The following is a 144,179-nucleotide window of genomic DNA, read 5'->3' as shown; positions in this document are numbered from 1 at the left end:
TCCCTTAGCAAAGGACATTCAGAAGCTGTGGGATATTATTGGAACTGTGTCACTTCTTAGCATGGGGCAGGTGAGGAAACTTTAAAGAGAAAAGGAACTTGACCATCCAAGACTTTCAAAAGTCGAGTCTGATTTCTAAAGGCCCTGAGGCAAGGTTGCTCTAGGATGGGAACATATGTCTAAAATTTTAAAGTGCTTTTAGGTGGTACCTTATAATCACCCCTTCCAGCATAATGTTTTATTTCCTTTTTGCTTTTTCTGAAGACATGGATGGGATTCCCAGAGGATTATTTGCATAGATTTAGTAATTTGACTAACCTACATGCAAATACCCACCACTGAAATCATTTTTAACTAGTCTCCTGTTTCGGATCCTAGGAAAACACATAAAAATAGTCCTAGGGGGACTTCCCTGGTGGCTCAGTGGTTAAGAATCCGCCTACCAATGCAGGGGACTTGGGTTCGGTCCCTGGTCCTGGAAGATTCCCACATGCTGCGGAGCAACTATGCCCGTGAGCCACAACTACTGAGCCCATGTGCCACAACTACTGAAGCCCGCGTGCCTAGAGCCTGTGCTTTGCAACAAGAGAAGCCACCGCAATGAGAAGCCCGTGCACCATAACGAAGAGTAGCCCCGGCTCGCCACAACTAGAGAAAGCCTGTGCACAGCAACGAAGACCCAATGCAGCCAAAAATAAATAAATAAATTTATATATATTAAAAAAAATTAGTCCTGAGAAGATGAAGCACTCGGTCAGAGGGCATCTGTCTCCTTTTTGGGATGGATGGTAATGTTTTTCTTCCTCTACTCTTTGGTGGCTTAGTCTCTGTGAGGTAGGGACAAAAAGACACATTACTGTCTTGTATTTCCTCTTCTAAGAAAGGAATTCCCACGTGGGTGTCACCAGTGGACCAGTGGACTTCAGGGGCTTACTGAAATTGTATTCAAAATTGTTAGAACAATTTTTTTTACTTGGGTGGGAAGTCCATAGCTTTAAAAAAAAATCAGATTCTCAAAGAAATTATCAGCCAAAAATACAGTTAATGCTGAGGTGTTAACCAAAACAACCATAAGAATCACAATAACAATGTCATAAAATACTTAATTGAAATACTTAAAATACTTAATTGAATACCCCTGGCCTCAATAACTTTGGTGATAACTGAAATCAGAAAGTCCTTCCTAAAAACTCTAGGAGTTAAAGTCACGTGCATGGGTGTTTGCTGGAGAAGATTTGCAACCTTTCTTGTAAAGTTCTTGACAGCAAGACTTCTTAGTATGAGGTTGAATTATAGTCCTCAGTCAAGTCTAGTAATAATGTATGTTTATTTTTCAGTACTACTAACTCAATAAAAACTACCATTGGTTATCCATTGATCATTTGTAAAAAAAAATGCACGTCTGTAAATTGCACTTCAGTGTTACATAATACTGATGGGAAAACTTGCATTTTGGCCTCTCAGTGTCCTGTCAAGAAGACTTTCTGGGCTTATATACTTGGGCATCACGAATCACTGCTCTAGGAGGTTAGAAAAGATGGGAGCAGAGGGCTTTCCCATGGGATCTTCAGTCTACAGATATCCCCATTTTTATCAGAGTGGCTCTAAAAACCATGTTTTCTAAATTTTTTCATTTTATAAATTATCAACAGGCTTGAGATACACATGCACACACAAGCACACACCGCACACATATATGTAGAGTCCACACACATACATGCACTTATGAATGTGTTAGACCCAAATCTGTATTTATATACACTGGTCGTGGTTTATGTCAGTATACCTATCTGCCCAATTTTAGATTATCACTATTAAATACAATTTAGTGGTCTTTCAACACCTCTTCATTGGCCAACCTGTTTTGAGAGAGGTCCATTAGCTATTATCCATTTTAGGCAATATGTATGTTTATGAGACACTTAGTAGAAACTTTTGGGATCCAGTATTTTATGAAGCAAAATAGATTAATTTAAATGAAACCCATTTTGTTTGCTTTAGAGCTTGGATTTTTAACTTGGATGAATTCTGCAGAAAAGCTAAGCAGAATTATCTACCACCTGGGTTGGATTTTTGGTTATCCTCCGTATCTGAAATCACACCCAACCATCCCCATAGATTTGAATGGCTGTGATTTTCAACATGCACATGTTCTATTGGACCCTTACCAAGTGGTATCTGATTTTCTGTGCATACATTTCTGTATGTGGACAAATAATATCACATACCAGCCAGTGTTCCCTATTGTCTTCATGGATCCTGGTTTGCAAAAGAGTAAAAAAAAAAAAAAAAATGCTGAATCCCGCAGAAAGTTTCCACTTCCCAGACCAAGATGTGTGCATAGCAGGGAGAAGAGACCAGATGGCCAATGGGTTGAAATCAACCGAGAACCAGCTGGGATGCATGAGAGGGCATTTCCTCCCCCACTTCCCTGGGAGCCTGGTCAGGGCAGGTCCTGGAGCACTGAGCAGGACAAGGGACGTCAATGTCAAGACCTCTGTCTGGCTGGAAGGACCCCTGGACAAATAGGAGTTGGATTGGAATCCAGCAGAGGAGCTGAGGACAGCTGTTAGTTTCCTGCTTGTTTGGGGGAAAAAAAAAAAAAAAAGCATGCCAGCATGACAGAAGGTTTAAGGGTAAAATGCTGATGAACGGGAAGTACCCATATTTCCCTGTGTTAGCAGTGGCTTGGAGACTGAAGTTCTATGATGAGGGCACATAATTTGCGTGGTTTTAGATCCCAAAGGAAGGAATTTTTTCCATGTAAAGTAAAACCTTTCTTTAACACCGAATAATTAAGCATTTCTTAGACTGCTAACTTCAGCCACTGTGATTCCTAACCCCTGGGTTGACTCTGGGCTTGTTCAGTTGTTTTGAGGAAAGCTACACACTCTTCAAATTCTCTCATCTCTAATTAATTATTTAAAAGTATTTCTATAGCTATTCCTTTTTTGGTGAATGTATTAGTTATCTATTGGTGCAGAACAAATTAACCCAAAACTTGACAGTTTAAAACAATAAGCATGCTGTACCGCACACAGTTTCTGCAGGTCAGGATTCTGGGAGCTGGGTGGTTCTGATTCAGGGTCTCCTAGGAGGTTTTGGTCAGGATGTTGGTGGAGTCTGTCATTATCTGAAGGAGCAACTGGGACTGAAGGATCTGTTTCCAGGTTCACTCATGTTTTACTAGCAGGTCTTAGCGTCCTGATGACTTGTGGAAAAGAGGCTTCATTTCCTTTTCATGTGTGCAGCTTTGTAGAGTTGCTTACAGCCTGGTGGCTTTCTTCCCCTAGAGCAAGAGAGGTGTGTGTTGGGGGAGGGGGGGCGGGCAGGGAGAGAGAGAGAAAGAGAGCAAGAGAAAGTCCCAATGACTTTTTTTGGGGTACAGTTTCCCCTATTATTAACACCCTGCATTCGTGTTGTACATCTGTCACAGCTGATGAACCAATATTGATATGTTTTTATTAACTAAAGTCCATAATTTACATTAGAGTTCACTCTTTGTGTTGCACAATTCTATAGTTTTTTTCCACTTTTTTTTATTATGGTAAGGTACATATAACATAAATTTTACTATCTTAACCATTTTGAGATATACAGTTCAGAGATATTAAGTCTATTCATATTGTTGTGAAACCATCACCACCATCTGTATCCATAGCTCTTTTCATCTGGCAAAACTGAAACTCCATACCCATTAAAACACTAACTTCCTGTCCCTCCTCCCCCAGACCAGGCGCCCACACCGCTCCTTTCTGTCGCTGTGATTCTGACTACTCTGCACACCTCATGTAAGCGGCCTCATACAGTATTTGTCTTTCTTTTATTTATTTATTTATTTTTAAAATTTTTTATTTTTTTTTCATACAGTATTTGTCTTTCTTTGACTGGCTTATTTCACTTAGCACAACGTTCTCAAGGTTTATCCACGTGTTGTAGTGTGTGTTAGGTTTGTTTTTTTTAAGGCTGAATAATATTCCATTGTACGTACATGCGACACTTATCCATTCATCCATTGATAGACACTTGAGTTGCTACTCAAGTACATTATAGCAACGGTGACAATTCTATTGAATTGATAAATGCGTAATGTCATGCATCAGATACTATAGAGATTAGTTTCACTGCCCTGAAAGTCGCCTGTGCTTCATCCTGTGCCACCCACCCCCCAAACTCCTAGAAACCACTTTTTACTGTTACGCCTTTTCCAGAATGCTCTATAGTTGGAAGCATACAGTATACACCCCTATAGTTTTTATGACCTGATCTTAATGCCACACAGCATTATGTCTGCCTTATTCTATTTGTTGGAAGCCAGTCCAGCCCACAGTCAAGGGGAGGGTAATTAATCTTCACCATTTAAAGTGGGGGATATCACAAAATCTGTAGACAGTTTTTTAAGCCACCACAGTTAAGAAGCTGAGACTGGAAGTGCCAGCATTTATTGAGCATCTGCTGTGTGCTGCGCACCTTCTTAGTGTTTTGATGCACTATCCGTCTAACCCTTGCATGAATGCCGTGAGGTCTCTGTCCTATTTCTCATCTCAGTTTTTTTTCTTTTAATAGATCTCTATTGGAGTATAATTGCTTCATAATACCGTTTTAGTTTCTGTTGCACACAAAGTGAATCAGCCATATGCATACATATGTCCCCATATCCCCTCCCTCTTGAGCCTCCCTTCCACCCTCCCTATCCCACCCCTCTAGGTCATCGCAAAGCACCGAGCTGATCTCCCTGTGCCATGCTGCTGCTTCCCACCAGCCAACTATTTTCCATTCGGTAGTGTATGTATGTCGATGCTACTCTCACTTCGCCCCAGCTTCCCCTTACCACCCCGTGTCCTCAAGTCCATTCTCTATGTCTACATCTTTATTCCTGTCCTGCAGCTAGGTTCATCAGTACCATTTTTTTCCCTTTAGATTCCATATATATGCGGTAGCATACGGTATTTTTCGCTTTCTGACTTACTTCACTCTGTATGACAGACTCTAGGTCCATCCACCTCACTACAAATAACTCAACTTCATTTCCTTTTATGGCTGAGTAATATTCCGTTGTATATATGTGCCACATCTTCCTTATCTATTCATCTGTCAGTGGACGTTTAGGTTGGTTCCATGTCCTGGTTATTGTTAATAGTGTTGCAATGAACATTGTGGTACATGTCTCTTTTTGAATTATGGTCTTCTCAGGGTATATGCCCAGTAGTGAGATTCCTGGGTCATATGGTAGTTCTATTTTTACTTTTTTAAGGAACCTCCATACTGCTTTCCATAGTGGTTGTATCAATTTACATTCCCACCAACAGTGCAGGAGGGCTCCCTTTTCACCACACGCTTTCCAGCATTTATTGTTTCTAGATTGCTTAGTAATGGCCATTCTGACTGGCGTGAGGTGATACCTCATTGCAGTTTAAAAAAAATTTTTTTAACTTATTTTTTTATATAACAGGTTTTTCTTAGTTATCCATTTTATACATATTAGTGTATATATGTCAATCCCAATCTCTCAGTTCATCACACCACCACCCACCCCCCGCCACTTCCCCCCTTGGTGTCCATACGTTTGTTCTCTATATCTGTGTCTCTATTTCTGCCCTGCAAACCGGTTCATCTGTACCATTTATCTAGGGTACACATACATGCGTTAATATACGATAATTGTTTTTCTCTTTCTGACTTACTTCACTCTGTAAGACAGTCTCTAGATCCATCCACGTCTCTACAGATGACCCAGTTTCGTTCCTTTTTATGGCTGAGTAATATTCCATTGTATATATATAGCACATCTTCTTTATCCATTCGTCTGTCGATGGGCATTTAGGTTGCTTCCATGATCTGGCTATTGTAAGTAGTGCTGCAATGAACATTGGGGTGTGTGTGTCTTTTTGAATTACGGTTTTCTCTGGGTATATGCCCAGTAGTGGGATTGCTGGGTCATATGGTAATTCTATTTTTTAGTTTTTAAAGGAACCTCCATAGTGCTTGTATCAATTTACATTCCCACCAACAGTACAAGAGCGTTCCTTTTTCTTCACACCCTCTCCAGTATTTGTTGTGTGTAGATTTTCTGATGATGCCCATTCTAATTGGTGTAAGGTGATACCTCATTGTAGTTTTGATTTGCATTTCTCTACTATTAGTGATGTTGAGCAGCCTTCATGTGCTTCTTGGCCATCTGTATGTCTTCTTTGAAGAAATGTCTATTTAGGTCTTCTGCCCATTTATTGACTGGATTGTTTGTTTTTTTAATATTGAGCTGCATGAGATATTTATATATTTTGGAGATGAATCCTTTGTCCGTTGATTTGTTTGCAAATATTTTCTCCCATTCTGAGGGTTGTCTTTTCATTTTGTTTGTAGTTTCCTTTGCTTTCCAAAACCTTTTAAGTTTCATTAGGTCCCATTTGTTTATTTTTGTTTTTATTTCCATTACTTCTAGGAGGTGGATCAAAAAAGATTTGCTGTGATTTATGTCAAAGGGTGTTCTTCCTATGTTTTCCTCTAAGAATTTTATAGTGTTCAGGCTTAAATTTAAGTCTCTAATCCATTTTGAGTTTATTTTTGTATATGGTGTTAGGGAGTGTTCTAATTTCATTCTTTTACATGTAGCTGTCCAGTTTTCCCAGGACCACGTATTGAAGAGACTGTCTTTTCTCCATTTTGTATCCTTGCCTCCTTTGTCATAGATTAGTTGACCATATGTGCGTGGGTTTATCTCTGGGCTTTCTGTCCTGTTCCATTGATCTATATTTCTGTTTTTGTGCCAGTACCATATTGTCTTGATTACTGGAGCTTTGCAGTATAGTTTGAAGTCAGGGTGTCTGATTCCTCCAGCCCCATTTTTTCCCCTCAAGACTGCTTTGGCTATTCGGGGTCTTTTGTGTCTCCATACAAATATTAAGATTTTTTGTTCTAGTTCTGTAAAACAATGCCATTGGTAATTTGATAGGGATTGAGGTGAATCTGTAGATTGCTTTGGATAGTATAGTCATTTTCACAATATTTATTCTTCCAATCCAAGATCATGGTATATCTCTCCATCTGTTTGTGTCACCTTTAATTTCTTTCATCAGTGTCTTATAGTTTTCTGCATACAGGTCTTTTGTCTCCTTAGGTAGGTTTATTCCTAGGTATTTTATTCTTTTTGTTGCAATGGTAAATGGGAGTGTTTCCTTAATTTCTCTTTCAGATTTTTCATCATTAGTGTATAGGAATGCAAGAGATATCTGTGCATTAATTTTGTATCCTGCAACTTTACCAAATTCATTGATTAGCTCTAGTAGTTTTCTGGTGGCATCTTTAGGATACTCAATGTATAGTACCATGTCATCTGCAAACAGTGACAGTTTTACTTCTTCTTTTCCAATTTCTATTCCTTTTATTTCTTTTTCTTCTGATTGCCTTGGCTAGGACTTCCAAAACTATGTTGAATAATAGTGGCGAGAGTGGACGTCCTTGTCTCATTCCTGATCTTAGAAGAAATGCTTTCACTTTTTCACCATTGAGAATGATGCTTGCTGTGGGTTTGTCATATATGGCCTTTATTAAGTTGATGTAGGTTCCCTTTATGCCTACTTTCTGGAGAGTTTTTATCATAAATGGGTGTCAAATTTTGTCAAAAGCTTTTTCTGCATCTATTGAGATGATCATATGGTTTTTATTCCTCAATTTGTTAATATGGTGTATCCCATTGACTGATTTGCATATATTGAAGGATCCTTGCATCCCTGGGATAAATCCCACTTGATCATGGTGTATGATCCTTTTAATGTGTTGTTGGATTCGGTTTGCTAGTATTTTGTTGAGGATTTTTGCATCTATATTCATCAGTGATATTGGTCTGTAATTTTCTTTTTTGTAGTATCTTTGTCTGCTTTTGGTATCAGGGTGATGGTGGCCTCATAGAATGAGTTTGGGAGTGTTCCTTCCTCTGCAATTTTCTGGAAGAGTTTGAGAAGGATGGGTGTTAACTCTTCTCTAAATGTTTGATAGAAATCACCTGTGAAGCCATCTGGTCCTGGACTTTTGTTTGTTGGAAGATTTTTAATCACAGTTTCAATTTCATTACTTGTGATTGGTCTGTTCATATTTTCTATTTCTTCCTCGTTCAGTCTTGGAAGGTTATACCTTTCTAAGAATTTGTCCGTTTCTTCCAGGTCATCCGTTTTATTGGCATAGAGTTGCTTGTAGTAGTCTCTTAGGATGCTTTGTCTTTCTGTTGTGTCTGCTGTAACTTCTTTTTCATTTCTAATTTTATTGATTTGAGTCCTCTCTCTCATTTTCTTGATGAGTCTGGCTAATGGTTTATCAATTTTGTTTATCTTCTCAAAGAACCAGCCTTTAGTTTTATTGATCTTTGCTATTGTTTCCTTTGTTTCTATTTCATTTATTTCTGCTCTTCTCTTTATGATTTCTTTCCTTCTGCTAACTTTGGGTTTTGTTTGTTCTTCTTTCTCTAGTTCCTTTAGGTGTAAGGTTAGATTGTTTAATTGAGATTTTTCTTGTTTCTTGAGGTAGGCTTGTAGTGCTGTAAACTTCCCTCTTAGAACTGCTTTTGCTGCATCCCTTAAGTTTTGGATCGTCGTGTTTTCCTTGTCATTTGTCTCTAGGTTTTTTTGATTTCCTCTTTGATTACTTCAGTTATCTCTTGGTTATTTAATAATGTATTGTTTAGCCTCCATGTGTTTGTGTTTTTTATATTTTTTCCCCTGTAATTGATTTCTAATCTCATTGCGTTGTGGTCAGAAAAGATGCTTGATATGATTTCAATTTTCTTAAATTTACTGAGGCTTGATTTGTGACCCAAGATGTGATCTCTCCTGGAATGTTCCGTGCGCACTTGAGAAGAAAGTGTAATCTGCTGTTTTTGGATGGAATGTCCTATAAATATCAATTAAATCTATCTGGTCTATTGTGTCATTTAAAGCTTGTGTTTCCTTATTAATTTTCTGTTTGGATGATCTGTCCATTGGTGTAAGTGAGGTGTTAAAGTACCCCACTATTATTGTGTTACTGTCGATTTTCTGTCTTATAGCTGTTAGCAGTTGCCTTATGTATTGAGGTGCTCCTATATTGGGTGCATATATATTTACATTTGTTATATCTTCTTGAATTGATCCCTTGATCATTACATAGTGTCCTTCCTTGTCTTCTGCAACATCATTTTTTTAAAGTCTGTTTTATCTGATATGAGTGTTACTACTCCAGCTTTCTTTTGATTTCTATTTGCATGGATTATCTTTTTCCATCCCCTCACTTTCAGTCTGTATGTGTCTCTAGGTCTGAAGTGGGTCTCTTGTAGACAGCATATATATGGGTCTTGTTTTTGTATCCATTCAGCAAGCCTGTGTCTTGTGGTTGGAGCATTTAATCCATTCACGTTTAAGGTAATTATTGATATGTATGTTCATATTACCATTTTTTTAATTGTTATGGGTTTGTTTTTTGTAGGTCCTTTTCTTCTCTTGTGTTTCCCACTTAGAGAAGTTCTTTTATCATTTGTTGTAGAGCTGACTTGGTGGTGCTGAATTCTCTTAGCTTTTGCTTGTCTGTAAAGCTTTTGATTTCTCCGTGGAATCTGAATTAGATCCTCGCTGGGTAGAGTTATCTTGGTTGTAGGTTCTTCCATTTCATCACTTTAAGTATATCATGGCACTCCCTTCTGGCTTGTAGAGTTTCTGCTGAGAAATCAGTTGTTAACGTTATGGGGGTTCCCTTGTATGTTATTTGTCATTTTCCCCTTGTTGCTTTGAATAATTTTTCTTTATCTTTAATTTTTTCCAGTTTGATTACTATGTGTCTTGGCGTGTTTCTCCTTGGGTTTATCCTGCCTGGGACTCTCTGCACTTCCTGGACTTGGGTGGCTATTTCCTTACCCATGTTAGGGAAGTTTTCGACTATAATCTCTTCAAATATTTTCTCGGGTCCTTTCTCTCTCTCTTCTCCTTCTGGGACCCCTATAATGCGAATGTTGTTGAGTTTAAGGTTGTCCCAGAGGTCTCTTAGGCTGTCTTCATTTCTTTTCATTCTTTTTTCTTTATTCTGTTCCATGGCAGTGAATTCCACCAATCTGTCTTCCAGGTCACTTATCTGTTCTTTTGCCTCAGTTATTCTTCTATTGATTCCTTCTAGTGTATTTTTCATTTAATTTATTGTATTGTTCATCTCTGTTTGCTTGTTCTTTAATTCTTCTAGGTGTTCTTTAATTCTTCTTGGTCTTTGTTAAACATTTCTTGCATCTTCTCGATCTTTGCCTCCATTCTTTTTCCGAGGTCCTAGATCATCTTCACTATCATTATTCTGAGTTCTTTTTCTGGAAGGTTGCCTATCTCCGCTTCATTTCGTTGTTTTTCTGGGGTTTTATCTTGTTCCTTCATCTGGACATAGCCCTCTGCCTTTTCATCTTGTCTGTCTTTCTGTGAATGTGGTTTTTGTTCCACAGGCTACAGGATTGTAATTCTTGCTTCTGCGGTCTGCCCCTCCCTTGCTGCTTTTAATATTTTTTCTTTGTATTTAATTTTGTTAGTTTGATTAATATGTGTCTTGGTGTGTTTTTCCTAGGGTTTTTCCTGTATGGGATTCTCTGTGCTTCATTGACTTGGGTGACTATCTCCTTTCCCACGTTAGGGACGTTTTCGACTATAAACTCTTCAAATATTTTCTCAGGCCCTTTCTTTTTCTTTTCTTCTTCTGGGACCCTTATCATTCGAATGTTGGAGCGTTTTGTGTTGCCCCAGAGGTCTCTGAGATTGTCTTCAATTCTTTTCATTCTTTTTTCTTTATTCTGCTCCTTGGCAGTTATTTCCACCATTTTGTCTTCCAGCTCACTTATTCGTTCTTCTGCCTCCGTTATTCTGTTATTGATTGCTTCTAGTGTATTTTTCATTTCATTTGTTGTGTTGGTCATCTCTGTTTGTTTGTTCTTTAGTTCTTCTAGATCTTTGTTAAACATTTCTTGTATTTTCTCAATCTGTGCCTCCATTCTATTTCTGAGATTCTGGATCATCTTTATTATCATTACTCTGAATTCTTTTCCAGGTAGATTGCCTATTTCCTCTTCATTTATTTGGTCTTGTAGGTTTTTACCTTACTCCTTCATCTGTGACGTATTTTTTTGCCATCTCATTACTACATTTTTTTATGAGTGGGATTGTGTTCTTGTCTTACTGGTTGTTTGGCCTGAAGCTTCCAACACTGGAGTTTGTAGGCTGTTGGGTAGAGCTTGGTTTTGGTACTGAGATGAGGACCTCCGTCTGCAGGTCTCTGTTAGTCCAGTGGTTCGGACTTGGAGCTCCCACCACAGAGCTTTGCCCGACCCCTGGCTTGTGAACCAAGATCCCCCAAGCCGCATGGGGTGGCAAAAAAGAAAAAAGAAAAAAAAAGAGAACAATAACAAAGTAAAAGATAAAATTAGACTAGGAAACTAACAGATATGTTAGAAAGAATATAAAAATAAAAATACAGATGAATCAACAAGCGAGAGGTACGTCAGTACCACAATAGTAAAAAAGAGGAGGAGGGAGAAGAAAAAAAAAAAAGAAAGAAAGGAAAAAAAAGCGGGGGGAAGCCTTGGCTGTGGAGGGTGGGACCTAAGCAAGGGCGAGGTCTCTGAGCAATGGGTGGGGCCTATACTCAGGACTCACAGGGCTGGAAAAGGCCCTGGGGGCTCTGCAGGGTGGGGCTTAGGCTCAAGGAACAGAAGGGTCCCAGGCGTGCCCCCCACCCCTGGTCTCAGAGGGCGGGGGACCTCACTTGGGAGCCTAGCAGGCTTCCTGGGCTTGAGTGGGTGGGGCAAACACCCTCCTTTCCTCTCGTGCTCCTCTGGTCCTGGAGGGTCCCTCCCGCTTGCCACTCCTGTTCTCCCCTAGGCCTCCCTCCTATGCCCCTAGGACCAATGCGGCTGGGGGAGGTGGGGCCCTTGGAGGGCAGGGGATCGGCCTAGGAGCTCAGCAGTCTCCCAGGGCCCGAGTGAGAGGGGAAACGCCCTCTACTCCTCTCCCACTCCTCCCACCTGCCTCTCCTGATCTCCCCAGCCTCAGGGGCACCGATCATGTCTGGCCTCCACTTTTCCTACCCCCTCAGCCCCCCCATGTCCTACCAGTTCACTTGGAGTTTCCTTCCATTTCCTTGGCCATCAGGGTCCCCCACCATCGGCCGGCAGTCACCCTAGTTGTGGGGAGACACTAACTTGGCATCTTCCCACACCACCATCTTGACTCCGCTCATCTCATTTTTTCAGATGATAGGACTGTGACGCTCCCGGGTGGCACATCTTTTTTTTTAATTAATTAATTTTTGGTTGTGTTGGGTCTTCGTTGCTATGTGCGGGCTTTCCCTGGTTGCAGCAAGTGGGGGCTATTCTTTGTGGTAGCGTGCGGACTTCTCATTGCAGTGGCTTCTCTTGTTGCAGAGCACGGCCTCTAGGCACACGGGCTTCAGTAGTTGCAGCACGCGGGCTCAGTAGTTGTGGGTCGCAGGCTCTTGAGTGCAGGCTCAGTATTTGTGGTGCACGGGCCTAGTTGCTCCATGGCATGTGGGATCTTCCCGGATCAAGGCTCAAACCCATGTCCTCTGCATTGGCAGGTGGATTCTTACAGGTTGCACACCTTATAAGTGACAAAGCCGGGCCTCACGCTCAGGTCTGCCTGAAACCAAAGACTGCGTTTTGAAATTAATATCACACTGCCTTGCAGTGAACTCTTAGTCTAGGGAGGTTCTGGATCCAAGGCTTAGATTTAGGGGACAAAGTTTGACCACTAAAGACAGAAGATGCCAGGGGGGTGATGCCAAGGCATCTTCAGTTGCCTCTCAAAAGGCTGCATTACTTTTTGGAGGCTCTAGGGGCCAATCCCTTTCCTTGCTTTCTCTGCCTTCTAGAGGCTGCCTATATATTCCTTGGCTTGTGGCCCCTTCCCCCATCTTCCAAGCCAGCAACGTTGCATCTGACTCTCTTCTGCCTCCCTCTTCCACCTTTAAGGATCCTCGTGATCACACTGGGCCCACCCAGACAATTCAGGATAATTAGCAACCTTAATTCAACTGCAAACTTGATTCACTTAATGCACAAACTTAATTTACAGGTTTTCACAGATTCCTGGAATTAGGAGGTGGACATCTTTGAAGGGGGCCATTATTCTGTCTACCACGTCCATCTGCTCTTTTCCCAGGAAGCTGATAAATAAGAACTACACTCCTGGCTCCTTTGCCCTTGGATTTTCGTTTGACGTCTGCTTATGGGGAGTTTGGGCTGGAGCTTGGAGGGAGGGAGTTGAGTTCAGTCAAGGCATTTTTTTGTATTGGTGCCCTCATGAGGGCTGGAGGTCACACTTCCCATCCCTGAACTGCCCCCTTTCCTTCTGGGGACCCATAACGGTTCCTTCCCCTTACCCCCTTTGGCCTGGGTGTGGTAACAGCCATGCTGCTCCTAATTTGGGGTTGCTGCATATCCTGCTTGGTTTCCCTCCACTCTGCCCACACCTTTGAAAATAGTACCTCTGTAAGTAAAATCTCCTTAAACAATCCGAATTTTAGTATGCCATCTGTTTTCCATGGAGAACTTGACTGATACAGTGGCTAAGGATATTCATATTTAAAGTAAAAAAAAATTGTGTCTTAAATTAGGGCAAGCTGAATCTTTCAAAGCATGATACTTAACCCCTTGACAGAGATATTGACATGGAACCAGAACTCTGGGGTGGCATGTTGCTTTCAGAAACCAAATTAAATTTCCATATGGAGGCAGTGCTTTTTGACTACCTAACCAAGAACCTTCTTAGAAGGTTGAATGTCCCTGCTTTGAGTCTCTCTTGGTGTCTATGTTACAAAAGGTAAAGAGCTCAAGAATCTCCCCCAGTTGTGGTGGGTTATTATCCCTGTCTTAGAAGATCAGATTCAAATTAAAAAAATCTTTTTATTATATCCCAACAGTTCCACAGGTGAGCTAATGAGCTAATTACAGATAGCAGTTTCAAAACATTGGCATTCCACAAGTAAACAGCATCTGCCTTTGATTAAGGTGTGAAATTTTAAAAAGGTGTGAAGTTATGGGTAATATCTGAAGATGTTCACGTACTTCAGATGGTTTCCTTTTTTTTATTATGGAGAAATATTATGAAAAACCTTTATGTGTGTTTTCCTATGAGAACCATGAAAACTAAGTAACACATCCCAAGACCCTCGCTTGGTGTATATCACAAGCCCTAAGTTGCCCCTCTCTTCTGGGGCATAGCCTGAGCCTGCTCCATGGTCCACAGAGCTGGGGTTTTGTCACTATTCCTCAGGTATGTGCATCATGCATTGTTTTAGTTTTGTAATAACAGTCCCTCTGCAGACACAGACACAGAGTTTGTAAAATTTTGAGATGTTGGTCTTTTTGCTCTATCAGTGGTTCTAACTATTGATCGCACATTAAAATACTTGAGAGAGCTTTAAAAGTAGCAGTGATGCCCAGACAGTGGCCCCAGAGACTCAGATTTAATTGGTCTGGGATGGGGCTTCTCATCAGGGCTCATAGCAATGGAACAAAAATGAGGCTTCTCAAATTTTTTTTTTTTTTTTTTTGCGGTACACGGGCCTCTCACTGTTGTGGCCTCTCCCGTTGCGGAGCACAGGCTCCGGACGCGCAGGCTCAGCAGCCATGGCTCACGGGCCCAGCCGCTCCGCGGCATGTGGGGTCCTCCCGGACCGGGGCACGAACCCGCGTCCCCTGCATCGGCAGGCGGACCCTCAACCACTGCGCCACCAGGGAAGCCTGAGGCTTTTCAAATTTTGATGGGAATGCAGATCACCCAAGAATCTTGTTAAAATGCGGATGCTGATTCAGTAAGTCTGGGGTGGGGCCTGCCTGAGATTCTGATATTATAATAAACTCCTGAGTAATGCTGCTGGTTCATGGAACATCCTTTGAGTAAGGAGTTAGAGCATTTGGGTGGTGACGGATCACTTCTTAGGATGGCTGAGTGTTAATGTTTGGGTCGTTTGGTGGCTTGAATCAAGGCTCAGAGAGTTCCATAAGGGCAGGAAATTGTAGTTTAACTTGGGTTTTAGGGTTATAGACTCAGTGGAGTCTTCAGTAGAAGAACACAGCCAACCCTTTTCACATCCATCCATCCATCCACCCACCCATCCATCCATCTGTTTGTTCATTCAGTGAGTATGCATTAGACATCAGTCATATACCAGGCATCTTTTAGATGCTAAAGATAGATCAATGACAAAGATAAATGGGGTTCTTGCTCTTGTATATTCCAGTGAAGGGAGTGGCAAGAGATACTTAAGGAGTAAATAGGAGTCAAAAAGAGAAGTACAGGTGATGGTATGCACAATGAAGTAAATAAAGCCTGATGTGTTAGGGAGTTACCCTAACTTTCGTGGAGGGTGTTGGTATGGAGTTTGATTTGCTACCACAGGTAGAAAGTTTCTCTGAAGATATGGCATTTTGGCTAAGACATGAAGGATGAGGATAAGGCATGCAAAGACTCAGGGGAGGGCTTCCCTGGTGGTGCAGTGGTTGAGAGTCCGCCTGCCGATGCAGGGGACGCGGGTTCGTGCCCCGGTCCGGGAGGATCCCACATGCCGCGGAGCGGCTGGGCCCGTGAGCCATGGCCGCTGAGCCTGCGCGTCCGGAGCCTGTGCTCCGCAACGGGAGAGGCCACAACAGTGAGAGGCCTGTGTACTGCAAAAAAAAAAAAAAAAGACTCAGGGGAATACCATTCCACGAAAAGAGAAGAGCAACGGCAAAGACCTTGAGGTAGAAATGAGATTGATTTATTGGGGATCAGAAAGGGGTCAGTGTATCCTTGGTGTAGTGAGTGAGGGAGTGAATTATATGAAGAGGTAGGGACGGGACAGATCATGCAGGGGATTGCATGCGAGGATAAGAACTTTGAGTTCTTCCCGAAGTACCAATGGAAACCATTTGATGGTTCTAAGCAAGGAAGAAATATATTCTGATTTATGTGTTAAAATGATCACTTTGGTTGCTATGTGACAGATGTATTTGAGGAGAGGGTATCAAAAGCGGACACAGGGAAACCAGTTAGTGGACTCAGAGTAATGAGTGATGATGGTGGCCGGTCCTAGAAAAATAGCAATAGGGATGGATGTAATTTGTTGGTAACACTGACAAATGGAAGGGTGGAAAGAAGGGTGACTCCTAGCAAGTGGGTAAACGGTAGTGACTCGAACATGGAGAAGACTAACAGAAGAACCAATTTGTAGGAAGTGTCAAGACTCCAGAGCTCCATTTGGGACAAGTTTGAGATGCCCATGAATCTTTCAAGTGTAGTTTCAAGAACAGAGCTTATACACAAGTCTAGAGATCAGGGAAGAAGCCAGGTGTAAAGATAGGATTTTGGGGGGGCTATCTATACATAATCACATTAAAGGTCACCTTATTGGATGAATTTTCAAGGAGAGAGAATGTAGCTGGAGAAGCGTTGATGCCAAGGAAATACCATGGATCTGAAGAAAGCTCGGCCCCATGTTAGGGAGAACAACAATTGGATCCTTCTTGAAACCCAGATTTCCCAAACCTTAGCCTAATGGTAGCCTTTACTGCGATTTCAATAATAACTAGTATGTAAACTTTCAGTAAACATTATTTCCCAGACATAGAACATCTGGCCGAAGCCAGTATAATTTGAAATGACGTGGACTTGGTCTACATGTCTCTCTCAGAGGGACACATTGTGAAGAAACAGACATTATGTTGGATTATTATGGAGGGTGGAAGAAATAAACTTGTTGGTTCCTTGGCCAGATGTCTAAGTATATGGTAAACGGAGTTAACGGACTTTGGGGAAGAGAAACACGTGTGCAGTATTGGCATCCCTTCAGCAAAGCCAGGCAAGGTTGCTGATGAAGGATGCCCGCTGCTGGGAATGGCACTGAAGATGTATTCTTGGACCCAGGGAGGAAACACAGAGGACACATTATCATATGGCATGATTACTTGGCTAATGAGCCTTGAGGGGCCGGAAAATTGACTACAAAACAAATTAAACCAGCCCCTGACGTTCTGATGTTCTTTATAAACAAGTGATAATGTCAGTGTGTGTGTGTGTGTGTGTGTGTGTGTGTGTGTGTGTGTGTGTGTGTGTGTGTGTGTGTGTGTGTGTGTGTGTGTGTGTGTGTGTGTGTGTGTGTGTGTGTGTGTGTTTCCTTGTACCAGCCCACTTATTTTAACCAACCCCACACAAATATTCAGAATTAGATTGACCAGCTCCCGGTGATTCATGGGCATGGTACCATGCCTAAAGATGTGGTTTGGCTTTTAGATATATCCTTTCTCTGTGGTTGTTCTTGGCAGGTGATGAAAGATGAAATTTCTCTGAAAAGCTCATTCCTTTGAATCGTGTTCCCGAGGAAAGAGGCCAGATGCCACATGACCGAAGCTTTAGAAAACTCCAGGATTTTTGGTGATGGGCATGCAAATCCTGGCTATCTTCCATCTGCAGCAAGGGCAGAACCAGCAGGCAGCAGATGGAAATACAGAGAAAGGAAAGGAGGTTAGGGGTGAAGGATAACTTTCTCACAGATGGGATTATTTAATCCCAAAATGGAATGGTTTAGGGTGAGTGAAATCACCTTATATGGAGCATTGTAATGGTAGGGGCTACTTACTCAGTCTTTATGGGTTGACTCTTTGCCAAGTTCAGACTTCAAGAGTTTTGCATCCATTATCTCATTTAACTCCACAACAACCACAGAAGGGGGTTCACTATTTCTGTCCCTTTTAAAATATATAAATAAATAAACGTCTTAGAGTCAAAGCAATTTTCCTAGGGTTTCACAGTCTGCGATTGGAACTCAGCCAGTGACACTTCAAAGCCCCATTTGCTATATGACAGAGGAATTGCTCATTTAATCAAGAGAGAAAAGAAAAATGCTGCAGAGAAACAAAGGCCAAGGTCTTCGTAGGATTTTAAAATAGTTTTAATTTAAAATAAATATAGCCATTTATATTATGGTTAATATGTGCCAGGAGTTTGACCATACAATTGCCTTCTAGAATCTGGTTGAATTTTTACAAGAGCTTTGTGGGAGAAGTATTATTATTTTCATTTTGTATCTGAGGAAGTTGGCTCAAGGAAGCTGAGGTCAGGTGAGGTCAGACAAGGTCAGGCAGCTAAACCTGGCTGAGGTGGGGTTTGAATTCTGATCTCCGGCTATTATTTGTTCCTTTAAATATTACTCAGTACTGTGTAAGCATAAGTGGGAAGGCTCTTATTTTCATATCCCGGGCCCAGCGGAATGTATAGCCTGCGTTCTGTGTACCTTTTGAAGTTCACTGATGTTTTGGAAATAGAAATACAAGTATAAAGTCTAACTTATAGTTAAATTTTCTAGATATCTCAGATTTCTTTCGAATGATCAATGCCTCTGAATTATCTGTAGCCTCTGCTGCTTATTTGCCTTTACGAATGTCTAATCTCTGTCAGATACCAGTAACCTACCAAATCGTGACTTCTTCTATTCTGCCACAGAAATTTCATTATTTCCTGTTCCCAGTAATAACGCAGGACACACATTTCTGGATTACAGTGTGCACCTTCCCAAATGATGCACCCTGGAAAGGTTATTATTAATAAAAGTAGCATTAAAACACCACAAATAACTCTGTAACCTTGCTTGGGCTTCATAAATTCCCTGCAGAAAATTTTATTTGCAGTAAACTCTTAAAATTCAGCTCATTTTTCATATACTGTGACCTTCATGACCCTATCATTCATTACATACCAGTGACCTTTCCAAAGTTGAGAAGGGTAGTTGCAACAGCTTTGGGGTATTAATACCTATAAGAGGTAGATATGGTTTTCATTCTTTCCTACTGATAATTAATTCATGTACTTGAACAGCATCACGTTATTTCTCTTATGACACAGTCTGTGATGGTTTCATAAGGGCGCGGACTATAAATGGTTATCTTGGCTAAAGTGGGTTTCCATCATTTTTAGACACTGAGTTCTATAGCTTTACTTAGGGGAAGGCTAGACTTGGAACAAACAATGCCAGGCTTCTGGGTCCTTAATCACCACTTTTTAATCATCATCACCTTACATCACCTTCTTTGGATTTTTTTTAAAAAAGAAACTTTGTATTATTGCAAAAGTTAAAGCATATAGAGAAGCTGAGAGAATAGCATAAAGAACCACCATATAGCTATCACTCAGATTCAATAATTATCAGGGTGCAGCTAATCTTGTTTTTTTCCTATGCCCTCGATCACTCGCCCTCCCCAGTCTCATGTTACTTTAAAGCAAGTGTCAAACATCCTGTCATTGTTTCCATAAGTATTTCAGTTTGCATTTCTAAAGGATAAGAAGTCTGTTGCTTTTCTTTTTAAAATTTTAATTTTTATTTTATTTAACATGAGGTCTACCCTCTTAATAAAATTTTAAGTGTACAATACAGTGTTGTTAGATTATAGGCACAATGTACTACAGAGTTCTCTAGAATTTGTCCTGCTTAACTAAAACTTTCTATCTGTTAAACAGCCACACCCCATGGCTCCCTCCTCACAGCCCCTGGCAACCACCTTTATACTCTGCTTCTGTGAGTCTGACTATTTTAGATACTTCATGTAAGTGGAATCATGCAGTATTTGTCCCTCTCTGTTTGGCTTATTTCACTTTGTATAATGTCCTCCAGGTTCACCCATGTTGTCACATGTGGTAGGGTTTCCTTCTTTTTAATGCTGAATAATATTCCATTTTATGCATATACCACACTGTCTTTATCCATTTATCCATGGATGGATGTTTAGTTTGTTTCCGTAACTTGGCTATTGTGAATAATGCTGCAATGAACGTGAGAGTGCGTGAGAGATACTGATACAACTCTTGGATAAATACCCAGAAGTGATATTGCTGGATCATATGGTAATTCAATTTTTAATTTTTTGAGGAACCTCCATACTGTTTTCTATAGTGGTGCACCATTTTACATTCTCACCAACAGTGTACAAGATTTCCAGTTTCTCCACATCTTTGCCAACAGTTACCTTTTGTGTGTGCTTCTTGGATAATGGCCATCTTTTATCTAACATAACCATAGAACTCTTTTTCTAATATAAGCATAATACCTTCCAAAAATTCAGTGATTATTAAATCATTGTTTAAGTGTCCAGTTTTCTCAGAAGTATCATTTTTTTCATAGTCTGTTCATTTGAAATAGGATCCAAATAGGTCCCACACATAGTGATGGGCTGATATGTCTTTAAAAGGCTCTTTTAATCTGCTTCAAGGACCTTTTGATCAGTCTGACTCCAACATTTTTGTTTATTTTTACAATTTCTTTGTGGTTGTTGTTGACATTGTGAAACAAACAGGCAATTTTTCATGCAGTGTTTCCCACAGTCTGGTATTTGCTGGTTGCATCCTGGATGTAGTTTCACATGGTCCTTGGTCCTTTGTATTTCAAATTGTAAATGGTTCCAAGAGTCTTGATTAGCTACAAGTTCCGTTTCTTTAGTAGTCTGCTCTTCCAAGAGGAGGCCTGTAATATCAAGTTGTCTCCCTTTTTGTGATGCTGTAACCATTGGTGCTCAACATCTAGACCCACGAATTCTTTAGGGGTTGCAAAATGGTGATGCTCTAATTTTATCCTTCCTTCTACATGGATTTATTGGAATACCTTTTAAAAATAAATTCTCCAATCTACTTTCAGGATCTTCAGGGCTACAGCTTATATGGAAAATACAGGAAAACATTTGATTTTCCTTTTTAGTTTTCCAATTAATGAATTGGTTAATTTACATACTCCAGTGGTGACCATGTTTTTTTGTATGATTATAAACTCAAGGACTAAAGTTATTATCTTTATTGATACTCACATTATTCAACCTTTGACCCATGGGAGTCTCTTCAAGTTGCCTCGTGGGTCCTTTTGACATGACTCTGCTTGTCCTTGATGGCTTTCTTGCTCTCTAGCGTGATATGATATTCCAGATTCATGTAGCACATGTCCTGTCCCAGGCCTGGGATAATCCATTTCCCCAAAGAGTCCTAGCCCCTAACAGTATTTCAGGATCATAATCTAGGTGTGCCCTATGGATCTTAAAAGAATGTCGTCATCTCTTCCTCAAACACCCGTTTTCTCCTGTTACCTTCATTTTGATTGACAGAACCCCCATCCATTAGGTGAGATTGTTCACTGAAAGCTCTTAGAAGCACAGTGTGCTTCATCAGTGTTCCTTGATCTTGTTGCTGTTGTTATTATTCACGGTAATGTTTACACATAGAAATATTTGTTTATGCCTCTGTTAACAATCATACATCCCAGCAATTTTACCAGGGTCTAGCTTTTCCTCTAAATTGGAAGCTTCTTCTAGGTAAGGGTCTCATCTTAGCAATGTTTATTTTTTCATACTTGAGGCTGATGGGTGCCTTGCACACAGTAGGCCCTCAGTCATTGTTTACACATTTTAATGCCATGGATATAGTGGGAATTATACAAGAGCTCATGATGGAATTCCTTGCATCCTGGTTGGAAACAGTAAACAATATCACCTGATACCAAAAGGTGTTGAAGAGCAGGAAGTGCAAAGAGAGAGTTTGAAAGAGCGGAAAACGGGCAGAATGGGTCAAAACCATTGGGGGTGTCTGGCCTGAAGAAGAGGTTGGATAAAGAAAAGCAGGGGGTCCCTATAAGAAGGGGAAAGGGTAAGAACATAAGCGTAGACATGAGAGGAGGCTGTACCCTCAGTGTCTGAATTTAGACAAAGAACGAAAATAATTAGTTGAATATTAGTGAATCAAATAAAGAAAACTCAGATGCAAATAAACATGGTCTTAGGAAACAAGAATATTTGTCACAGTTTTATCTTTGGGGGGAAGATCATGTATTAAACAGATAGTTAAATTCACCACTTTACCCCAGGTAAAGTTAAATCAACAAAACATTATTCTGCCTATGAGCTGTCCCTACACAGACAGGAGGTCTTCAGGTCTTAGGTGGTGTTTTGCAGTGTCTTTGTCTGCACCTTGCTTGTATGTTCAAGATGACACCCCTTGGTCAAGGTTGTAACTCAGGAAACATGCTGAAATCTCAGGCTCCTCCTCAGCTCATCAAAGTTGTGTTTCATATTTTGTTGTGTATTGATCTGCTTATTAGGAAACAGAATATAAAATGCTGGGAGGGGACAGGGAAGAACTATAATAATTATATATAAATATATATAATGTACATATGATTTACGTGTTATATATAATTTATGTATCGTATAATTATATTTAAATATGTAAATTTATACTAAAATATATGAATAGTATTATAATGCTCTAATAGTGGCTGGCGTGTTTGGAGCCCTCATCATGTGCCAAGCATTGGTATAAACGTATCGCTTTGAATCCCATACGACCCCTACTGTCAGGTTTCTTGCTTTTCCCACTTGACAGACAGACTCTGGCCTTGAGAGTTAACGTGATGTGTTCCACGTCAAATGAGGACTCAGATGAGGTCTGTTCCCCGAATGGTAAAGCTGATATCTTGACCATCCTGCATATCAGATCTAGAAATGTGCAAACTGGAGAAAAGGATCACGAGTTTTTGTTGCTTGTTTAGAACTAGACAGTATAATGAAAATTCTTAAATCGTACACTCGCATGGGCCCTTGACTTCAAGGGTTCATTATGTTTCTGAGCATGAAAGTCACAGATTTGCATGCATCTCTGCTTGAGAGGCATCAGAGGACATTAGTCTACTGCTGTCTACTGGCTACTGTTTTACATTTAGCCAGTGGCTACTGTTGGCTACTTCAGATATTTGATTTTTCGTTAATATTTACCAACGTAGACTGTAGAATCATGTGTTAGAGAAGGCTGTTCTTTGGCAGAGGCCTCTGTGTGAGGATGGCGTTTCCTATGGAATCTTTTCTAGGGCACAGAACTTACCCTGCAGATCTTCTTTAGCATTTGAGAATGAGTAAAGGTTTTCTACTGTCCGACTGAGTCTTTACGAATCATTTGTTGTTATTTTTCTCATTTAAAATAAGCAATCTGTCTATTGTACTTTCAGTGCATTTGTGTTAAGTGACTCTTACCTGCTAATCTCTGAGGAAACGGAGTTGAACATGGTACAGTTCTGACTCTCATGGGAGTCTGCGGTCTGGGAAGGAAGGCAGACAGTAAAGAAAAGGAAATGATGGTCTCAGGGTTCAGGGCTCCAGGAGAGGGGTTCAGGCAGCTCAAAGGCTGAGATGGGGAGAGGCCCACATGAACACAGCCCAGCAAGAGAGATACATAGGATCCTAGTTTATTGTAGAAAACTTGGAAAACACAGAGAAGTACACAGATAAGTGGTACTCAGAGTCCTACAACCCTCATTGCTCTGAATATCTTGCCTGATGCTTGATTTTCCCAATCCTCTCTGGGTGCACATTTAGTTTCTTTTCCCTAAGGTATGAAATAGCTCCCTAATTTTGAAAATTCTTCTTTTATCTACTTGGTGACAAGAATGTATTTCATTCCTTTTCACTCAGTGAAGGTTCTTGGAGCAAAATGGGCAGTTTTAGTTGTGCTAGTCAAATTTAAGTAAGGCTGGTTGGCTGCCCAAAAGGAAATGTTGGTACCTGCATCTTGTTTTTATGTGAGGTCTCCCAGGTATTCATCAGTGTCTCTAATCTCTTTCACAGTGTCTTACCTAAGGGTTTTCATGTTGTGGGCAAAGTAAAAGAGTGAGGTTTAGGAATGAGGCAAGGAAGTATGAGATACATGCACCCCTATGTTCATAGCAGCACTGTTCACAGTAGCCAAGACATGAAAACAACCTAAATGTCCATCAGCAGATGAAAGGGTAAAGGAGATGTGGTGTATATATATATATATACATACATACATACATACATACAGTGGAATACTACTCAGCCATAAAAAAGAATGAAATAATGCCATTTGCAGCAACATGGATGGACCTAGAGATCATCATACTAAGTGAAGTAAGTCAGACAGAGAAAGACAATACCATGTGATATCGCTTATATGTGGGAATCTAAAATATGGCTCAAATGAACCTATCTACAAAACAGAGACAGACTTACAGACATAGAGAACAGACTTGTGCTTTCCAAGGGGTGGGGGAGAAAGAGGGATGGAGTGGGAGTTTGGGGTTAGGAGATGCAAGCTATTATATACAGAATGGATAAACAACAAGGTCCTAATGTATAGCACAGGGAACTGTATTTAATATCCTGTGATAAACCATAATGGAAAAGAATATGAAAGAAAGAATGTCTGTATGTGTATAACTGAGTCACTTTGCTGCACAGCAGAGATGGGCACAACATTGTAAATCAACTGTACTTCAATTGAAAAAAAAAAAGTTAAGTGTTGGAATTTGGGAAGCAAAAGATTTGGGAGTTTGAATGAATTAGCAAATAGGGGACCTGATTCTTTTTTTCTTTTTCTCTATCTTTCTCTTCTCTCCTCTCCCCTCCTTCTCTTCTTGTTCCCCTTCCTCTCCTGCTCCCATTGTCTCTGTCTGTTGGTCTCTCCTCTGTATTTCCTCCCCTTGCCACACCCCCACCCTCCTCAGCCCATTTGTATTTGAATAAACGTCTCTGTTGTGGTCCCATTAGGACATCTCAAGAAAAGAAAAATAAAAATCTCCTGATCTATCTATGCGTGAACTGCCCGGCCCCACTCCCTTCTCCTCCATCCCAACTCCAGCAGCCACTACAGGGAGAGAAGGGTCCTGACCAAATCAATGAAAATGATCCTTTGGAGCCTCCGTTTGCAAGTCTTGGTTGTGATAAGCGTTCAGGATACCTAAATAAAATTGTCCGTGAGAGGTACATTATGAAATCACATCTCCAGTTATCCTGTTGACTGTTAACGTGGACCACCAGCGATAAATATTTGAAACAGTGGCTGGCTGAACATCTCATAAAGAGTTAAGATTTTTTTTTAGACCCTGAACGTGAGCTGCATATAGAAAGAACAGAGGCTGAGTACAGATTCGTCACAAAAGTACTGACGTGGCAACTGGCTAAACTCCCACTTTATGGTGCCTTTCTTCTAAAGGGGAAAGTAAGTTGGTGTTTGTAAATGCCCTGGTGACAAGAATCTCTTCTTTTCCCTGAAGAAAGATATCCATGTATAACTGAATTTTCCCAGAGGACACAGAAGGGGGGGGAAAGCAATAAATCAAGTGAGTTTTTATGATCCCTATAAGCAAAAACATACTTCAGTTATGATGGATTGTGTTAGAGAGAAAATGAGATTGCATGGAGGCTGTGTACTAATGTTGATATTTACAATGCTTAAATGTATCGCCTGCCTCCTCTAAATGCAGCTTATTCATTGGCTTTATTTTATGGAGGAAATAGCAGAATAATGAGCTGGTTTTTTCCCCCTGTCTTCATAGTTTAATATCATGCAACTGTTTATTAATAAGCTCCAACCCCTAAAGAATTCTCCTAATCCTATTCTAATATCAGACTAAATTTAATAAGGTTCATTCTTCTCCCTACTGCATATGCCTCATCCATTCATTTATTCAACTAATATTTATTGAGCGTCTCCTATGGTGACAGGCGCTGGGCTGGGCTTGGGGAATAAAATGCTGAAACAAGACAGGCTTGGTCTCTGCCTGCACACGGGGACAGACCTAAAGGGAAAAACAGAGCAGAGATGGGCAGCCAAGAATGGGACCAGGCATTTTTTAAAATAAATTTATTTTATTTATTATTTTTTGGCTGCGTTGGGTCTTCGTTGCTGTGCACGGGCTTTCTCTAGTTGCGGCGAGCGGGGCCTACTCTTTGTTGTGGTGCGAGGGCTTCTCATTGCAGTGGCTTCTCGTTGCGGAGCATGGGCTTTAGGCGCGCGGGCTTCAGTAGTTGTGGCTCGTGGGCTTCAGTAGCTGTGGCTCGCGGGCTCTAGAGCACAGGCTCAGTAGTTGTGGTTACATAGGCTTAGTTGCTCTGTGGCATATGGGAATCTTCCCGGACCAGGGCTCAAACCCGTGTCCCCTGCATTGGCAGGCGGATTCTTAAACACTGCGCCACCAGGGAAGCCCATGGGACCAGGCATTTAAGGATGTATATTGTTTCTCTAATTAACAACTTTGAGATTTAGGGAGAGATCAGGCTTTAGAATATTTGCAAAGAAAAAAAGGAGGCATATTTGGACTGGAAGTATTGTCTCCTGGAACTGTGAAGGGGAAATGTCTTGCAATTTTCTCATTTTGCCAAGCCCCCTTGGCATTGTTGAATTTTACGAGGGTTTGCTGTGTTCCTTTGAGGCAGACCTAACTTTATTCAGGTTACCAGAAGTAGGCAACGGCTCAATTGAATTCCAGATACAGGACAAGATGTCTTGCTGATGGTGAGGTCAAAGATGAGGGAAAATCTTCAGAGAAAATGAAAGCCTGAAGCCTTCGCTTCAGATGAAGGCCTGACCCGGGTTTCCACACTTGAAAAGATGCCGGATTTCAAAGGGGCAGTGCCGGAGGAGTGAAAGGCAGACATATGGGAAGGCTCGTGAAAAGAGGGCTTTTGTCTGAAGTCGAGTTTTTGAGGACTTGATGGGGATGGGGGTGGAACAGAAAAATGCAAGTACATGCTTTTTAATCACAGACCTTCGCATTAAAATGATTTCCTATCAGCAATATGAGTGTTGTTTATTGGTTTTTCACTACTCCCTTCCTTCTCCTCTCCCTCCCTCCCTCCTTCTAGATCTGGATGTGCTAAAGACCCAGCCTTTGCCAGCTTCTTGCATTGAACTCTCTCTTAGACTGTGCTATATTGTTTATGCTAATTAGATCTCTAAAGATCCATCTTTTTGAAGTTATGATGTTCTTAATGACACCAAGCAGCATTTTCCAGAAAATAATTGAGGTCAATCTTGTGTGTCCATCCATCCATCCATCCATCCATCCTTAATGTTTATATTAAGGGCAGCTGCACTGTTTTGCTTAATTGCTTCAACTTAGCCTTCCTATCAGTGAAAGAGGAACAACTCTTTCAGACCCTAGAACTGGGGAACCGAAGAGAAATAATGACTGTAAACAAATTTCACATCTTTGCAAAAGCAAACACTACGTGGACTGCTGATCATTATGCTGCTTCCTCTTTTAATCGTCTTCCTATAAAAGTCATAATTTGCACATATAGGAGTCAGGAGTTTTCAGAAGGGAGTGTGGAGGAGGTGAATAAGTCATCTGGACATGGAGTGAAAGTTTTAATTTTCCCCTGGACTCAAGATGCTTTTTGGAAAATAAAGGTGGCTGTAAAGGAAGAGCCAGTACAAAAGGAGATGAGTAATAAAGAATCAATAAAGAATTCTAATAAAGCATCTTCCCTCCACAGTGGCAGTTATAAAAATGAATCAAATCTTGGAGCATTGAAAAGGGATACATGGCATGAAAAGATGAGTGTATCCTTTTTTTTTTTTTTTTTTGCGGTACGCGGGCCTCTCACTGCTGTGGCCTCCCCTGCCGCGGAGCACAGGCTCCGGACGCGCAGGCCCAGCGGCCATGGCCCACAGGCCCAGCCACTCTGCGGCACGTGGGATCCTCCCTGACCGGGGCACGAACCCGCGTCCCCTGCATCGGCAGGCGGACTCTCAACCACTGCGCTACCAGGGAAGCCCAAGATGAGTGTATCTTATCCATGGGACTGGGATTTCTATAGAGAAGGCCTGATTAAAATCTCTTTGATATTATTTGATTCTTTTTAATGTTCTATTTACTCAGCACTTTAAAAAAAATTTTATATTTTTAAGAGAAAATGAGTGCTTTAAAAGAGAAATATTCGAAATTCATTTTTGCTTGTGGGGTGGAGAGTTTGTGTTTAAGTTGGTTCTCTGGGTAAATAGATATATTTTTGACATGGGAGGTTATTCAAACTGTACATCTCTGGGTTTTATGTATTATGGTTCTTCTTTCTTCTCTCTACTTTGTTTCACTTTTAGAAGCTGGAACAGGGCCTCCGCCATCTGTTTCTCTATTTCAGCCAAATTCACCATTCAGATAATGTACATTTCACAACTTAAGCCCGCTTAGAGATCACTTTTCACCACTTAAAGAGCATTTAGCCATGATTCCAGGAATAGAAAGGATATCCTGAGACCCATAATGACTTGATGGGAGAATAAAGGATCATTTGTTATGCAGCAAGTATAAAATTATAACAACTTCCCTCATTGTTTACAGATGAAGGACGTTTTGGCTCTGGAAGTGGGGCGGATTCTCCAGATTTCTGACATAAATGATTGGATGCTGTACTTTCCCACTCTATTTGTTGTCTTAGAAACAAATATAGGACACAATGTTTAAAGAAATAAGTCATTGGCACTGGTTGGACCTAAAATTAGGATTAGGGTTTTTTACATATAGCAAGAATGGAAAATTCTGTATTGAATTTGGGCTCTCAAATTCTTCTCTTCTCAGCCTCAGTTTGGCTAAGAGGATGTGCCCTGTTTCTTCATCTGTAAAATGGTGATAATAACAGCAAATAATCTGGTAGTATTGAAGTGAGAATTAAATGAGTTAGTAGATGTAAAACCCTTAGAACAATGCCTAGCACATAGGGAATGTTCTGTAAGTGTTAGCTGTTATTTTTGGCTATTATACCATTGAATGAAGCTCACTGTAAGAACCTCCCAAGACCTGCTCCTTTTAATGCTTTAGCTTGACCTTTTGCAAGGTGTCTCTTCAAATGCAGCCTCTAAGTTAACAGTTCAATATACTTTGATGTTTGTTTCATGTTTTGCTTATGGCATTGTAAACAGACTTCCTCCACATGGTTTTGTTGCTAGGCAATACAGAATCATCATCCATATTACCCATCATTTGGCTGCAAGTAACTTAAACCCATTCTTATTATCTTAAGACAAGAACATATCTTGGAAAGATTCAGAGCTTTCTTCCATAACCTAAGGACACAGAGTTCAATCACAGAACCCAAGGGGAGACAGTTTAAACAGTTTCTCATGAAGAACTGAAAACAGAAAAAGACAGTAGAAGGTCGGTCACACTGTCTTTTCAGGGCTACCTTGGATCTATACTTTCATCTCCTCTCTGTAGATTTTTTTCCCCTGCGTATGCCACATGGACAAGCGTGGTCACTCTGAATCTTATCCCACCCTGCCCACAAGACTGATAACCGTCAATATATCTATTCATTTAAGATTCCTGATTGGCCCGACTCTTGCCAGGAGTCACCCCTGGCCTAACCCACTGACGCAGAGGAGTGTGGTCATGATGCCTAATCCACTTGGAGGGAGATATAAGGGTTCATTCCAGGAGAAGGGCTTTTAGAAGGGCAGGGACCCACTATTACAAATTAATTGATGGGTTAAGGAACCCGTGTGCCCAGTTACCAAACTTATTTGCTCAAATAGTTAAACTATATTGAACTTGTTCTTCATAATGTCAGAGCACAGAACTGGAGTCAATTGGTGTAAGTGACACGGGCTCAAATTTCAAGTCCCAAGGAAGGAATTTCTAAAAATATATATGGGACTTCCCTGGTGGTGCAGTGGTTAGGAATCTGCCTGCCAATGCAGGGGACACAGGTTCAAGCCCTGGTCCGGGAAGATCCCACATGCCGTGGAGCAACTAAGCCCATGCACAGCAACTACTGAGCCTGTGCTCTAGAGCCCATGAGCCACAACTACTGAGCCCGTGTGCCACAACTACTGAAGGCCACACACCTAGAGCCCATGCTCCGCAATGAGAAGCCACTGCAATGAGAAGCCCGTGCACCGCAATGAAGCTTAGCCCCCGCTCGCCGCAAGTAGAGAAAGCCCATGCGCACCAATGAAGACCCAACACAGCCAAAAATAAAATAAATAAATACATTTATAAATATATATATATATGAATTATAGATGCATCTCCTTCTCTATATATAGATACTAAATACCCATAACTATATGTATTCTAGATATCTATATCTAGAGAGATGTATCCCTATATCTGTCATCTGTTTATCTCTATTGTTTGAAATTTGTAGGGCAGCCTGTCAGCCTGGAAACTCAGACAGGAGTTGGTGTTTTAGTCTCGGGGCTGAAACCTGTAGGCTGGCTGGCTGGTAACTCAGGCAGGATTTCAGTGTTATAGTCTTGAGGTCGAATTCCTTCTCCAGCAAACCTGTGTCTTTGCTCTTAAAGCCTTCGACTGATTAGATGAGGCCCACCACATCATGGAAGATGGTCTCCTTTACCTACAGTCAGCTGATTATAGATGTTAATCACATCCACAGAACACCTTCATAGCAACCAATCTAGATTGGCTACCATAGCCTAGGTAAGTTGACACACAGAATTAACCATCACACCATCCTACACCATCTCTAGAAATCTGATCTCTTTGGAGTGGCAAGAGGGCAAGGAAGAGGTGAGGCAGAGGCTGCCACATGTTCTTTCTCTGACATCCTACATCCTTGTTTTCTTCCTCCCTGATAACATATCTTCCAGCAACCACCATCAAAGTCCACCCTTATTCCTCCCCACATTGGGACTGTCAAGACTACCTTTTACTCCACTATTGATACCATCCTTTATTTTATTTTCACATGTTGCATTCATTACAATGCCATCAGCATGAGGAGAGGGGTCCTGTCGCCAGGGCAGCCAAAGCACTGCATGTCCATTCCATCCTTAGTGGATATGTCCTTCCCTGTTGGGTGAATTCCAATTGTGTCTTTGATTCATCCCATGTCTGTGGGCCCTGAGATGTAGACACTTGACAGCCCCCTCATTCTTAATGTGTCTGTCTTTCTATAGCTTACTTGCCAAAACCTGCTCTTCAGAATCCACTAATTTATTACCTTTCATTTCTTCAAACATCACCCATAATATTTCCAAACATGTGTAACCACATGATTATACCTTCACAAACTCTCGAACCTCTAAGCCTCTGACATTTTATTTCTTTATAACATACCCTAATGCATTTCCCTCCTCCAGTACAATCCATTTCCCTTCTGATCAATACAGCCCATTAATAATGAGCTCATCATCATTGAAGGTATCCAGCTAGCTACACGATCATCTCTCTTCCCAGGATGTTATAAAGGCTATTCTTGCATTATGAAGGAGGTTGGAATAGATGATCTGTCAATTCTTTAAAAATCTTAACCTCTAGGTATATTCCATGTCTCTAATTTTCCTGCACGTGTATAATTTTAGATATCATAGATTCTCTATAAATGAAGACATCTGGGGCATTCCAAATGCAGGCATCGGTGCAAAATGTCTACACATAGTTTTCCATATCCTTCTCCTACCTCCACAAAATTTGTCAATAACTTCCTTAAATTAAATTTACCTTTGGCTGTATACTTGATTAAGTGGAACTCTAAGTGGGCAATCTAATAAGAAAATCCATTCCTATATTTTCTATTCAGTCAGATAGAATACATACAGTTTTCAGTAGGCCCTGTGTGTGGATGTTTCCAAGTAATACACTCCTGGATTTTGCCTTTGACCAGTCATTTCCAAACCTGACATTTTATTTGACACACACACACACACACACACACACACACACACACACACACACACACACACACACACACACACACACACACACACACACACACACACACACACACACACACACACACACACACACACACACACACACACACACCCCTACCTCTGAGCCCAGGACATGGAGAATCTAGAGTAAAGCCCAGTATCTGTAATTTAAAAAATAATCATTTAAAAAACCTGCCCATATGATTCTTATGGCTGCCCAGGCAGTTCTGGGAACCATCACCCAAGATCTGTTCTCCTAGTTCTGGGGGACATGGTTTCAATGCTGTTACATATACTACTTGGGCCGTCTGTTCCCCATGCTGGCTTCCACTGTGGTCACAGCTGGTTTCGAAGCCCCTAATATGCTCATCCTGCTTTCATCCTCTCCTTGTCTGCTTCATCCTTCATTAGTCACTCATCATGTCCTTAACCTGCTAAAACATCTTCAGAGGTTTGTCCACAGCCAGAGGTGCAAATTCTCATCTTTCAAATGGGCTCTCAGGAACCTCCAAACCTTCATTTCTCTTTGTCTTTAGGAGATGATATAATGTGACTCTAAGACCTGGCTTTGAATTCTGGATCCTCCTCTGGAGACCTGCAAAGTTCCAGGCAGTGTCATCTCATGTAATGCTTATCACAACTCTGCGAGATGGACATCCCTGTTCTACAGATGAGAAAACTGAGGCTCAGTTATTTGAAGTAATTAATCACTTAAGTTACTAATACTTGGGCAGGGGGGGTGGTGGTCTGAATTTTAGCTCAGCGGTCTCCAAAGTGTAGAGTTTCTGCAGCATTATGGGCTGCCTCCCAAGGTCAACAGAAGGATTGCTATTCCCGATGACTTGGAAAGTGTGCTAGGAATGAGACGTATTTCCTGTTTCTTCACTTTAATAGTAAGTAGTATAACCTAGATGTGGTCACTGAGAGGGCAAATGGAAAGCACTAATTAAGAAATATTCCAATTTCTAAGACTGCAGAACTTCAGCTGTTGTTGAAAATGTAGACATCAGGAGGGAAAAAGCATTTATTCAAATACAATGCTGCTAAGTACATGCTACTGAGAAATAGGACTCCTCACACGATGGTTATTCAGTATCTTTTGATATTGTCAGTGCACAGTTGAGGAACGGATGCCATTTAAATGCATTATTCTAAAAATGTAAATAGAACAAATGATTTCAGTCAGCAGGAACTCATTATGTCAGAATTTAAATTCTCAGGATAGCCAACCGGAAAGGGCAGGTAAGTTTCCAGAAATAGATGAGTGTTCGGCCAGAAATGGCTGTGGGTGCACTGCGCCAAGCACTGGTGTTTGCCAGGTGCCCGCCGTGATGTCAAGGATACAGGCTGAAGCTGCCCATATGGTTCTTGGGGTCTCTCGGCTCATTCCACCCTCCACTCAGAGTTGGAGACGTGGGGCTTTTCTTTATCTGCAGGAGAAGGTAATTGCTTTAAACTTCACTGGCTGAGCTTGACCCTTGACTCGCCATCGCACTGCATTATGAAATGAAGCATCAGCAGTGGTCCTCCTGGTGGAGGGGGAGGGGCGGAGGGATGGGGAGCCTGAGCTATCAACATGGCACAGTTTAAATGTCAGGCGCTGCAATTTACAAGTGATCTGAGATTCATGGGAAATGCAACGGAAAAGTCATTACCTACCCCCCTCTCCCTCGTGCTATAAAATTGAGTATGTCGTAAATCGCGTGCATGGCTAAGTTCATGGTGTTTCTGTAAGAAGACGATAAAAATAGAACTCCTTACATCTTTGATTTTTGCCTAGGGAGCATCCAGGCCAAAACTGTACACACAGACATTACACTGCCTTTTTAATCTCATTTTTTCATTTCAGGGCCTCTGCTCTTTAAAGCCAAACACTTTTTCAAAGACACCCTGTATCTATCTGATAACGCTTCATTTTCTTAACAGCAAGAGTGGGTAGAGGTGAAAAAACCTGAAAGGACCCGTGAATGCCTGGATAGGAATGGAAAGTTTCATTGAAAATAAAATGGAAATAAATCACTAATTGTATTAGTATTACCTGTGTGGTGGGAGTATTACAGAGCTTAATGTTAAGTACAGTGTCTGAGCTAGTTTGGGGAAATGCGTTGGGAGACACATATTTTCTGTTTCATCAGAGAGAAGTTTTGCTTTTCCCTGAAGCTACAGCCTCAGCCTCCCTAGAGAAATCATTCTCTGTAGAAGGGATTGTCTACAAAGGGTGGACTGCTCAGGGCTAAATCCATTAAAACCAATTGAAGCAAGAGCTGTTATTTGCTTAGGAAGGGAAAAAATAAATAAATAAAAAGCTCATTACCTGGAGCAAAATGACTTCTTCAGGATTAAGAAATTGACAGTTCATGTTTAATTATACCAACCTGCTGAAAACATTTAATACAGAGCTTTCAAGACACCTAACACAAGCATATGTGCATTTATTGTTCTAGCAATTGGGGAAGATTTGTGATTGTAAATGCCAATAGCATGAACGGTATCCACCTAACCTTTGGGTGAGTAGGCCTGTTGCATTCACTTTACAGGGAAAACATGGTCTTTCTATCAACAGTGCCAGGATTTCTTCAATTTTCTTGTATCCCATAATTTGCTTTAATGACTTGTAGTCTTTCTGATTTTAGGCGATTCACTACTTTTTTTCTCCATGCATAGTTTCATTAAGGGAAAAATGTTCCGTGTGGACTGAGGCTGCTGCTCTTATGGGCTGGCTTCCTCTTGGGTCTGAGCTCTAGTGTGGGTCACTCAGGGTCCAGAACAACCTGGCAGGCAGCTTAAGAATGGATGGTTCCAGAAGTCTGCAGCCTTCCCATGTCACCAGGAAGGCAGGGCTAGTGAACGTCTTGCTTATTCCCTTGTCTTCTAGAACAGTGCCTGCCTGGCGCAAAGTAGCTACTCCATAAACATGCTTATAAAGAAAGAAGGGAGGAAAGAACGGGAGGGAGAGAATTATCAGACCAACTTGAGGAAACTGGAGGCCTGCTGTACCCTCCACTGGCCAGCAGATTCTATCTCTTAAAGAAAGAAACACAATTGTTTTGGCATTCTTTGTTCATAAGGACCTTCAGAATCTTCTCTCTGATGATGTTCAAGGTCCCATAAGTCTCCCTGAAACTTGGTTATTTTAGAAATTTAGAGAAAATTTTAGTGCGATAAGATTACGGTTATATATTTAAGTAATTAAATATAAGTAAATCTATTCATAGTTCAAATTCAGTGGAAAGGATTTTTTAAAAATCTCATCAGATTGTTATAGCAAACCTTCGTTTTTGTTAAAAACTGTGATTTGAGCAGTAAGAACTTTGCATAACTAAACTTCAGAAGCAGACCTGTTGTAGAAGGAGGTGCTATTGTTACTGAGGGATTTGGAGTAAATATTCTACTTCTGGTTCCTTCCACATATCCAAAACCGTCAAGAGAACAATTTCAAAGAAGACACGGCATGAGAGTTAAAAGTTACAGCTGTCATTAGCTCTTGGCATTGAGGACTTTTTAAAAATCCCATTAAATCCATGACTTCATATACTTCAGAGTACCTGCTATTTGCAAATGCAGCTCAATAAATTTTTATCAAACTTGGGCATTTATAAGAATAAATATAGCCCAAAATTTCATGGCTTCCAGGACACACTTAAATACCACATTATAGTAAAGTCTGATCAGAAGTCACCCTCAGCAGATAAATGAACACAGAACAATACAAATCAATGCAAATCAGCATCTGGCTTTGGAGAGAGAAATTCATGGAAATTTTTGACCATAAATTGTACAACACAATTTTGACCTTTTGTTAGCATTGTAACAGTTCATTTCTGCAACCTAGTTCTCCTAAGAAGTTTGCTTCTAGGTAATAAAATTTATGTATATGTGTGTGTGTAATTATATTTAATTATATAAAATATAATTATGTAGATTTATAATTAATAGAATCATAAATTATAAATATATAATTATTTTTAAATTATAAATATATATTTCTAAATATATAATTTTTACATAAGTATGTTTATATGTAATATACAATATGTTTATAAATATATAAATATAATTCTATATAACTTATAAATATATATTATATATAAAATTTTACTATCTAGAAGCAAATTATATATAATTATATAATATACATTTTATATATATATGTATTTGCACTAATTTCTTTACAAATGTTCACCTGACAGTGGGCAAAGAAGTTAACGTTTTTTTCTTTAATTCTTACAATAAAGCATGGCATCAAATTAAATTATTTGTCAGGTTTTCATCTTGCTCCTTTGATTTTGATTACCTAGTATTTTCTATATCTTAGTCATTAAAGTGGAAGATATCACCAGTTTTTTGTGTGTGCTGAAGGAAAATGTAACCTTGCCATGAAAGGGGCAGGAAGGAATTTTTATGAAATAACTTTTATTTGAATAAAAGGAAATCAATGCTTCTTTGGATAAATCGGCAAAATAGCTGCTCTTTAGTTTGAAGTGAAAAATTGGTGTACTTAGAAATGCGTTATATTCACATGTGAAAATCTAGTGCATTGTGAGCTTCTTAGTGACATTCTCTGATTGGTCACGCTGAGCCAGAGGCTGTGCCTGGATTATGTCTTTACCGGTGTTCTCAGTTCTCAGCATTAGCACCAGACTCTAACATCGGAAGGAGGACTGAGGGACAACTGAGCCCTCGTGCTGTCATGTCACCTGCTGCACTAGATTCCAGGGCTGAGATGAGCCATTCAAAACATGTGTATGTCAGGAAAATTGATGCTCAAGAGTGGTGTAATTCACCTGAATATCTGGATATTGTAGGAACCACCTCCCTTTGCCTTTGGACTAGTTCACTCTAGTTTAACATATAATTTTGGAACTGAGAAACCCAGGAAATTGGTTACTGCCATTATTTTTTTAATTAATTTTTAAAAATTGGAGTATAGTTGATTTACAATGTTGTGTTAGTTTCTGCCGTACTGCAAAGTGAGTCAGTTATACATGAGCATATATCCACTCCTGCTGTTTATTGTTGTTGTTGTTTTGCTAGTGTATATACTATTAGAAAAAGGGGAAATAAATACTGGTTCCAGCTGTTCAGCCCCAAATGTGTTTATCATGTTCAGTTGGCTGAAGCAGTTCTTACATGTTTGCTTTAAAATATCAAACATTTCTGTTTTGGAACTAAAAATGATTAAAAATATAAAGTCCAAAAATATATTAAAACTTGTTATAGCTGAAAAAAAAGTGTTCAGAACACATAAGCCTCCTCGATTCCTACTTTATTGTCAACCTGTATGTGTTTCAGTCTTTTGTGTTACTTGTCTTTCCCACTAGTTATTTAAAAATGGCTGGAATGATTTGAAATAGAACTCTAAGAGATACATTATTTTTATATTTGTTAGGGTTCTTTTTTAAATTTTTTATTGGAGTATAGTTGATTTACAATGTTGTGTTTGTTTCAGGTGTACAGCAAAGTGAATCAGTTATACATATACATATATCCACTCTTTTTTAGCTTCTTTTTCCATATAGGCCATTAGGGAGTATTGAGTAGAGTTCCCTGTGCTATACAGTAGGTCCTTATTAGTTATGTATTTTATATATTTTATATGTAGTAGTGTGTATATTGTTAGGGTTCTTTCAGTTCCCCTAAAGCAATAGAAATGGAGGTGGAGGCTGACTTCAGACACAGCTGAATCCAGGAATGTGATCAGTGTCATCACGGCCGGCTCTCTGTCTCGCTTTGTCTCCCTCTCCCTCTCTTCATTTCCTTCATAGTTGCACAGACTTTCTGTATGTAGTGAGTATGTTTACCAAGGTTGATTTAGCAACCCTACCGACAAACATCTCACTCCCCCATACGTAGCTCTGCATACGCGTCCTAGGAGGACTGAAATGGCCTGGTGTCGTCATGGTCCATCCCTGAACCAATCACGGTATAATCTGATTGGCTGGGGCTGCATCCTGCAATACTTCCTGCTAGAGCATGGTGGTCCCCACCCTACCCACATCTAGCATGTCCCCCCAGAGCAGAGAAGGTAAAGGAGAAGCTGGGTAGGTCATAACGGTGGATGCCCGTGTCCAATATTCACATTTACCTGATGCCGAGAATGGGATGCCCTTGAACAAAGTCACTCAGATAATAAGCACTGTGGCAAAATTGTTTAAAACATCAAACTTAAATGAATACTTTTCAATGTTGATACAGATGTATATACTTTGATTGGCTTTGAGAACTAAGATAACCAATTTTTTCATCCAGTTTTCTGAGGAGGTGAAAAATAAATAGGAAAATATTCATCTATTCATCTATTTAGCAAATATTTATTGACTATTCTTCCTGTGCTAGGTGCTGTCCTGGACACTTGGAGATACAGCACAGAATAAAATGGACAAAAATCCATGTCTTCATGGGTCTTACAAACTTCTACACCGTGAGAATAATGCACTGCTTTTGAAAGTATAATATGTAACTTCCAGTGATAGATACTTTGCTATTCCTAAGGGGTGAAAAGTACATAGTAAGATTTGTACCATAGAACAAAGATGTGATTCTTGTTATACACACACACACACACACACACACACACACACACACACATTAATTCAGGACATAAATCTTTGTGGTTGTGGCTTCTTCAGTCTAGTCCATTCCATATGGAGCTGAGTAATCTGATTTTATATTGAAGTGATACCTCTCCTCTCTCCTTAAATGATTAAAATATCATCTCAGAAGGAATTTAGGGGATGTCTAGTCTATCCCCTTGTCTGTTGGACAAGAATTAATTGTAGCTATCTCAAACAAAGGACACACAATATTAACCACTGTTTATTCTGAGTGTGCAATTCACCAGGCACCGTGCAGCTGATTTGTTGTGCATGTACTATATCATTTAATCCTCACAACAACCCAACAAAGTAGGTACTGCAATTATCCCCATTTCACAGCTGAAGAAAGGAAGGTTCATGTTCTGTGTGTCAGGACTCAACCTGAGAAATCTTTAAATTTCTTCTATTGTCTGTAAGGAAGAACACACCTTACTTTCTCTGCCTTACTGATTGAAAGGCATTAGAGTCCAGCATAGAAAGGAAGGTAGATGGTCAAGCTCATCTTCAAACACCTTACCTTGATGAAATGGGACAGATGGGGTAATCTAAAAAGTTCTTGGTGAAGGTATGAAAAGAAAAACCATGAGGCCAAACCAGAGAAGGGGAAATAACAAGTGAGGAGTAGGCTGTGTGGCTCTGGTCTAAGGTGGGAAAGTGGGAGCTGGGAGGTGCGGGGGGCAAGTCTCTTACCCAGAAGTGAACTGAATAAGATTCATAAGGATGCAGGAATCTGGGCTAGCACCATCCTTGGAGACTAACAGCCAATATCAAGCCTGCCTAAGAGTGCAGACGAAGCACTCAGCAAATTTAGTTTTACTTACAGCCTCGTAAGCCAGGATTGGTAATTCTCTGTGGTGTCTTTTAGTGGGAAAAGCAAAACAGGGATGACTGCTTTAAGTACCTTTTGGGGTAAATGGCTTTCAGACACTGGAGTTCCACGTTTTGCACCATCTCATGCGTCAGCCCCTTCTCTCTGCTGGCATTTCAGAGATGGGTGGGCACCCCTGGGTTGCAGCTGGTACAGCACCTCAGCTAGCTACTAGCTTGCATATCTAGCATTTATTGCTTTAGGTGTTCAAAAATAAATCACATATTTAAAAGGTCAGTGTGGTTTATACTAACTATGTGAGCAATGAAAATGATAGTCTGGGGCAAGCTTATTTATTATTCTTCAAATGAGAAAAGTAATATTGCCTCATTGCAGAGAACTGGGAAAGAAAATGGCTCATAACCTCATCACCATGATCCCTTTCAAGAGTGTGCTGTGTGCTTCTTCAAGAGGTTGATGCTGTTTGTTTTCTCTTTTTCCTTCAAAGCACAGCGTTTATGAGGAATGATCTTTAGGACTGTGTTTGCAATAGATCTAGGAGAAAGAAATGCATTTGTTAGAAGAGGCAACTCACCAATTTAGGTGTACTAGCAGCATTTTGAAAGTTGCTAACATGAAGCTGGAGTTGCCTCCCCACCAGAGGGTTAGTTTAGCCTGTGCGTGTGGCCCGATTCATCCTGTGGTGAAACCCAAGAACGGTGCTCTTGTTACTCTTATTCTTCAGGTGCAGTGAATTGTCCTTGTTCAGTTGCATAGGATTATCCAGCAGAAAATCCTCCCTGGAGTTGGAAAATTGGAGGGGTCTGAATGTACCAAAATCAGATTTATAGAGAGACAGGAAGACATCCTGAGATGCTTTGCACATTGAAGTTAAACATGTGAAGAGAGAGAGCTGATTGGCAACTGAAAATAGATGTAACCTGTTACTCCCATGGACTTCATCCTTCTCTATTCAATCACTATTGTCTACAACTCAAACATCCATTCACTCAACAAATGCTTATTAAGGAACAGTATGTATCAGCCACCATGCTTGGTGCTGCATATGTGATGGCAAGCAAGACAGATATGGCTTCTTCCATCTTGGGGCTTATAATCCACTGAAATTAGCCTCGAGGAGTGAGCCACAGATCATCCCCACAGTGCACGGGTGGGAGAGTGGGGGCCAGCGCCCGGTGAATGACCGTCAACAATATTTTGTCTTGCACGTCACATCTGTGTTCATTCTCACTGACATGCTTCCTTTTGCTCTCAACTGATTTAAGTGCTATGTCATGGGCATGATTTTTAAAAATGCTTTACTGAAGTTCATCTAGGAGTTTAATAGTATCTGGTCTTACGTTTAGTTCTTTAGTCCATTTTGGGTTTATCTTTGTATACGGTGTTGGAGAATGTTCTAATTTCATTCTTTCACATGTAGCTGTCCAGTTTTCCCAGCACCACTTATTGAAGGGACTGTCTTTTCTCCATTGCATATTCTTGCTTCCTTTGTCGTAGATTAATTGACCATAAGTGCGTGGGTTTATTTCTGAGCTTTCTATCCTATTCCATTGATCTATATGTCTGTTTTTGTGCCAGTACCATACTGTTTTGATTTCTGTAGCTCTGTGTTATAGTCTGAAGTCAGGAAGTGTGATTCCTCCAGCTCTGTTCTTCTTCCTCAAGATTGTTTTGGCTATTCTGGGTCTTTTGTGTTTCCATACAAATTAAAATTTTTTTTGTTCTAGTTCTGTGAAAAATGCCATTGGTAATTTGATGGGGATTACACTGAATTTATAGATTGCCTTGGGTAGTTTGGTCATTTAACAATATTGATTCTTTCAGTCCAAGAACATGGTATATCTTTCCATCTGTTTGTGTCTTCAATTTCTCTCATTAGCGTCTTATAGTTTTTGGAGTACAGGTCTATTGCCTCCTTAATAAGTAGTTTATTCCTAGGTATTTTATTCTTTTTGATGTGATGGTAAATGGGATTGTTTCTTTAATTCCTCTTTCTGATATTTCATTTTTTAGTGTATAAAAATGAAACAGATTTATGTATATTCATTTGTATCCTGCAGCTTTACTGAATTCATTGAGGAGCTCTAGTAGTTTTCTGGTAGTGTCTTTGGGATTTTCTATGTATAGCATCATGTCATCTTCAAACAGTGACATGACAGTTTTGCTTCTTTTCCAATTCAGAGTGTAGGGGCTCACAAACAGATGCCTATGGGGCAGGCAGGTAGCAGAAATTAGAAATCAGGATGGCATATTTAAATACATAGGGATATTCTTCCCCTTCTCAAAGAATTACACCCTTTAAAAAATGTGTAGCTCTCTTGGTCTGCATTTTATTTTCCTTCTTTGATAGAGACATGAATTCAGAGAAATAGCTGTCTGCTAATCAGAAACACCACAGAGCAAATGTGATGATAAAACACAGCAGGCACTTGGTGTCAAGGTCGGGGAGATGATCTGGAATGTTGAGGTCAGTGTTGAACTGGAAATTACACACCGCATCTAAAAGGAACAACCACCTCCCAATGCCACCTTATTCTTAGAAAAAGCCAGAGATGTAGATTTTTAAGTGGGGGAACCTCCTGATACTTAAATATTCACTCAATCTTTATGCACTTTTCAAACAAAATACATGGTCAGGGTGAATTCAGCCTTTCACACCAGTTGGTAACTTCTTCAATAAGGAGTCTAAGATGTTTTCTGTAGCCACAAATATTCTACAAGGTTTGGGAATGTGATTTTGGTTAATTTCCCCAAAAAAATCACATTACCAAATGACAGGTTTACCAAATCCAGTTCATTAGAAATCCACTTGCCAATAGCAGTTGGTGGGCTTTCCCTTAAATGTAGTGTGACCAAAGGCCACTATGATGGATTGGCAGAAGAAGCCTGTGTGAACCCAGCCACATGTTGATGAGTTCACGTGGGCATACATGTGAGTCTCCTGTGACCCTTAACCCATTTGAGAAAGCAAATCTGTGCAATGCATTAAAGTGGGAAGCCAACCCAGTGTTTAGGAAAGCCTTGGCATTTGTGGTACTTTACATCGAAATTTAAAATATTCAAGGCATTATCCTCTTGAAAAGCCATGGTCTCAAACCAGAGAAACTTTATACCCTTTGATCAGGGTCATAGCATTGCACCATCCCAGGGGGCACCATTAACATGGATTTCCTGTGCTCAGGGGCGCCATTCACCTAGACTGCCATATATATTGTATCTCCCTGGGGTTGACCACTCAGCAGTTTTGCTTGGAGCATGGCAATACACTTGTTCACAGAAATGCTCTTGCAATGAACTGGTTATTAATTACCACTTGGTAAAGTGATCATTTGGTAAATTTTCAATAAATTGCTTATTAGGCATTTTTATTTTTAAGGGATTGGCCTGTTTTCATCTCTCTAAAATGTCATTGTTTCTAACATTCTTCACTCAAAACATATTTATGGAGACCCTATTATGTGCCAAGTACTTTGGAAGGTTCTATGCTCAGAGACCTAATTCCTGTCTTTATGGAACTTACATTCTAGAGGTTGCGTGAGAATTCCTTACCCCATTACTGAGGCTCTTCCACTTCACTCCTCCACCAATACCCTGCTCACCCTCCACTTTGTTCCTACAACCACTTACTCAACACACTTAAACTATATTACTAAGTATGGGCTAGGATGGTGATGGGAAGCCCTCAGCCTCCTTCCTTTAAGATAATGATTTCTTATGGGAAATTGCTCTTAAGACAGGTCTTTAAGTTATATACAGTTTTTTTTTTTTTTTTTTTTTTTTTTTTGCGGTACGCGGGCCTCTCACTGTTGTGGCCTCTCCCGTTGCGGAGCACAGGCTCCGGACGCTCAGGCTCAGCGGCCATGGCCCATGGGCCCAGCCGCTCCACGGCATGGGGGATCTTCCCAGACCGGGGCACGAACCCGTGTCCCCTGCATCGGCAGGTGGACTCTCAACCACTGCGCCACCAGGGAAGCCCCGTATACACTTTTTAACCACATGGTTTTGGGTCCTTACCAAGCATCCTCCTGAGCTCTTGCACCGGTGATGCCTTTTAAGATTATGCCTGCGATGTGGATGTGACTAATGTTGGCAACAACCAAGAAGTGGACATTGGAAGGGCAGCTCTCATGATTTCAGTGGGTGGTTATTACAAGTGAATGAGTGACATGTTAGTAAAAGTGGAAAGAGCGTTGAACCAAGGCTAAAAATATCTGAATCTGAGATTGAATGTCCCCGCCAATGACACACCAGTCATCTGGGTGCCTTGGCTGCACTTGTCTTCCTCCAGTCCTTCTTTTTTTAAATATTTATTTTATTTATTTGGTTGTGCGGGGTCTTGGTTGTGGCAGGCGGGTTCCTTAATTGTGGTACGTGAACTCTTAGTTACAGCATGCATGTGGCATCTAGTTCCCTGACCAGGGATCAAACCCCGGGCCTCCTGCATTGGGAGCACGGAGTCTTAACCACTGTGCCACCAGGGAAGTCCCTGTCTTCCTCCTATCTTCATATTCCTCATCTTCCATGTGAGAATAAGAGCTGCTGTGTTCCTTCTCAAGCCTCCTCCTCTGAACACGTGATATAATGGGTGAGAAGATACTCTGTACATGACAAATCATGTTAATGTAAAGGGTTATTGCTTTTGTTGCCTTTCCTATTATGAAATCTGGCCTCTAGGAGTAATTTGAATTCGTTAAGAGCATAGGCTATGGAGCCAGACGGTCTCGGTTTGAGTCCTAACTGTAACACTTCCGATCTAGCTGTGTGACCTTGGGCAAGTTACTTACCCTCTCTGATGATCAGTGGTTTCTCCTTGCGATGGGGCTGTATTAGTACCTCTCTCAGTGGATTGCTGTGAAGATACTGAGATAATGTGGGCAAAGTGCATGTGAGAGTCCCTGGCCCATCGCAACTGTGCCACAAATGGCAGCTATTGATGCTGTTGGTGTTCTTCTATTATCCGGGGTGTGCATTGCTTTGTTATTCTTTTCTTCCCCTTTTATCATTCTGGTGTTTCCAGGTCTTCAAGTTTGCTGCCCTCTTAGAAGTACTATATTTCTGTGGCTGTCAGGACCTATCTAAAAACTGTGCACGGAAGATCATGTTATGGTGGTGAAGACGTTCTGTCTCCCATCATCCCAAATATTGATTAATTTATCCTTCCGCAGATAGCACTTATTATATAAGCTTTGATTACACATTTAATGAACTGTTGTAAAAGTCCTTTTAAAAGTGTATTGTCATTGTAACTTTCCATCGTAACTTCCTTCCAGTACAGAATACTGTGTGTCTAGTCCACTGAAAATGAACTTAGAATGCTCCTATGACTTGGATTGGCTTTAAAAACCATGTGTGATTGAGGCTTAATGCCATGTAACAACTCTCCTAGATTCTGGAAGCGAATCCAAGTCTGGTAATGCTATTAAGGAAAGGGAGAGGCATATGTATTTGAATGTATGGGGTGGTATCTCGAAGGGGGCAAGATGGGGATATTTCCACCTTGCTATATGGCAGAAGGGGAGATACAGGAAAGAGATAGGAGTTGTAGGGTTCCCATCCCAAACTTTTCTTTGTTCTGCTCCATCACTCGCAGAGTAGGTGATTGTGACCTTGTGTGAGTTATCTAATACGTAAGGGTCTTAACACCATCATTTCCTGCTTCACGTGAATCGTAGAGTCTGGAGTGTCCCTTACCTACAGGGCTTACCTACAGGGCTTTTCCCTAAACATAACCAGTCGGCGAAGCCTCTACTAAGCCACGAGGAACACTTGGTACATTTGCAGAGAACTCCTTTTCTGTGCCAAGCATTGGACTGTGTGTTCCTATGAGCAAAACAGGAGTGATCCTCAGGGAGCTGCAAGTCTAGAGGGGAAGAGAAACATGGACGAAAGAAATGCACAATGAATGCATGATTGAAATGGAGACAAATACTCTAAAGGAAAAAGAAATGTTTCTTTGAGATAAAACAGCAAATGGATCGGACTACGCTGGTTAAGAAGATCATTTATTTATGAACAGGGATGCTTTTTTAATGATTTACTCCCCTCTGAATGAAGAATGTATTAAATATAAAAAGCAAGAGAAACATTATAATGGAAAGCCAGAGTTTTAGGGAAATGATCCTTGAAGGTTCTAAAGGGACGATGCCATAGGTGGCACCATGCTTTCAGTGCCTTCTGATGTGAAAATGCTACTTGTTTTCCTTTTTAATACCAATCTATTAATGGAAAAGTATAAGAGGAGATAATCAAAGATATTTTCTCCATTTGGAGAAACCAAGAAATACAAATCAAAGTACCCGTAATGCCTGTTAGAAGTATGTTTGTCACAGTTTAAAGCCACTGAGAGGGAGATTTTATTTACTTCCCCAGCATCCTGGTCTAAGAAGCTGGATTTTAAATGAATGTAGAACATAGTGTTCCTTTGCCCTGGGTATTTAAAAGTAGACCAAGAATTTCGCCTAGGGTATCTTTCAGATACACTTCAGCGGACCTGATGATGGCGATGGCTGTTCCCAGGATGGATTTAAATCTGAAATGAAATGAAAATTTAACAAGGTGAGTTTGTTCGGGTTAAAAGCGCCTACCCCTTTCAGCTCATCCAAGATTATTCCTGGTTGGACAGTTTCCCAAGACAAGCTGGGCTGGTTCCCTAGAAGCTATGATGGTCAGTAAAGCATTCTGGAGTTCAGGTCTCTGTTAACTATTTTTTTCTGGCAAGACTAGAAACGTGAATTTGCCTACCTATTATGTCGGGTAGGTTTGACCTGGCATATTTTTACACTAGGATGCTGCTGGGCTTAAGATGAAAGTTTTTTTTTTCTTCCCCTTTAGAATGTTGTAGGGACCCAGCAGTTTGCTGCTCTCTGCTGCCCCCTGTTGCTTTTGAGAGGGAACATCTGGCCTTCCACTCAGAGTGGTTCTTAAAATAACCCTTGCCAAGAGCTTCATGTGAGGTTGAATGTTGGGTTTCTCATTTCATGTGAGGGTCTGATCTGTGAAACTGACTTTTAAGTGAAAGCTGAGCTAAATGATGAAGAAGGCACCTAGCAACAGCAGGAGTCCCAGAGGTAAAGGACAAGAAGGAAGTGGACGACTGTGAGAGCCCATCTCCAGCTGGCCCTGTCCAGCTGCTTGCAGCTATGCTTTGCTGCTTTAGGGTCCTGGTCCTTGGCTCCTTATATCTGGGCCCCAGAATTAGGTTCAGCTAAACAAATACCCTCAAGGTCCCACTGTATTTCAGGTCCTGCGCTAGCTGCTGGGGTTTCCAGGAAGGAGATAATGGAGCCACATTAATACTTTGAGTTCTGGAGTCAGATAATGGCTTGGAATTTGAGCTTCATCTCTTGCCAGTTGTGACTTGGATAAATTACTTAAACCCGCTAAGGCTTAGTTTCTGTATCTGTAAAATGGGAATTATAGTAGTTGATGCATGGGTTGTTGTGAGAAGCAAGGAGGTCATTGAAATGGCATTATTTATCATTTGTTGTTCACATGCTAATGTCAGGGCATTTAAAAAAATTTTTTTTGGAGTATAGTTGATTTAAAATGTTGTGTTAGAGAAGTCTCTTGCATTCCTATACACTAATGATGAAAAATCTGAAAGAGAAATTACGGAAACACTCCCATTTACCACTGCAACAAAAAGAATAAAATACCTAGGAATAAACCTACCTAAGGAGACAAAAGACCTGTATGCAGAAAACTATAAGACACTGATGAAAGAAATTAAAGGTGATACAAACAGATGGAGAGCTATACCATGTTCTTGGATTGGGAGGATCAACATTGTGAAAATGCCTATACTACCCAAAGCAATCTACAGATTCAGTGCAATCCCTATCAAACTACCAATGGCATTTTTCACAGAACTAGAACAAAAAATTTCACAATTTGTATGGAAACACAAAAGACCCCAAAGAGCCAAAGCAATCTTGAGAAAGAAAACAGAGCTGGAGGAATCAGACTCCCTGACTTCAGACTATACTACAAAGCTACAGTAATCAAGACAGTATGGTACTGGCACAAAAACAGAAATATAGATCAATGGAACAGGATAGAAAGCCCAGAGATAAACCCACGCACATATGGTCACCTTACCTTTGATAAAGGAGGCAAGAATATACAATGGAGAAAAGACAGTCTCTTCAATAAGTGGTGCTGGGAAAACTGGACAGCTACATGTAAAAGAATGAAATTAGAACACTCCCTAACACCATACACACACAAAAAAACTCAAAATGGATTAAAGACCTAAAATGTAAGACCAGACACTATCAAACTCTTAAAGGAAAACATAGGCAGAACACTCTATGACATAAATCACAGAAAGATCCTTTTTGACCCACCTCCTAGAGAAATGGGAATAAAAATAAACAAATGGGACCTCATGAAACTTAAAAGCTTTTGCACAGCAAAGGAAACCATAAACAAGATGAAAAGACAATTCTCAGAATGGGAGAAAATATTTGCAAACAAAGCAACTGACAAAGGATTAATCTCCAAAATATACAAGCCGCTCATGCAGCTCAATATCAGAAAGACAAACAACCCCATCCAAAAATGGGCAGAAGACCTAAATAGACATTTCTCCAAAGAAGATATACAGATTACCAACAAACACATGAAAGGATGCTCAACATTACTAATCTTTAGAGAAATGCAAATCAAAACTACAATGAGGTATCACCTCACACCGGTCAGAATGGCCATCATCAAAAAATCTACAAACAATTAATGCTGGAGAGGGTGTGGAGAAAATGGAACCCTCATGCACTGCTGGTGGGAATGTAAATTGATACAGCCACTATGGAGAACAGTATGGAGGTCCCTTAAAAAACTAAAAGTAGAACTACCATATGACCCAGCAATCCCACTACTGGGCATATACCCTGAGAAAACCATACTTTAAAAAGAGTCATGTAACCCAATGTTCATTGCAGCTCTATTTACAGTAGCCCAGACATGGAAGCAACCTAAGTGTCCATCGACAGATGAATGGGTAAAGAAGATGTGGCACATATATACAATGGAATATTACTCAGCCATAAAAATAAACAAAATTGAGTTATTTGTAGTGAGGTGGATGGACCTAGAGTCTGTCATACAGAGTGAAGTAAGTCAGAAAGAGAAAAACAAATACCGCATGCTAACACATATATATGGAATCTAAAAAAAAAAAAGGTTCTGAAGAACCTAGGGGCAGGACAGGAATAAAGACGCAGATGTAGAGAATGGACTTGAGGACATGGGGAGGGGGGAAGGGTAAGCTGGGACGAAGTGAGAGAGTGGCATGGACATATATACACTACCAAATGTAAAACAGATAGCTAGTGGGAAGCAGCCGCATAGCACAGGGAGATCAGCTCGGTGCTTTGTGTCCCCCTAGAGGGGTGGGATAGGGAGGGTGGGAGGGAGACGCACGAGGGAGGAGATATGGGGATGTATGTATATGTATAGCTGATTCAATTTGTTATATAGCAGAAACTAACACGCCATTGTAAAGGAATAATACCCCAATAAAGATGTTAAATAAAGTAAAATAAAATAAAATAAAACAGAATGTTGTGTTACTTTCTGCTGTACAGCAAAGTGAATCAGTTATACATATATCCACTCTTTTTTAGATTCTTTTACCATATAGGTCATTACTGAGTTTTGAGAAGTGTTCCCTGTGCTATACAGTAGGTCCTTATTAGTTATCTATTTTATATATGGGTGTATATGTCAGTCCCAATCTCATGTCAGGGCATTTTTCAGCACTGTCCTTCCATTATCTTTTGAATCCTCACATCCTATGAACCATGTCAGATGATCATCCCTATTTTACAGGTGAGAAAGTAGAAATTTCAAAAGATGCAGGAGTATATGCAAGGTTAAGCATAATATATACCAAGAGTTTTGTTGTTGTTTTCCTTTGGGCTGCACGCAGCAGAAAACCCACTAAAAGAGGCTTGTCTTATACAGGAGTTATTGTCTCACTTTATGATTCCTGAAGATAAACAGCTTCACAGTTGCTAACATTAGCAGTGCAGTGATTTCACCAAGAATCCTATGTGCTGAGACTTCCCTGGTGGCACAGTGGCTAAGAATCTGCCTGCCAATGCAGGGGACACAGGTTTGAGCCCTGGTCCGGGAAGATCCCACATGCTGCGGAGCAACTAAGCCCGTGCGCCACAACTACTGAGCCTACGCTCTAGAGCCCGCAAGCCACAACTTCTGAGCCCACGTGCCACAACTACTGAAGCCCGCGCGCCTAGAGCCCATGCCCCACAACAGGAGAAGCCACTGCAGTGAGAAGTGTGTGTACCGCAACGAAGAGTAGCCGCTGCTCGCTGCAACTAGAGAAAGCCTGCGCGTAGCAATGAAGACCAAATGCTGCCAAAAATAAATAAATAAGTTTATTTTAAAAAATGAAAGAGTCCTATGTGCTTCATATCTTTTTATCTCCCCACCCTCAGCCTATAGGCTCTCAGGTTTGCCTCCTCATAGTGAAGATGGCTGCCACAGCTCCAGGCATCACATCCTCATACAACCACATTCAAATACAACAAAGACACTTCTCACTTTCAAATCATGGGGAAGCCCTCAGCAAATGTCCTCTTAATCTCATTAGCCAGATTTGCATCACATGCCCATGCCTAAACCAGTCACTGGCAATGGGGATGGAATGATCCATGCTTGGGTTAATCAGAAGTGGCTCTCTGGGAAGGGACCACCTTCTCTGAGCACGCAGAGGGTGATCACTCAGTACTGGGTCTGAGCCAGGTAAAAAGAACACTCTGGGGAAAGGCTGCTTAGTTGGCAGCCAGCAGGATCTACCCCACTTAGCTGGATCCATCAAGGCTAACTCAAGATCAGGCATTTTGGCCCAAGAGCCCATATCCCATGGATGGTGTATGAAGCGCTTAGCTCAGAGCCTGGCACGTAGCGGTCCCTCTCTGCAGGTCACCCAGTGTTGCTGGAATTCTGCTTACCTAATTGCTGTTCTCAAGAGGGGGAAGCAGACACATAAGAAAGTGATTTTATGATACGCAGAATGTGTTGTGCCAGTTGTAGTCACAGACTTTTATATTCACAGATTCTATCAGTTTTAAGACACTGGCCCCTAGAGCAGCTATTTATTTATTTATTTTACATCTTTATTGGGGTATAGTTGCTTTACAATGGTGTGTTAGTTTCTGCTTTATAACGAAGTGACTCAGTTATACATACACATATGTTCCCATATCTCCTCCCTCTTGCGTCTCCCTCCCTCCCTCCCTCCCGCCCTCCCTATCCCACCCCCCCCAGGCGGTCACAAAGCACCGAGCTGATCTCCCTAGAGCAGCTATGTAGATTTGATTTTTGTTTCAAACCAGGTGTTGGTTCTGCTTTCTTGACCTCTTTGGTCTAGATCCTTAAACTCCAAAGAATCCCTCTCCATCCACCTCCTTTCCTCTGTAATCCCAGTGTCAGCAGAAATGATTCAGTGGAAACCTATGACTTTATTTGGAGGATGAGTCAAAAGGAAATCCCCCAAAGGATCTTGGGGCATTTTCCTTTTGACTTCACTGTTCAAAATGATGTCACATTTTAGAAAATGAGTAGAAGTCCAGTCGAGTACAGTGGTCAAGATGTCGTAGCTTTGCCACTTGATACCTTCTGACCTTGAACAAGTTAATGAATCCCCTGGGCCTCAGTTTTTCCATCTGTAAATGGGGCTAATAATACCTCTCCCCCAGAGGATGTTCTGAGAAGTGACAGAGATAATATTTAAGTACTTTTGCACGATGTCCAGAAATTTACCATGTTCAACAACCCTCCCTGGGGCTTCCCTGGTGGCGCAGTGGTTGAGAGTCCGCCTGCCAATGCAGGGGACACGGGTTCGTGCCCCGGTCCGGGAGGATCCCACATGCCGTGGAGTGGCTGGGCCCGTGAGCCATGGCCGCTGAGCCTGCGCATCTGGAGCCTGTGCTCCGCAACGGGAGAGGCCACAACAGTGAGAGGCCCGTACTGGCAAAATAAATAAATACATAAATAAATAACCCTCCCTATTATCATTTCTGAGTGTCTTCACCTTCAAAGGGCAAGGACCCTTTCTAAAATAAATTGGGGACACAGTGGCAAAGTGAGCTTGTTCTCACCATATTTCCGTGATTATTGGTCTGGATTACTTGGCTGGGGCTAAGGTCAGACACTGAAGGCTGTCACAGGGGGCCCTGCCTGGGGAAACATCAACTTTCTTCTGCCTATGCATCTGGGGATTCTACAGAGCGGGAGTCTGAGACACTGAGGGACTAATTCACTCTGACCTTGAACTGTTTATTTGACTTGAAGTGGTTAATGGCCAGATAACCACGCTGAGTTGATATCTCAATTTCTTCTATGTTTCCTGTGAGTCAAAAAAAAAAAAGTTGATAGTGATCAGAATTCATTTACAGAAGTGGTTTCCTTTTCCCCAGTCAGCTTGTCAGAATTCACTCTCTCCTTGGCTTGCTTGCTTCGTTCATTCACCTGTTCAAATATATTTCAGGCGCAGGGCTGGGGGCTGGGCGAGAATGGCGAATGCTTCATTCATGGAGCTTATTGTCACCCGTCATTCATATTCTTCCCCCATAATCTTCCGATCCAGAACCCCTCCTACTGGGAGACCTGCCCATTTAGTTCATACGAATTTCTTGGTCAGAAGTCTAACTTTCAGGCTCTAACTGGGTTTTGGGATGTGCTTGGTTCATTCCCTCTGACAAGCTGAACACGGGCAGCCTGAGCAGTGCACTGAGTGTGTGTGTGTGTGTGTGTGTGTGTAGGTGGTAGATACAGTAGGTCTCAAATCCCACCTTCCCCAAGAGGTGGTGCCTTGCCCGCGATGTTCAGTCTCCCTGAACTTCCATCTCATCCTTTGTAAGGCAGAAGTGCTGATTCTTACCTAATAATAACATGCACATTTATTGGATTTGAATTCTGAGATTGAATTGTTGGAAATGAGCCATTATATGCCATTTGCCGTGCTGCGTGTCTTCCAAGTGTTACGGCCCTGTGCAGCCTGCCCTCCAGATTCTTCCCACAGGTGCTCTGCTGCCTAGACTTAGTCTACAGAGTGTTTAATCCACTCGGAGGGATCAGTGGTGAACTCCCTTTTCCTGTCCCATCTGATACTGCTTGCGACAACAGCATCCCAGTTCATTGAGCACTGAATGTTCTTCGGATTTCTGCTTAAACATGAACAAAGAGTGAGTGTAGAATCTTTGGTCTCTGACGTGGGACCCTCACTTGGCTGAGCATAAGATACTCGGTGGGGGGTGGGGGGGTGAGTCATCTTCATGATATCTGAATATACATCAGGGAGATCATCTCCTGTTTTCCAGTAAAAGATGGTGTTTTGAAGAGCGCCATCTTTCCACGTTGGACCTAAATACATGTCTAAATCCATTCCATCATCTTGCACAAAAGAGACATTTGGCAGGTATTTATTAAACTGAATTGAATAATGCTCGAGTCCTCTTCCCTAAAGCACCGTTCAGCTGAGTGTACACAAAAGAGACAGTGGATCATCATTCATTCTGGCCGAGCAACTTTCCTCGTTAAAGTCTTTCTGATGTTCGTGGAAAGACCAGGTAGAATCGCCAGGAGGACACTAATCTGGGAACTGAGTTGCAAAGCTGTAGCAGCAAAACGTGCGAGAGGAGCCCTTCTAGTGCCAGGCAGGTACACACTTAGCGGTGATGTGGAGAGAAAAGTACAGACGTCCAATGCGCCCCAAAAGGAAAGAGGCAAATTTGACAGAAATCCAATTTCTGTCACCAGATTTAGATTATGAGATGAAAGGATAGATTTATGAGGATAGATTGACTCTCCCTGGGTATTATGACTTTGGAACTGCTGCCAGGTGAAAAGTGGCACATTTTTAGGGGAATTTAGATCCAAGGAAAAGGCTTTTCCTTAGGCAGGAATTAAAACATCCACCGATCCATATTTTTGTGCATACAGGCACACATGCACAGGCAAGCTTTTAATTAACTGAAAAGTTGTGACTTAATAGCCATGTTTGTATAGATAGTATAAATATGACAAAAGGAGTTCAAAAATCAGCTGTGATTCCAACATCCACAGATAACAATTGCTAACACATTTTAGCCTTTTTTCTTTACATGTCCATACATATTTGCAAATTTGGGATCACCGTTAAGTTGCTTTGTTTTTACTTAAGATAGCATGACACTGATGTGTATAAAACTGATGACTAATAAGAACCTGCTGTATAAAAAAATATATAAAATAAAATTCAAAAATTCAGAAAAAAAAAAAAAAAAGATAGCATGAGCATTTCTTCATGCCCTTAAATGTCCTTCTAAGATGTAGTATTTTAAATGCCTCCTAGTGTTGCACTGTATGGATGGAGAGGAATCAACTAAAGCCCCTTGTTGGCTGTTTAGGTTGTTCCCCATATAACAGCGCGTGTGTGTGTGTCTGTGTTTAACTTTTGCTCCACCCCAAGCCAATCTTCTCAATTTCTGGACCAACCACAACAAACCTTTTCCCTGGTGAATTTCAGAGAGACGGGGTTCACATTCTTCTGAATTCAACCTGACCATCTGTAACAAGGGTCATGGAACCTAATCCTTTGATTTATTCTATCAGAAAATAGATCTCCTAGTTAATGGTTTTGGTTTCTGTTTTTTTCATTTTTATCCCAGTTGCATCAGATGGAGTATATCTTTTTTTCTTAGGAACGTTTCTGAAACTACCAAGCAATAGGAACATGTGATCAATGAGGGTATTTTTCACAGATGCCTTTTTGTCACACAAATGGGATTAGCCAGAGACATGTGATTCATCTTGTACTCTGATGTGGTTTTGTAATCTTCACTTATCTATTATTAGGAGAAATTCTCTAGATGAGTCTTTCCAATGATACATAAACATACAAATTAATCATTCACGTTCCTATCCACCATCCAACTGTCTATACATCTATCTATCTGAATATCCATCCATCCAATACTTATTGAGTACCAGCTCTGTGTTGGGCCATGAGTTACACACTGGGACAAAGAAGTGAACTAGGTTGCATCCTTTTGCTGACGGCACTCACATTTTAATGCTGGGTTCTTTATGCTGAGGTTCAAGGCATTTTGGGGGATCCATGAAACTTCTGAAATTGTGAACTATATTATGTTATATGTAAAACCTTTATGATTGTAGATTCGTGAAAATGGGGTTTGATTCTTCAGATACTTAAAAGCCTCCATGATCCTGAAAAGACACTGATATTTAGGACTAATTATTGGAAGAGACCACCAGGTGATCAGTTGTAACACGGTGTGAGAATTGCTAAAGTTGAGGCATGGATTCTATGCTATAGGAGAACAGAGCTGGTAGGTCCTAATTCACTTCAGTAGCCGCATATTAAGGGGAGCTCTTTGGGGTGGTCAGGCTGAGTTCTGAAAGATGATTAGAATGTGGATAGATGAACATATGCATTTGTTCTCGGCAGAGGGAGGGACACGTGCAAAGGCCCAGAGGCTTAAGAGATTTGGATATGATCAAGAAACATTTAGTCAGTTAGATGACTAGCACCTAAATGGAGGGTCTATGGAGGAAGGGAAGGAACTGAGGGTGTAGAAATTGGTAGAGACCAGATGCTGAAAGGCCTTGTAAATTCTAGACGGAAATCTGCTGGAGACCTTGAAAAACTTAAAGATTTTAAGCAGAGTGACTCCACGCATTTGTCTTTTGAATGCGGGTATTTCTGGGAGGGACTCTAGCCTCAATCAGCTCTTGATTAAATTAATGGTCCCCTGAGGGCTGGGTCAGGTGTGTGTTCTTGGGGATTGAGACACTTGGGGATGTGGATGTTGGAACAGGCAAGCTAAAGGTAGGTGACAACCTTGCCAATTTCAAACTTGGCAGTTTACAGAAATGGCAAAGAGCCATCATGTTGAGTCCTTCCTAAGGCACCATCCACTTTCCATAAATCGGCTCATTTAATCCTCTTAAGAATTTACAAAGGCATAGATTGTGAATTAATTTCCTATTGCTATTGTAACAAATTACCACCATAGTGGCTTGAAAGAATACAATGTATTATGTTACAGTTCTGGAGGTCTTAAGTCCTAAGTGGGTCTCCCTAGGCTAAAATCAAGGGGTGGGTGGGGCCACACCCCTTCTGGGGGCTTTGGCTCTGGTCCATTTCCTTGCCTTTTTCAGATCATAGAGGCTACCTATGTTCCTAGGGTTCAGGGTCCTTTCAAAGCCAGCAGTGGTGTCTTGATTTCTTCTTAGGTCATAACTCTCTGATGCCGACTCCTCTGCCTCTCTCTCCTACACTTAAGGACCCTTGTGACTGCACTGGGTAATCCAGGATAATCTCCCTATCTTAAGGTCGGCTGATTAATAACCTTAATTCCATCTACTACCTTGATTCTCCATTTTCCTGATAAGGCAACATAGTCACAGGCTTGGGGGATTAGGACAGGGTCATCTTTAGGAGGCCATTATTCTGTAGACCATACATTATCTCTGCTCTTCTGATTGCAGAGACAACCTCGTAGGTTAAAGTCACACAGCTATGGAGGGTCAAAACAAAGATTTGAGCCCTGATGTCTTTGGCTCCAGAGTCAGCCAGTGATAAAACGTAAACCTTGAACAAAAGTTGATGATCAAAGATATTTAGGTGTCCTCCTCCTTTTAGGTAATTTATGTTCTGTAGAGGGTTTTTAATTTGCTTTTTAAATTAGTCATCCTCCAAATTACTCACCCCCATGTTGCCATTGAAAAGTACCTGGGAAGCCTACTGTGAAATGGATCTTCGGTTTTGACCTAAGCTTTGTCCCAATGACAAAGCTAAGTTTGTAGGGGGGCAGACTGTCCCTAAATGTGCTTGCCATGCATGAGAAAGACCAGACATGTCCCTTTGGTAGCATCTTTTCTTTTTATCATTCCCTGAGTCACCATCCAAAGGAAGAGAGGCCATTAGGGATGTGATTTTGAGAAGAGGTCCATCATCCATTCAGTTTCTTTTAACCCCAGATGGTATTTCCCAGTAACAAGGAAACACTTAGGCATAGAGGGAACAGTTTCTATGTAAAACCTAAAACTCTTGGACTCACAGAGAAAGGCAGAATTTATCAGACTAAAAAGTCACCAAGGGAGAAACTGACATGCAGATGCTAGAATACCAACCGTAGCAAAGATTCCATTGGAAGCTTGAAAGGAGTTATTTTAGGACAAATAAAAGAAAGGGCTACTTTTGAAGTAGGTAGGTCGCAGCTAAGAGCTCTGGAGTTTAACTACTTTTAGTTTCAACTCCAGGCTCTGCTGCTCTAACAGTTTAAGATCATGACACAGTGTATTACCCTCTCCACATCTTAGTTTCCCCATCTGCAAATAGGAAATAATGATGGTAGTTTCCCCATCTGCAAATAGGAAATAATGATGGTATCAACCTCACAGTGTTGTTGTGAGCAAAACACCCAATGGACCGTTTGGCACATGGTAAAAGCCTGTCCATATATCTATCTATCCATCCATCCGTCCATCCATCCACCCTTCCTTCCATCCTTCCATCCACCCTTCCTTCCATCCTTCCATCCATCTGTATTAGATCATTATCCTCATTATTAATGGAGGTTAATGACAGAAATCAGATTTAATGAGGTTTAATGATTGAGGTCTGTCCATCCATCCATCCATCCATCCATCCATCCATCCATCCATCCATCTATCCATCTATCCATCTACCGTTCTTTCCATCCATCCATGTTGGATATCATTATCCTTATCACTATGGAGGTTAGTAACAGAAGTCAGATTTAATTAGGTTTAAATAAACTCGAGTAGATTTGGATTCCTTTCAAAGTGAAACATTTAAAATAATTTTTTAAAGTGAATATACGAACAAGTGAAGTCAAAATGGTAGATCCTTGATAGATTTCTAGGTGAAGTAGAGGGTGTTTAGAGCACCTCCACTGTTTCTGAGAGTGATGTCAAGAAACTTAGCCAACTCACTCTTCCCACAGACTGTCCATGCACTTTATATGGAGCAGTTTGGACCCTTGCTGTTTAGACAGCCGCCAGAGTGTTTTCACCCTTTTTTGTCTTGCTTCCTGGGTTCTTCCTCACCAAGGAGAAGGGCTGGCAGAATTGGAAGTGAGTGGAGGCACTCCTGTCTGCCATTCATTTCAGGAGGCAGACACCTCTAACGAGCTTGTACCTGATAAAGTCTCTGCCTTTGCAAGGGGCTTGGTAACCAGCCAGCACCTTACTTTACCTCTGATTAGTCCTGCTCTGAGCTTTTCTTCTGAAACTGAAAGGAAAAAGTAGAAAAAGAAAGGTGAGATATCAAAGCAAGTCCAAAACTGAGTGAGGCAGAGAGGTAGACTAATGATCTGCCTGGGTTTGGAATTGTTCTGGAGACTATCTGGTTTTCATGGTGATGCACGTGAAAGCGTATCCACTATTAGAGAGTTGGCTTGTCTCCTGACAGCGCCCTCCACCCGGCTGCAAGCAAAGCCTGGTCTCCAGTTCCCTGCCTTTGAGCTTGGGTCCCAGACCCCAGTCACCCACCCCCTAGTGGGAAAGGATTTTCGAAGAAGCCTGGCCTGCCCCAGAGCTGGCCCTTTTAGGGTGTAAGACCTTGGAGGATATGGAAACATCATCAAATGTCATTTGCCTTTGCCTCCATGTTGCCATGGAAACAGAACATGGCTTGCTCATGGTAAACGACCTTGTCATTGCTTTTGTATATGTTCTTACTTATTGTGCTGGAGTTATTTATAACCTGATGGAAGGGAGTCCCAGGAAAGGGCCGCTGTTCTGCTTAATTGTTCCATGGGGGAAGGAGAAAAATTTTGCCCCAAAGAAAAGAGGTCTGAGACAAGGAAAGGAAAACAAAATGAAACAAATGAAAACACATGGATGGAGCCTTCTGAAAATCACCTCCCAAATGCATTTTTGCCTTGTTTAGGACCATGGGTGCTCTACTTTATTTGTTCTCAAAATTTATTTTGGGTGTTTTATGTAGCCATTATAATATTTTCTTAAAAGCTCTTTAGGACTGTTAATTCCCTTCATATCCTCTGCAGAACTTTCCCTATAGTTGGTTAATACTTCATCTAAGACTGTAGAGAACAAACGTATGGACACCAAGGGGGGGAAAGCGGCGGGGGTGGGGGTGGGGTGTGTGTGATGAATTGGGCGATTGGGATTGACATGTATACACTGATGTGGATAAAATGGATGACTAATAAGAACCTGCTGTATAAAAAAATAAATAAAATAAAATTTAAAAATAAAAATTACCAACTACCATAAAACCCTAAGAAGAATGATTATACTAAAAAAAAAATTTCATCTGAGACTTTGGAATTCTAGACTGAAGCTGTTTTGTAAATTCTCTACACCTCTGATGGCCTTTGAGGAAATTCTGGATCCTTGGTTTGGAAGCTTTTGGATTCCATAAACCAACATAACCTTTTCCTAGGATTTGATGCAGTGTCATCAACTTTATTTATTTATTTAAAAATTTTTACTTTATTTTTGGCTGTGTTGGGTCTTAGTTGCTGCACGCGGGCTCTTCACTAGTTGCAGTGAGCGGGGGCTGCTCTTCGTTGTGGTGCACAGTCTTCTCATTGCGGTGGCTTCTCTTGTTGAGGAACACGGGTGCTAGGCGTGCAGGCTTTAGTAGTTGTGGTTCGCAGGCTCAGTAGTTGTGGCTCGTGGGCTCTAGAGCGCAGGCTCAGTGGTTGTGGCGCACGGGCTTTGTTGCTCCACGGCATGTGGGATCTTCCCGGACCAGGGCTCGAACCCGTGTCCCCTGCATTGGCAGGCGGATTCTTAACCACTGCACCACCAGGGAAGTCCCATCATCAACTTTATAATTTACCAAATAAGGATGTTTCAAACCCTAACCACTGTCACTACATAGGTCCTGTAGCCTATGTAGACATGGAAGGGTTACCATCACTGTCACTTTATAAAATAGAGGATGTTATATGAGCTATAAAAAAATACTATAACAGATAATATATTTGCTCATCTGCTGTGTGTCAGATACATTAACCTTACTCCTCCAGCATGGGCAATGGGCCAGCTGCATTAGCCTCACCTGGAGAAGAGTTAGGAACACAGAGTCTCAGACCCCTCCCCAGACCTACTGAACCAGCACTTCCAGTTCACTGAGGCCTCCGGGTTATGAGAATGGGCATTAAAGTTTTAGAAGCCTTCCCCTGGAGAAATGTGACTGCAACTGTGGGACAGACCTATCAGATCAGAATCTCTGGGGATCTCTGTGTTTTAACAGGCTCTCTAGATGACTCTTATCAACACTAAAGGATGACAAGCTCTGGCTCAAAGAGAGAGCTTTCATTATCTTCACTTGGCAGGTGAGAAAGATGAGCCAATGGGAGGACAAGTCACTTCTCTCAAGTACTTAGTAAGTGACCAGGTGAGGGTTTGAACCTAGGACCTGTGAGTCTGGAGTCCATAGCCCTAACCATTATGCTCCACTGCCGCCATCCCTTTGAGCTCTGTCCTCCGCCGCACTTAGCAGTCGCCAAAGCTCTTGTTTATTTATTTTCTGTCTCCGCGGCCAACGCATCGGAAGGTAAGCTCCTTGGAAGATCGCCAGCTCGTTCACTGTTGTATTGCCATTTGATATCACTAGAACCTTTAGCAAACACCAGCCTCCCCTGGCGGGCTGGTAAACCTCAGGTGGCTGGGCGTCTGATTCAGCAGGTCTGGGCAGGGCTCGAGACTCTGCCTTTCTGACAAGCTCCCGGGTGGTGCTGCCCCTGCTGCTGGTCTGTAGACCTTACTGGGATTAGAGAGAGTTTATGCCATTTTTCAAAGGCAAAAGAAGTGTCTGTGTGTGGGAGGGGAGAGGTTGGCCATCGTTTACTTTGTGCCCTTGCTGCCCTTGGTCGTTGCCTGGCATTCTACACACTTTGCAAACTTCGCCTCATTAATCTTCCCCGCCCCAGGAGGGCCTGTGTGACGGACACTGGTGCCTTTATTTCACAGATGGAGAGGCAGCAGTGCTGAGGGAATGTGACAGGCCCAAGGTCACATGGTGAGTCCCCTGAATGAACCGAGAATAGAAACGCCGCCGCCTGCCGCAAAGCCCGGCTCCACTCACCCCCGTGAACCTGCGAGCCCCTAAGCCTGCAAAGCCTCCGCATGTCCCCTACATCAGTGCCCACTTGCACTGCCTCCCAAATTAGCTTTGTCTCTTTAACCCCACCCTCAGGAAACGCAGGTTCAACGTTAGCATGCAGCACCTTTTGAGTTCCTTGAAACTTGGATTCTGGAATGATTCAAAGTCAAGAGCAGTTAATTATACAAACATCCGTCTAACGGAAGAGCTGCTTGAGTCTTTGCTACCAGAGGCTGTCCAGGTCCTCCCTGTTCTCTTTCTCTGCACACCTTCAAGAGCTCATGCATTTGGCCCCACTGACAAGTTGAACATTGACACACTTACTACAGATACAGATGCTCATACATCAACTCAGTCCTAGAGACCAGAATCCGTGCGGGTCGAGTCCAAGCCCCCATTTCACTAACAAGCTCCTCAGGTGGTTCTGATGCAAACGTTTCCTGGAAAATTCCTAAGTAGAGGAGGTGGACGAGCTTTCAGGAGTGCTAGTAGCTCTCTTCCCAGATACGTGGTAAACAATCAGGAGGGATGGGGCTTGGGGTAGGGGGAGGGCTTGGACTGCATTCTCTAAGCTGCATTCTGTGGTTCTCGTAGGACACGATTTAAATCAACAGAGGATGGATTGCGTAGGCGGGTTCCTGGTTCTTCATTAGGCAGAGAATGTTTCTCCATCTGGTTGAGAGTCTGTCGCATTGTATGACTCTAGTGGGCGATGTATTTTGGAATTTACATAACAGAAAATTTGGTTTAACACATTTTACTTTTCTCATTAGCCAGCACTCGTCTGGAAGAATGGAAAAGTCCATTTGGTTGAGTCAAAATGGAAACTGGCCATTGTAAATGTTAATATGGTCCACCTTTCTTTTTGGTTTTTTTGAGTTGATCCATAGTGTTGGTCTGCTTTTTGGCTTGATGTTAATTGGAATATGGGCTATGGGAACCCAAGCTACAGTAAAATTGGCATCTGGTTTGGTCCTGTAGCCTATGTAGACATGGAAGGGTTAGTTCTGACTGCCTCCATGGTCATTCTAAGTATTTAGTCAACTTGAATATATGATTCCATTCATATGAAATATCCAGAATAGGGAAATCCATAGAGGAAGAACGCATATTAGTGGTTGTCAGGGTCTGGGAGAGGGGGAGAATGGGGAGCAACTGCCTAAAGAGTTTGTGGTTTCCTTTCGGGGTGCTGGCAATGTTTTGGAACTAGACAGAGGTGGTGGTGGTTCAGTGTGGGGAATGTACTGAATCTCACTGGATTGTTAACTTCAATACAGTTAATTTTATGTTATGTGACTTTCACCTCAATAAAAAATGGTAATAATAAAGCCATACAACAAATAAGAACAAAACAAACTCTAACCCCATGTGGCACATCCTTACCTTTTCTCAAAGAGTTCACCCTAATTTAAGGGACCATTAATAACAGATCTTCTCTTTTGCTTCCATATAAAAGGAGTTCTTTTCCCTTTGCCTCATTTATCCTCATATTCAATAATAAAACGTATGAATCATCATCTGTACAGGCAGGTGGTGGAACTTCGCATCGCTTAGGATTCAGGAGGCATCTTTAGGTAGGGAAGGATGTGTGGAAGACTTGGGAGGGTTGGGGAGGGCATATTATAAAACAAAACAGACTTGAATGTGAGGGATCCTCTAAGATAGTCAACTTCAGGTTAATCAAAATGGGAAGCAGGTGTTGTCTTTTCACGCTATTCTAATATGATACTTTGGTCAATCTAGGCCCCCTCCACCCCCTCCCCCTCAACCCCTCTTACACACACCTTGCAGTAAATATACTTTGATTGACAGTGTATTTGAAGTTCAAAGTAATCAGTTCAAATTCATTTTATTCTTATATAATAATGGATATTTACTGAGTCCCTACTACAGATCCCAAACGTGACATGCGTTATCTACTTTGTGTTTCTGCAACACCATGATTCAGGGACTGTTATTATCTCAGTTTTTTAAATAAAGAAACAAGACTCAGTGATCTGAATGAATTTGCCCAAGTTAACAAAGCCAGCAAAAATAGCAGGGCTGCAGTTAGAGCCCTGGGTGATCTGAACCCCAAAGCCATTACTCTTAACATTTCAGTCTTCTTTGGAGGCCTCTGATGAAGAGTTCTTGAGGGATAGCTATATGGCCAGACTTCCCTACACGCACACAGTGGGTTTTCTGCTTAAAATGATCAACCTTGTATTTTAAGGTGTGGGTTCCTCCTAAAGAGTTTTAGGGTCAGACAGCTCGGTTCAACTCCAGTTCTACCACTTACCAACAGTTTGACCAAGCTCTACAAAACTATCTTTGCCCATTTTTTTCCTCTGTAAAATGGGCATAATAATGACTTCCTAGCCGGGCTCTTACAAGAATTCAGAGGTGATTTCTCTGGGAATACCTGAGACTGCTCAGTCCCCAGGGCTCACCCTTCTCAGGCCTTGAATCAGTGGCCACCGTCAGTCAGTGTAGGATTCTGGGTCTCGAATCCTCTTTCTCTGCTGAATAATGGTCTGTAGACAATTGCAGAAATTAGGGAGCATTTGCCTGAATACAATATCCTCATCATGAACCAGGAAGTTCTTAATATCCACATATGAATTTAGTTTTTGTCACAAAGCAGCTATGAAACGGCTTTCTTTTGGTGAAACTATTTTTTTTTTAATCCTCTGCTTTTCAAAACAGCATTTTTACAGTCCCCAAGCTGACTCTCCCCGAATCCCGCACACAGTCCACACCCTCCCTTGGCCCCGTCTGCCTGGGCAGTGGGACCTGCAGGACCAGGGTGGCCATTCCTGGGAGGTGATTGTTCTGCCAGGGTTAAGTACCTGGAATAGCCTGGCCTCTGGGAGGCCCAGCATATGAGGTGATTGTTTCGCCTTGAGCACATTCTTTGAGAGATCCACATTTCTAATAATTAAGAGCCAAGATGCTGAGGCTGTTGAACTGGCTGCCTGTTGTTTTCTACGAGTGTGGCGGAATGGTCTGATTTCATTTCCTCATAATTAAAGTATTCCGAATAGCAGTGTGAGTTTTAACCTGAAAGAAGTTATTAGGATAATCTGCCTTTTTCCAGCAAAATGATACACCCAGAAATGCATTTAGTTAAAACCTCTGGTGAGAAAGGTTTTTCTCTCTCCCTCCTTTTTCCCTCCCTCCCTCCTTTTTCCCTCCCTCCCTCTTGCCTTCCTCTCTCCCTCTTAGAAATGTGCTGAGACCTCATTAGGCCTATAGTAAGGGTTCATTCATTATTTTGAGACGTGAACTATAACACTGTATAAAAACTGCATTAAGTGATCAGACTGAAGTTGGTGCCTCAGTGTCTGCCCCTCTAAATCTTAGAAGGGCTCAGTGTGAAAGAATGCAAATCATCACATTGTAGGTGAACTGTTGAGGCTGTCTTTTTCTGCATAAGAAAAGTTTCCTTTCAGGCACGTAGATCTGGATGAAAAGCTTAAGGATAATTTTCTCTGTAGACATTAGGGATCCTTGATGGTCCTCTCTCTCAGTCTCAATCTCTCTCTGTCTCTCTCACTTTAATGTGAATCATTGACCTCAGATATGGCTGTCCTCTCCTAAATTTTATAGGAAGGTTATTGAATCATTTTTTCCTTGATTTCCAAGTTTCCTACCGTAGCCGTGTCTCAGTGAATCACAGCTGTCAAGCTGTATCTCATGATTTGCATGGTAGAGAGGATTCCAGTTCCTAGACCAGATCAGTCCTTTCCAAGCCTTGTGCCCTGAGCTGTAGGACTGAGTTGGGTCTGGGGGTGACTTGTGGTCATTTGTCCTTTTAAAAGGACGTAACAGTAGGTCTTTCTCTGCAGGCATCTTAGTGTGTTCAGGGCCATGGGGACCCTGGTTCTTAATTCAGTCTTTCAGTAACTGTCGTTATGAGCAATCAGGGTGTGCTAGCCTCTGCTGGGCAATGAAGGGGATTGAAAGTAGGGGGTGAAGTCGATTGGTTGCTGGTTTAGTAGGTAAGTGACATCGTTGTCCTCAGCAGGCAGAAAAACGGGTCACAAATGTGAGAACAAGCAGCGTTTGCTCCGTGGGCAGCAGAATTGGCCAGTTCAACCTGAATCATACAGCCTGAGCTGAAGAGGAGACTTGAGGGCTGAACCCTGTGGGTTTCATTTCATTTCTAACAGTTACCCATGTTGTGACCTTGAGCAAGTTACTCCCATTCTCTGGGCCTTGGTTTCCTCTTCTGGCTGAAGATGGGGCGGTTCTCCCTCACCCTCTTTGCCCTCAGCGGGATGCCGAAAGCTTGGCCTCTGTGCAGCGGTGCTGAATCGAATCTCAGAGATAGAGTTTTGGGTGAAGTAGAAAAGAGTATAGCTTTATTGCTTTGCCAGGCAGAGGGGGCCACAGCGGGCTCCTGCCCTAGAAAACTGTGTGTCCCAACCTAGGGGAGTTTGGTGAGGAGTTTTATGGCAACGGTTCAAGGGTGGGGTTGCTGATAAGATTAGGGTGTGTGCAGGGCCTGCATTCCTCACATCTGGTCTCAGATAATCTTCCTGATGAGCTTCTCTGGTTCCTTTAGTGTAGCCTCAGATGGTCTTTCTCTGGCATGAAGAATGCTGACATCTTAAAGAGCTTTGTTATGTGTGTCCCTTGAGGGGCAACCAGGACCCTGCCCCAAGGCTACACTATTGTTTCCTCCCTTGTCTTCGCATCCCTTCCCTTCCCAAATTAGCAACTGTTTGAATCTACCCTTTGGAACTCAGGGAAGGTCAGGGAGGCTGGAGGCAAGAAATGGGGGACAGAAAGGCTTCCGTGCCCAGGAGCCCCACAGGGTCCTGCTCGGTTTCAAGCACATATCCTCTGCCATCTCTTCCTACCTCTTTCCCTTCACCCTCCAGAATTTCAACACCCTGGTACTAACCTATTCACACCTTCCAGCTTGGAACCCCCGCCTTGACTCCTGACATTTACAATTTCTACCTTCACAGACCTTCTAATTAGGGAAACAGTAGGTTTTATTTTCCCAGCATTTGATACACGGCTGTATTATCTTTTTCCCTTTTGATGTCTGTCACTCCATTTAAAACCTACTCCTTTGGTCTAAGGACTATAACTTATGGATGCTCCTTCAATTACAACATTCAGAGGGACCCTTGGAACTTAATGCATAAGTATCTGCTTTCGAGAGCTAAGTGATACCATCTTGGAAATAAGGTCATACCAAACTAGATTTTTTTAAACAGCTTTATAGAGATATAATTTACATAACGTAAAATTTACCAATTTTAATTTTAAAATTCAATTATCTTTAGAAAATTTACAGTCTAATTTTAGAACATTTCCATCTCCCTGAAAACACCCTTCCCCCATGCCCATTTGTGGTCAGTCTGTTTTTCCACCCTCAGCCCCAGGCAACCACTAATCTATTGGCTTGGCCAAAAAGTTCGTTCTGGTTTTTCCATAACATCTTAGTACTTTCTGGCCAACTCAGGATATTGTTCGTAGCAGCACTAGTCACGATAGCCAAAAAGTATAAACAATCCAAATGTCCATCAGCTGGTGAACAGATAAACAAAACTCACCATACCCACACAATAGGATACAATTCAGCAAAAACAAACTACAAAGAGGTAAACAAACAAACAAAAACCCAGAATACTAATACAAGCTACTACATGGATGGATCTCAAAAAACACGCACACATTTTGCTAAGTGAAAGGAGTCAGATACAAAAGACCATATATTGTGCAGCAGAAAATGCACCTCGACTTTCTGTTTTAGGAGCCTAAACTACTCACTTTTCCACTTTTTCTGCTGAAGGGAGAAATCCAGAAGCCAGAAAGGAGACCCTGGCTTCTCTTGAGCCAAATAAAAAGGCCCATCATTCCTCTTACCTGCGTCTTGCCTTACTTCTCAAAGCCCATTTGGGACCAAGCTCCATTTTTAAGTTAATATGATGGAGAATATATACCATGTCTGCTAGGACCTGGTGGCAGGCAGGGATGGTGAAGCTGATCATTTGTTTTAAACATAAGCCATTTGCAATGCATGATTCATCTCTTGCTAGAGGGTACGTGGCACCTTTTACATATGCCGTGATTAAAATTGTGACAACATTTGTAGCTCAGAAGGGAAAAAAAATAATCAGAGTTTTATTCATCAGAATTTTCACAGATTCCACATTTGTGGGATTGGAGGTAATACCATCTTCGCCTATTTTAAACTAGCATCCTGGGGAGGGGGATGCTGGCCTGCTGGTGTAATAAGCAAAACAAAGACAAACCAAAAAATTAAGTTGTTTTAGAAATGGGCAGGTAAATGTCTCCTAAACCTCAATAGTTATATTCACTGACGCCATCTTTTATTTATTTATTTCTGTCCCTTTCTTCTGTTTATTAAATAATACATATGCGTGGAGGAAAAGTTGGAAAAAAGAAAAGAAAACTATATAAGAACATAAATTCCCTTGTAAAACTCTTACTATCGTGGATACTTGCTAACATCATTCTGGTGGATTCCCTTTGTATTTATTTTTTCCTCTGTGTATGTGAGTACTCAGTTATTTATTTAATTGGGCTCAAGCTCTCTATATATATTACTGTGCCCTGCTATTGTCCCTTGGCGTTTTATTATGAACATTTTCTTCCACCTCATTAAATATTCTTCAGGAAGGTAAACTTAATGGTCCATAGTAGCCCAACATTTGGGTGTGCCATCACACTTACATTCTCCATCTGTTACACACTAATATTGTTTTGGTTTTTTTAAAATTTTATTTATTTATTTATTTATGTTTGGCTGTGTTGGGTCTTCCTTGCTGCATGCAGGCTCTCTCTAGTTGTCGCGAGCGGGGGCCACTCCTCGTTGCGGTGCGCGGGCTTCCCACTGCAGTGGCCTCTCTCATTGTGGAGCACGGGCTCTGGGCGCCTGGGCCTCAGTAGCTGCGGCACGTGGGCTCAGCAGTTGTGGCTCACGGGCTCCAGAGCACAGGCTCGGTAGTTGTGGCACACGAGCTTAGTTGCTCCACGGCATGTGGGATCCTCCCAGGCCAGGGATCGAACCCATGTCCCCTGCATCTTTGAGGTGAGCTCTTTTCTACATTCTCATTCTCAGGGAACATGTCCTTGTGTATTTTTTGTTTGTTTGTTTTAATAAGACACTATTCTCTCTTCTGAAGCTAAACAAACTTCAGAAGTGTCAGATTATTGCTAAATTTGGCCCCTAGTATTGTTGCATATATGAATACCCTCTAAATATTATTAAAATGGAGTTAGGTATTACTTTCTAGGCAATTTTAATCCAAGTTGCACTCGACATAGGATGGATGGATGGATGGATAGATGGATAGATGGATAGATGGATGGATGGGTGGGTGGATGGGAAAGATGGGTGGACAAATTGATAGATGGATAGATGGATGGATGAATGGTATGTTCCAGGTCCCACTATCTAGAGCCTACTTTAGGTGCTGAGAAGAAAATAATTTTTAGTTGAAACTATTGATTAATGACACCATCAGTTCCATAGAACTTGAATTCCGGTCAGAGTTTTAACAATACTTATCCCCCAGATCATTGCTTTACTTCCCTTATCAATCAGGGATAGGCTTGGAAAAAACCTCAGCTGTTATGTTACACACAGCTACTATTTTCTGTGAATTATGGTAGAAATAATAGGCTCACTCATAATATAAAGACTTAATGTATCAAAAAGAATCAAGTATCAAGTGAAGAGAGTGACCAGAACGCCTGTTACTTTTTTTTTTTTTTTTAATATATTTATGACTCGGGTTTCTGGAATGGGGTCTTTTTTTTTTTTTTTTAAGATGTTGGGGGTAGGAGTTTATTAATTCATTAATTTATTTTTTCTGGGTTGGGTCTTCGTTTCTGTGCGAGGGCTTTCTCTAGCTGTGGCAAGTGGGGGCAACTCTTCATCGCGCTGCGTGGGCCTCTCGCTATCGCAGCCTCTCTTGTTGCGGAGCACAGGCTCCAGACGCGCAGGCTCAGTAGTTGTGGCACACGGGCCTAGTTGCTCCGCGGCATGCGGGATCCTCCCAGACCAGGGCTCGAACCCGTGTCCCCTGCATTAGCAGGCAGATTCTCAACCACTGCATCACCAGGGAAGCCCTCACCTGTTACTTCTTAATGGCTAGGAATGCAGTATAATATGAATGGCCCATGAGTTTAGTGCAATATACATGTCTGTCTTTTTTCAGACCAAAGGTTTTGCTCTTTGTGATACAGAATCATACAGGGGGCAGTGTCGCAGAATGGTTATGGGAGAGGACCCTGGAATCAGCTTTCTGAGTTCTGATGACAGATCTGCCATTTGATGGTCATGTGACAAAGGACCAGTGTTTCCTCTTGTGCAGTAGAAATCCTAACACCTGAACGGTGGTGATGGTGTGAGGACTGAAGAATAGAGAGGGCCTGTCACATAGTAAATGTTAATACATGCCAGGAGGTGGTGGGCTATCATGTGTCTTATCATTGCCATTATTATTACTCAGTAGTGAAGTGTGGGATGGAATAGAATGGAGGCACTCAGGAAATATGGTGGGTTTATTAGTGTCCTGTTGCTGCTGCATCAGATGATCACGAATTTGATGACTTAACCCAACAGAAATTTATTCTCTCGCCGTTCTAGATGATAGAATTCAGCATCCCAAATCAGCATCACTGGGTTATAGTCAAGATGCTGGCAGAGCCCGTTCCCTCTGGAGGCTCTAGATGGAGCACTTTGCTTCTTCCAGTTTCTGGTGGCTGCTGGCATTCCTTGGCTTATGGTGGCTTCACTCCAATTTACGCCTCCTTTCACATGACCTCCTCCTCTTCTGTTTTTTTTTGCGATACGCGGGCCTCTCACTGCTGTGGCCTCTCCCGTTGCAGAGCACAGGCTCCGGACGTGTAGGCTCAGCGGCCATGGCTCACGGGCCTAGCCGCTCTGCGGCATGTGGGATCTTCCCGGACCAGGGCACGAACCCGCGTCCCCTGCATCGGCAGGCGGACTCTCAACCACTGTGCCACCAGGGAAGCCCCTCCTCCTCTTCTGAATGTGTCATGTCTCCCTCTGCCTCTATCTTTTAAGGACACGTGTCATTGGATTTAGAACCTATCCTGATAATCCAGGATAATCTCCCCATCTAAAGATCCTTAATCACATCTGCAAAGACCCTTTTTCCTTATAAGGTAACATTTACGGTCTACATGGAATAGGACCTGATAGCTTTGGGTGGCCATTATTCAGCCTAATACAGTAGGTTACATATGAAACTTGATTTCCCATTTCACAAGGATATGGGTCGTCTTGGAGGTTTTATCATGTTGTCTGCAAAACTGATGTCAGCATCTGAGGGGACATTTTCTGAGTAGTGCTTTTTGTTTTCTGCAAGCTCCTTGCCCCTTTCCCCTTTAATATTTGAGTAAGGCTTATTTTATGAATAAAAATGCCTGCAGCAAAAAAGCACTTATTGATCATCTGTGGATTGATATGTAATATTTATATTTTGCTGGATCTTCACGCCATAGTTCAGGTTTTGCTACTCTGTCAATTTTGAAATGATCTGTGCTAATTCCATAGTGGGAAGACCTAGGTCTTCTCTGCCAACCTAATTTTGTCTTCTCATTCCGTGAAGCCTTTCTTATCACCCCGCCAGGGGTTGCCAAAGGATGTTTTTTCACTGATGAGGTATAATATAGTTAGTCGATGATATATTTGTTGTAAAAAATTTCTTTTTCCATTGTAGTCCAAACTTAAATTTCCCCAGTGTTCTGGGGGAAAATAGTGCTTTCTCTGTTTTTGAGTGCGCTTAAAAATACATTTGCAGTCACGATTGCCTGGGTAAGTTATAAATCCTAGATATCAGAATTTTTCTGCTTAAGAAATAATAAATGAGGGCTTACCAATTAAAGATAAAAAATTACTTGGCTGGGGATAGTAGAATATTTTATCAGTATTATTAAAATTTAAGGGCAGCGAAAACGCCACAGGAATCATTGTATAACATTTTAGTTTAAAAAGTTGGCTTAGGGTTAACTGACATCCTTTTCTTCAATTTTACATCAAACAGGGTATTATATAAATTTTTTAAAAAAGAGAGCAACGTTCTTGTTCAGTTGATTCAAATATAGAGTTTTTTGCCTGATGAAGCCATATGATTTTACCCTTTATATTTAGAAATCACTTTTTTGTGTATCTTGGGTTCCTAATAATACACTTTCAATGTTCTCAAACTAATGTTGATATCACACATGGAATAAATAACCTCACGATTTATTATAAAACAAAACCTTTTAAAAACATAAATATTTTACCTATAAGCATGTCTGCTGTTTATAGAAGAGTATATTTTGTGGATGATCACAGTAGATTTTTCACTCTGATTTTTGTTTTTCTCTGTTGTCTTCATTATTGTTATTATTTTTAGTCCATTATTCTTAACAGCTCTCTGGTGTTCTGGTTTATTCTCTGTAGGTCATTGTGACTTCTTTGCAGCCTCATCACAATTCTCCATAGCTTCATAAATAGCCTCCCTGGAAATTGATGATTTCTAGAGAATAACATGGAGTCCTAGGTAGGCACTAAAAAAATAAAAGATTGCCTTTTCAGAAGATGATCCTATTAGGAGAAGCAGAATTCTGTATCCTACACAAGCAAGTTGATGCCTAAGTAGTGTGCATTTTTAAGCAGTCATTTGTGAAATGATGTGGACTTAATGGCAAATTAAAACAACTGCCCGGGCTTCCCTGGTGGTGCAGTGGTTAAGAATCCTCCTGCCAATGCAGGGGGCACGGGTTCGAGCCCTGGTCTGGGAAGATCCCACATGCCATGGAGCAACTAAGCCCGTGCGCCACAACTACTGAGCCTGTGCTCTAGAGCCCGTGAACCACAACTACTGAGCCCATGTACCACAACTACTGAACCCCACGCACCTAGAGCCTGTGCTCCACAACAAGAGAAGCCACCACAATGAGAAGCCCATGCACTGCAATGAAGAGTAGCCCCTGCTCGCCGCAACTAGAGAAAGCCCATGCGCAGCAACGAAGACCCAACGCAGCCAAAATTAATTAATTTAAAAAAAACTACCCACTACGCTCTTTCAAAAAACAAAACCTTCCAATTAAGATGGATCCATGAGAATGTGAAATCAATCCACCATAAACGCTGAGTACCTCCTATGTGAAGGACCCTCTGCTGCTGACCTGAACGGGGCCAAGAAGAGTTGGGAATCCTTTCAGTCCTGAGAACTGTATAGTCTAGAGTGATGGTTCTCAGTGGAGGTGGGGAGGGGAGCAGTTTTGCCCACCAGGAGGACCTTTGCCAGTATCCGGAGACAACTTTGGTTGTCACAACTAGGGCCCAACTAGGGGCGTGATGCTGCTGACATCTAGAGAGTAGAGGCCAGATATGCTGCTAAACATACAGTACAGCGCACTGGACCGCCCCTCACAACACAGGGTTGTCTGGTGCCGAATGTCAGTAGTTCTGAGTTTACAAAATTCTGATCTAGAGAAAGAGAAAAACACACCTAAAAAGGGTTTTGCTCTTTCAAGCCAGTAATAATAATGCCCTGTTTATTGGGGTTCTAAGGAAGGGAGAGATTCTTATGGGTTGTGTAGGGCTGGGATGTGAAGGTTAGGTGTCATGCTAGAGTTAGGAGGTAGAATTTGCCCTAAAAGATGTGCAGAGAGAACGTGAGGGCATTTCACAAAGAGAAATGGCAACAGAAGCATTATATTCATAATTCTTATTGATGACTATGGCACACACACTGACTATTTAGAGCAAACGTACGGCCTTGTACTGTGGTTTACAGGCCTTAGACCAGCCTTGGGACAGCTGTCCTTTCTCAAGGCTCAGTCAAAAGTCCAAGCTTGCTAAAACTGATTTGAGCTAAACTGGATTGGATTTATCTCAAACCCTGGATTTGAGGCCCTTGAATAAGAAGTTTTGATTTGATCTGATAGGCAGAGTGGGCTGTGAAACCATTGAAAACTTTTGCATTAAGGAGTTTCTGAGAAAGTTCTTTTACACTCCACTTCCACCCACCTTGTCAGTGTATTTCTTAGAAGATGTTAGGTGTGTAGTTGAATCTTCTCATAGGAATGTCCCCTGGCAGTTGTAGGGCAAAGCCTCATGACTGTGGCTTTGAGTGGTATGTCTCCTAAATAAGTTGGATATTTCTAATATCAAACAAGGGTAGAGTGACAGGCAGGAGAAAAATGTGATGATGAAGGCAGTATTTTAAGGAGTTTAATTTGGGGGCAAATATGCAAAAGGATTTGGAATGAGAAGAAACAAGAAAGGAAGACCTTTTAAATTATTTATAGGCAGTGGGATTAGAAATTAAGTGACATGTACTGGGGGTATAATTATTAAGGAATCTGTAATCTAATCTCTCTCATCTTCCAGTAAGTGACTTGACAAAATGGGGTAAATGTATGGATTGATTGAAATAATTCGCATAAAATACCTGGCCCAGGGGAGGAGTGATTTGAAATTGAGAGACATTTGCTAAAGGCATGATTATTAGAGAACCAATAAAATCTAGTATTTCTCATTTTCCATTGACTGATTTGATACAAAAGTAGTTAATACATGGATTCAAGGAAATAATTCACATAGGATACTTGGCCTGATGAGGGAGTGGTTTTGAACCCAATATCTGGTGTATTCCAATTCTGCCAATAGTTAGATGGTGAAAATTAAGCCTTGAATTCTTCATTATCATGAAGATGATAATTAATTACATGTACTTCTGGAGCTTGTCCTGTATGGATACCATGAGATAACACATGTAAAGCATTGAGAACATTGCCTGAAATCTTATAAGCGCTCAATAAATGAATATAATAAATGTTATTTATAATGTTTATCCCATATGTGGATTTAAATAAAGGAATCATAGTTAACCTTGAGATGTTGACTGTTCGTCACTGTAATAATAAATGTGCATTAAGGAACTCAGACGGGGAGTCAGTTATTGTTTTTTTTACATTCTTTTTTTTTCATATTCTTTTCCATTATGGTTTATCACGGGATATTGAATATAGTTCCCTGTTCTGTACATTAGGACCTTGTTGTTTATCTAGGGAGTCAGTTTAGAGGTGAGAGATGGAGTAAAGTCAGTTTTACACGCCCAGAATTTAAGATGAAGGCAGAGCACATCAAAGCAAAATGCTTAGTGGGTGTTTGGAGGCTGTAGCCAGTATCTGAGAGAGTAAAGCAGGGTATGCTGCTTTGGAAATCTGTGTAGAGTGAGAATTTGAATAGGAAAGTGTGGCAGAAAGTTTCTGTGTCCGTTCTTTTTAGTCTCTGTTGTTCGTTGTTTGCTTTTCTAACCTCCTTTGGGTCTAGGAGAAGCCATGGAACACAATCCCAGCTGCTGAAAATGTATCAGTCAGCTCTTGCCACCATAGTGTTGTGTAACAAACTATCCTAGGACACAGTGGTTCATATGAGTATATATTTCTTTCTAGTGGATCTGTGGGTTCTCAGTGATATGAGTGCAGTTTGGTCCAAACTGGATTGCAGACTCCAAGCTGCATGTTGAGTCTAGATCTTCCCAAGATGTCTTTCATCCTTCTTGGACTACAGACTTCCTGGGGTATGTTCTTCTCATGGTGGATTACATAGGGACCAGAGGGCAAGGCCAGTTGTGAAAGCACATTTTAAGCTTCCGCTCACACCACATCCCCTAACAATCCATTGACTAGAGCACACTGTAAGGCCAAACCCAAGGTCAAGTGTCAGCATGCCCACCACGAAGACGTGGTAGGGATGTGATTTTTTAAATAGTGTTACAGGGGAGTGAGGAGTCAGGACTAACCAGACCACAGAGATAAAGGAAGTATGCTGCGGGCGGGGTGTTTTCAGAAAGCTTGTGTGTTCATGAAGAAAAGATACAGAAGCACTGGGACTGCTTCCTTGCCTGTCTTCCTGGCTCCTGTGTGGACTTCCTTGCTGATTGGTGCTGTGGCATCCTTCTTGTGGTCATGATAAACGGGTCAACAGCATCATGGAAACACAGTCTTGACATTGTCCAGTCATAGAAGCAGGGGCAGAAACTGCCTGCCTACAGATTTATTGATGTTTCAGCCCTGAAGGCATGTTTTCTGTTACTTAGTGAAAAGCAATTCTAATGATACAGTAAGGGTAAGAGAAAGGAGCAAAGCTGAAATTCAGGCTGAACCTTGGGTTTCACCTCCATTTGGAGTATGGGAGGGACATGGTGCCTAGCATGTAATGTGTACTCTAGAAATGTTTGTTGTCTTGAATTGATTCAAAGGAGTCAGACAGGCCATGGTCCCTGCTACTCTTTACATCTATTATGCCACTGCCAGGCCATTCTCCTTTGCTCCTATCCCAGAGAAAACCACATTGCCAGCAGCATAGTAAGGACATTTTATTATCATGTTCTGAAACCCTAGGGTTGATATCCAGCTGTTCTAAACAGAGAAGTTTTCTGTCAAAGAGATTTCACTTAGGGCTAAGCATGACTGTATTCAAACTCCTGCGACCCAGGGAGGAAGTCTTTATTTACCATTCTTCCTAGTTGTCAATCTCTAGATAGGTATGCACTTGTTATTTTTTACCCTCCCTTAATCTTCTCTGATATTCACAAAGAAAAAAAGTTTGTGTTATGAAAGGATGACCTGATGTTGGTAAGTTCTTCTCTCATAGGTCATTTTACGATTAGAGTCTTAGATGAATATCATTTCCATCTCATATATACAGTTAGGAGTAATCTCACGCGATAGTAAGCGCTAGAACTGCCTTTGAAATGGAAGGCAGTGAGAGCGGAAGTATCACCTTTTTGTGTCTATGTAGCATTTTGACCCTCATTGCGCATGAGAATGATAACAGTTACTGTATTGATACATATAGCTGTCTATTGCTCATTTTTATGAATGGAACATAACCAATCAGAATCAGTGGCATAAAGTCTTCTTGGAGATGGGCATAGCTTGCAGACCACTAAACACTGCCTTTAGTTCAACCTTTCTGAGACTGTGTTTATCAGACAGTTAATGAGAACGTATCTACCTTGTTTTTTGGCACTAAACCCCTTTGAATTTTATTTCAGAAGCTATTATAGTTTACGATGACCAACATCTAGGGTTCTTATGAGAAATCAGTGACACACAGTGAGATAGAATCTTCAAATTTTAGGATTTTATTTCCCAATAAAATTTAATAAATGAAAATTAGAAAGGCTCTCACAGGCTTGCACACTTTTAATTTTTCCAGAGAAGGACATAAGGCAAAAATAGCTATTTACCATCATGATAATTTTATAAAAGAAGTTGAATTCAAGCCATGTAAAATAGGAGGGCTATCATAACTGATAATTGATTTATGATTTATGAATTGACTTATGAATTAACCCCTTAACCCAGGGGTTGGACAGTAGTAGATGTTGTAGTGTCTCGGTAACATCCATTTTATTCCTCTGCCCTTGCATAGCAGACAGTTGATGGAAAAGAGCTGAGATGAATTCCAGGTGTCACATATTCATCTAAGCCAACGGTCACCAGACTTTTTCTGTAAAGAGCCAGGATTTTGGCTCTATGGGACATGCCGTCTCTCTTGCAACTACTTACTCTGCCATAGTGCAAAAGCAGTCATAGGCAATCCAGAAACAAACGGATTTGGATATAGTCCAACAAATATTTATTTACAAAGTTTATTTGCAAAACTAGGTAGTGGGCTGGGTTTGGCCTGTGGGCTGTGATTCTCCAACTCCTGGTCTAAACCACATATGTAATAATCCCCAGGTACTGGGGCCTCGGCCATCCTGAGCTTTGGGATAATCCCAGCCCACAAAGACCGGTTTAAGAATAGGAAAAGGACACAGTGTGCACTGTTGAGACATAAATGTCTCTTCCTAGCAGCTACTGATTGTTTTCTTTTTCCCGGGAGGAAGATAGTCCCTTGCATTTCAGTGGAGATGGTCATACATAGATATGACAACCTGCTGCAGCCACCCTCCTACCTGCCTGGAGATGAAGCCAGTGCAGGGAAGTAGAGGAGCAGAGTAAAGGGAATCAGGGAGAAATTAAGCAAGATCCATGGGGTTGTGTAAACACTGAAGCACCCACCTTGAGGTTTCCAGCTAGGGGAGCCACTATATTTTATTTCTGTTTGATTCAGTTTGAATCAGGATTTCTGTTTTCTGCATGAACACCTATCCCTACGGATAGAGGAGAAAACAGAACGTCCATGAATAAGATGTTACCAGGGATTTGAAGAAGTGGGAGAGCAAAAAAGAGATGAGAGGAGGTCCGGAGAGAGGGGGAGAGGGGTGCTGGAACCTGTGTGTAAGGTGTTGAGGAGATCATCTCCAGTGGCAGAGGCAAGAAGTACTTTCAAGAGCCACAGTATTAAACATTCACTTCCAAGTAGTGTGAGTGTGTGAGATGTAAAACCCCTCTGTCTCTCTGAAACTTCACACAGTCTGGTGCTCTCACCAAAGCCTTTTGGGAGTAGCCGTGGATAAATCAAGCTAAGATGCTGAGTTCCATTCCTCGGTAAGTTAGATCCAGAGCTAAGGGAACTTGTATGGGAAGGGTGAGAGTTGAGGGGATGTAGAGAATTAAAGCCGGAAATGACTATGAAAGGGTACGTTTCTGGGAATTTGTGGACATCTTTCAAAGGATACCAAACACAAAATCAAAGATACGTGACGGTTACCTTTAAAAATCAAAGAACAGGGTCACCTTAGTTTGCATTTCAAATGATCAGAAGTAGTAACAATGTCTACCATGCTGTATTTGATCACTTTCTAAAAGGAGTTACATTTAAAATATTTAATAGAATTTGGAAAAAAAAGACATGGGCAAGTTTTCTTTAAAACTTTCTACATATCCTGCTCGCTTTCATCACCTAATTTCCTTATTACCACTGTGATTAAATGTTTTCTTCTAAATGTAAAATAGGGGTTATAATTTAGTTGGTGATAAGTACAATATTTCTAATAAGACTACAGGATGGATACCTGAAACTTTTGAATTAGCAGCTATGAATAATTTTAAAACCTTTTTGGAGACAATTTTGGACTTTCAGAAGAGTTGCACAAGTAGTGTAAAGAATTCCTGTGTACCCTTCACTCATCTTCTCTGAACATCTTACATAGTCATAACACAATAATTAAAACTAAGAAATTTACATGGGTACAGTGTTGTTCACTGAAATAGACATTTCCCTAGGATTTTACCAGTTTTTACTTTTCTTCTTTAACTCTTTCACTCTCAGGATCCAATTCATTAACCACATTCTATTTAGTTGTCATATCACCTTAGTTCCCTCCAATCTGTGGAAGTTGCTCAGGTTTATTTATTTGTTTGTTTGTTTATGTCTTGCATGGATTTGATACTGTTGAAGAGTGCTTGTCTTTTTTTTTTTTTTTTTTCTTTTGGTACAATATCCCTCAGTTTGGGGTTGTCTGCTGTTTGTCCTTGTTTAGACTGAAGTTACCTATGATTGGAAAGGATGCAAAAAGTGTTGAGTCCTTCTCAGGGTACCACATTGGAGGACACCTAAGATCTGTGTATCTTATTCCTGGTGATATTATCCTCGATCATTTAACTGCGGAGGTGTCTGCCAGGTTTCTTCCCTGGAAGTTTACTGTTTTTCCCTTTGTACTTAATAGCACAATAATTTATTACTTTAGTGTTCTCACCGTGATTTTCTGTTTCTCTCAACCCTTTTACATGTATTAATTGGAACTCTTCTGTAAGGAAGAATTTTCCTTTCTTCTCCATTCTGTTATTTAGTTGTTTATATCATTGGGAACTCAATAATACTTTTTTCCTTTGGATTACAGTCTAATTTTGTCATTATTTTTGTTGCTCAAAGTATTCCAGTTTTGACTCTTGGGAGCTCCTTCTGTTTGGTTCTTGTGCCCTTTAGACATACCCACTTTTTTTTTTGAGCACTTCCTAAATTTTTGGCACCGTAAGATGCTCCAGGCTCATCTTATGTTTTCTCTGACCCATCCCTGGAATCAGCCCCTTCTTCAAGGAACTCCAGTTCCTTTTGTTAGCGAACAGTGTTTAGAAACCAAGATCTGAGCAGAGGTGTTCACATTGTTACTGGGATGTCAGCGCTTCTGGGCCCCGTCAGTAGATCTACAAAAATATGTGAATGTACACATCTGTATGTATGTGTACAGATATCTTTGTTTACTTTTGTACCAATATCTGCATATCTATTTTAAAAACATGAGTTAATACTGATGACTCTGACTCCAGTCCATCACGTAGGGATTAACTTTTCCCTTTTACTTATTTGGAACTTATTTCTCTGACAGTGAGAAACCTGGCTCCCACTATATAATATATTTACTTATTTGTTCTAATATTCATATAGCTTTAGAATTGTTGACCTATACTCCTGGGATAAACAAATATATGAACTACGGTGTTTGTGTACACATCGTTTTGTTTAAGTATCCAGTCAGAACAGTTTCCCAAAGCTACTTTCCTTTCTTTCTCATACCTTTCAGTGTGGTTATGTGATTCATTTGTAGCACAGTTAAATTTCTTTGTCACAGTCTGTATTCCTTCTTGATTTCCTCCCACACTCTTATTGATTTTTTAAAATTTTACATACAGTAAAATTCACCCTTTGTAGTGTTCAGTGCTACCGATTTAGGCAAGTACATGAAGTCTGTATCCCCCAGCACGGTCCCATGGAAAACATTTCCATCATTCCCAGACTTCCTTTGCAGTCAACCCCCCTCTCATCCCCACACCCATGGGCAACCCCTAATCTGTTTCCATCCTGTAGTTGTGTTTCCATCTATTTTGCCTTAGCTGTAGATAATTTCGCTGGTTGAAAAGTTAATTGCCTTGCAAATTTGGTTTTCTTATTTAGAAGAAATGATTATGCAGATGTGTGCTACCAACAAGAGCCACCACATTTTGCTGTGAATCTCGTAATAATATTAATTCCTACAGCTATGGAGCACATATGTGTGTGTTGGACACTGTACTTACCTTGTTTACGGCCAATATGATTTACTGTTCATACTCATCCTTCTGATAGATACCACTATTTTCACCAAGGCTCAGAAAGGGTCAGTAACTTGCCCAAGTTTATTCAGCTGGAAGTGATGAAGTCGTTATTTGAACCCAGGTGGTCAAACACTTTCCACCGAACTTTTCCTCACTCCACTATGGTGCTTCCTCACACAATAACGAATGCTTATTGGATGTGTAAATATTGGGTCAGATACTAAATATTGGGTCCAGAAGTGTCTCATGCATTATCTCATTTGATCCTCACAGCAGTCCCTTGATATCAGTGTCCCAGTTGTCCCCATTTTGCAGACATGACAGAGGCAGAGAGGACTGATGTTCCTGTCCTGAGACCATACGGCTGGTTACGGGATGGCTTTATTTCAGTCCTGAGACTGCTTTACTCCAAAGTCTAATTACCCCTAATCACTGCCTCTCTGAATCAGGGTAGGACTTTAAGAATTGAAATGGATTGTGTGCCGGTATAAGTGACAATGAATGAAAAAGAATGTTATTAATGATTCAGTGGAGGGAGCGGGCTAGACGTGTGGGCAGTGGAACGAAGTGCTGTCAGTCTCTGTCTCCAGCAACGAGGATAATCGGCAGAAGTGAAAACCATGTGGTCAGCATAGGAATCTTGGGAGATACTGTGTGGAGATAACAGCTGCGAGTGTTTGAGGATGTAGATTCCAGGACCAGAGAAGATGAGAGGCAGGGATGCTGAGTCTGGACCAGATTTCCTGCACACTCCCCAGGTAGCTAACCCCCGTAACACTCCATCAGGGTGGTTTGTTGAAATCCTCAAGGGTCCTGGAGGTTCTGGGTCTACAGGTTCTAGTATTTCAACGTATTTGGGTGCTTACTTGGCTGTGTTCTCACTTGTGACCTTGGTCACATCACACAAGGTCTCTGTGCCCCATTTCCTTATCTGTAAAGTCTTCTCCCATCTATTATAATGCTGTTTCCAGGGCATTCAAATGAGAGCAGAAGTGCCTCCCTGAGTTCGTCCACAATGAAAGGAAGCCTCTCTGGACTTTCTCAGTGTTTCCCACACTCGCACTCTCCTCTCGGCTTTGGGGTGACGGTGACGTGTGGCTTCCCAGGCGCTTGCTTGTTGGCAGAGATGCCCGGGCCTGATCTTTTCCTGCCCGATACACTCAAGACTCCCTTTGTAGTGAGCTGAGCAGACTGGCACTGGATTTCCTTCCAAAGAAAACACACCTTGGGATTCTCGATCTTCTTTTCTTTTGTATTTTTATCGAGGCAGCATTCACAAAAGATAAAGATAAGCCATTCGCTATTTTTAAATGTGTGATTCAGTGGCATTTAGTACATTCACGGTCTTGTATGACCACCGCCACTATGTAGTTCTGAGACATGTTCATCACTCCAAAAGGAAACCCTGCAGCCGTTAAGCAGTTCCTTCCCATTCCTTCTCCCGTTCTTTCTTTCTTTATGGATTTTCTTTTTTTTTAAATTTATTTATTTTATTTATTTTTGTTTGGCTGCATTGGGTCTTCGTTGCTGCGCGTGGGCTTTCTCTAGTTGCAGAGAACAGGGGCTACTCTTCGTTGCGGTGCGTGGGCTTCTCATTGCAGTGGCTTCTCTTTGTTGTGGAGCACGATCTCTAGACACGCGGGCTTCAGTAGTTGTGGCACGTGGGCTCAGTAGTTGTGGCACGCAGGCCCTAGAGTGCAGGCTCAGTAGTTGTGGCGCACGGGCTTAGTTGCTCTGCTGCATGTGGGATCTTCCCAGACCAGGGCTCGAACCCATATCCCCTGCATTGGCAGGCAGATTCTTAACCACTGCGCCACCAAGGAAGTCCCTCTATGGATTTTCTAATTCTGTATATTTCATAGGAAAGGAATCATACATTATGAGGCCTTTTGTGTCTGGCTAATAATTCCGCTGAGCATCATGTTTTTGAGGTTTTTTCACCTTGTAAATTTTATCAGTACTTCATTCCTTTTTATGACCGAATCGTATTCCATTGTAGGGACGTGCTGTATTTCATGTATCCATTCATCACTTGATGGCTGTTTGGGTTGTTTCCACCTCTTGGCTGTGGTGTACAGGTATTTGAACATGCGTGTACAAGTGTTTGAGTCCCTGTTTTCGAGTCTTGTGGGTACAGAACTAGACGTGCAATTGCTGGGTCATGCGGTATAACTCTGTTTAACTTACGCAGGAACCGCCAGACTGTTTCCCACAACAGCTGCACTGTCTTCCATTCCCTCCAGCAGTGGTCAAGGGTTCCAGTTTCTTCGGAAGCTTATTCCTCGTGTTGTGCTTGCGCAGGGCACTGAAGTGAATGGAACCTCCCTTCCCTCCTTAGCCACCTTGCTTCTCATGGGATCATGGGCAGGTCACGTAGGTTGTCTGAGCCTCAGTTTACACATATGTGTAATAGATAAATCGTAGTACCTACACTGTGTTTTTTTTGTGAGGATTATTCAAGTAATTCATCTTGGCTCAATGTCTGTTAACTTTATAATGAATATTATACTTTTTTGTTGTTATTTTGCTTTTCCTTCTTGGGCTCTTCTATTCTCCTATAGCCACTGCGCTTGCAGCCATGGCTGCAGATGGCTGAGTGTTCTTTCTGCAGCTCGGAGCTGTGCTTTTCATTTTTCTGGGCAGACATCGTCAGTTCCAGTGCTACCAACATCCACTGTAGTTGCCCTCACTTCTTCGTAAACACATTTTTAGTGTGAGGGGATGCAGACTCCTGGGTTTGGAGTGGAGGCTAGTGAAGAGTGGAGCGGAGGGTGAGGAAGACTGGGGCTGTTTTTGTAGTGGGAGCAAGACAGCTTGTTCCCACTACAAATTGGTCTTTATTGTTTCTTGGAACTCTTATGCCTCATCTTCCAAAAATGCGTTTTGTAGTTTTGCGTTCCACTTTATTATTTATCTGTGTGTGTCCTAATGTAACAAAGAATAACACCCCTAAATAAAAGAAATCTTCATGTCCAACTGTTGGTGTGTCGGGAGAGGGGGGCTGTTTGTCCTGCAGTCCGCACAGGCACAGCCTTGCCCACCCATTGGAGTGAGTGCATTGAGGTTTCACGTGCATCAAACTTCGGGATGCACAGACACCTCAGGGGAGCTGGTCAAAACATAGGGTTCCAGGCTCTAATCTGAGATAGAGACTCCATATGTCTGTGGTGGGGCTCAGGCGTCTGTATTTTTAACAAGCGTCCCTGGTGAGTCAGATGTAGCGGGTGAGTCTGATGGTGGATCACCTTTTCAGAAACTCCATGCCAGAAGATACTGTGTGAAATCCTGACTCCAATGTCCTTCTCTTCATTCAGGCCATTCTCATACCCAGCACCCCTGGACCCCAGCTCCTAGGAGGACCCTCAGGATCCTACCACACCGTCCTTGTGTTCTTGGTGTGTTTGACAACACCCTTCCATTTCCTTGTGGTGTGTCCCTGGCTTGTGCCAAGGAGCATTTCTGCTCGTCCTTATAAGGCTCATCTCAACTGTGCATCCTTTCTTTCTGGCACTTAGCACAGCATGGTGTTCACAGGGCGTGGCAGCTTTTGGAGTCAAGGGTGCCTGGGGCCAATCCACCTCCTACTTTTACTAGCTGTGTGAATTTGAACAAGTTCATTAATCTTTCTGAGATAGTTTCCTCCTCTGTAAAAACGGGGTAATTAACACTACCTGTCTCTGTAGGTTGACTGTGGGATGAAATCAGACAACGCCTATGAAATGTCTGGGACGGAGCTAGTGCTCGCCGAATGCTCGTATTATTTTTTAATGTCTTTTGCTTGTTTGACTGCTTCCTCTGCTACTCTGTGAGCTTCTTGATAGTGGGGAAGATTCCTTAATGATCTGTATATCTTCATTACTTATCAGAGGGCCTAGTGTCTAAAAGGTGATCAAACACACACACACACATGCACACGCGTGCATGCACACACAACTTTAAAGGATTTTCTATGCACCGGGGGTGAACAAATGAATTTTATGAATCCCTTAACTCCTTTCTTTGCTGTTTTCATCTTTTTCAAATTGGAGTCCATCTCTTAAGACGTACTCTGCCTTGAAGCCACCTTCCTTCACTGGCTACTTGTTGGGCTTACATTATGCTGAGCCTGTGTTCCTTGCAGTATCCTCTTCCCATTAATGACTGACCGACAGTGGGGGACGGGTGGCCGATGTGCTGAGTCAGCACCCTGGGGGCTCACTGGCTCTCCCCTCACTGAAGGGGGAAGAGTAACTCTATCTTTCCAGTTAATGGGAAGAGAAGGCCACGGGACCTTTGTCATTCGTTCTGCAGGGTTGCAGAATGTGATCCGTGTGGCAGTGTGTGTGTGTGTGTGTGTGTGTGTGTGTGTGTAGGTAAAAATATATTTTCCGATTAAAGTGCCAAGTGTTTTGTTACAGCAGCCCGTGCAGACTAGATTGCAGACTAGGTGGATGGTCCCTGCTGTGAGGAAAGTCTCCTCTCGGACAGCTCTGCCCAACTGCCACCCAGCAAAGCTTGTTGTGCATGAGTGCCTCTCTTGGTCACATCTTCCTCGATCAGCCCCCAAGTCCCTCACACTCCCTGCAATTATTACAAGTTTTTGGTCTTATCTGAAAGTACAATTATAATTCACTAGACAGAGGGGAGAGGAGAAGAGGTGGGGTCTCGTCATGCAGGCCTCTTGTCTCCCAGGTTGAGATGGAAAAGCAGTAGAATGGGCATTGAGGACCCTTGTGTTTGCCAGAACTGGGAGGGAGCATATCGTGTGTCTGCTTTGGCGCGTGGATCAGCCTGCCAAGAATCGGCGTCATCTGTGTTTGCCCCTGGACATTTTACACTGATGAGAACCCCTTGAGTGGTTAAAATGGTGTGCGTGGCAGGTGCCTGGAGTGTATTTCTCATTGGCCAAGGAAATATGTGGGGAAGTGTGCACCCAAAGCTGCTTTGGCCTCATTGTAGGTTCTGAATCCAAGGTGAAAAGGCTATGGAGTGGGTCACAGTCAGCAGAAATACGTCCCTAAGCTGGACTGATGGTTCTGATTGATCAGAATTCACAGGAAATGGAGTAATGCAATTACTGTCTTTGAGCAGCTCTCTGTAGGATGTTCTCACAGATCAGTGGCAAAGGGTTAGTAGGCGATTTTCTTCCCCATTGTATTGTGAGATATACAAACCTTCCTCCTGATACTGCTGGGGAGAGATTTTATAAAGGATTATGATTTCCAGTTAAATACCTTTCAGTATGAAAGTGGTAAGGCTATAAGGAATGGGGGAAGTTCCTTCAAAATAATTGCTTCTCAAGGAGTGTAGTTTGATTGTCTTATAAACAACTTTAACTCATTCATTTTTCTTGCCTATGGTAAATGAGAAAGGAATTCTGCGATTCATTGAACAGTCAGATTTCCAATATGGTGTTTACTTGCATTTTCTATTTCTACTGCAGCCAGGAATTCAAACCCAAAGGACTAAATACCCCATTCAAAGTGTAATGGAGAATTAAAGGAAAAAAGAGAAGTTCACCAATAAATGAGGAAGACTTCAAAGTTTCCAAATGATATTCACAAGGGCCAGCAAACTGAGCAAAGGCAACCTCAAGTCTGTAGGCCATTGGAATTACCCTCTCTTACTTTCCTGATGGGGCCACGAGATCAATTTTTCACCAACCATCATAGCTAATAGTGTCCACTTAGTGAATGAACCTTTCCTATGTGCCAGGCCCAGTGCTTGCTCCATTATTTTATTTAATCTCAACTCCTTCAAGTAGAAATTTTCATTCATCCCATTTCAGGAGGAGAAAACAGACGTGGGCAGTTAATAAGGTGCCCACGGTCACAGAGCTAGTAAGCGGTGGAGTCAAGGTCCATCTTCCATGTAACTTCAGGCCCATAGTCCGAGTCACAGTGTGCACTCCCAGGAATGCTTACCGTTGATTTACCTCCCATAACTTAATACATATGTTCAGGGATCTGGCTCCCCCATTGGCTTTGAGTAGAGCAGGGATTTTTCCCTCCCCATCTGAGAACTCCACAGCTCAAGGGCGTAGTATTTGCATAATAGTCAACATGTATGTATGTCAAGGGTCTAGTAGAGACCAGGTACTGGGCTGGGGGCTGGGAAGCAGAGGAGAGACCACAGAGACGGCCCCCGCCCTCGTGGAACTTACGTTCTCATGGGGAGACAGACCACAAGGAAGTAAATGCCTCAGACACCGGTGGCCCCTTGTGACAGATTCTAGGGAAGAAATCAACATGATTATGAGCTAGAAAACAGTAGGTAAGGGGCAGTGGAGAAGGCTCTCTGAAAAGACGGTGTTTCTGCTAAATCTTGGAGAGAGTGGTGGAGCAGGCCTTGCCTTGCCAACAGCTGTGGGAAGAGCATTGCAGGCAGAGGGAACAGCACATCCAAAGACCCTGAGATGGGAATCAGGTTGACATGTGTGAGAAACTGAAAGGGGGCTGGTATGGCTGGAGTGACAGCGTGTTGAGACAGGCAGCCGTGGTGGGATTCAGTGGTTTGGCTTAAAAGGGCAGAACAAACATATTCTGTATCCCAGGTTATTTTCCGTCTTTCTCCCTTAAAAAATTCTCTTTCTGCCTTGCTTTTCCCCTGCTCCACCTAATTCGAGTACCTGCTTCAGGGGCTCTTGATGAAAACATATGACTCTCTGTTGATCTGGGCCTTTTAATTCAAGAAATCTTTGAGCATCACATGCCAAACCCTGAGGTAGGTAGTGCAGGGGCTCAAAGAAGTGAAGCGATGTGTGTGTGGGCCTTGGAGAACACATAGCTTTGAATTCCAAGAGTGCAAATGAAGCTGACCTTGTGGAAATGGAGCTCAGGTTAGGTGGCGATAAGCCTGTAAAGAAGATTCATGTGGGACCTTTTCAAATAATTCTGTTCCCCGGTCAATTTAAACCACCCTGCCTCCTAGCCAGCACAGTTTACGGCTTTGTTCACATCATAGATTTAGAAATCAAGACCCAAGAAAGGTCACACCATTAAATAAACGTTTAACACTCAGAGAGCGATGGGACGTTAATAACACATTCTCACTGGAGTGACATTAACTTGAGACTTTCGTAATAGCTACTTTGGTTTGCATTTGTAAAACTTAAATTTTTTTTTGTCCCGTATGTTTGGTGAGACAAGGGAAGTTTTGGGCCTGAGCCTTTTTCTGTTTCAGAGAACTGGATGAGGGAAGCGTGTATTGATCACTATGCTTGGGGGTGCTGGAAATGTGTTTGAAAACCCCTAAGGTCCAGTGTTTCTCCAATTTGTTATGCTTAAGGATAGAGCTGGCTGCCCGATGCAATAGCCATTAGCTGCACGTGGCTACTGAACACTTGAAATGTGGCTGGATCAAACTGAGCTGTGCTTGTTACGGGTAAAATACAGGCTTTTGAAGACTAAGTGTGAAAAAATAATGTAAAACATCTCAGTAATTTTTACATTGATCACTCAGTAGAGTGATCATCTTTGGATATGTTCAGTAAATGCAATATATTACTAATAGGATTTCACTTGTTCATTTTTGCTTTTTATTTTTAATGTGGCCGTTAGAAAATTTTAAATGATATGTGGCTTGCATTCTATTTCTGTTGGATTGTCCTACTGTAAGAAGACTTCTGCATCCAGTCCTGATGCTATAACTGATGCCAGGCTTCTCCTCCTATTGAAAACAACTGTAAAACTGAATAAAATGTATGAGGCTGTTCTTTTCAGGCCTCCATCAAACTGGCAGTGCAGTTCTGTGATCCCGGAGAAGGGGACACAGGTACTGAGCCTCATAAAGCCCTGGCTCTCTGTCCAGGAGCCCTTTTCTGCTTCAGAGCAGGTGAGAAGCACCAAGCAGAGGGAGCATCTCACTGAACTAAGAGAGAGGTAGACACTGGAATTCTTGGCTTCTGAAGTGAAATTTTGGGGGCAGTGTACCAGAAAAGAGGAATATGGGCAGGGGAGTACTCATGAGTCTTCATGTAGGTCCTTCCTTGGCTGTGGGCTGGGCTATGCATGAACAGGGCGAGACTTCATCAGACTTAGCAGGGACCACTTGATGCAGGGCTGGGATCCATCTAATCAGGGTTTGGGGCGGCTGTTGTTAAACATCCCGTACAGTCAGCTGTGACTCCAGAATGGCCGTGCCTTATAAGTTCTTATTCTACTAGAATAAGGCCACACCATATGACTCAGTTCGAGGTGGAACCCAATGGCCAAAGAATAAAACCAAGATCGACAGGATCAAAATAATTCTCTAGTAATGTAGCCATCTGTGTGAATAAAACTCAGCATCCTTTAAAAGAAGGTAGCATAATCTAGACTCTTATAAGACATATCCATGTTGTCCAACGTGCAATAAAAGTTGCTAAACCTATGAATGAGCAGGAGAGTGTGGCCCACAAGCAAGATAGAAAACAACGTTAATAGAGACATCAGATGTGGCATGGGTGTTAGAATTATCCTCAACCATTTGGAAACCAAACTAGAAACTTCTAAATAACCAGTGCTTTAATGAAGAATGACTCACAAGGAAAATTATAAAATATTTGTAAATGATTGATTCTGAAAACGCAGCATATTAAAATTTGTGGGATGCAGCTAAAGTAGATCTAAGAAGGAAATTTATAGGAAATTTCTTCATGGAAGAAAATGAACCTTGACCTATACCTCACAGAAATTAATTTGGAATAGTTCATAGATCTAAATGTTTAAAATGATAAAGATTCTGGAAGAAACCATAAGAGAATATCTTTGCAATCTTGGTGTACACAAAAAAACACTCATGATAGAAGGAAAAAAGATAAACTGGACTTCATTAAAATCAAAAACTTCTTTCAAAGGTATAAAGCAAATGAAAAGGCAGACTATGGAGTGGGAGAGTATATTCACAATTCTGCTATCTGCCAGAGCACTTATATTCTGAATATATAAAGACGAACAACCCGCTGAAAGTGGGAGAATGACTTGAACGTACATTTCATATCAGAGGCTATAAGAATGTCTATTGAGCATATTAAAAAGTGCTGGAGATTGTGGTCATTATGAAAAACTCACAATGAGATACCACTTCACACCCACTGGAATAACTAAAAAACACACAAAAAACCCCACCAAATGCTGGTGAGGGTGTTGAGGAACGGAAACTCTCATCCATTGCTGGTGGGACTGCACAGTGGCACAAGTGCTTTGGGAATCTGTTTGGTAGTTTATTTTATAGTGAAACATCTGTTTTTCAGCAATCCCACTCTTCAATAATTGCTTAAGGGTAATAAAAGCATATAACCCCCCACTGACAGATACACACACATACAGTAGTAAAGGTTATTGCAGCTTTATTCATAATAGACAAAACTGGAAGCCCACAATTCAAATGTTCATCAGTGGAAGAATTGGTAAATACATTGTGGTACTCATGAAATTTAATTAGTAGTCTCAGCCATGTGAAAAAGTCTGACTAGTGATCTATGTACTGATGTAGGTGAATCTCAAATACTTTAGAAAGAACATAAGGGGCCAAACACAGAAGCATGTGTACCATATGTTTTCATATATGTGATGTTCAAGAGTTGACAACGCAAATGAATGGTGAGAGAATTCAGAACAGTCATTGCCTTTAGAAGTCTGCGTACCGCACTGGGGTGATGGAATGATCTACACTTGATTAGTGTTGGCTAGATGGGTATATGCATTTGTCAAAACTCAAAAACATTATGAGCCTAAGATCTGTGCATTTCACTGTGTGTACAATGTTTCTTAAAAAAAAAATTCCTGAAAAATACTCTAAAACAGGGGTCAGCAGACTATGGCCCACGGACCCAGTCTGGCCCATCACCTGCTTTTATAAGTCATGTGTTATTGGTGCAAAGCCATAATGATTTAACCACACATTGTCTATGGCTGTTTGTGCACTGGAATAAGAGTGGAGGAGTTGAGACTGTATGGCCAGCAAAGCCTAAACTATTTATTATCTGGCCCTTCCCAGAGAAAGCTTGCTAACCCCTGCTCTAGAATAATTGTTTCAATGAAACCCACCCTCAAGCATTCTGATTCAGAGGCTCAGAGCTGAGGGCAGAAACCTACAATTCCATCCCACTCCCCAGATGGCTCCAAAGCGGAAGGAACTGGATGGGCAGGGAGTACAGAGTTGATCCTTTCAGGAGTCACCATATTGATACATAGCTACTGTCTCTGGTCATAAAGTTATTTTACTGACTAATCTAATTTGCTCTTGCTGGAGTTTTAAAAGCCCATTTCTTCCCCGTTAGTTTTCTGTGGCAAGTGAGAAAAGTTCATTCTCATCGTAGTTATGTAATCACCCTTCATAAATTCGGAGAGCCTCGTGTATTCTGGCAGCAGCAGCATCTCCTGCCACGATTTGGCTCTCTGTTGGAGGCTGTTTGAGAGGTTAAAAGATAGGATGGGGGGAAAAAAATCCACAAAACACTTTCCGTGCACGTCTAATGGACAATGACACTTAAGAAGCGTTACTTAAAGCTGATCTGGCTTCATGACGATTTGAGCTGCTCTTTTAATTAGTTTTTCAGAGCATATATTGTTTGTTATCATTATTTTACTTTGCCATGCAGAAGTTTAGCGTGCTTTAGTTCACAGAGGAGCCAGATGCTCTTTACTGGTTTTTTAACCACCAGTCAAGGAAGAAGAAAATACCTTATTACACTGGAAAATTTGCCTCATGGGTGGTTTATGCCTAAGATTTAATGATTACGGGGGATGATCTTTTTTTATGAAACTATTCCTTTTTTTTTTTTTTTGGCGGTGCCACACGGCATGCGGGGTCTTAGTTCCCCAACCAGGGATCGAACCTGTGCCCCCTGCGTTGGGAGCGCGAAGTCTTAACCACCAGACCGCTAGGGAAGTCTCTATGGGGGGCACTTTTGGCAGAAACATTCATGCTCAACAGACATTCCATTTGTGCCTCAACATTTCCAGCACCCTTCCAGTTAGGTGGGCTTGTGTGACTGCTTTTACTCAATGAAATGGGTGGCTTCTCCATTCTTTCTCCCTGCGCATAGAAGCACATATTGAGATAAAGTTATCCCAGGAATGAAATGAAGCAGCTTGGATTAATGACCTTGTTTTGTCTGATCAGGAAATTAGCATCTGTTGTGTTAATCCACTGAGTTTTTAGGGTTATTTGTTACTGTAGCATAGCCTAGTCTCTTCTGACTAATATGGTGCTTATTGGTATGGGTTAAATTACTCATTGGAGAAAACAGACCCATGAGAACATTACAAATGTACATAGTATAGATGTGTCCTTTCAAATAAGAATGGACTTAGTTAACGGAGGAAGGATATGTGACTGTTAGTTCTTTCTTCAGCCATATAAAATAAATCACAGTTGTTTCAAAGAACCTACATAATATGAATATAAACACAAGCATATATCAGTGCATGACATATAAAAATAAAGACAGTGGAGACTGTTGCTTTCCAAGAGGTCTCTGTCTGTGCATTTTGTTGCCTGATTTTTTGTTTGTTTGTTTTGAGAGAGTGCTTCAGAGGAAGCAAGTTATTATCTTCCAAATCATTTAAAAGTGCCTTCTTTGGAGGTATTGGATTGGAAGAGGAAACTTCTGTGTTGCCGAGGCTCATTTTTCATGGGGCTCTGCTCTCCGGCAAGATAGGCTGTCACATCAATTGTTGCATCATTCATATCTGCCGGCAAGACTCGCCTGATTGCTCACCTGCTCAGCAGTGTTGGTTGAGTCATGTTCTGCCACCCTTGCCCATATGGCTGTGGTTGGCTTCCATGTTGGTCTCTCCCTCTGGAATGTGAGCTTCAGAGGCAGAGCCTCTCTTATTTATCTTTATGTATCTTTAGTCCTATCAGGCACATGGCAGGTACTCCGTCTGTCTCTGGCTGAATAGGTAAGTCATAATTCTGCCACTCATATTCCTCACCTTGTAGGGTATCACCATCTCCAGTGCCACCACCCTGATCTAAGCTAGGGCGCCTTGACTCCCCAGAGAACTTCCAAAGTCTTGCTAGCTCTGCTCTAACTCTCGCCATTAATTTCTTCATCAGATTTGCAGCGATTTCTTTTAAACCCAACTGGTATTTCACTCCCCACTCGGATGCTTTGGTGGCTTCCCATTGTTCTTTGAATAAAGGCCAATGTGCTTCACACGCTCTGCAAGATCATATCTCTGCATCTTCCTCTCACTCACATGCTTCCCAGTCCAGACAGATTTCTTTCTTACAGTTGCTCAAACACACCCTGGTTTATTCTGCCGTAGGGTCTTCGTTCGTGCTGTGTTTCATGCCTCAGATGCTCCACTCCGAGATTCACACACACGTACATGCACACTTACATACTCATGTACACACTGACACATATGCAGTCACACACATATGCATTCACACACATACACACTCATATATAGACTGATGATACACACCTATACTCACACCCACACCCACACACTCACACACCCAACCCCCCTGCACACACACATCCTTGCTTACCTAGTCTAGTTCCAACTTATCTTTTTAGATCCCAACTCAAATTAGGGATCCTTCTTTTATAATTTGGAATTTCCTACAGAATCAGACACCCGTTGTTTGCAGCATTTATAATTGCAGTTTTACATTGACTTCTGTGATTATCTAATTTGTATCTGCAAGCAGCAAGCACATAGGGACTGTCTGGTTTAGCTCAGCACTGCATCCCACGAGCCTGTCCCAGTGTCTGTCGTACATTCACTCAACAAATAATCTTGCATAAATGAATGTCTCTCTAGGGGTATTGTCATGGCTGTCTACCACCTGAGGAGACACACGAGTGCTGCCTGGTCCTGTGAGCTCCAGGAATCCCAAAGTGTGCTGCACAAGTGGTAGGGAAAAGATGTGACATGGACTCTGCCCTACACAGAAGGCCTGGCCTGGAGCAGGCAGAGATGGAGTGGATGGGAATGACTGGGAATTGTGGCCACTCTGGTGGCCCGGTTATCCTGTGCTTAAGCTCAGACTGTCTTTCAAGAGTGTGGAGAGTTCATCCCCCAGCACTGCATCCTAGGCAGGCCTCGATGCCTAAGTTCTGACGGGCTGCAGGTTCAGAAATGGCTGGTCTACACAGCATTCCAATTCACTAACACGAGGTTTCCATCCGCAATACGAGTGCATGGCGAGTCCAAATACCTGGTTCTCTGTGGTAAAGCGTCAGATCTGGATTGAGATTCTCTAGGCTTTATTCCCATAGGACAATGAGAGGACGAGGGGTCAGAGTTTACTGCAATGTTGTTGTTTGTTGCATTTTGCTTGTTTTAGTGGGGAAGAGTGGTGGGGACATGTGAAGATCACTAGTGTCCTCTCCAAGACCAGCATCATTTTGAGGTGAATGAGGAGGGTAAGAGAATCAGCAGGCACAGGGGTGAAGAAGAGGTTGGCTGGATACTTGGATAAAAGTGTTAATGTCTATGTTCAGGGTGTAAGAGTGTAAGTTACAAGAAACTATAGCATTTAGATGTGGGTCAGTCAGGCTGCATGAGGGAAACGGGGAGACCATCAGCCAATCAAATGGTGATTAATCTTAAGGGATGAAGAGGGGGTAGAATTAAACAGTTAAAAACTAAGAAGTGTGGCAGAGGGTGTCCAGGAAACTATCAGCGATGGGACTTTTTGGGGACCCTTTTGACAATTGCTTTAGGTGCTGTTGACCAGATGGTTAAGATAATGATGACAAATCTATTAGAAGAAGTATGAAAGCAAAGCCTTGAGACGGAGAAATGGAGCCTATGTGTACTTGCTTCCTCAGCAATCAGAGGTGTTTCTTCTAGTAATGCCACCGCCATGCTAGCGCCCCCTAATGTCCAAACCTGGCTATGCTTTTGATACACAACTTCCTCCAGCACATAAGCTGATCCCAGTTACTGGTGGGACTGTGCTTTGTGTCTCAGGTGTTCTGGGGTAGAAAAAAAAAATGTTGAGAACCACTGATGTAATTACACAGAAGAAAGCATGGAGAATTGAAAGGATGAGGGCTGATGCTTCAGTTTGTTAGAATGTCTATTGTCCGACCGTCTTTTAGATTCCCTAGAAACTGCCCATTTTTAGGAATGCTTGAGTTGTGTGCATTTCTGCAGAGCTCAGGTCTAAACTAATTTGATGTAAGTTATACATTGCAAGTATCTGGGAAAACCTTTATGGGGCCCACAAAGAGTGCACAAAAGGAACCAATGATGTGTTTTTATCCATAAGCAAGCCATTTCTCTTTCAAAATTCGTACGCAGCCTCCAAAATACCTAATGCATCACAAGCCCGACATTTGTACCGCTGGCTTTCCGTACAGAGAAGTACTGTTCCTTTTAATCAAGTAAGTTTATTTTGCGGCGAAACCTTTTGTATAATATTGAAAAATAGTTGTGTTCTTTGGAAGCTATTTCAGTTTCCTGAAGTGATCATTTTTAATCATTCGCCTAGCAAAACAATTCACCAAGCAGTGGAGGATAACGAACCATAAAGTTTAATTTGCCTTTTTTAATTGAGTTGTTAATTAGCACCCCTCCACCATTGGAAACTCCCAACTTGCTTTTTTTGTTTTGCTTCTGATCCGAGACATTTCAAAGAATCTAATCTATCATATTTCTTCTACCCAGGTACTTTCATGAATTACATCAATAGGTGATGATTTCCTAAACCTGCTGAAGCTTCAACAGATGCATACCAGTTTCTGTCAGTGGCAAATAATTAGGGAATAGAGAGTGGTGTTCAGTGGATGAAGATATCTTCCATTTATTGAATTCCTACTATGTGCCAGACACTACTCCATGTGCTTAATTTAACATATATTACTGATACCTGACAGCATTTTGAGGGGCAGACTACTATCTCCACAGATGCACAGTGAACAGAGGTTCGGTTCTGTTAAACACTCTTCCCAAGGCCATCTAGCTTAGCAGTAGTGGGAGAAAGCTTCAATCCCCGGCAGTCTGGCTGGTAGCCCCACAGACCATCCTTTCAACCCTGCTCTGTATTTTCAAGACCCTTTATGTCAAACAGACACACGTTTGAATTCTAGTTCTATTGTTAATATTGATGTGAAACACATGCTATTCAGACCCAAATTCATGGGTGTGTGACGTGGGCAGTCAGGGTCCCATGCCCAGGAAGGCGCTGTATATAGGTCTTCTGTTGCCATCTTGATATTTTAAATAAATTTTGGACAACGGACCCCACATTTTCATTTTTCATTGGGTTCTGCAAATTATGTAGCTAGTCCTAATACTATTGTTGCCTTACTATACATTGATTCTCCCTCCTTCTCATGATTTTGTGGCTCAGAAGTCTGTGCATGGCTTAGCCGGGTCCTCTGTTTAGGGTTGCACAAGGCTGAAACGAAGGTGTCAGCCAGGGCTGGGTTCTCATCTGGATGCCCTACTGCGAAGGATCTACCTCCCTGCTTGCATATTCCCGTGGCAACATTCAGTTCCTTGCACCTGCAGGATTCATGGCATTTTGCTTCTTCAAAACCAGAAGAGGGAGAGAGAAGGACTAGGGCAAGTCTTCCAGAGGAGTCATATCAGGGAACATAATTATGGGAATGCAAGCCCATCAGCTTTGCTGCATTTTGTTGCTTAGAAGCAAGTTATAGGTCTTTCCCATACTCAAGAGGAGGGCATAATAAAAAGGTATGGGGCTTCCCTGGTGGCGCAGTGGTTGGGAGTCCGCCTGCCGGTGCAGGGGACACGGGTTCGTGCCCCGGTCCGGGAGGATCCCACATGCCGCGGAGCGGCTGGGCCCCTGAGCCATGGCCGCTGAGCCTGCGCGTCCGGAGCCTTGCTCCGCAACGGGAGAGGCCACAACAGTGAGAGGCCCGCGTACTGCAAAAAAAAAAAAAAAAAAAAGGTATGAACATCAGAAGACAGGGATCATGGGGGACCATCTTGGATCTGTTTGCCACAATTATTGTGTATTTTTATTGTGTGTAGTTATTGTTGTTATTATCACTCTTTGTATTGTTGGTGTTGACGCCAGCAGTTCTGTAGCGCTTTACTGTGCTACAGGCCCTGTTGCAAGTGTATTGCAAGTGTACTGACTTGTACAGCTGAATTCCAAGGTCCTGAGGACTGAGACAAAGGTCACCCCCTCTCTGCCCACTGGAATTAATAGCTCTCAGGGTAATGAAGCATGAGGCCACTCTTTATTTTCCTGAGTGATAGGATCGTCTTAGGAAGTAGTTAAGTATAATGATTAGAAACATGGAATTTAGTGCCCTTCAGACCCAGGTGAGATCCCAACTCTACTACTTTCTGGTCATGTGGTCCTTCCTATGTTTCTTCATCAGGGATGCTCAGGACGGCTTTGAACAGTGTGTAGGAGTTAAAGCTGCTTCAAGATTCATGTGCCTTACCACAGTGGGATTATGCTTTTGTGTTTTAGACATTATTACCCTCCTGAATCCCAAGAGCCCTCTTGTCTCAGCCTCCTGTGGAGTTTGATACAAAGAAATACAATGGAGTAGCCCGAAAAATACCTCAAAACTTGCCATCGCCCATATAACTACTTCCTACCCTCTTCTCTAGTTTTTCATTAGGCAGGTTACCTTGTTCACCAAACGTTTTCTCACCAATCTTTCTTACTCTTTTCCTCACTGATTCTCTTTCTCACTATCTTTTTTCTTCATTTATCCAAATGTATCTGTTTTTATTTGTCTTTCTCCCCCGCCCCATTCTCCATTTTTATCCCACTGAATATCTTGTCAATCATCCTCCCTTCTCAGGTGGAAGAAAGCAAAGGAGGAAGGACAAAGGGGATGATGGATAGAAGTCCATCATTTTCCTTTCCTTGCAGGTGTTCACCTCAAGTGAGGTTTCCTTTCTTGCTTCTGAAAAAGTCCGTGGCTCGATTTCTTGTCTCCGGTCACCTGTTTGCTCCTCTCCACCCCTTCCCATCAGACTGCTACCTTTCCTCCTCTGCTGGAATAAGTGTCCTGAAAGTCAACAGGGAGGGTTCACTTGTCAGTGCCTGTTCGCAGCTCTGGTTTTCCCCATCTGTCTGCAGCATCAGGTGCGCCTGACCACCCAGCTATGAGAGTCTCCGCCCTTTACATCTTTTTCAAGACCGAGTCTCTGCATCAGTTCTGACTTCTTGTTACTTCTCTGCCTCCATCTGGCTTGTCTTCTCCCAGACATGGGTTATGCAGGCGGCCCTTAGGAACGTACCTCCGAACTCCTTCATCATCCCTTACCTTTCCCACTCCCATCCTGGATCTTGGCCAGTCACTCTGGACTATACTTTTGGAGCATCTACTCCGAGTCAGACTCTCTTCTAGGTGCTCTTTGTGTGTAAACTCCTCTAATCCTCCCAGAGGGCTTACGAGAGAAAATATATTTTGTTACTGTTTTGTAGGAGAAGCACCGAAACACTGAGAGTTTATCTTTCTTGCTTTCAGATTTCTGGGCGTGACTCTGAGAGCTCTTGGAGTTGGCCTTTGATTTCTACTCGTCATCTTCTGGGTTGCCTGCTAGTGACTCACACTTAAAACCAAACTCACCCTCCTGTCTGTCCCACTTTTGTTCATCCTCGGTTTTCCCTGGTTCTGTCGATTTACTGCAGTAGTTTTCAGTCATTACTTTCTGCCTCATTTTTGGTGACTCCCTGCCTTTCCCCCCTCATCAGCCCTATTCATCTCACCCCCAAATATCTCCCCTTCCCTCCCAATTCCATAACGTTCTTTCAAGCCTTCTTTCTTCTCTCATTGTAGTGACAATAACCTCTTTTTAAATTAATTTTCTTTTTTCCATTATAAAATGATTGTATCCTGATTTATTTGGCAAAAAAAGGAAGGAAAGTTTAAACAATCCATAATCTGATCAGATCAGCTGGATGCAGATGCTTTTCTGTATGGGCTGAATATCGCACCCCCCCCCCAAAAGATATGTGGAGCCTTAACCCCCAGTATTGCAGAATGTGATCTTATTTAGAGACAGGGTCTTTACGGAGGTAACCAAGTTAAAGTGAAGTCATTAGGGTGGGCCCTAATCCAGTATGACTGGGTGTCCTTATAAAAAAGGGAAACTGGATGCAGGGAGAAAAATGCCATGGGAAGATTGGAGTGATGCTGCCACAAGCCAAGAAATGCCAGAGATTTCCAGCAGAACTTCAGAAACAGGAGAGAAGCGTGGAGTAGATTCTCCCTCACCACCTTCAGAAGGAACCAGTCCTGCCAACACCTTGATGTTTTGAATTCTAGCCTCCAGAACTCTGTGAGATGATACATTTCCGTTGTTTAAGCCGCCCACTTTGTGATGGCAGCCCTAGCAAACGAATACACTTTTTTTTTCTTGCCGCACCATGTAGTTTGCGGGATCTTAGTTCCCCGAGCAGGGATTGAGCCCCGGGCCACCACAGTGAAAGTGCGGAGTATACACTTTCAAACATGGTTTTCTGCTTCTTGTCTTGCTCTCACTTCTCTATTGTTCATCAGTATCTCAAAACCCAGCTTTTCTGTGTAACTCCCAGTGTAAAAGCTTTGTGGCTCCTTGTAGCTGCTACAAAACATGCAACTCCTTAGGCAAACACTGAAAGCATTCCAGGATCCCCTGGAAGGTAAGTGTCTGGAGGAAAATGACTTTGCTTTACTTAACCAGAGTATCACAACACACTGACAAATGCCAGGAACGGGGTAGGAGCTCACTTCTTGAATGGGTGAATGAATGAATGAATGAGTGAGTGAGTGATGGATGAACCCATTCCCCTTCACTAATCCCTGGCTTCATCTGGAATGAATCACTGCCTTTTCTTTCCCCCAGTTGCCCTCTTTTCCACTTCCTCCCACTAGCTATTAACAGCTGGTATCTGCCCATGGTCATCTCTGTTGGTTTTTACGTTACTACACGTGTCGTTCAAGACCCGGCTCATTTGTCAATGCTTCTTCAAATTTTCCCTGATATTTTCTAACTGGAAGACATCTTTCCCTCCCCTGTCACTCTGCAAGCATGTTTTACTTTGCATTATGGTTACTTTATGCCAAGTCCTGAGCATGGTACCATTATTTTTACAGCTTGGCCCCTGGTAGGTCGTCAATAAATATTTGTTATGTAAGTAAATTAATTAAGTGTAAATGTCTGGGATAACAGAGCTGAAATGAGAACTCATAAGCTCCCCTCCCTTGTTTCTACGTCTAGGCAACACTTTGTCCGAAGATTTCCCTCTTAAAATTTCCATGTGCAAATGCTCTTCAGGAACTACATGTAAGAGAAGGGAGCTGCCATTGAGGGCACTGAAAAGTTGAATTGCAGGTTGCCATGGAAACAGAGTTGAGAGTTGAGTTTTTCGTACATGAATGTTTTAATGAAAACATATTCTTAGCCATTATGGATGGGTTTGTGTACCAGAAAAGAAGTGCTTTATCTTAACATACTGTTACGTTCATAAGTTAGATTGACGGTCCAAAGAATTATTTCATCAAATCACTATACACTGTTGTGGTTCCCTTGCAGGAAGTGATCCCAATGCTGACAAAATGAAGGCTGTCCTTGTTTGTGGAAGAAAATGTCTCTATGGACTAATTTTTTTCCTTTTGCTATTGAGAAGTAGCCTTTCTATTTTAGCCAAAGGACATTACCCTTAAGCATATAAATGATTCTATTCTTTCTTTGAAATAACAAATGTCCCCAAATCACGCATGCATTGTATATGCTGGCTTCTAAAAATATAATATAATATAATATTACTACTCTGTTGATAATTATTAAATAATTTGAAAAGTTTTGTGATGATGGTGGTGATAATGATGGTTAATTATGGGAAGAAGTTCAGTGTTTACTTCCAAACTCTTAGGGAGTAGGAGACTGCCCATGCACAAACTACTTTGGGTTTTTTTCTAGTTTTTTTTTTTTTTTTTTTGCGGTACGCGGGCCTCTCACTGCTGTGGCCTCTCCCGTTGCAGAGCACAGGCTCCGGACGCGCAGGCCCAGCGGCCACAGCTCACGGGCCCAGCCGCTCCGCGGCATGTGGGATCCTCCCGGACCGGGGCACGAACCCGCGTCCCCTGCATCGGGAGGCAGACTCCCAACCACTGCGCCACCAGGGAAGCCCCCTTTTTCTAGTTTTAAGGCAAGTATTCCTATAGGTTAGATGCTACAGACTATGACCATTAGAATGCCATCCTGAGCATGCTGGAATCATAATTAGACAATTATAAGTTCTATTTGCAATCTTCTGTTAAAGATGACTTATTAGGCATCTTGTCCCTACCCAGAGATGGGCATACGATTCACTGTTTGTGGCAAATTTGAGGTACCATTTTGGTTACCTATTGAAGGTCTCTTTTAATACAGAGATCCAACCCATCATTCTTCTCAAGTACCTTTTAATAGGAAACCTCCCCATAAACCTATTAGAAGCACAATGGAAACCTCACTTAGTCTTCTGTCAGGCTTCAGAGCTGTAAGTGGCTTCTAATTTGCACAAGATTGGAACAGCATTGAAGAATTACAGTAACTAAGTGAAACACTCATTGCATTTTCAATTTTCTGATAGCATCCCATGTAATTTCTTGTAACGCATCTGTAGCCAAATGCAGTGACACATGTCAAGGCTCATGCTGGAGCTTCTGCCCACATCAGCGTTACAGTGAGAAGCACGAAGCTGTCAACATTTCTCATGGGGAGGGTACAGATTGGAGCCTTTGTTTGGCCTTGAAGGATATTCCATTATAGGCAGTCCTCTGAACAACAGTCTCCTAATTTCTAACAGCTTAGATGGATGTGTTTGATGCTTGACATTTGACTTCACGTATTTATTGGAACAAATTGTGAATCGTTCCTTCCATGCGAGTTCTTGGCAGAATATGTAGTTTGTCCTGCAGTACCTGTTGAGTTGATTGCCTCATTGGGACAAAGGCTACATGCTTTGTATTCTGCTAAATGGAATTCCTTTTGGAGCAGCCAAGAGAAGCAGCGGCAGTGTGGCTGTGAACCAGAGAGATAAGACCCTGAGTTTTCCTTAGCACGTTTCATATTATTCTCAGTTACTGTTTTCAAGCTAAGACAATTCATTCTCCCTTTCAGGGAACCTAAGTGTTTTTCTTCTAACCTTAAACTGAGAGTCCCTTGTGCCTATGTCTTAACATTGGTTGTTAAAAACCTTAAGCCATTAACAGTATTAAAAATAGACTCATCACACTTGGTGAAGGAAAAAAAGAAGTCAACTAGGCTTTGTAATCTCCAAAATAGTTAATGGTATGGCTGCTCTTTGCATATAGCCCCAACAAGACTGTCCCACTCCTACTACAGGTTTTCTGACTGATTTTTTTTTTAACATCTTTATTGGAGTATAATTGCTTCACAATGGTGTGTTAGTTTCTGCTTTATAGCAAAGTGAATCAGCTATACATATACATATATCCCCATATCTCCTCCCTCTTGCATCTCCCTCCCACCCTCCCTATCCCACCCCTCTAGGTGGTCACAAAGCACCGAGCTGATCTCCCTGTGCTATGCGGCTGCTTCCCGCTAGCTATCTATTTTACATGTGGTAGAGTATATAAGTCCATGCCACTCTCTCACTTCGTCCCAGCTTACCCTTCCCCCTCCCCGTGTCCTCAAGTCCATTCTCTACGTCTGCGTCTTTATTGCTGTCCTGCCCCTAAGTTCTTCAGAAACTTTTTTTTTTGGATTCCATACATATGTGTTAGCATATGGTATTTGTTTTTCTCTTTCTGACTTACTTCACTCTGTATGACAGACTCTAGGTCCATCCACCTCACTACAAATAACTCAATTTACTTTCTTTTTATGGCTGAGTAATATTCCATTGTATATATGTGCCACATCTTCTTTATCCATTCATCTGTCGATGGACACTTAGGTTGCTTCCATGTCCTGGCTATTGTAAATAGAGCTGCAATGAACATTTTGGTACATGGCTCTTTCTGAATTATGGTTTTCTCAGGGTATATGCCCAGTAGTGGGATTGCTGGGTCATATGGTAGTTCTATTTTTAGTTTTTTAAGGAACCTCCATACTGTTCCTCATAGTGGCTGTATCAATTTACATTCCCACCAACAGTGCAAGAGGGTTCCCTTTTCTCCACACCCTCTCCAGCATTTACTGTTTATAGATTTTTTTGATGATGGCCATTCTGACCGGTGTGAGGTGATATCTCATTGTAGTTTTGATTTGCATTTCTCTAATGATTAATGATGTTGAGCATTCTTTCATGTGTTTGTTGGCAGTCTGTATATCTTCTTTGCAGAAATGTCTATTTAGGTCTTCTGCCCACTTTTAGATTGGGTTGTTTGTTTTTTTGATATTGAGCTGCATGAGCTGCTTGTAAATTTTGGAGATTAATCCTTTGTCAGTTGTTTCATTTGCAAATATTCTTTCCCATCCTGAGGGTTGTCTTTTGGCACAGCTTTGAAGTTTCATTAGGTCCCATTTGTTTATTTTTGTTTTTATTTCCATTTCTCTAGGAGGTGGGTCAAAAAGGATCTTGCTGTGATTTATGTCATAGAGTGTTCTGCCTATGTTTTCCTCTAAGAGTTTTATAGTGACTTATTTTTTTATTACCTGAGGAGGATAAATTTGCACTAATTCTGCTGCATACTCTTCAGGGGTTCCCTTTGTAACTAAAGACGTTTATTTGTGAAGTAGCAGGGTCAAGGTTAAGACAATAGTCTAAAGCCCTATCACAGAGTCAAGCTAATTGGTTCACGTGGGGATGTGAGCTATGTACTAACTATGGTGCTTAGGAAGCCAAGCACCACTTTTTGACCCTTTCTTTCACCCATGTAACTACAACAAACATTTACTGAATTCTCACTGGGGTACAAAGCCCTAGGTCAGGAGCTGTGTGACGGGGCAGGGCAGAAACAGCCAGGAAGGACTCATTTCAGTGCTGCAGGGACTTCCTGGATGCTCAGGGCAGATATGAATCCATATTTCTATTTAAAACATAATGAAAAAATATTATTTGAGTCTTTCTATTTGACTTATCTAATTGCAATCATTGAAAATAAGTCGAACTTAGACTGTGAAATTATAGATCAGATATTTTCAATGTCAGCACTATGGATATTTGGGGCCAGATTATCTGCTGGTGGGGAGGGGGCTGTCCTGGGCATTGTTGGATGCTTAGCAGCATCAGATGCCAGTAAAACCCCTCTCCAGGTGTGACAACCTGAAGTGCCTCCAGACATTGGCAGATGTCCCCTGGGGGGCGGGGGTGGGGGTGGGGTGTGGGTGCAAAATCCCTTGGTTGAGAGCTCTTACCCTTGCTGACTTCCTGGTGGCTGCTAATACTGCTGCTTTTAGAGAGTAGGTGGCTGTTTTCTCACCTAGAAAAATATAGATATAAAGCCCACAGAGCGATGCTGTGTATGGAATAAGGACTTCCCAAGGCTGAACTTTTTGGTATGTGAGTTACATCTCAGTAAAATCCGTTATTTAAAAAAACGTGATATTGCCATCTCTGCCATGGATTATGAATTTACTGAAATGTCCTGAGTCTTACGGTATCTTACAGAAAGCAGTGCCAGCATCCTCTGAGTATTATTTGAGCTGTCAGCGAACTATTATTAGAGAAATGTGGGCCATACAACTCTCTGTAACTAGTAGGTATTAAGAAATGGTGGATGATTCTGGAGTGTGGCATCAGTCTAGCTGTTTATGAATTTTTCCGTAGCAGTTGTCTTCAGGGCTCCCCTAGCCTTCCTCCCGACAGCGATCCATTAAATCTTCATCACTCCAAGGGTGGTCTCTAGCCCAGCAACATCAGTATCACCTGGGAGCTTGTTAGAACTGCAGAGGCTCCAGCCCCACTTCCGAGCCCCCTCTGTCCCCCTACAACTGTTACCTAGAAGGACCTCTTCAGACCCTACTTTCATAGAAATTCTTTCTCTCTTGCTGGCTAAATAGTCTCTTTGCTTCCACTGGTTGGCCTCTTGAAAATGTTTTCATACTTGTACTTGCTCGCCATTCTGCACTCCCAGAAATATCGGACAGTTTTGCTTCCTCTGATCCCAAAGTATGAACTAACACAGCCCCCTCCTGCACGGTGATCCAACCCCAAACGCCCAGGCTGGGTTAGAATTCTGGACTCGTGGGACACAGTTCTGCAAAAACTACCAGCTAAACAATGCTCCGATATTCTAGTTCATCCATGGGTCAGTGCAAGAGTGTTTCTTTATGTGTGTCCATCTGTAGACACAGCTTCCTATAGAATATAAAGCTCCCCAATGATAGCTACCTCAAAACTACCCAACAGTTAAAACTAGAGGGGGTTTGTGCAAGAGATATTAGAATAAAATGGCCCTCAAGATAGAGTCATGGTTGGGAAAAAAATAGAAAAATGGAAAGGGTATCATACTTAGAGAGTGCGTCCTTCAGCACAGCAAGTTACACTCAGCAGCCATCTCTATCAACTCCACCACACAATCTTTCCCATCGTTGTAAAGGGCATCACCATCCACTCCGTTGCTCAACTAAAAACATAGGCATCATTATTGATTCTTTTTTTCCCCTTCAATCTATCAGCATTGATTGCTGAGCCATCTTCAGAAGTATCTCAAACCCATCGATGTCTGATCATCTCTGTCGCTGCTAACCTTGTCTGGGTACCATCTGTCATGGTCTTCTGCAAGGGTGTCCCAAATTCATCTGCCTGATCACACCTGCCCACAACCCCAACACCCTTCCATTAGCAGCAGCCACAGTCTAATTTCTAAATCGCAGATATGCCTTTAACACACCCTTGCTCACTGTGCTTCAGCCTGCTTTCCATTCCCCACGTTCTTCGAGCATGTTCTAGCCTTCGAGTTCTATTCCCTCCCCACCCCCTTTAACACCCATCCTCCCGCTACTTGCGCTACTTGCGTAGGTGGCTTGTTATTCTTTGAGTCTCAACCTCAGATCTCACCCTGTCACGCAGGAGCACCCTATCACATTAGGACCAATCAGAGAGCCTCTGCTTATATCCCCTGTGCCAAGCCAAGCTCCTGGCACAGAAGCGGCACACGGATGCCTTTGGAATAATTCCTTGCCAAGTGAAGATTTGAGCATTTCTGAAAAATGCTGACAGTGTGGAACTAGAACGACCCTGTGTTGGAATTGGACATGTAGCCAGGGAAAGCTGGAGCTATCCAGAGAAAAGTTCATTTGCGATGCTTAGGTTTATCTATTAGAGGGAGAGAGATTGCCTATCAATTAAAGCCACAAGGGTTGAGCTGGGATGTTGTCCCTCGGGATTTGAAGTAGTTTCATCTAATCTGGAGCAGTTTTAGAATTCAGTAACGCAATCAGGTTTTAGCATTTTTACCCCACATAATGATTCATGTGCCATGAAATTTTTCAATAAAAAATTCCAAGGCTCACAAAGTAGAAAAAAGCAAGGGGGCCTCACATACCTTATTTGCCCAGCCATTTCAGTGAGGCCCCAAATGTAGAGCATTGAAATGGAGCCTTGGAATTTTAAATCAAGTTTTACTTTGCAAATTTAATGAAATGCAAACAAATACTTGGCAGTTCTAAAGGGCATGAAGTCATTAAGATTTCTCATTTTATGAGGTGCTTTGGGGGCCTCCATAGTTTTGGAGTAATATCAATTAAGTTGTGTGTGTGTGTGTGTGTGTGTGTGTGTGTGTGTGTGTGTGTGTGTGTGATTACTTGTTCAGTTCTATGGATACAGGCAGACTCTGGTCTTAAATTTCTCTTGTGCCCTTTTCCAGCTGTGTCCTTGGGCAAGTTACCTAACCTTGCATCATATGTAAAATGGGGATGATACAAGTTTTGCTGGGAAGACTCAGTGCACTGGTACAGGTCTCTGCTCTTAGAAGGGCCCATACTTTGTTTCACGCTTTGCTGTCACCATCTTGAAAATCCTTAATAACTTTTGAATAATGGGCCCTGCATTTTAAATTCTGTATCCAGCCCCACAAATTATGCAGCTGGTCCTGATTTGATGAGATTAGGTAAGTACGGCACCTGTTAGAGTCCCTTGAATGAGGTGGATACTAAATATGCATTCATTCTTTTCCTTCCATGTTTGAGTAGCTGTGTATTCCTGCTCCCCTGGCTTAGGCAAAATTGAAAATGCTGATACTTTTTTAGTCTCTCTTCCTTCATTCTATATTGCCACACCCCTAAGAGAAGCAGATAATCCTTTGATTACTTTTAAGACTGTAGAAAAGATATTTAAGCCTCACATGCTGGGAGGACAGATAGTATTGGGGGAACATTTATGGCCTAATAGCTTGGTAAAATGAGACTTCGTGGAAGCAGTTTGCCAACTGTAAATTGCTCTACTAATAAGTCATGATGAAGTGCACAGAACAAAATGTTTATTGAATAGTAACTGTGGTACAGATATGGGTAAGGAGATAACGTCAGAATTTATGGGGTCACTGACATTCAAAACCAGAGCTCCCCAAGTATCCACATTATCTCTGTCAATTCTGGGAGCCTAGACCTCTGTGCTGTGTACTGCAGGGTGAGGGTGTTGGGATGGTTGATTACAAAGAGCACAGGACTCCCAGTCAGAGGAGCTTATGGGATGTTAGTAGCTTAGGGGTAGTAGTGGGATATGATGGAGGAGATGCTTGGCAGGAAGCATAGAGTGAGGTCAGAGAGAGTTGAAGAGGGGATCCTGGGGGATTTTTGCACCTGAGGTTCTCAACCTTTGGATTAACATAAAATCCTCAGGAAGTTCACACAGATGGTGTTGATGGGAACCATCTCCCGTAGGGTGAAAACCACCATCGGTCTACATTTAAAGGGCTGGCAGATCCAGAAGAGAAGAGTGGAAATTGAGAGTCTCAAGGCACACACAGACAGCAGTGCAGAGCCAGGGAGGGGACCTGGAAGTTCCTTCCTGCCTCTTTTCCCTTGAAAATAATAATAATAAAATCAATGTCTGTATTGACCATCTCTGTTCCCTCTTTGCCCTCTGAAATGACCCACGTGATCACTGGCTCTTTTAAGGCCAACTTCTCAGAGATTCTCTCTGCCTTTGTTGCATTATTCTATTTATTTCTTTCAGGGCACAACACTCTCACTGAAATCATGTTTTTGATGGTATTTATTATCTTTTTCCTTCCTCTCTACCACTGGATTGTAAGCTCCATGAGAATGGGTATTTTGTCAGTCTTGTTTATGGCTCTTTTCCTACAAGCTAGGTCCATGCCTGGCACATAGTCAGCCCTCAAATATTTCTTGAATGAGTGAGTCATTTTTCCACACCTGAGATGATGCTCCACCATGAACGTTTCGTTGTGCTGACATGGGGCTGAATTATTTGCATTCTCCCACAGCTCTATGATTTCCGCCTTGCCCACCCCCCTTCAGCTGCCCCCTGGAACTCTTTTTCCCAGGTTGGATGTTTCTACTGTTCTCCAGGATAGATCTTTCTTACAGATTCAGGGAGAAGTCTTCTACAAAGTCTGTGAAATCTCACTGGAATGTAAGGTCTGGAGGACAGGACTATGACGGGCTTTCTTATTCATCAACAATAAATGCACAACCAGTGAATCTCTACCCCTCCCATACTCTTCCTGTATATCGTAGAGGAACTGACCATCCATCAGAGGTGTTCTGAGCTTGTGGCCAGACTTAAAGAACTCATAAACCATTTCTTTTCAGGAATCACACTGTCATTTCAATATCAGTCTTTTATGCAGTTCTCTGTCTTCACATATTTAGTAGATCACAGTCCAAATATCACATTCCTAATAGAAACCACTTTGTTTGATGGAAAAAGGGGAGGTAGTAATGAAGCTATACAGGCACTGCTGGGAGCCAGGAACAACACGGAGTGGGTACAAGATAGTGCAGAATAGATTCGTTTTTTCTAGGTGTCGCTTCTTTCCTTGATGGTCTTGGGGAATGAGGGGAAACGTAACAAGGCACGTCTGCTGCATTTGATGGTTCTGTGGCCCCTTCACTGAAATGCATCTTGGAATCCATGAAGGGCATTAATAAGATGGTTTAAGAAGCTGCTTGTTTAAAACAAGAGAAAACATGCTTTAATTTAGATGACTGGAGAGCTGGACACTGATGAACGACTGTTGCAAATGTGAATAGCCATTTCTTGGGTTTCTAAATGATTTTCACACTTCCCAAGCTTTATTCAAATTTGTGATGTCCTTTATGGTTTTCCTTTATTGGCCAGGAAAAAAAAACATCCTGAAGACTTAGGTTTCCATCAGATCTGATGGAATACATTAGTAAAATCATATGTCATATTAAAATGTGAAATATATGGTGGTGTAATATTGTCTGAGTCAATCCAGTGGAGTAACATAATTAACAGGGGTTTTGATGATTAATTTAGAAGAGTAAGAAGCTGAGGACAGCTTGCTTCTCTCTCTCTCTGCTTCCCCCACCCCCACATTTTCTCTCCTGCTCTTACTTTGTCTCTTTTTCTGCTAGCTGCTGTTTTCTTCATCCAAATAGGCAGAGAAAAGCCTTAAGTGGCGGTTGAAACTCCCAGAAGCCTGTTTACTTCAAGGTAGAAGCAGGAAAGCTGCCATAATTCAGAAAGCAGCTTCTGGCATGAGATGAAAGTCAGATCCGCTCAAGTTTGGGTCCAAATTTAGAGGCCCCACTGGAGTGTTTATGCTTGTATCTGTAGTCCAGATAAGTTAGTGGAAGAAATTGTTCCCTACGGCAGGTCATGAATCTAATTACCCTAGAAACATTTCTACAGGCGCTTGACTGAAAATTGCTATGCAGTGTGTGCTGTCTGTGGCTTCCCCCACCTTCAAATCATGTATGGTCTATGGACAGCATCATCCACGTGGGCCCACAGACCCATAACTCAAGGAGGGAGGCCATGTTTCCCCAGCCGAAAACAGACCTGAGAGCCCCTGTTGCTAAGCCTCTGTCCAAAAGAGCTCACTGTCTTAGAGAAGCGGGAAAAAGAGAACTTTCCTGGACAACAAGAGAGGAATATTGAAGGCTCATGAGTTGACAGGGAAACACAGAGAGGAGATAAATGGCCAGTTTTAAGAACTAGTTCAGTGCCTCCCTCATTGTGGATTTGGTCCTTGTCTAGGACTATTTCTTGCTGTTAGGAGATTTGAATATGAATCTTTCTTAAGAAGGGCATAGTTATATCTGGTTTGAGTGCAGACTGTGGTTTCAAAATCAGGATAAATCCATTCCTCCTGGAAACCACTATGGGCCTAGTCTGGCGATTGACAGCATGAGTTTGGAAATCAGACACTCCTGGATCAAAGTCTCATGCTGACCCTTACTAAGCCTGTGACATTGTGTGAACTAGTTATCTCTTAGCCTCCACTTGGTCATGTTTAAAATGAGGTTATTATAAGGAGGATAATGCAAACAAGCTCATTTAAGTGATTCCTATTAAGATATTTATAGGTCAGATATTTATTGCCAAACAAGCAATATAACTGCTGGGTGGCTAGAGAGTGTGCAGGATATTGCATCTGAATAAATCAGGGAGTGAATCTGTTATGGTATGGGTAGATTTTTTTTTTTTCTATGAGGTCTTTAATGGAAAGTAGGAAGAAGGGGAATGAGAGCTAGTTATGATGAAGATGAGAAATCTTTCTAAATTTGCTAGTTCTCAGGGATCATGGCTGCTGCCTTCGGAAGGGAACCTACTGCTGATGTTGGAATCAGAGAGGAGACACTGAGGGGATGAATATAAATGTCAAAGAGGAAGTGTGATGCCGGGTGAGCAAAGAAAATATTAGTCAAATAATCCTTTAGGAATTTGGAATGTCTGGACGGTGAACTTCTTTCTCATTAGTTATGTGACCATGGGCCCTACCCAGTATTTCAAGTTTGATGGTTCATTTAAAACTAAGTAGATGGCTTTTATTTCTTTTTCTTGTCTGACTGCTGTGGCTAAGACTTCCAATACTATGTTAAAGATAGAAGGGGCAAGAGTGGACATCCTTGTCTCGTTCCTGAATTTAGAGGAAAGGCTTTCGGGTTTTCACTGTTGAGTATGATGTCAGCTGTGGGTTTGTCATGATGGCCTTTATTATGTTGAGATATGTTCCCTCTATACCCACTTTGATGAGAGTTTTTATCATGAATGGATGTTGAATTTTGTCAAATGCCTTTTCTCTGTCTATTGAGATGATCATGTGATTTTTTTAATCCTTCCTTTTGTTAATGTGGTGTAACACACTGACTGATTTGCGATTGAACCATCCTTGTGTCCCTAGAGTAAATCCAACATGATCATGCAATGGATGCTTTAGAAAATAAGATCTGTCCTGTGTCCCTCTCGGGTATCCAGGAGACAAGCAATAGGAAATGAAGACTTGGAATGGTGATTTCATATTTACACAAAAGACAACTGTGCAGTTCAGGGTCAAATGTTTTAGAGTTTGGATTATTGAGAAATTTATCATGGCAGTCTGGCCCACAGACTTAGAGACAGAGTGAGACCGGGAGGACCATCTGTTGAGTATTTGGAGACCTTGGAACATACAGCATACGTTTTATGACCCAGAAGGTAGATTTTCCCCTTGTTCATGTAAACCATTTCAAGGACTTGGTAATGGGAGAAGGAGCTTTTAACCTCCAGGTTACTGGTTTAGAGATGTCCCAAGTTGGTAGCGAGTAGAAGGCATTGCCATCTGTCAGCTGCTCAGTGGCCTATATGAAATGACATAGAGGTCTCACAGCAAACCGTAATGGGCAGTCATTTCCATCCAGCCAACTGTAACTCCACATACAATGACCCAGACTCAGACCCCTTGAAGTGGTCCCCCTAGAGTCTGATGGGAAGATGACAGGTGGTTAAGAATGGAGACATCCGTGTGGGAATCAGCAATGCCAACCTTTCATGGCAACTCATCAATTTAACAGAATCAACTTAATTTAAGAATCTCTCCCAAAGTGAAAAATAATTTCTCTTGCTGAGCATTTTAAGATGATATTAGCAACTGATGTCTGAAATTCATTCTATGCCAGGTACTCTGATCAATCCCTTACCTGCATGGTGTCATTTTATCCTTCCAACCATCCTTCACATAGGGAGTCCGTTCTCTGTGTTACAAAGTGCAAGGCTGAGGCTGACTAAGATGAAAGGATTTGCGTGAGGTGACAGAAGTAGTAACCCGGCTAGGTTTCTAGCCCAGATCTTTCTTTACCTAGAGTTCATGCTCATTCCATTATCCTAACTTGCTAAAAATATCTTTTAAAATCAACATTCTGTTATGCCCCCAAAGAAGTTTCTGTTACTTCTTGGGGCACATGAAGTAATGCAGGAGTGTTCAGACCCTTAAATAACCTTTCCAACAGTCGCTCCCCTCCCCACCCCGGCTAATAGAACATTGATTTTATTAAAGGATTGGGAAGCCCTGCGTTGCACAGGAGCCTCTACTAGCCTCAGGAAGTGAATCATGGTGAACTTTGATCAGTTATAGAATATTTCCTTGCTAGTAATTTGATGAGGTAGACACATGACCTCGTTCTTGGCCATGGGATATAAGGATTTCTTCTGGGGGATGCCTGTGAGATGTTTCCTTGATCTTAGAAGAGACATGTAAAAGGGAACACATTTTTTGACTCTTGACATGGAAGAAGATGTTGTGTCCATCAAGTAACTGAGAAGAGCCAGCCAAACAACCAAGGGCTGAGCAAGAGAGATCTGCCCTGTTGCTGCCAATAACCTCTCTAACCTGAGTTGTCCACCCTCCTTACATCTCAATCTACGAGATGATAGATGTGCTTAGTTATAAAACCACTGGGGGCTCTTCTGTTACTTGCAACTGAGCATTCTTGCTGAAATGGGCAGTCTGTAGGGCACATTTATTTAGTTTTTATTTTTAAATTATTTATTATTTATTTATTGGCTGCATTGGGTCTTAGTTGTGGCATGCGTGATCTTTCGTTGCGGCACACTGGCTCTTCATTGTGGTGCTCGGACTTCTCTCTAGTTCTGGCACGGGCTCCAGAGCACACAGGCTCATTAGTTGCAGCATGTGGGCTCTCTAGTTGTGGCACATGCAGACTCCAGAGTGTGTGGGCTCAGTAGTTGCGGCACACAGGCTTAGTTGCCCTGAGGCATGTGGGATCTTAGTTCCCCGACCAGGGATCGAACCGGCATCCCCTGCATTGCAAGACGGGTTCTTAACCACTGGACCACTGGGGAAGTCCCTATTTAGATTTTAATAATGATTTAATTTGTTTGTGTCCCCTATAAAGTGTACAAGGAAAGACATAAACCTTACGTGTAATGATAGAGTTTCAGGGTACACAGTAAGTGGGGTGCCAAGTGAGGTTCAGAATCCAGATCCCCTGCTTCCCTGGCCATAGGATTGCCAGGTGAAATACGAGATGTTCAGTTGCATTTGAATTTCGGAGGGCCAAAGAATAACTTTTTGTTTCATCACCAATATGCCCCAAATATTCTATGAAGAATACTTATATTAATAATTTTTGCTGTTGTCCGAAATTCAAATTTAACTAATCATTTTGTATTTTTAGTTGCTGACGATGGCAGTCCTGCTTGGCCAGGGCTATCTGCATTGTACCATTTGTCCTTTCTCATGTGGACTCCTGTTTGGAAATACCAGAAACCCCATTCCAACTTATTTAAGCCAAAGAGGTCATTTATAGGCTCAAATAACTCTACTTTCCCTTCTGTTTATTGCCAAGTGGATTCAGCTATTTGTTGACAAAGGTGATCACCAGCAACTTCAGACTTACAGTCTATCATCTTTGTTAACCCCAGTGAAAAGGAAGCTGACTCCCAGTAGCTCACATGAAAGCACCAACGTTAGGTCATAGCGGATGGACTTAAGTCTCAGATCCACCCCTAAACTAATCACAGTGGACAGAAAGATGGGATATACTGATTGACCAGAACTGGTCATGTGACCAGCTTTGAAGATGGAGGTTGACTTTGCCGTAAGCTGTATCCAAACCACCTGGAAACGGGGGGTGGTCCCTACCGTAAAACTGAGAAGGAAGATGGGATGAATGCTAGACAACCAATAACAATGTCCTCCCTAGTCACTGGGCATCAGACAAAACACTGATCTGAAAGGATGCTTTGCTTGCAATGGACTGGGCAGGACCCTTGTCCTGTCTGAGTCAGTATTTTGCTGAAAGTGGGTAGATTGAGCTGGAGAGTATGAATCACAGGTAATGTACCTCAAAGCGATCAGACGATTGTGAATAAGCCTGTTTAGTTCCGTCTCAGAAGTCAATGTGGTTCAGCTTAGTCAATAGTGACAGAAATCATGGCGCCTCCTACCCATCTCTGCGTGCCTGTGGGGCTTCCTTTGATTTTCAGTCATAAAGAATCTCATTTGGTTTTTATATAAAACCTAAGTTTGAATTTTATTGGAATACTTATACATGATTACCTTTCACTGAAACTTATTGTCATTTCTGCTCTAATGTTCTAGCAAATGGGGGTGGTGGATTTTTTTTTTAACTTCCTTTCAAGTTGTTAGTTTCATTAAACAAATAGTTATTGAGTAGTTCCTATGAGTTAGGCATTGTGGATGACAAAGAAAAATCAGACAGAAGTCCTTATCTAGAGGCACTTACTTGAAAACATTTTGCTGTGTGTGTTATATAAGTAAAAGGTCTGATTTTCTGCATTTAAATAGTTTTCTATAATTATAGAGCTATGAGAAAATGAGGTGGGGGGCAGCTGAGGTCTTGAATTCTAAGAGAATTGATCTAAGAATCCACCAAAAGGTAAGCTGGTGATCTAGTCATTTGTACCTGAGTCACGTTTTTCTGTCATAGGCTTTCACGGGGATAGGATCCTCACCTTTCAGTCCTTGCCATGGTTGTAATTTGACTTTCACTATGTAGATTCTCAGAGGCCTGCTTGTGTCCACTCCTGGGCTATAAGCTCTTGAAGGCAGAAAGTCCTCTATCCCAGTGCCCAGCCCAGGGTCTGCCATGTACCAGGTACCCAGTCAATACTGTTGAGTGAATGAAAGTATCCCCTCCTCTCCTGCTTTTTCACTCTGCCCCTTGGCTGGCTTTCCCGGATCTCCTACAGATGATGCAATGTCATGTTAGTATCAGGAGGTAAGTACAATGAATGTGCTCTTGACCTAGATTTTCAGCAGCTCCAGAGAGCTCCCTTGTGAAAGCTGCGTCCTATATTTCCTTACACATTTGGCAGGGATGTGATTTGGTTCCACCTGTTGCCCACACAAACAAAAAAGACAAACAGAAGCCTGACTTGGTGTGGCCAGAGAAAGGAAAGTTGTTCTTTCAAAGTGCCAAGAAGAGGGTATTAAACTTTGAATCAACATCTCTGTAGGTTTGTGTGTTCTATTCTCCCGTAGGTCTTCTGGTGCTGGAGTAACTTCGGGTGCTTAATAACAGACCTGAGACTTGCTTGGGGTTGTTCTTATCACACCTCAGTGGTGCCAGAAATCAAACTGTCAACCTTGAATCCAGACTTCCCTTCACCCACCACACCTTGTCTTCCCTTAACACGTCCTGTAAGCTCTTCCTCCAGATTATCAATAGATCCCAAGTCCATCCACTTCTCTGCTTTTCTGCTGCCACTATCCCAGGGTAAATACCACCATCCTTGGCTGAAGGCTAGTAGAGCCTCGTAACTGGGCTGGCATCTATATCCTTTTACATCCTGCCAGAGTGATGCTCTACGTGCATGCATCAAATCGCGTCTTGCCCCAGTGGCTTTACAACATGGTTAGAACAAAACCCAGAGTCCTTAGCCAGGTCTGCAAGGCTCTCCATAATCTACTTCCAGATGCCACTAGGATCTTGTCTCCTACCGCTCCAGTTGACCCTTTGTAAGCCAAGCTTGCTTCTATCTTGGGACTTTGAACTTGCTGGTCCTTCCCTGAGATACTCTACACCTGGGCTTCTTAAGATTGACACCATCTTTTCATGAATACCTTGATCTCAAGTGTCACATCCCTAGTGAGACTTTCCCTGACCACTCAATCTGTGGGGGTACCCACGTCGTGCTCCCCAGTGATCCCGTTTTATTACTGCTAGAACATCTACTCCTTATTTGTGTTTTGTGTCTCTCCTTCTTCCCACTGACAACCAGAATGTCAGCTCTATAAGAGCAGAGCCTTGTCTAACTTTATTCTGCAGCCCTGCCCTTTGATCAGGTCTTAAGAGATAAATTTTTAAATGAACAAGTGATCACTCTATCAGTCAGTCCTCTTGCTCTCTGTCCTACCCCATTGGCCAGGGAAGTCAACTAATGGAATATCCCACACAAATTGAGAAGGGATTGGGTACTTCAGAGAAAATGTTACAGAAGTTAAGACACAAGTTAAAACATAAACACACATCAGAAAATGTCTGGAAAGGAATCGAATGTCATTTGCTTCATTCCACGGTGACTTTCAAATGACAAACGCCCAGCATCATTTAGGGTAGTAGAGTGCCTTTGAAAGAGCTGCAGCCGACTGCTCCGGTCATGCCCAGAAAACGTCACTGTCCTCTATGTGTGCCTGCTTACATTTGGCGAAACCAAGCTTCTGGCTTCTGGCTTCTTCTGAGCTTGAAATTGCCTTGCTTCGTGTTACTATTACCAACAGATATTTTTCCTTTGTGAGTCATCATCTATCCGGCCCCTCTAATCACTGGGAACAAACTTTGAGTAGGTTGAACCAAATTAGGTGTCAGAGTACATGCTTTCTTAGCCAAATAAGCTTTCAGAAGCTAGGGGAGCTGCAAAGCGCTGTCAGTCCTTCACAACCATCTAATTGTGTTCCTCTTTGAAAGTCTGACTTTTTTTCTTAGCTATTAACCGGCATTAGCTGCAAAAGCATTCCACAAAAGAGAACTCCTTCCACAGGAGTGTCAGAATCCAACAACGCAGATTTCCAAAGAACAAGATTTGTGTTTTAGACAGGAAGTGCTGGGCGTGCTCATGGCTTAATGTTTAAGCGAGTGGTGCAGTGAAGAGGTGCTGATTTCTGCGGGAGGAAGGAAGTGCAGCACCCTGAAAGGTGAACCACTCCCAGCACACAGGGACAAGAGCTGCAGGAGGTGGTTCCCCCCCTTCTCCCGAGAACAGTGGTACTAATGTTTTCAAGGAAAGATCAACTGGAGGGAGACAGGCAGCACCTAGAGAAAGTTCATGGGGTTGTGCATCATGGGATGCTGGGACACCACAGATGGAGGAGAATGGGCGTGCCATGTGCTTCTGAGTATAAACAATAACTCTGCATAGACTGAGGCCCTGGGAAGATAATTATGAATTACCCTTTGGACATAGAGCTGCCGGGAAAGGTTGCTTTGTAGGTGAATGCCTCCAGTGGGTGGCATCCTGCCTAAAAGTAGAACTTCTGGAAGCAATGAGAACATGGGAGCAACTCAAAGGGACTGTTTTGGCCAGAAGACCAGAAGAATCTTCTGAAAATCTGCTCTGTGGGGATTCCCTCCCCATTCACTGTGAAATGCTTGTCAAGGCAGCTATACTTTTTTTGAGAGATGTTCTGAACTAGCTTTTGTTAGCATGTTAAGACATTTCACTATGCATGGGGAAATCCTGTTTGAGCATAAAGGGAAGGTTAAGTTCATTGTTGTTGCAACTCTTAATTATACTGAATACCTTAGCATCTGAAGGTTTCCAGGGTTTGAACAATCAGATAAATCAGAGAGTCGTTATAGTAGTTTTTTAGTTGAGTTGGTATGTTCATTTGTTTTCATTGACAGTGGGGTTTTCATGTAAATATTGGATGTTCTCTGAGCTTGAGAAGTATCTTGGTATCTTAGCCTCAAGGTTGGAAAGCCTGTAGTAGATATTTTGTCTTCTTTCCATGTGTTTCCGTAGAACATATTTTAAAATATATTTTAAAAACCACTGATACACGAAAATGTCAGGTCCATCTAACATTTTAAGCTAAATCTGCAGTGTTTATCAGCTGATGGGGGCTGATCGGAATATTTTCACCTAAACCTTAATTAAGTGCAATATGTATAGGAAAGGGGAGCACATTATAAAAGTGCCAATTTAGGGAGGAAGTGAGAAGTATAATTCCTGCCTGTCAAACATAGCCTGCTTCATTATGCTTTAAATTCTCTAACTAGAGATTTTGTGATATTAGTCATCATCCAAAGACTATAAGCTCCAGAAGGAATTGTTTATTGTGTATTATGTCTATGCATTCATAGGCAGATACTTGTACTTATATATCTTTGAATTATAATTAATGCCAGTTACTAGATTTCATTCATAGGATAAGCCTGGTAGTAGTATAAATAATTATAAATTAAACTAGAGTTCTAAAATTTCTCTCTTCAGGTGGTGAGATTGTTCTTTGCATATCTATTTCTATTCTGGGAATATTACATTTCTAAAACTTATACATCAGGTAGAAGTGACATTTTCCGCAAAATTCCTTTGTATTGAAATTCCTTTTCTTATTAAAATGTTTTAATTGCATATAAACACACTCAGTGGAGCTCATCACAAGAAGACTGTCAGTGTGTTTGAAATGTTTACTTCCATATAATGCTAAATACCATCTAAAAATCCTGGAGTCGTCTACAGGTGAATTTTTTAAATTAAAAGATCTTCAGTCAAGTTTTGAGGGAAAAATTTGTAATTAGCTAAATAGTTCTAAATATGTAAAGGCTTTATTACCATTACTTAGGTATATATTTAGTTAATAATATATTATTTTTGCTATAAATTAAGAACTTGGCTTCTGATTATTTGGGTGACAGTCAGGGATTGTCCACCCACCGGTTAGCCGTGTGATTTTAGACAGATAACTGAGGCTTAGACATTTCATTACCTTCAGTTTCTAAATGAAGATAATAATAACATTAGTACCCACCTGATAAGGTTATTCTGAAGATCAGATGAGGTCATGAATGCAAAGTGCTGTATGAAGGGCTTGACATACAGTAAGTGCTCAATAAACAAGAGCTCATTATTATTGTTTATATTTACTTATTTATTGGTAGAAAATATTCGTCTTCTGAACTACCTTCACAGCTGCCAACCAGAAACAACCATGTCGTGCTCTTCTCCAGGTGACACGAGTGACAAGGTTCGTTACACGAAGACAGTAAAATCCAAAACAGGCAGCGGCGCTTAGGAGGCGCTATGTGCAGAGGTCTCCCCGGGAGCAGTTTAAATTGGAGAGCTCTGAACCCAGTAAAGATAACACGTCTGCCCTCTGGTGGATATTAATTTCGACTAGTTGGAATTTTCTTTGGCTACAGTGGAGATTTCCAGTCTCCCTCAAAAGCCACAGTTGTGTGCCTGGGGCGACGGCTCTGCCTGCTTCTTTTGGACTCTGATAAATATGCAGGTGGACATATAAACGCACAACATGTGTGGTGGGATGAAATGGTTTATGGCTACAGAGAGACGCCCTCTTCCTCTGTCTTCAGGCCTGTCAGGACCCAGCAGTTGTTAAGGGTTGCTTAAAGAGCTCGGAGCTGTCTGATCACTCAGCTGTGGAAGGTAAACGAGAGTTTTAAGGTGTAGGGAAAAGGAGAGGCCAGTGGAAAAGTAGGGCAACGCATGAGAAAGAGGCAGATGTCAAACTGATATACCGCCCCTGGACTTGATGGGAAAGAGGTGTTTAATGTTTTTTCTGTGAGGTGTGTGCCTGCATCCCCTCCCCCGCCCCCCACACACTGTGGAGTGGAGATTATTCCTACAAAGGGCTTCACTTCTTAGACAGGGTATAGTCTTTCATCTTCCTCGTCACAATGGTTAAAAAAGCAAAAAGAGTAAATAGAGACTCTTGTCTTCCAGTGGCTTCTGTCTCCCAAAGTAGAAAACCTCTTAGTTGTCAATTCACTGAAGCAAATGACCTTGAAATATGGCACCCACCTACTGCTCAAGCCTCCTCCACCTCATGGCCCCTCCCGCGCTGCTGAACTTGACCCTGTGACCTTCAGGGCTCTTTAGGGTCCAGATGACAGGGACCCAACTCAAACAAGTAATACAGGGACTATAGGTTGGCTCACCTACCTGAAGTTCCATTGGTTCACCTAGCTTTAAGTGGCCAGATTCAGCGGCTCAAATAATGTCATCGGGGCCCTGCTCCCTCTTTCTCTCTCACTCTTTCCCTCTTTCCATCGCTCATCTCTGATTTCTTTTTCTAATTTGGTTTAATTCTCAGGCAGGCTGTCTTCATGTGGGACCAGGATGACCCTGAAACTCCAGACTTCTAACTTCATCAGTGTCTTTGTTTTCAGGAAGAGACCCTCGCTCTTGGTACCCTGTCAATCCCTGAATACGGGAGGTACTTTCTGCCTGTCTCACTGCCTGATCTCAGACCAGTTCCCACTTTGGGTGGAGCCTGGCTACTCTGAACAGTCATATGCCCAACCCTGTGTTTTGGGAGGGAGGGTCCTATGACAGGGAGGCTGTTTGCTAAAGACTAGTGGGATTCTGTTACTAAAAGGACAAAAGGGTTATTGGATAGGAAAAGCCAAAATACATGTCCATAGCCTTCCGTGCTCCCAGTACGTGCGCCAGTCTCTGCAGGTTTGCTTAAAGCTGTTCTTCCATGACCTTGGACCCTTCAACGTGTAGCTGAAATTGTACTTCCTCTGTAGACTTCTTCTACCAGCCTGATTTCTACTTCCTTCACATTTTAAGTCTGTAGCACTTACCTGTGCTTCTCATCTGGCTTTTTTGAATGCTAGCTATTGTTGCTATTATTGTTATTTCCAGTGTTACTACAGCCCTCGGACATTCCTCTGGACATTCCATTTTTTGTTTAGTGTTTAAATGTTGCATTGCTCTTTTTGGGGGGATCTGATAAACTTTTGGATGAATATCTACTCTCATACAGGCGGCACTGACTCTTGATCCTAATGGGATGGGAATTTGGGGAAACCAAAAAGGCAGAACCCATTCAAAGATTTTCACCTGCCCTTTGGTCACTTTTAAGTGCAGTGCCCAAGCAGCCTTTAGCTCTTGATGGCACTGTTGTCAGCAGTCCACCTGGGGTGGCACTCATCAGTCACGGGCACAGCCCTGGGGCCTCAGAGTGGACAGTGCCCCCTTTGGGATGGAGGAACAGAAGATGTAGAGGTGCCCCATACCTTGCAGCTGAGGCTTTGGGTGCTCAATCAAACCACTATTCCAGCAAGGGGTCAGGGAGGGGAAATCGTTGTCCTTTTTTCCCCCCCTCCTTGAGGCTAAGATTACAGGTCCAGGTGAAGGTCAACTTGAAACTACACCCATGGCAAAATCCAATTATAAACTCTACCCTTAGTGAAACGCCATTAGAGGTTGGTTTTGCTTTATTTGGGATGCAAACAGACAGTTCTGTGTATGATGTATTCAGGAAGACATATCTATTAAACATAGTCTAACAATGGGGGCACACTCAGATTTGCATTTTAATTCATTTTCCCTCAGTGCTGATATGCAGCTTATCTTTCAAGAACAGGCTCCCATCAACCCTGATATAAGTTGCTTAAGAATAATGCTCATAATCTATTAGTTTAATCTGTTCACATGAGAAGGGACAAAAAAAATCATTGCATGATGCAGAAGGTTTCAGGACCCACGTGGGTTGTTTTTTTGTTTTTTGTTTAATAATTTCCCATAACAATTCCTTTCAATTTCTGCTTATTTTTTTTCCTTCTAACTAAAGTATTAACAGCTGAGGGAAAAGGTTATGGCCTTTTACTCAGACTCGGACAGGCCTGAGTTCAAAAGTCTGGCTCCCATGCATATTGATTATGTGCAGATTACTTAATTTGACCCCAGTTTCATTATCTGTAACAAGTGTATAACAGTACAACCTTGAAAATGTGTTTTGATCAGTACAGAGTATGTGTAAAAATTGCCCATTAGGAGACCTCTCAGATAATAGATAATAATCAATAATTTTATCCTTCTGGAACTAAGATATCTGCTAAGATCTTTATGTCTTTCTGATACCTGCAACTCTGTATGTTGTTTCTCTCTCTCTGTCACTCCTGGGAGAAAACAGAGTCCTTTCTGTGCAGGATTTATTAAAATATTGGATGGAGAGTATGTAACTAGGAGAGTCCTATCTCGTTTTTGCTCACTGTTCTGCATTTTCACTGGCCCTTTCACTTCTCTGTCTTTTTTAACTCCCCCACCAAGAGATTCTCTCTGGGCTCATATGACCTTGATGTTTTCAGTAAAGGAAAGATGGCTGGGACATCTGATGACCCTGGGGAGTCAAGAGTGGGATGAAGGTCTGGATACTAAAAAAGATTGAGAACCACTGCGGCATGCTGCAGTGTGAATTAGAGATGGGAAAGTGCCTGAACTGCCGAGAAGGCCTGTTGATGTCATAATGGACCTCGTAAAAACCATGTTTATCGTTTTACTTAGCTCCATTCTTATTTGGAGGAAAATGGATGGTAGGGATGACTCAAGGCAGATTATCAATGCCAAGGATCCTGGGGCCATGGTCATAAGTGATAATTGGGGCTGATCCTTAGCTCTAGGACAGTTAGGGTGATAGATGGAATTTGAATGCAAGAGTTGAACTTGACAAATGTAGAAGACTGATCTGTCCCAATAGGCCACTAAGGACTGAGATGCTTTAGTATTATTGCAGGGAAAGGTGAGAATGTGTGGGGAGAGATGTTAGAAGTCTTACAAATGCGAGTTTAGAGGAGCTATGTCGGGGGTGGCTGAGATAGAGTCCAAGGCCGCTAAAACCGATACGTGGGGCCAGGGTATCAGGAAGGATGTCATCCTGGCACTGAAGCCCATGGAATGATGAGAGGGACTGTGAGCCCGGTGCTAAATTCCCGCATTTGCCATTTGCTTGTTTATTGTGTTTCCCCCAATTCCCATTAGAGTATAAGCCCCAAGAGAGCCAAGGCACGTCTGCCTCGCTCCTTGCTGCTTCTCCAGTGCCTATACCAGGGCTCAGCGTGCAATAAATCTGCAGTAAATAGCAGCTGGATGAGGGTTAACAAGGTCACCCAGAAATTATGGGCTTTACTTCTCTTCTGAGCCCCTTGCATGCATTTCTGTGCATAGTAGGTGTGAAATGAACATTCGTTGGTTGCATTGTATATGTCAAAGCAAAAATTTTAAAAAATTGAATAAATGCCTTAATACTAGCACTTGTGGTGCTATTATCTATGATGTAGAGCTATTAGGCTTCCTCTCACTTTCTCTCTCCCTCTCCCTCTCACTCAATAGGCCAAAAAGTGTGTGTGTGGGATTATTCTGTATATTGTCTTTCATAAACATTGTATACATGTTGTGGACAATTTCCACGTCAACATGTATGAATCTGTAAAATTTACTTCAAGGCTTTAATAGTCTGTCTGCACCACAATATATTTAAAGCATCCCCTATTGCTGGGCATTTAGGTTGCTTCCAATTCTTTGCTCCCATAAGTGGTTCAAGCCCCTATTTAGAGACCTGCCTCAATTATGACCTTGGGGCAAATCTAGAAGTGTGGCTCTGTAAAGTGGTAGCTTAGTAGGTGAAACTCAGAAAAGCTTTGTTGGCTTTTGGTGGGATATCTTGTTAATTGACTTGTTTGACCGGTTGGTCAAACTTGAGATGCTTGGGCTCCCTGGTGGCTCAGTGGTTAAGAATCCACCTGCCAAATGCAGGGGACATGGGTTTGAGCCCTGGTCCGGTAAGATCCCACATACTGCGGAGCAACTAAGCCCGTGTGCCACAACTACTGAGCCTGCACTCTGGAGCCTGTGAGCCCCAACTACTGAAGCCCACACCTCTAGGGCCTATGCTGTGCAACAAGAAAAGCCACCACAATGAGAAGCCCGCGCAATGCAACGAAGAGTACCCCCCGCTCGCCGCAACTTCAGAAAGCCCACGTGCAGCAACGAAGACCCAACGCAGCCAAAAATAAATAAATAAGTACATTAAAAAAAATACTTAGGAAAAAAGAAACTTCAGGCGCTTTTGGAAATGTCTTGCCATAAGACATACTGCACAGTGCTTGCAGCTCGGGAGCGAGGGTGAATGTGTTGCCTGGATTTTAGGTCTCAGCCTGGTCTAGAGCATAAATAGTTTGTGCAAATTCTGGAAAAGAGACCCAACCTTTGGAATAGCAGAGAGCTGCCTGCATCTTAGGATGACACGTAAAAATATCTAGGAGTTGGAGGGAGTAGGTAATTTGGCGTTCTTATTGTTGGTAAAGGGTGTCCCACTTCATTTTGGATAAATTATGTGAAAACAAGACCCAGCAGCTGACGCTTTGGAGCCCAAGCTACGAGGATCCTTGTTGCCAAGTGCAGGGAGAGTGACGCCTGGGCAACAGGGAAGTGCAGTGTCCTCACCTCCTTCCTTTGCTTCAGTGGAAGCGAAAGAGAAGCAGGAATAAGTAAAGGAAACAACGGAGTGAGTTCTGCTCCACCTCGTATCTGCCGTTCCAGCCCTGGGCGCGGACTCCGGTGTCGGGAGCACAGACCACAGTTTCTCATCTTCCCTGTCTGCCAACAAGCCAAAAAGTCCCCGTGGCAGCGCCCAGCTTCGTTTACTCCGGTAGGGAGAGCCCTGTACACCGCTTGCGATACACAACTTAAAATAACAGGTACGTTGCAGTCTTTAGAACTGGACTTCCTGAGTTCAAGTCCCATCTCTTCCGGTTATCAACTGTATGAATGTTGCCAAGTTGTTTCGCTCTCCTAACCCTGTTTGCTGCTCTTTAAAGTCCGCGTAATAATATTTATAGGGTGCTTCACTAGAATGTAAGCTCCATGAGAGCAGGGCTTTCTCATGTGTTTTATCGCTGCTGTTACAAATTACTGCGGACTGGGTGACTAAACCAGCATAAATTCATTCTCCTACAGTTCTGTAGCTCAGAAGCCCAACATGGGTCTCCGTGAGCGAGGACCAGCATGTCAGCAGGGCTGCTTTCCGTTCTGGAGGCTCTAGGGGAGAATCCCTTTCTTGCCTTTCCAGCTTCTAGAGACACCACCGCCCATATTCCTTGTCTCGTGGCTGCTTCCTCCATCTTCAAAGCCAAGGATATAGCATCTCTCCGTGCCGTTCTTCACTAGGTCATGTCACCCTCTGACCCCAGCTGGGATAGGTTCTCCACTTTTAATAACTCAGGTGATTACATCGTGTCCATCTGGATAATCCAGGATAAGCTTCCCATCTCAAGGTCCTTAACTTAACCACGGCTGCAGAGTCCCTTTTGAATATGTAAGGTAATGTGTTCACTGATCCCAGGGATTAGAACATGGACGTTGGAGAGGGGCACATCATCCTGCCTACCATACCTGCCAACACCCAGAATAGTGCCTGACACAAAGTAAACTCTCAAATATTTGTTGAAGGAATAAATTGGGAGTATTTAAAGATCAAAGGCCTTTAAAGTGTGTAGCAGGACACCCAGCACGTGGATGAGACCTTGGTTTATGTTATGCACTTTTTTACGGGCACTCTCCCAACACTCAAGGGGAAATTTAAAACAAAACAAAACAAAACAACAACAACAACAAACCCCAAATAGCTCTCTTTCCCTGCTCACCAGTGGGTGTTCTCTCCGGATGTTTACTTGTTGGTTACCCAGATCTAGTATTCCTGCTGTGGCAGAAAGAGGCAGAGCTATTTCAGTTGTATAGAGCAGACCCTGACTAGCCTTCGCAGGAGTCTGTTTTTTCCTAATTACGTGCCTGAGGAAAAGTCTGCCCCTTTTTGAGTCATTAACCTTCCACAAAGTGATTCACAGTGAGCCCCAAACCTAGGGGGGCTTTAAAAATCATGCAGATTCTTGACTCTGCAGCTCCCAAGACCCTGTCATATTTTTCCTATTCACTTGAGTCCATCATCTTGTAGTTGGGGAACAACCTGACAGGCCACCGGGATGTCCCGGCTTGGTTTGAACATCTGAGTTGACACCATCGTGTTGGTGTTTTGCCTTGATTCCTTGGACTTGCTGATTTGTTGTTTCAGACCGAGGCGTGAGGGGGATGGGAGATCATACCGCATATTCCCCACTGGTTTGCCCCATCTGAAAGCAAAGTGTGTTATGTGTTCAGAATCAAAACTTAGATGGTCAGCCACAGGAACACCAGCGTTGGAGCTCTGCTCTGACGCTTCATTCCCTTCAAGAAATGCTTTGGAATGTCAGCACCTAGGGCTCATGGTGGATGAATACACTTGAGTGCGTTAGCTAAGGTTTTGTGCTCTTTTTGCAGCCTTTTGTTTAAAAGTTCAGACTGATGGGCTAAGCTCAGAAACCCTCTGGGCCAATCTAAGAGCTCCTCTGAGAGGGGCTGGAGTTAATCGATCCCTTCTCCAACAGTCTAGTGATTAAAATGAAGTCTCCGGAGCCAGATGGACAGGGTTAAAATCTCGCACCCACCATGTAGTGGCTGTGTGACCGTGGGCAAGCGACTTAACTAATCTTTTCTTTGCTTCCTTCACCATAAAGTGGTGATACAAACCATACCTATCTACTAGAGTGGTTATGAAGATGAAATGAGTCAACACAGTGGAAGCACTTAGAACTATGTCTGATATACATAGTAAAAGCTTGATAAAGGTTTACTGTAATCCATGACTACTACCAATATTCATAGTAATGAGCCAATAGTCAGCACCTACCTGAAAAAGATGGTCCGGATAGCCATTGACATAAGAAAGAAGATCATCTCTTCGGAATAAATATTGTCCATAATATGTCCCTAGGAACACACTGTCTGCAAAAGATGTTAATAGGAGTTCTGACTTACGGGGTACCACAGTCGTAAATATTTGGGAAACTTCTCTTCTTGGAGATTTACTCTGCTAGAATCTGGAGTAGAGAAAGTAATGTGACTTTGTGTAATCCAGCTTGTCCCAAATGTGTTTGACCACAGAACCCATAGTGGGGGTGGGTTTTTGTTTTTTGTTTGTTGTGAGTTGTTTTTTTTTAGTTGGGGGCGGTGGGAGGCTGAGTGATGAAGGCGATTATTATTGCTGTGCATTTGTTGTTCGTAGCACCAATAATAGCTCTAGAAACGAGTGTTTTCTCTCTAGGGCATACTTTAGGATAGTACTCTCATTGACTGCGCATATGGGGATCTGATTAAAATACAGATTCTTATTCAGTAGATCTGGGATAAGGCCTGAGAGTCTGCATTTCTGCCTAGTTCCCTGGGGATGCTGCCGCTGCTGGTGTACAGGAGGCACAGTTGAATTACAAGAATTTTATTCCCTCGGTGACACATATGGAGACCATCAGAAGTGCTCATAGTTATGTAATAGGGGGAGAGGCTAGCCTAACGCAGAGGTCCTCAGCCTTGACTACACACTGGGATTATATGGATGATTCAGAAAACTGCTGTTTGTACTCTACCCCTAGAAATTCTGATTTAACGGGTTTGGACACGGGTCCCAGGTGGTTTTTTTCCCAAGTTTCCCAAGTGAGTCTAATGAAAGCCAGGGTGGAGAACCACTGGTTTAGTAGGAAGAGGCTTATTTCTGGAGTCAGAGGGCCAGGTTCTAAATCCCAGCTCCAAATCATCCACATGACTCTTACTAATTTAGTTAAATTCTCTGGGCCTCCATTTCCCTGTTGGTAAAAGTGGGCGGTAATGATATGTAACCTCAGAGAATCTTTGTGAGGATTCAAAGATATGTTAGTGAACTAAAAGCCTAGTTTCTGGGGCTTCCCTGGTGGCGCAGTGGTTGAGAGTCCGCCTGCCGATGCAGGGGACACGGGTTCGTGCCCCGGTCCGGGAAGATCCCACATGCCACGGAGCGGCTGGGCCCGTGAGCCATGGCCGCTAAGCCTGTGCGTCCGGAGCCTGTGCTCCGCAACGGGAGAGGCCACAACAGTGAGAGGCCCACGTACCGCAAAATAAAAGCCTAGTTTCTAACACATGGTAAGAGCTCAATAAATGTTAGCTGTAATAATTATTATTGTAATGACTATTATTATTGTTATTATTTGATAACAGAGTGAAGTCGTTTTCTTTCTATTTTTAATCTTCCTGAGATATTGCATTGGTCACAAGCTAAAACCAGATAAACATGTATTTAATTTTCTTAATAAGTAGGGAACAGTGTTATATGTCTGTTGAGTACCTGTGTCCTTAGCTAGGAAGAGCCCATTTGTAGCCTAAGTTGCCCCCAACAAGCACTGACTTAGCCTGTAATCTCCATGAGAACAGACAGGCAGCTGATTTTGTTTACTGTGGTATCCCCAGTGCTTTTGTTGTTTGAACTGAATAAATGATGGTAACTATTCCAAGTGGAGATATGTCAACTTCTGTCTGCACCCACTGGATGATTTTAGTGACTGAAAATGACAAGAGAGTCATAATAAAGAACTGAGCAATGCCATATTTTGGATTATTTACTCTAGTCATTTTATCAAGTGTTTATTTCCTTTCTTAATTATAGAAGTAGATGACCGAATCTCACCTCTTGTTTTGTTTAAAATCAGCTATGTTGTCTGCCCTCTTCCACTATTCCACTCATATTCGCTCTCAAACTAAATAGCTCTCTATTTTTCTGCCCTGTCTTGGTTCCTTCTCCTTTTGCCCTCCACCCTACATCCTACTCCCACTGTGGTCTGTGGTCACTATCAGTTTACTTGCATTAAGTCCCAACTCTAACTTTAATTGAGCTCTTTTGTATTGGGCTGTCTATTGGTGTGTGATTTGGGGGACAGATGGGGCAGTCTGTATGGTTTTATCTGCTTATAATATCACATGAATAGCAGTGCTCGATAATTTTTGTACTGTTCCGTAACAAATATATATCGTATTCAAGTTCAACAGCAGTCTTCTAAGATAATATAGGGAAGTTGATTCCTAGCCTATTTCTCCTTCTGGGGAAGGAGGAAAACAAGACCTGTTCCCCTCCCTGTCATCCCAATAAGATAGAAAGATGCTCAAGAGAACATTTGTGAAAGAACTTGACAGATGCCCTTGGAGAGAAAGCGTTACTTTACTCGCTGGTATTTTGAATATCATGAGAGTTTGAATTACAAGTGAGTACACCCAAGCACATAATCGGCTAAGGACACTTTCAGACTCATCGTGGACACTGCTCACAGGCAAAACTGTTAGTGCAGCTCCGATTGCTAGAGCCATGGGGATTGGAGACCACAGCTACACCCATCTAGTTCAGGAGGGACTTGAAACAGCTCCTGTATTTTCAGGACTCAAAAAAATGGAGCTTTTTCACATTTATCCTGAAGATGGAGCCATTTAACATTTTGGATACCTTATGATTTTAAAATTGATAACTTTAAGTTGGCTTTTTTTGAGACCATAATGTTTCAGGACCTTGTTTTTCCCTTAAATAGGACGATTGCTTCCTAACCAACAGAAATAAGAGTGTTATGAATATTTGGCTATGGGCATGGAAATCTGGAGATCAGCCTGTGACCTTGCCCATATTTACAGAGGTCACTTTTTCTTGTTTACCTTTTGCTCCCCACATCTATGGATTCAGGAAATTAAGTATTTATTAAGTATTTTCCAAATATGTTTAGAATTCCCATCGTTGATGGCTTGCTGCAAAGGAAAGCACATTTTAAAAGCAATGCAAAAGGGGGGGATGTGTTTATTTCAGGTGCCCTTGTATTGATCACAAGGTTTTCACTGAATCTAGAATCTTTGAGTCAGGAGGATCTGACTCAAAGTCTTCGAGTCAGGAGGGTATGCATTCTCCCTTCTCATGTAAGTCTCATTTAAGATATTTACTTATGTACTTGTGTTAGTTTCCATGGCTGGATTAAAATATCTGTGTTTACTTATATAACTCCCAAATCTAACCTTAATTGTGCTCTTTAGCAATGACTTGTTTATTTTCGTTTGTGAACGAAAGTAAAGTAGATCCAGATGGGCATTTTCTGTCCTAAGGGGCCCTCGCTTCTCATGGCTGAACACCTTCTTGTAAAGAGGGCAAAAACCATAGCAAATTAGGAGCCAAAATATCTCACTTGGAACATGAATGGCCCATTTTGGGAAGGAATGAACAGGTATACTGCCCTAAGAGGCCATCTGGACATCGCCATGGGTCAGGCTCAGGTGAGACGTGACGATGTGTGGATGAGAATAACGCCAGAAGAGGAGCCTTCTTACTTCAGGAGGTAGGTGTGGGCAGAGGACCCTAGGAGAGCAAGGTGCCGTTAAAGCAATTGTCGGGCAACTCTCGGATGTAAATATTAGGTGAGAAGTGGGGACTACCTGGAGGCTGATTACTCCTTCAACTATTCGAGACTGAGGTTACCAGGCTCTGTGATTATGATAAAGGCATTTTCTTGAGAACTGGGTGTTGCCTTTGGTGGCTCCTCCACTTCACTTCCTGGGAGGCTGGACCCCAGTCCCTTCTCCCATGTCACCTGTGCCCACAGAGGGGGCCATGTGGTTTTCAGGTAGGTTTAGGCCTATAAAGGACCAGCCGTGACCTTAGGAGGAATCTAAGTGCTGGGGACCTCACCCCATGTTGGGACGCTCTGATGCCTTGGACGTGGGCCATCTTTTAGGGGCTGAACTCCAGCATCCACCTTCATCTGACAGTCTGGAGCCCTGACTCAGAGCCCTACTGGCTGAGAGACTGTGGTCTGCTACCCAGTAATGTATCAGTTCCACAGTTTGTAAGACAACAACAACAACTATTATTATTTTTACTGCTGTTCCTATTACTTCTCCTCCTCTTCCCCTGCTGTCTCGTATTATTATTATTGTTATTATTTTTAGATATCTTTTGCTGTGAAGCAAATTAACCCCAAACTTAATGTATCAAAATAGAACAATTTATTATCATTCATAGTTTCTGTGAGTCGGGAATTTGGGAGCTGCTGAGTTTGGGTTTCCCATTTTGTATGATACGAGATATCGGTTTTTTGTAGATGCCCTTTATAAAGGTGAGGTAGTTCCCTTCTCTTCCTAGACCGTTGAGTTTTTCTAATCATGAAAGGATCTCAGTTTCTGACGGAAGTTTTGTTTCGTACCTATTGAGATGATCATGCGGCTTTGTCTTTTATTCTATTATTATCGCCTGTTACACTGACAGATTTTCATACGTGGTGGTGGAAAATTCTTTTTATGTGCTGCTAGATTTGGTTTGCTAGTGTCTTCTTGAGAATTTTTGCATCAATATTTACAATGGATGTTGGTCTGTAGTATTCTTTTCTTGTGATATCTTTGTCTGGTTTTGAGGTCAGTGTAATACTGGCCTCACTAAAATGAGTTGGGATATATCACCTCCTATTCTTTCAGAAGATATTCAGAAGTGTTGATGTTAATTCTTCTTAAAAATTTTGAGGGGCTTCCCTGGTGGTGCAGTGGTTGGGAGTCCACCTGCCGATGCAGGGGACACGGGTTCGTGCCCCGGTCCGGGAGGATCCCACATGCCATGGAGCGGCTGGGCCCGTGAGCCATGGCCTCTGAGCCTGTGCGTCCGGAGCCTGTGCTCCGCAACGGGAGAGGCCACAACAGTGAGAGGCCCGCGTACCACACACACACAAAAAAAAAAAAAATTGATGAAATTCACCAGTGGGGCCATCTGGACCTGGATTTTTCTTTGTGGAAAGTTTTTTGCTCATTAATTCAATTTCTTTACTTGGTGTAGTTCTATTCAGATTTTCTATTACTTGGTTTTTGTAGTTTATATCTTTCTAGGAATTTTCATATTTTATCTAGGTTAGCTAATTTTTTTGGATGTACAATCGTCCATAGTATTCCTATATCCCTTTTTATTTTATTCCGTATTCAGATCTTCTATTATATTTCTCATTTGCATACTTTGATTCTTAAATTTTTTCCCCTTTAGTTCTTTGAACATGCTTGTAATAATGTTTTGAAGTCTTTGCCTGCTAAATCCAACAATCCAACATCTGATGACAGATGGTATCTATTGACTCCTTTTTCCTGAGTATTGGTCACAACTTCTTGTTCTTTTTTTTTTTTTTTTTTGCATGTCTCCTTATTTTTTATTGAAAAGTAGATAATTAGGTAACATCATAGCAACTCTGGATTCTGATTTTTTACAGATAGTTATTATTGTTGCTTATTTTGTTGTTTGCTTTTTGCTTATAAACTTGCCTGGACTAAAGCTGTGAAATCTGTTCTCCCAAGGTAGGTGGCTACTGATGTCTTCGTTCAGTTCTTCTTGTTGTTCTGCTTCTTTTGTTTTTAACCTCGGTTTCCAAGGGCTTTCTCTATTATCCGTGCAGCTGAAGGGCCAGTGAAAAATTGAACTAAGGCTGTGTTCGCGCACCTACAAGAGCAGTAAGAAGGCTCTTGTCCTCTGTGGATGGGTCTGTGTGGATCAAGGCATGTGTATCCAGTGTTCAGGCCATTTTTAAGTCTTCCCAGGTATTTACATTCTGCCGGTCCCTTCTGCATCACCTCTTCTGCACACTGCCTTAGCATCAATCAGGAATATGCGACTAACTTGAACCCTCTCCAGTCTTTAGCGAACATGTGTACAGTCACAGTTGGGAATGTGCTCACCCCAGCCACCGCCTTGGGCCAGGAAAGTCCCTGGCTCTTCCCAGTTTCCCGCCACTGAGAATCTCACTTCTCCCAGTGGTGCTGCTAGATGAATATAGTCATCGCCCTCCACTCCAAATCAGGTGAGCCCTTGGTGACCATGGCCTCAAAGCTGCCAGGACTCATAGCCTGTCTCACCCAAGCAGGGCCTTCATGCCACCAGGGAGATTTGAATGAACCTCTTAATGACATTTTATTAACCACGTAATGTAATATTTCATTGAAATTTGTTTATACTAGTTTATTAGTGAGGGATGGAGGAAGAAAGGAAACCCAGAAATGTCAGGTGATATATATATATATATATATATATATATATATATATAAATTCATTGACAAATATTTTTGACCAATTACTAAAGTCCTGGCAATCTTTTAGAAAATAAAGATGTAACGTAAAAAAACAAAAGCCAAAACAAAAATGAAAAACAAAGTTCTTTCTCTCAAGAAACTTATGTTCTATTAGAGATGGGGGTGGGGTGTAGGGGGCACAGGCATACATAAAAAAGAAATGACATACGGTGTCATTGCCATGAAGAAAAATAAAGCAAGGTAAGGAGAATAGGATGTGGTGGATTGGGTGAAGGATGCTAATTTGTATGGAGGTGTGTGTCTGAGAATGCGTCTCTGATATGTGACAGTTGAGTAGAAATCTGGAGGTAATGACGAAGAGTTCCACATGGATATCTGGGTGGAACAGACAGAAGGAACAGCCCGTGCAAAGACACTTGGCTGGATATTGCTTGTCATGTTCACAGCAAGGAGGTCAGTGTGGCTGGAGTGGCGGGAATGAGAGAGACAGGAGTGGTCCTAATCAGAGAGTTAGCAGGGGGTTAGATCATGTAGGGCTTTGAAGGTCGTGGGATAGACTTGGGATTTTGCTTGGAGCGAGACAAGAAGTCATTGGAGGATACTGAGGAGAGGGACAATGTGACATGATGCACATTTTAAAAGTTATACTCTTGCTATTGGGTGGAGAATAGATGTGGGACAAGACGCAAGCAGGGAGTCCGGCATGGGGGTTAGGGGGCATTACAACCATCCAGGTGAGAGATGACCAGGGTGGTAGCAGTACAGGTATGAGAACTGTTTGGAGGTTGGATATGTTTCAAAAGCAGAGACAGTATACTTAGGTAGTGCGTGGACTGGAATGTGCCAAAGAGAGAGGAATCAATGGCTCCTACAGTTATTTTAGCCTGAGCATTTCAAAAATGGAAGTACTGTTTCCAAGATAGATTGCAAGAGGAGCAGATTTCTGGGGAGGGAGGGAGGCAGAGAGGGAGGGAGGGAGGGAGGGAGGGAGGGAGGGAGAGAGGGAGGGAGGGAGGGAGGGAGGGAGGGAGAAGGAGTTGAAGGGGAGGTATTGGGAGTTCATTTTTGAACATATTCGGCATAAGTTGCCTATTGGATTTCCAAGTAGAGATGTCAAGGACACAGTTGGTTCTTTGAGTCTGGAGGACAAAGAAGTTTGGGATAGGGATAGAAATTTAGGACTCTCCATCTTATAGACTGTATTTGACACCTTTAGACAGAACAAGATCACACCCATCCCCATGTGCACATGCCATAATATATGCAACATAAAAAATCTCCTGTGACTCCACTTCCCCTCCATCTGCCACCCAGTTTCTCTGATCTCCTTTGCACAAAACTCCGAAATAAAATGTGTCTATATTTGCTATCATTTTTTCTCATTCCATTCTCTCTTGACTTCCTTCCAATGAGGCTTCCCTCCTGCCCACCTTCTGGGTGAACTTATCCTGTCACAAGGCGTTCAGTACTGACAATAAGCTGATTACCTCCATTTAACAATGAAGAAACTGAAGTTCAGAGCGGTTAAGGCCACTTGAGTATTCAAGAGCTGAACTCAAGCCACAGCCTCACTTCCCTGTCCCCAGCCTGCCTCTTGCTTCCCCCATCCTAGTTCGCGACGACAAAATAGCATAGTGTTTGCAGACAGGGTATTGGAAGAAGATCAGCTCGATTGCCAGTTTACACTGAACATTTAAAAACTCCCTCATAATTAAGTAAATAGAATACAGTCTCTCACCCCGATGAATGTATGGGTTTAAATTGTTCACGTCTGTTTTCTGGTAAGAAATAAAGTGCGTATAAAGACTGTGGACTTGCTGCTTTGTTTTCTAAAGACAGTATAGTGTTATAGAAATCACTGAATCTTCTGAAAATGTATGATAATGGCCTGGCTGCTGAATATGAGAATAGGAGTTAGGAAGAGATTCTTTCCTTGACATCCTAAAGAACAGGGCAGGCAGGTACCTTTCAGAGAAGGATGGCAGGATGTGGTATCCTCCTTAGAGCCACGGACAGGCAGACCCACATCTTCTTTCTGGCCTAAAGAGCTGTGACTTAAAGTCGATCTTGTATTGCTCTGGCATTATTATTTCTCGGTCTTCCTTGGATATTTGTTACTTGCAATGGAAGGGGGAGGGTCTCCCAGAGGACTTGAAAAATATTTGTTCTGACTTGACTGTGTCTTTATATGCACTCATTTTGGCTGAGATCTTGTAGACAGGACAGAGCAATGCCTTAGAAATCAAATGTGGTGAAATGCTTTTTCTAGTTTATCGGTTCATCATGGTAGGTCAAAAATCCACTCATTTATAGATTAATTCGTTCAGAGAATCGATCAAGTGATGGCTCGGGGTTAGAGTGTGATGTTAGGGAATGATTTTTCTACACCAGGGAATTTGGACTGAGTTTGAAGATGCAGAGGGTGTAAATTGTCGAAGAGAAGAAGTCTAGAAGGAAGCCTGCATGCAGGGGCTGTTACGTGCAGAGACATGGATGCGAGAACAAAGACATTGTCCATGAGGGTCTGTAACGATATTTGCTGGGTTGAGAAGAGGACTGCACGAAGACATGCTGAGAACAGAGATGATTACGGTGCGGGGAGGAGTGAGTAGGGGACTTGAGGTCCAGGAGCAGAACTGGAACTTGCCTCTAGTTTCATGTTGAAAGCAGAGAGATGGAGAGATGGGCTTGGTGCCTACCAGGTCCTGGGCTATATTTGGACAGATCAGTGTGAGGAGAGACTGAAGTCAGGAACCATGATGGAAGCTGCCATGCGATGGCTGTGTCTGACCTGATCCAGAGGATGGGAGCAGCGAATGTGGTACTGTTGGTGCTGATGGAGAATGAGATCCAGGAATAGATCAATCTTACAAGCACTTGATATTAGGTTGCAGCAGAGTACCCCCAATGAAGGTGGGGTAGCACAGGTGTGCAGCAGCCCTGAATTGGGACAACCTAGTCTTCAGTCTAATACTGTCATGATTCAAGATCCTGACATGTCATTGGATGTTTCTGCAGTTCTGCTTCCTCATCTATTACGTGTTACAGGATTTGCCATGTTATTGAGCATCTGCTGTTATGGATCACGTAGAGGGGATGCATTGGTACACCAGAGAAACACCTTTAGGATCAATTCACAATTAAAAAGCCATTCTCATGCTTTGCCCTAAGTGCTTTGGTGTGGGAAATGTAAGATGCCGTGGGGCTACCAATAGGAGGTCAAGGAAAGCGTTCTGCGTCCTTGAGGAAGTAACTTCAGATGGATGAAGGAGTTTTAGTAGAGAGAAGGGTTGCTTTGGGCAATGAGAGGAGGGAAGGAGTAGAGGAATGATGGTTTAGCCTAAGATGAGAGCAACGACCCAGATGTGAGCCTGGTGTGGATGTGAAAGGGGTGAAAGATTGGAACGGGAAGGCAGGAGTTGGACTGCCCTGCATCTTCTCAGCCACCTTACGTGGTGGGAACCTTAGGGATAACTGCAAACGAAGGGAAAATGTGATCCCACGTGCATTTAGAAGGTTCCTCTGGTTGCTTTGTGGAAAACAGATTGAAGGAGACCAAATCCCGGGAGCTGAGTATATCAGTTAGGAGATGTTTATATTAATCCAGGCTAGAAACCTGAACACAGGCGGTACCAGTGTGAATGGAGAGAGTAGATGTGTTTAGGAGGCAAGATATACCTTGTTTGGGGACTGCTTGGGTATATTGACAAAGTGAGCAATGGTGGAAGGTGGGCATAGGCGGGGAAGTCTAGGATGGTGTTAACAAACAGGCCCACACCAAGGGTGAAGAGAGCTTTCCTGTCTGGACCTGGGTACCTCTTAGAATGTTACTAATATTAAGGGTTTTACGTGCGTGCGTGCGTGTGTGTGTGTGTGTGTTTAATCTGAACTATTCTCATTATGCCATAAAAAAGCTTTCAACACACATATGCCTGAAATATATATATATTTCGCCCCCCCCCACACACATATACACATATGTGTAGGCATATCTGGAATGAAATACACCAAAACATCAACAGTGGTTATCTCAAGGAGGCAAACTGTGAGTGGTTTATTTTTATGCATCCCTCTATTTGTCTAATTATCTACCATGAGAATTAAAGTTTTTACTCCTCAAGACCAAGAAACAATGAAAGGTTTGAGAAGAAATGTATCTGCCACTACCGATTTTGTTTCATCAAAAGATGGCAAAACACAAAATACAGTCTTTATAAACCTGGCTGTCAATTCCTTCCTTGACGTTATGGTCTATTTCAGACAAAGAAAAGAGATGTATGATCCCAGAAACCTTCAGCTGTGAAGAAAACAAAATAGAGATCAATATATTTTGTCCCTGCTTGTATTTTCTGCTAACTCCTTGTTTCTGGGCTACCCGAGTGCTATCAACTTCAGTAACTAAATTAAAGACTATAAAGCTGTGAACAAAGAAATCTTGGAAGTAATAAGATCACACTCCATGAAGTGGAGGAAAAAAAAATATATATATATATATAAGGAACGTAGTATTATGGTGTGCCTCATCATTCTTATCTTTAAATGCAAATAAAATTGTTGCAAACTTTCCTGATGCTGAGACTTGAAGTATACCCAGTTCATTTTTAGCCAAATATATTAATTTTGTGTTACCAAACACTTTGGGCTAAAAGAGCAATTTGATTTTCTCTTACTAAGGGATCTGAAATGAAAGAGATTAGGGGGAAATTTGGTGAACCAAAACCAAATGAGACCTCAAGCACAATGCAGCATGAAGCTAGTCAATTGTGAAATATTCGAACACCTTTATTTATCTAACCTACTATGGACCTTGGCACAGATACTGAGTCTTCCACGTTGTATGTGGTTTTAGATGACCTTCAAAAACTACCTGTGACATTCTGCACCACAGAATTGTTCCATTTTCCATCTGTTGTCATGCAATTGTTTTGTTTACCAGCAGCTGTCAGATGGGTATTATAATGAATGCTTTCAAAGCAAATGTTATAAAGCCAAATATAACAAGCATTCAGGATGAAGCTGATAGCACGGTGCCTACAAAGAGACTGGAAATGGGGCTCTCTCTCGTCTGCATCAGGAAACTGCATTGGAAAAGTGTCTCACAAGCTGGTTTGCCAACTCAGAATAAATTTCTCTTTAGTTGATGCAGAGTTGCCTGCTACACTGGCTACAGGAAACTCTTCAGTGATTTCTCAGATTAATTGTTATGTAGCCCTTTCATAAGGGGTCTGCACAGCCACGTATGCTCTTATTTTCACAGGCAAACAAATCACTTTTTCCATGTGCTAAAATGTGTATGTATTCTCAGGCCCCTGGGATCTCATTGTTCTGGCCCTGAGTCTGCTGTGGGGTTTAGGAATGTGAGTTCTTTTTTCTTAATTTTTACTTTTTTTTATTGAAGTATAGTTGATTTACAATGTTGCACCAGTCTCTGCTGTACAGCAAAGTGACTCACTTATACACATAAATACACCCTTTTTTATACTCTTTTCCATTATGGCTTATCACAGGATATTGAATATAGTTCCCTGTGCTATACAGTAGGACCTTGTTGTTTATCCATTCTAAACGTAAGAGTTTGCATCTACCAACCCCAAACTCCCAGCCTATCCGTCTGCCCGCCTCACCCCCTTGGCAACCACAAGGCTGTTCTCGATGTCTGTGAGTCTGTTTCTGTTTCATAGACAGGTTCATTTATGCCATATTTTGGATTCCACATATAAGTGACATCATATGATATTTGTCTTTCTCTGTCTGACTTACTTCACTTAGTGTGGTAATCTCTAGTTGCATCCATGTTGCTGCAAATGGCATTATTTCATTCTTTTCTATGGCTGAGTAGTATTCCATTGTATATATGAACCACATCTTCTTTGAGGTGAGAGTTTAATAATCATCTCCCCCAATTGCCTGATGCCCATGTAGAAGAAACACCCTTGGAAGATTCCTGCTTGCGTGTGTGCTGTCTCTGTGTCCCTCCATTGTTTATTTATTTTTGAATTGCCCACAGGGAAAAGTGCAGTTAGCATAGTAGATTCTCTCAACCACTTCCAAATAGCCCCTGCTCTCCTCTCTGGCAGAAGGGCACGCTTGGGCCCTGAAGGAGAGGGATTAGGGAAGTAGGGTGATGCTGGCAGTGCCGGTGATTTTTCTGACCTCACATCCAGGACTCTGGGGCCATTAATCTACCTGCACCCATCAGGCTTGCTGAACTCTTGGGAGACAGCCTAGGTATCAGAGCACTCAAAGCACAGGGATAGGGCTGTCCTACTTGCTCGAATGGCTGGGGTCACTTTAAACCATTACCTGGTACTGATGGAAGTGGGTCCAAAAGAGCTTGTTGCATTTATTTGGGGGCTTAATTCACCTGTTCCCCAGGATTTTATCTCTCCATTTGTGGTTAAGGTTAAGAAAATCTCACTCCTAAAGTTTATACATTTCCCCCCAAAAAACTGATATAGCATGTTCCTTTTTCTTCTGTGAAATGAAAAAGAGAAATATTTTGTGAGTTGATATATGTATATAAGTATATGTGTACGTTTATTAATTTTTTGCTCAAATTCAAAGGAGGGAGTGAAAGCTATAACAAGTCTACTTCATGGATCTGGTTTTTCTTTACACCTCAGCCCTGGAATATGTATTTGTGAAGTCCTCCAGGCATTCTTCTTTGCTTCAAATTCTGTAGATGTTCAGTAAGTGTTTGAATAAATGAATAAATGAAGGGCAGTCAGTTGAATGAGTCCACTTTGCTTTGATGTGTCATCTTGATTGTACAGAATTGACATACCCAAATCAATACTGAAAATGAATGTTCAGTATACAGCATAGGTACTATACTGTATGGTATCTGTACAGTATCTATAATACCAGCACTATACTGTAGTGTTAGGTGTGTAGGTTTTGGAGTCCTATTGCCTATGTTTGAATCCTGGCTTCATGCAACTAACCAGATGACTTGGAGCAAATAATTTAATTTTCTAAGACTTTGTGGCTTCTTTCAGAAAATTAGGATGATAAAAAGATCTACCCCATAAGGTTGCTATGAAGTTTAAATGAGAAGATCTATATAAAACTGTTAGCACTATGCCTGTAACATACAAGCCCTCGATGAATGGTCGATGGTATTATTATTTGCCTAACATTTTGCTTTTGGGGAACACACACCTGTCAATTTCCCCTATTAAAGATGTGGCTTGACTTAGTTGCTGTTGGCCCTACCCTCAAACTTATTGAAACACGTGCTACAAGGCATATTGCACAAAATATGGTGCTCAGAATATCATGGCTTATATATTTTATCTTGCTGGCGAAGGATTCTAAAAGGTTTAAAGCTTAAATTAGAGCCCACATTTATGCTGAGTCGGGAGAAGGCACCATATGCCTCTCCATCTTGTGTGTGGTACCCCTGGAAGGGAGGGGGAATGACAACACGCCGGTGGCTCCAGCCAAAACTTGAGGCCGGCAGCCGAAGAAATCCAGATCGGGCAACATCCCTGTCTCTCCCGGTTTTGTCTGCTTGTGCATTTGACCTTGGCAGCCAAGGTCTCAGCAGTTCCTCTTTACTTTCTGTCATTAATCACTCCTGAAGCATCTTCTAAACGGACAGCTTGGTTGGATTGAATAATGTGCTTGTGTTTTCTCATCTGATACAAGCACAAGTTAAACTGGAGTCACCTCCATTGGTGAATGTGGATATCGGGCTAGAGCAGGATTTTCCAGCTGTGTCTTACCTGAAAATATTCTATTAATTGGCTGTTAACATTGTGCTCCTGCTACCATGGTGCCTGCAATCATGATAACCTACTGTTTCAAGTTTTCTATTGAAGTGGAAATTACTGCCGGAGAAGAGAGAGGGATGACATTTACTTTCACTGGCAAATGAGGCCAGATTTTGGCTTTGAGTCGCTCTTGAGAATTTAGAGGTGGCACGTGGCACTGCATCATGGTAGAAGATATTAACCATGCCTCACTTTACAATTGCCATTTACTTTTAAAGTTATGGGTGTACCACTTAATACATGCTTTCGTGGATAGAAAGAAAAGCTAATATATAGAAAATACTTGGTTGCTGAAAATGAGGTTAAAAGAACAAGAATAACCTATAATATTTTACGTGGTCCGAAATGCAATTTCTGATACCTTTTACCGTGCTTGAGTTTTTAAAGAGGTTTCCGTTTATTTAACAAAGTGGAAACTCATGCCAGAGAGTTTTAATGATGTAAGGAAATTCTTATGGGAATCTACTACAGAGCTTTACCTGGAACGCAGGTATCTGTGATTCTTGGCTCTGAGAATTTTCTACTAGAATGTATAACGTCCTAACAGAAACATCGTGATTTGGGGAGGGAAGAATCATGTTTTGTAACGAAGGCACCATTTAGCTGATGTAGTGACAAAGGAATTTGTCTCAGACTTGGAATTCTGTATGTGTTTCTTGGGACAAGATTGTCTTAAACAGCATCCGGTGGATTGAGGAAGGAAGCATGAGATGGTAGCCTTTAGGTTAGTTCTGGGCTTGTTTTTCAGTCCTGAACAATTCAGCGCTGCCTCCTGCCCACATCAGTCACTGTTAAGTCGCTGTGTTTTCTTCCTCGCTGCAGTTTAGGTGAGAGGATGCCAGTGCTATTTAGTACAGTGAGATTTTCCCAGAATACTTTGCAGGACCCATCTTTGGGTGTCGGGAAGACATTCTACTCTATTCACTGCGGGATGTTTGTCCTCTTACCCATGTCACATCAGATTGGTGTTGGTAGCTGACTAATAAGTGGGGTGGAGGTGGGCTTGACATTTTGTCTTCTAGAGAAACAACTGGTAAGATGAGTAATGTCATCCTTAGTTCTAGTTTCAGCTCTCTTTCCTGTCTTTATTTCAGCCCTTCCTTCTGCTTCATTTCTTCTTCCTTCTCTCCCACCTTTGGCCTCTCCCTCTCTTTTCCTTCCCTTCCCTTCTTTTCTCTTCCCTTCCCTCCCTCTTCCTCTCCTTCTCTCTCTCACAGACACACATGCTCGCTCACAATTTTACCCATCCGTTAACTGGTATCTTTAATGAGGACTGTCATTAAACATCTTCTCATAATAGCAGAAATGGTCTGGTACCCAAATTACAGAGGCATGGTGTGGGAGACCCAGATTCATATCTTGACTCAACCATGAACTAACTTGGTGACTCCGGATATATACTATAGATTCTCTTGTGTCTGTTTTTTCGTATATAAATCAGGAGTGATAATAATACCTATCTTGTAAGGTTGCTGGAAAGATTAAATTAGATTATACCAATGAAGTGTTTAGCGCAAGGTCTGATGCATTAAAATCTTTTAGTGAACATTGTTTTTTTTTAAACATTTTAAAAATTGAAGTATAGTTAATTTACAATGTAGTGTTAGTTTTAGGTGTACAGCAGAGTGATGCGGTTACACACACACACACACACATTCTTTTTCAGATTCTTTTCCCTTATAGGTTACTACAAGATGTTGAATATAGTTCCCTGTCTATACAGTAAGTCCTTGTTGTTTATCTGTTTTATATATAGTAATGTGTATATGTTAATCTGAACATTGTTTAATAATCACTAATAGAAAGCATTTTCATTGGACTCCGTCTCATAAGATGCAGGATCAAAGCTAATATTCATGAGAGAAAAGCAATCTTTAAACAGTATATCCTACCTGAATTCAGGCATTGGAACTAGTAACCAGGAAAAGCTCCATTCATTGATGGCTATGAAATATTTGGAATGTTTATCTTTGTTCCATGAGGAAATGTACAATTAAAGCCATTTAAAAAAAATTTACCCCCTTAAGGTTCATCTCTAACTCTCTAATGGGTTTAGTGATTTCAGTGCTAATGAATCCTGTTGGTGAAGCAGTATGTCCACCCCACCTTTTCACCTCTTCTTAGAAAACCTCATCCAAGGCTTCAGTGGATCTCCCAATAGATCAAAGATCTGCTCTCTGGCGATAGCTGACTAGATTGAGGAAAGACATGAATGGCGCTGGCCAATCAGTTTCTCTCTTCCTGGGAGTTGAGAATTTTGACAGAGCACAACGTCCATACTCTTTTTTTTTTTTTAAAGAGGTTTCAATATCAAAAAAACAAACAACCCAATCCAGAAATGGGCAGAAGACCTAAATAGACATTTCTCCAAAGAAGGTATACAGATTGCCAACAAACACATGAAAGGATGCTCAACATCACCAGTCATTAGCGAAATGCAAATCAAAACTACAATGAGGTATACCACCTCACACCGGTCAGAACGGCCATCATCAAAAAAAAAACAATAAATGCTGGAGAGGGTGTGGAGAAAAGGGAACCCTCTTGCACTGTTGGTGGGAATGTAAATTGATACAGCCACTATGGAGAACAGTATGGAGGTTCCTTAAAATATTAAAAATAGAAGTACCATATGACCCAGCAATCCCATTACTGGGCATATACCCTGAGGAAACCATACTTCAAAAAGAGTCATGTACCACAATGTTCATTGCAGCACTGTTTACAATAGCCAGGACATGGGAGCAACCTAAGTGTCCATTAATAGACGAATGGATAAAGAAGAAGTGGCACATATATACAATGGAATATTACTCAGCCATAAAAAGAAAGTAAATTGAGTTATTTGTAGTGAGGTGGATGGATCTAGAGACTGTCATACAGAGTGAAGTAAGTCCGAAAGAGAAAAATAAATACTGTGTGCTAACACATATATATGGAATCTAAAAAAAAAAAAAAAAAAAAAAAAAGGGTTCTGAAGAACTTAATTGCAGGACAGGAATAAAGACACAGACGTAGAGAATGGACTTGAGGACACAGGGAGGGGGAAGGGTAAGCTGGGACGAAGTGAGAGAGTGGCATGGACTTACACATAGTACCAAATATAAAATAGGTAGCTAGTAGGAAGCAGCCGCATAGCACAGGGAGATCAGCTTGGTGCTTTGTGACCACCTAGAGGGATGGGATAGGGAGGGTGGGAGGGAGACACAAGAGGGAGGAAATATGGGGATATATGTATATGTATAGCTGATTCACTTTGTTTTAAAGCAGAAACTAACACACCATTGTGAAGCAATTATACTCCAATAAAGATGTTAAAAGAAAAGGTTTCGTTGAGAAGGATAATAGGAAATACGCTTTAGGAAGAGAGGGTGCCTAAGATTAGGAGGGCACATGGACATCACCATTGACTGGCTGGGTGACCTAGAACAAGTCTCTTCACCCAGAGAGCCTCCGTCTCATCATTTGCAAAGCAATTTGTAGTAGGGGCTACTTCAAGAAATGAAGAATAAACACAAAAAGGCAGGTGAAGCATTTAGTGGTGACTTGGGCACATAGTAAGTGTTAAACATTTTAAATTGTATTTAGCCCTTAACCAACCACCATCTGAGATGGACCTTGACTCTTACATGAAAATTGCCCATTCCTTTGGGCAGTTTGGGTCTTTTACTTTTTTATCCTCCTGATGAGGTTTGACATTGCATATCCTTCCTTCCTTCTTGAAGCTCTGTCCTCCATCGATTCTCCTGGTGGATTTCCCACCTCTTTGCCTAGTTTTGTGGGTTTTGTGTTTTTTTTTGTTTTGATTGTTGTTGTTTTGGCCTTTTTCAATGCCTCCTCTTCCTTTGTTTTTGCCTAAACGAAGTTACCTCCAAAGTTGTGACCTCTGTCTCCTGTTCTATCTGTTTTCTCGTAACCATCAGCTACCATTTATTGAGCACTTAGTTGACACTGAAATAAGCGCTTTGCGTGCTTTCTCACTTAATGCTTCAAACAGCTCTCTGAAGTAGGCGTCACTGTCCCCTTCTTCAGATAAGGAAACCAAGGCTCAAAAGCCTTGATTAAGCCATTTAAGTTAACAAAGCCATCAGGAATTTAAGCCCAGGATTCCAAAGCTCATACTTCATTGCCAGTCATTAGAGGAAATTATGTGTTACAATTTTACCTCTTCCAGGTTACTAGCTGTGTTAAAGTGACCTAATGTAGCCTCAGTTTCATAGTCAATAAAATAGTCATAAGAATACCGTCTTTCCATTTTTTGGGGGGTAGGTGATTCAAATAATTTATGCAAAGCATTTAGCATGTTACATGGAACACAGTAGACAATAAGTCCAGGCTTTTATTAATAACAAATAATTAGTTTCTCATTCTGGAAGATTTCAATTTGTATACATGAATGTGACTTTAAAACCTGAACCCACCTCCGAATTTGAATTATTGCCTAGCTAGATCCATGAAACTGGAAATGGAGAAATAACATACAATTCTAGCAACAGCAACGTTATTATTTTCATTTTTTTTCCTGATGCTGTCAGCTTGTTATTTGTGCTATTTCTGAGAATAATAGAATTTATTCAGGCAATTTATCCTTAATACAAGTGATATAAATGGGGCTGTGCAGATCTTATGTATCATGCTAATAATGTGTGGTTCATCCTTTTTTTTCTCTCTCTTTACAAATGGAGACATTGATTTCCTACCCCATCCTGTCTTTTATTGCATTTTCTGCATTGAGGTCATCTCTCTTTACTGCCTACACTAGATTCCAAAAGCCGAAATGATGTTTAATACCATCCAACAGCATTTTTTAAGCATCTACCTTGTGCTTTCTTTGGCACTGTGTGTTTTGGAGTAGAGTAAAAGAGAAGAAAAAATTATATTTACTCTACCTAGGTATAAGTTAAATCCATTGGTTAAAAACATATACCTGGTCAATGATTGAAGCACAAATATAGAACTTTATATTGGGAGCTTCTGAAATAGTGTCGATTAAATGCATACATGTTTAAAGACGTGAACACTATCCATGGTCTCATTTCTTCTGACTCCACACTCTCTCTCTGGGTGACCTCCTTCAATCTTTGTTTTTTAAGCTCCAAGTATATCTTTAGCCCCCCCCCCTCCAAATATTATCCATATTTCTAGCACCAAATGTTTCTTCTGAACTTGAGACTCATATTTCTTCATATATATCTCCAGTTGCCCCCGACCCTGAATTGCCCATGGATGCCTTTCATTCATTATGTCTGAAACTGAAATCAAAACTCTGCCCCTCAGCCAGCTGCACCCCAGTCTGTCCTGGCTCCTCCATCTTGTCAAATCACACATGCATTCCACTCACCCATGCTAGAGATCTGCGAGCCAGCACTGTTTACCCTTCATCCCTGCCAGACCTGAGCACAGTTCATTACCAGTTCCTATCAATTAACGTCTCTATGATTTCTTGAACTTGACCTGGCCTCTCTATGTCCTGCAGAGATAAACACCAGAAACTGGAGAAGTAGAGAAGCAGGATCAACCTGTTTCCTTGATGCTGGATGATATGTGGCACAAGAAACTACAGCACTGATTTTCAGGGGCTTCAGACAGATGTTCAGGGGGAGAACCAAGACAAGGATGTGAATTCTTCAGAAGGGGGAAAAAACTAATTTGAGTAGATAAGACGAAGAATTATTGAGACCTGATGACAAGATAGGTTCAAGGGAAGAATTTGTAGTTAGGAACAATCTCCAAACC

The sequence above is a fragment of the Delphinapterus leucas genome, chromosome 15 (assembly GCF_059928025.1).
Source record: "Delphinapterus leucas isolate spDelLeu-1000000601 "Yukka" chromosome 15, BTC_Dleu_Yukka2, whole genome shotgun sequence".
NCBI lineage: Eukaryota > Metazoa > Chordata > Mammalia > Artiodactyla > Monodontidae > Delphinapterus > Delphinapterus leucas.
Note: the sequence above shows the minus strand (reverse complement) of the source record.